This window comes from Eubalaena glacialis, chromosome 13 (genome assembly GCF_028564815.1).
Source record: "Eubalaena glacialis isolate mEubGla1 chromosome 13, mEubGla1.1.hap2.+ XY, whole genome shotgun sequence".
Classification (NCBI taxonomy): domain Eukaryota; kingdom Metazoa; phylum Chordata; class Mammalia; order Artiodactyla; family Balaenidae; genus Eubalaena; species Eubalaena glacialis.
This window is the reverse complement of record NC_083728.1, coordinates 23542295-23684486: the sequence shown is the minus strand read 5'-3', so window position 1 is coordinate 23684486 and position 142192 is coordinate 23542295. Positions and strand designations below refer to the sequence as shown.

Sequence of the window (142192 nt, the reverse complement as noted above, 5' to 3'; positions counted from 1 at the left end):
AGGCTCACTGACATCTGGGTGACTGACATTCCAGGCAGAGAAAGAGCAAGTGGAAAGGCCCTGAGGCAGGAGCATACCTGGTATATTTGGGGAACAACGCAGAGGCCAGGGTAGCTGGGGCAAAGGGAGTGAGCAGAAAGTAAAGGGGAGAATCGGACGTGGTGGAGGGACCACCCATGGCATCTGTAGGGCTGTCAGCTTTTACTTGAGGTGAAGTGAGGCCATGGAGGGTTTAGAGCAGAGGAGGGGCAGGCTCTGACTTGTGTTCTAGCCCGATTCCTCTGACTTCTGTGTCCGGAGCAAGGGCAGAAACAGGAGACAAGAGAGGACGTGACTAATCCAGGCAAGAGGTGATGATGGCTCAGTCCACAGCAGTGGTAACATGCAGGTGGTGCACCAGCTTCTTGATACGTCGTGAAGGTGGCTTCAGTAGGAGCTGCTGATGGCTTGGGTGTAGAGGGTGAGGGAAAGAGAGGCATCAAGGATGACTGCAGGGCTTGAGCCTGAGTGGCTGGTAGGAGGGAGTTCCATTGACTGCGATGGGGGCAGCTGTGGGGAAGCCGCTTAATAAAGTACTTTCCATGTCCGTTATCCCTTTTAATGCCCTGGCTACTCTCTGCAGTAGGTGTTGAAACTCTCGGAGATTATGTGATTTGCTCAGGATCACTCAGCCAGAATGAGGTGAAGCCAGGACGGGAAGCCAAGTCGCATTATAGGGTTTGGAATTTTGGTCCATTCATTCAATCAGCAAACATTTCTGGAGCACCTTCTGTGTGGTAGGCACTGTGCTGAGTGTTGACAATGATGACCGATGATGATGGCCCTGCCCTCATGGAGCTCCCAGTCTGATGGAGAAGGCAGTGTCATCCAATGATCATGGAAATGATTTCCTCACATCAGCATGATAAGTGGCGAGAAACTGAGGGAGCCCTAGGAGCCAGTAACTGGGGACTTGGACTGTCTGGAAGGTCAGGGAGGGCTTCCTGGAGGAGGCAAATGTCAAATGCAAAGGCCTCTGGGACAGAGGGTCTGTAGGGGTGTTGGGGGATTCTTGCGAAAATACTCCCTGATTTCCCAGGCCATAGTGGAAGAACCCCAAGGGAATCACAGGCTCCCAGAGGACAGCTGTCCATTGGGAAGTTGCAGAACTTTCTTTTAGTGTTGGATTATTCTAACAGCTTTATTGAGATAGAATTCATAGACTGTACAAATCTAGATAGAATTCATATACTGTACATATACTGTACCCATTTAAAGTGTACCATTCAATGGCTTTTAGTATATTCACAAAGCTGTGCATCCATCACTGCAATCCATTTTAGAACATTTTCATTATCCCAAAAAGAAACCACGAACCCCTTAGCTTTCACCAGCTCCCAATCCCCCCACCGGCAACCACTCATCTACTTCCTGTCCCCACAGAGTTCCCTGTTCTGGACATTTCACATATAAGTGAAATCATACCCTATGTGGTCCTTTGTGACTGGCTTCTTTCGCTTAACATAATGTTCTCGAGGTTCATCCCTGTTGGAAGTCCCCGAATCTTAATCACCATCAGAGCTGGCAAGAACCTAAGAGACTGTTTTGTAGGCTTCTCCCACCTGTTGTAAAGTGGGCAGTCAGGAGGAGACTTGCTCTGGTCCCTCAGCAAGGAAGTTGGGCAGACTCCAGGGCAGGTCTTGGGACCCCTTGCCCCACTGCCCTGCACAGGATGCCTCCCTCTGCCGTCACCTCTCTTCCTTCCGCTTTGGGCTCCCACTGATTTTGGCTAAAAGTGACAACTTGGTCAGGCACGCATCCTCCCAAGCACTGAATTTTCATGTACTGGCAATTTTCACGCCCCATGGTGCATCTTGGAATCTTTTAAGAATTTGTGTCTGCTAATTCAGAATGTTTTGGAAGTCAGTGTTTTCTTTTCCTTCTATTTAAACACTTTTCATCCAGACGGTTATGCCTGTTTTTCTGGGTTGGTGATTTCCCCACCTGGGGAAGCAGGGCCACACTGGGGTTAAGTACCAGGTCTTGGAATCAGATGCCCTGACTCTTCCTCGGTGTCGGTAATTACTGAAGTTCTCTGAGCCTCAGTTTCTCCTTTTGAAAAATACGGATAACATTGTAGCACTGTGAGGAGACAATGAGGTCAAAGGAGGTGCAGATATAGAGAAGTTAGAGATTATGAGGGCTTTCCAGGGCCCTGGTGTAACCAGGAGAAAAAGATGAACCTCCCCCATCATCCACTGCCCCTTTCTCCGTATTCCTACTGTGAACTGACCCCTGGACTTCTTCTCCCGGGGCTGAGGGGGAAAGCCTGAGTTCAGATCCCAGCCCAACCACTTGGATTGTGTGTCCCCAGATCAGCTAGATGACCCCTGTGTCTCCGTTTCTCCACCTGTAGAATGAGAGAGCGAGGGCGGGGGCTTCCACTGAGGCCTCCAAAGCAACCAAGAGGCTCCTGGGAGCGGGGGTGTGGAATGGGGGGGCCTTTTTCTTCTCCCAGGAGGGCCTGGTTCCTGCTGATTTAAAGATCCAAGCAGGAGCAGCAGCACCTGTTCAGCAGAGGTGGGTGGAGAGGGACACCTGGCTTCCCTGTGCCTCTCGCACGAGACGAGACCTGTGATGTAGGAGGTCGGGGTGTGGTGATGCAATGCCTCCTGCTCTGAGTGCAGGGGACAGGGACCGAGCCTCTTTGAAGGGTCTTTTTCAGGCACATACTCTGTGCAAGGTATTCTACCTGCATTATCTTCTTAATCCTCACAGGAGACCTCAGAGGTGGTACTCTTATTTCCATTTGACAAGCAGGGAAACTGAGGCTCAGAAAGGGGCAGCTGCCTGCCCAGTGTCGCCGGGAGAGTGAGGGCTCAACTGGGGTTTGAACTTGGGACTGTGTGACTCTGGCCCCTTTCCTGACCGCCCCCATCCAGGGAAAAAGAGGGAAAAGCAAGACGGGGAGGATCTGAGCCTTTGGAACCCCAGCTTCGCAGCTGCTGTGGGGATTCTGTGGGTGGTGGGGAAAGCATTGTAAATATGCATGACATGCAAATACCCCTCTGAAAAACAATGTAGGGGCCCGGGTGAGCCGGGATGCCAGAGTGCTTTGGAAAATGTAGTGTTGTACAAACACTTGGGTTTCTATGATGATTGCTCTGTGGTGTCCCCCTCCCCAGCGTCCCCAGGGCCAGTCCAGGGGTCTCAGGGTGGAGGGATTATGCCCGGCTACCTCCTAATTGACGTTCTCCTTCATTCTTGCAGGCACCTGTGCCTCCCCACTGCCAGGGGCCTGGTGGCCAGAACCTGGTCACTCCAGGTACTGGAGGGCCCCGTCCCACGTTGCTTCCCGCCAGCACCTCTGATCAAGCGCCCGGAGGGATGTGTGTGCCAGCCCTCGGTCCAGCACCCGCTCCCGAGGTGACGCCTGCTGCTTGCCGACTGGTTCCCATTTCCCCTCCGCACGTAGCTCCAGGGTTGGTAAGTAACTGTTTCTGCAGCCTGGGCACATGGAATCAGGGCTGCTCATCCGCAGACCCGTGCTCGGCACAGTTGGGAAATGTCCAGCCTTCCCACCCAGCGGCACCCACATGCTGGTGAAGGGACCTCAGTGAGAGCTTTTATACGTCTGGGCTCAATGTATAGTTTAACCACTTGTCTCATCCAGTCCTCCTGACAACCCAGAAGTTGGACACAATGATTGCACCCATTTTACAGAGGAAACAGCCTCAGAGAGGAGAAACCACCTGCCTGAGGATGCACAGAAAACCCAGCTCTATCCATCTCAAAGGCCAGCTCTTACCACACCCAAGGGGCTGGGGGGTTGGTGACACGGGCTCAGGAAGGGAAGGGGAACGTCGGGCCAGGCCGGAAGCCATGGAGCTTATGAGACCCCGGGGGCGGGGGCTGAGGTGAGGCCATCAGAGTTCCTGAATCTTGGGGAGCCCTGTTGTTCCTGCCCCTCCAGCTTGTTCCATCGGCAGCCCTCCAGTCCCCACCGTGCCTGACCCCAACGTGGATGAGGGGCCCGGCCCTGCAGCATCTCTGATCATCCTTCCCACAACAATGATCCCAACAGGGTGCCCCCACTCAGCGCCGGCCACAGCGCCGGGCACCACTTTCCTGCATCTTATTCTCCTACCACCTCCCCAGGTTGTGCAGGTGTGACTAGTTCACAGATGAGGAAACCGAGGCTCAAAGGAGCTCATGGGGGGACTTCCCTGGTGGTCCAGTGGTAAAGAATCCACCTTCCAATGCAGGGGATGCAGGTTCCTGGTCGGGGAACTAAGTAAGATCCCACATGCCGCGGGACAACTGAGCCTGCGCACCACAACTACTGAGCTGGCACGCCTCAACTAGAGAGCCCACGTGCCACAAACTACAAAGCCCATGCGCTCTGGAACCCTCACATCACAACTAGAGAGAAGCCCATGCGCCACCAACGAAGTTCCCACATGCCACAACTAAGACCCGACACAGCCAAAAAAAAAAAAAAAAGGGAGCGCAAGGGGCTCGCCCAAGGTCACCCAGCCACCCCTCAGCGCTACATGGGGTTGTTGGTTTAAGATCTACCTCCTAGTCTGGCCTCAGCAACCCAAGGGTCAGGAAACACTGCTTCATTCCCTACCAGACAGCCAGCAGCTGTGCCTGGCACGTAGTTGGTATACAGTAAATCTACGTGGGAGGAAGGAGAAAGGGAGAGGAGGAAGGCTCTCTCACCTCCCTCCACCCAGACACTAGCAGGACCCAAGAGCCCACTGGCCTTTGGGCCAGCCGCTGGTCCCTGCTGACCCCAGAGAGCTGGAAGTCCACTCAAGTCTTCAGCAAGGCGGCCAGCCCCTCTGGTCCCCATTCTCTCATCTGCCAACAACTGATCAACCTCCCTAATGGGATGGTTATGAGAAGGGAAAAGACTCGTAAATATGGATAGTATACCAATGTCATAGGATAATAAAAACCTGGGAAGTTCGCTGTAGATAATGTATATAGAAGTGCTTCTTCAGGAGCAAGAGCTGCACACTCGTCCGGTGCCCCCTTCTTAGTACTAATAACTGTGAAAGGGACCCTATTAATTAGCTGCCCCCCAGCCCAGCTCCCCCGAGCTGGCCTGGGCTGTTGTAGTGGCTACACACAGCTGTTACATTTGGCGGAGGAGCTATCGCAGGAAAAGACGTGATAAGGCCACCAGGTCTGAGAGCTGTGTCTGTGGGATTTAATCATATGCAGATACTCCTGGTGGTGCCCTAGGCCCTGCATGCCCTCCCTAGGCACTAAGTATGTGACAGGAGCAACCTGAATGACAGCGGCCATTTCGTGAGCAGTTACTATGTGCCTGGCATTGTGCTAATGCTTCATTTTCTTCATCATCTCAGTTAAGCTCCTAGTGACCCTGTGGGAGGTCGATGGGGAGACCGAGGCACGGACCTGGGGGAGAGGGTTCATCCGGCAACACTCTGGTCCTTCCAGAAAATTACCGCCACTCTCTGCCCACCTCCCTGCCCCGCCCCGCACCAGCCAGGCCTGGCCGGAGGGGCAGGATCGTGGCCTCCAAGAACACAGCGTAGCTGGCAGCCCCTGGCATGTGTGGCCCAGTGACGGAGAACGGGATTCCTTGGCACAAGCTGGGAGCGCAGCCGTCAGCACTGCGCCGAAAGATGGAGGACCGGGCGGCAGCGAGGGAGGTGTTACTGCTGGTATTTTGCTAACGAGCTGGTTATTTAAAGAACAGCCAAAGTCGAAGTTGGGAAATTGGATGGGGAGTCTCCGTGCCCAGGGCAGAGGCAGCCAGGGGTCCGGGAGCCTGGCTGCGTAGGGACAGAGTAGTCACACATTCTTTCTTTTCATTTGCTTTTTATTATTAATAATGGTAACAGCAGCATAAAAGTCTGGAAAAGGATTACCTTTGTGAAGAAAAGAGGATATAAGGATTGAGAGTGGGGCAGGAGGGGTTTCTGAGGGGTAAGCGGTGTTCTATTCATTGACCCAGGTGGTTTTGTGATCATTTATTGCAGTAAACATTTTTGTTTTGTCTACTTTTCTCTGTGAATTAGGTTTCACAGTAGAAAGGCTAAAGAGCAATGATAACAATAATAGTTAATACTTCTTGAGCACTTACTAAATGCCAGGCTCTTTGCAAAACATTTTACCTTATTTCATTGAATTCTCACAGAGTCTATTATTCTACCCATTTTACAGAGGAGGAAAGTGAGGCTTAGAGGGGTAGAGTTATTTATCATGTTGTCGAAGAGCGCTCAGGTGGGAGAGATGGGATGAGAAACAGGACAGACTGACTCAGGCCAGCATCACTGTCCCATGTTCGAGATTGGGGCCAGGAAGTTCCCCCCAAAGGGCAGGGGATCCTCCATTTGTCCCTCAGATGTCTGTCGGTGCCATTGCGTTCTTAAGGCTTGGGAGGCCAGGCAGGTGTCTGTGGCCGTAGGCAACACATGAGGCATCTGAGAGTGTGACAAGGGGTCAGAGCAGAGCATTTAGCCATCTAATGTGTTGACAGATAGGAATGGGACCTCCCTAGGGACAGGCCAGGGGAGGAGGCCAGGGCTCACCTAGGAATCACTCAAGGTAAAAAGAGATCATCCAGGTGAGACAGGGTCAGACCCAACCTCTGAACTAACTGCACGTGGGGCCGACCTGCCATTTCCTGAGGACCCACTGTGTGCTAAGTACGTCCATTATCTTCCTCAGTCTTTAGAACAACCCCGAGAGGTCAGTGGTTTTGGCCCCATTTTATAGATGAGGGGACTGAGGCCTCCAGAGAGGAGATGACTGGCCCAAGTCCACACAGCCAGTGAGGGGTGGAGCTGCTCCACCAGCTCTGCTGTCTCCAGGGCCCTGTGTCCTGTGTGTGCAGCAAGCACTGCTCGGGGCTGGGGTCCCAGCCCGGCAGGCACCTGGCACGGAAGCTCCAAGCAGCCCATGACTGGAGTCAAGTTCTAAGGCAGACCTGTGGGTCCCCAAACTGGTGCTGGGAACACGGCCTGGAGGGTGACACGGCAGAGGGTATCTCCAAGCCCCAAAGCAGAGGCGCCTGCTCTGCAGACGGCACCAGCCCCAGAGGCATTCCTGCATTCCCGGGACATTTATTGAGTGCTAGTCCCTGCTAGTCTGTGCCCCTTGCAGAGCACACAGCCTTAGGGAGGGACAGATATTATACAAACACCCCAGCAAATAAACTGAATATGCAGCGACTCCATCGGTGCTTCGAAGGAAATTAATGGTGACGTGATAAAGATGAAGGGGGAAGGGGGCCTGAGTGACACAGAACAGCATCAGAGGGTGGTTGTGGTGCTTTACTGAGTTAAAACACGTAGAGGGCTGGAACAGTCCCATTGTTGCATCACTGGTGGCGGCTGCTTTCACCACTGTGACCTCCAGAGGTGACACCTACCTACTGCGCGCTTGTCACGTCCTGCCAGGACCCTCAGTGCCAACTGGTCCCCCAGACTCGCCTTTCCCCTCATTACTGAGAGTCAGACCCAGCTGGGGATGAGGCCCAGGGAGGTGGGCAGCTTAACGGGGTGCACATGGCTGGCTGGACCCCAGGCCAGCACCACCCCCTGCCCCCGTCCCCAAGCCCCAGCTACATTCCCACCAACTCGCTTGTGTCTTCCAATAAGCACTCTCGCCAGAGACACTGTTATGGAGACACCCTGGATTTGTTTTTTTTGATAACCATTTACCCTGCCTGGGAAGACAGATGCTACCTTACAGACACTCAGAGAATCTTAAATCTCAGGCAGAGAAACTTATACTGGTGAAGTCAAACTCTTGCAATCACGGAATCTTAGTCATAAATAATCCAGCAAGAGCAAACATACGCGTTTTACAAGTAAGTTCACTGCACCTTTCCTGAAGACAGTGATAAATTAGAAACTACCCAATTATCTATCAGCAAGAGATAGTTAAATAAATTACGGTTCAGCCAGACAATGGTGTTCTCAGCGGCAGTGGAGACAGTGCTGTAGATCTATTCTTGTTGACATGGAAACATGTCCGTGGTGCATTGTTGAGGGGAAAATAGGAGGTTATAAAATGGTGTATGTTGTATAATTTCATTTTTGTTAGGAAATGTATATATAAATACATGCATGCTCCTGCCCAGAAGGACAACCATTATACTGTTCGTACCATTTTCTTCTGGATGGTGAGATATGGACAGCTCTATTTTTATTTTTGCTTGTATCATTCAGGTACTTTTCAGGTACAAGTGGCAGAAAACCCAACCCAGACTGGTTTAAACAAAAATGGAATTTATTGGCTTGTGAATGTAAAGTCCAGAGGCAAGTCCAGCTTTAGGCTCAGCTGGCTCCAGGGGCTCAGACCTTGTCACCAGGACCTGATTTTTTTTTCTACCACTGTTTTGTTAAAAAATTTATTATTATTATTATTATTATTTTGGCCACACCATGCGGCATGCAGGATCTTAGTTCCCCAACCAGGGATCAAACCCATGCCCCCTGCAGTGGAAGCATGGAGTCTTAACCACTGGACCGCCAGGGAAGTCCCCAGGACCTGATTTTTACTATTTTTTTTAACACACTTTATTTTTTTTCTATTTTTATTTATTTATTTTATTTTAGGCTGCGTCGGGTCTTAGTTGCGGCACGCGGGATCTTTGTTGTGGCATGTGGGATCTTTCATTGCAGTGTGCAGGCTCCAGAGTGCATGGGCTCTGTAGTTTGCGGCACACGGGCTCTCTAGTTGAGGCATGCGGGCTCAGTAGCTGTGGCGTGTGGGCTCAGTAGCTGTGGTGTGCGGGCTTAGTTGCCCCACGCATGGCATGTGGGATCTTAGTTCCCGGACCAGGAATAGAACCCGAGTCCCCTGCATTGGAAGGAGGATTCTTAACCACCGGACCACCAGGGAAGTCCTCCCAGGACCTGATTTTTAGTTACCATTTCTCAACTCTGCTTTCTCTGGGTTGTTCCTATGTTCTCATAGGGCTTTCTCATACAGGTGATAAGATGCCTGTCCAGAGGAATATGCAAGACTTCTTCCCAGATAGCTCAGACACAAGTCCCAGAACAGAGTCTTGGCATTGATTGGTCAAATTTATGGACACGCCCATTCCTTAATCAAGCGCTCTGATTGGCAGCCTGGGCCTATGTACCACCCCACAGCTGGAGGTGGAGTTGACACCCAGAACTTTACCAGTGGAGAGTGGGGAAGAGTAGCTTCCCCAGAGAAAATATAGGGCTGTGGCCTAAAGTAGACCCAACAATAGCCAAACACAGCAAATTCCCCCTCCTGTACTTATCTGAATTTCCCAAGATGTGTAACTTTCATAATCAGAAAAAAACAATACAACTATTGAAAGGAGTCCTGATCCCAGACCTTACAATCAGAAGCTCCCTGAGGCAGCTTTAGACTCTCTTGGAATCAGAATGTCAGAATCTCTGAAGTGGCAGTTCAGCTCAGGAGACATCGGCTCTCTCTGTGTCAGAGTCCACTCTGGGCCCAATGGGGGGTGGGAGAGGGGAGCTGTCCTGGCCTCCAACGGTCTTGTAGTCTTTGAGGAGTGAGAGGAGCCCACGGATGATTCATCTGGAATGTGGGTGTGCATACCAGGGCTGAGGGAACACAAGGGCTAGCATGGGAGCAAAGAAGGCTTCCTGGAGGAGGTGACACCTAAGCTGAGTAGCCAAGAATACAGGAAGAACATTGTAGGTGGAAGAAACAATGAGGCACATAGAGGCACATGTGGTGGGAGAACAACCAGTGGATGAGCAACAGCAGGCCCTGATCACAGGGGCTTTGAATGCCAGGATAAGAGCTTGGCCTTGATCCTGAAGGCAGTGGGGAGTCTTTGAAGGATGTCGTGGAAGGAGGGAAGTGTCAGCAAGCTCAGTATGGCTGGTGCTGAGAGTACAACAGTGGAGGGGTCAGGTTGAGGCTCCATGTGGGGAAGGAGGGAAGAGACCCAGTGGCCCCTTAAGAGGGGGGCTTAGATATCTACTGGTCTAAATTCCTCCCCACCCTGGGTCAGAATTCCTGTCCCGATGTATCCAGCCACTGCTTGCATACCCCCAGAGATGGGGAGCTCACTCTCTGTTCCCTCCACCTCTAGTTAGAAAACCCCTGCACAGGATCAAGTCCACAATCCTGCCATTGCCTGAGGCACACCCGGAACACTGCCCACCCACCTGCCACTGAGGTCTTTCTCCCGAATGACCTGCTGGGAGGGCTGCCAGGGGCCTGCATTTTCAGGCCAGAGGGTTCCAAAGCCATGGAGCCCTGAGTGTCTGCACAGCCTGCTGGGAGCTTGAAGAGGGACAGGCAGAAAGTGTCACATCAGCCCGACAGCAGAGCAGTGTTTAGGCCTTTGGACACACATCTGCCTCAGCAGTTCTCCAAATGCCCTTTGCATTTTACAAACAAGAAACTAGGCTCAGAGAGGCCAAGCCACTTATGCAAAAACACGGAGCAAGTTAGAGGCAGGTCTGGGACATGGACCTAGTCTCTTCCACCCCTGCCCCCTCCAGGGCCCTCCTACCATCCTTCAGGTGAGCCCTGGTTACTTCATCTACTTGGACAGCTTTTTTCTTGGAAGCTCCAGCTACCTCAGATCGTCCCCTGATACCCTTCTAAATTCGGAGGCAGCCAGCAAAATCTTCATTAACCAAAATTTTTGTGTCTGTTTATTTTGACAGCAGCATTTTTTGTTCCTGATACATCAAAGCTGTGATAAACATGAGCCATGTTTTATGGGTCGTCTCTAATACTTCATTGCATCCCACGGTCCCCATTTAATCATTCATTCTCACACTCCACAGATATTTATTAGCACCTGCCATGTGCCAGGCGCTGTCCTAGACACCAGGCTACAAAGATGCATTAGAGCAGCCCTGCCTGGGGGGAGTTCACAGTTCAGCCGAGGAGAGAGGCGCCTCCATCACAGATGGCAGGTGACACATGGCAGATCAGAGGGAGGTGCTGATCACTTGGGGATCTCTGGGGCCAGAGCAATTGATTCTGTCCCTCTGAACAGAGTCTTGAAGGATGAATAGGGGTTCTTCATAAGAAACAACTGGGAAGGTTACACCAGGTAGAGGAACTGGGCTATGCAAAGATCTCGCCTGCTTCCTGCTAAGCGTTTAGGCCACTGGGCATGAGGGGTTGGGGGGAGAAAGGGCTGGAGAGGTCAGCCTAGGCCAAAGCTTGGAAGGCCTCAACTGTTGGGCCAGGGAGTTTGCATTTGATCCTTGGAGTAGAAGGGAGCCAAGGGCAGGGCAGGTTTGGGTGTTAGAAAAACCTGCACATTGGGCTGGTGACAGTTGCGGGTGACAAGAGGCAGGGCAGGACCATGGGAATGGCTCAGAAGGGCGCTTAGCAAGGAGGCTTAACAGGACTTGGGGACTTAGTGGGTGCTGCAGAAGGGGAGAGGGAGGGTTGAGTTCGATCCTGGGAGGGGGGTGGTGGGGGCTTGGGGGCCCTGTGGACCAGATTTGAGGGAAATCCTGGCAAAGGCTGGCTCAGTGTCAGTGAGAGGGTTCCCAGGTGGGGCCAGCAGGGACCTCTTCCGCTTTCATGAGACTTAGAGCAGCAGCCCAGTGAGGCCTCCAGGGTCCCCATGTCCCCGCTGAATGACTGAGGTAAGTCCCTTCTCCCCATGGAGCCTCATTTTGCTTCTCTGTAAAATGGGGTGATGTGATAGTACCTCCCCAGGAATTGTGGGGAGGGTCAGAGGAGGATGTGGGAGGGGCAGGCTTTGCAGAGAACCTGGCACACATTAAGTGCTGGTGACTGGGGGCTGCTCTGGTTATCATGGTCACGGGTGCAGAGGTGGGCAAGGGAACTGGGGTGTGTCACCTGCAGAGGGGAAACCAGAGACCTTGAGCGGGCCTTGCTCCCTGCCTTTCTCTCTCTGTGGGGGAAGGCAGGGTCAGGGTCTGGCACTCAGACCCAGGGGAAAAGCTCCAGGGACGGAGATTCCAGCTAAGGCTAGGAAAACCATTTGGATACAAAGAATTCTCTGCAGATGGGCTAACTTGGTGATAATGAACTCCCCATCACTGGGAGTATTCAAGCATCAGCTGCATCACAACTTGACCAAAATGTCTATAGAGTATTTGTAATTCTGCTGAGAATCTGGAAGGTCCTTTCTAGTCCAGAGAGTCTTTGACATCATGTTTTTTCTTCTCTGAGCCTCAGTTTTCTCATCTGTAATATAGGGAAAATAGCAGCCCCTGTCTTCGAGTTGATTGTAAAGTTTAAGTGAAATCATCCAAATAAAGTGCCTAACCCAGATTTGGCAGAGCAAGTGCTCTGTGAGTGGTTTTCATCATTGTTGATGTTTTACTAAATTCCTGGGTGTGTCACTTCCCTCTGAGAACCTCAACTTGCTGTATGTGGGTCAGATGCTCCTGTCCGCCCACCCTTCAGGACCCAGTCTCTGGCCTTCTCCTTACCACTGTCTCTGTCTCCAGCTCCTCCCCTCCCCCCACCCCCCTGGAGATGGTAGGAATTCCAGACCCTTCTGGGCCCCTTTTAGTTCCTGCTTGAGCGAGAGTTGGCAGGTTGGGGCGGCGGGCGCCATCCGCCTCCCATATGCTTCCTGCTATTTAGAGGAAAACTCTCCCCACATTCCTGCAACCACACAGGCTGACATTTCCAGACAGACGCTGGAATCAGCTCTTCGGGGGACTGGCAGATAAATTTGGCCCTGGCTGTTGGGAAAATCTTCAGCCTTACCGGGGAGGTGGAGCCCAGGCTTACTGACTTCCGTCCACCCCACGTCTCCTCAGGCCTGGCCCTTGAGGGGGCTAGAGCACTGTTCTACAGCCTTGCAGATTAGGGTAAGTCTTACCAGCCCAGCTCTCCCCCCGGAGAGCCCCAGGTCAGGAAGGGTGGCTTCCAGCTTTGCATTCAGAGGCAGCAATAGTTTGCAAGTGGAAGCAGTGCGTCCTCCCCTACGCCAAGGCCCCTGGGTGTTGCCAGATCAGCCTCGCAGAGGAGCAGGTTTTGGTTTCGAGAGACCCAAACTCAAGACTACTTAGGGGCTTCCCTGGCGGTCCAGTGGTTAAGACTCTGTGCTTCTGCTGCAGGGGGCACGGGTTTGATCCCTGATCGGGGAACTAAGATCCGCATGCCTTGCGGCGTGGCCAAAAAAAAAAGAAAGAAAGAAAGAAAAAGAAGACTACTTATGTGTCTGTGACCTTGGACAGGTGGCTCCACCTCTCTGAACCTCTTTTTCTTCATCTGTAAAATGCGGATAATAATAGCATCTGTCTGAGTAAAAGCCCTTAGGATGGTGTCAGACTCGTGCTAAGTGCTCAACAAATACTAACTGCTGTCATCATCATCATTATCATCATCATCATCGTCATCATTATTATTTGGCCTAGAACAACGCCTGGCACATAGTAGAGGCTTAGTAAATATTGCTGTTTTTCTCTTCTTCTTTCTTACAGTGGCAGCTACCTAGGGAATATCGGAGCGTTTCAAAATGAGCTCCAATAGTGGTGACCAGAGGCAGAAATGCAAGAAAAGGAACATACAGAGGCTGCCACATCCAGGGTAGAGTGTAGGTGGCCAGACACTCCAGCACGTATGCACATACACACACAAACACACACGCACGCACACACGCTCTCTGTCCCAAAGTTTCATTCACCCCCGCTGGAGTCTGGAATGCCCATCTGCTTGAATTCTGTTGGTGCTGAGATATAAGCAACATCCTGAGGACATGAGACACAGAACAGCTTGGTTTTGATGGACGGAAGGGAGAGGAAGTCCTGGCTGGAGGCGGAGTTGGGGGGAAGCTCTGGGCATTGACAGCAATAGGAGGGTTCAGGAAGCCTGAGTAGTGCTGTTCGGCTGGAGTAGAAGCGGGGAGGCGGGAAGGCGTGGGAAGCAAGTCTGAGCTCCATTCAGCACCTCCTGATTGAGCCTGAATACTGGGCCTCATGCCAGACATGGGGAAACGGGTGGAAAAGATGGGCCTGCTTCCTGCCCTCAAGAAGCTCTGGTTCTCGTGGGGATGGGGGGAGGTTGTAGATGGCAAACAGCAAACTAACAAGATTGTAGGTTGTGCTCAAATTGACCAAGGGGCTGAGAGAGGAGGTGGCATGGGCTGGTGGTGGTGGGTACCTACTCGAGGCAGGGTGGGCAGAGGGGGCTTCTCTGTGATCTGAAGTTGGAGCTGACCCTGCAAATGCTGGTCAGGGTAAAAGGACAGGGGGCAGAGGGAATGTTGGGAGGGAGGCAGGAGCTAGATCCTGGAGGCCTTGGATACCAGGTCCAGTCAGAACTGCTCTTGTGGACGGTCATTCTGGTGGCGGGTGCAGGAGCCCGGTGGGGAAGAGATGGGAACCAGGACACACGTCTGCAAAGATTGATTGACAGCCCGCTGTGCGCACTGTTCTGGGCCAGGTAGAGGTGGGTGAGCAGAGAGGAGGGAGAGAGCACTTCACTGGGGTCAGGAGATGAGCAGAATCCTGGGACTTGAGACAGGAACGTTTGCAAGGGAGGATCTGCACCTGGGTGTACTTGGGAGGTGAAGTCAGGTGAGAGAGGAGACATGGGGGAAGAATCTTAGAGGAGAGCCAAGTGCTGGGTGTGGGGTATCAGGCCTGGGACTGACAGCATACAGGTGAGGGAGTGGGCACAGGCTGAGGCACTTACCTGCACTAGACCTAGAGGCCAATTCCAGATCTGTTTACCTGCTGTGTGACTAGGAAAATTCACTTGACTTCTCTGAGCCTCACTTGTTATAATACTGAATCAATTGGAATTGAATTTGGCTGCATTTAACAGAAGAAAAAAAGAAAATAACAGTGATACAAACACCCAGGAGATTATTCTCATGTAACAAGGATCCCAGAGGCAGGCCAGGGCCAGTGCAGCACGTCAAGCAAGTGATCAAGGGCCCAGGCCTCTGTCATCCTTAGTGTGTGTCTTTTGTTCGCATGGCTGCTCCACCTCCAGATGCATCTGAATTCCAGATGGAACAAAGGAAATAAAGACTGCATGCTTTCTGAATCTGCCCTTCTTAAAATCTGGAAAACAATAGACTTCCTAGAAGCCCCACTCAGTGGACTTTTGACTACATCTCATTTATCAGATGTGGTCACATGGCCATCCTTGCTGCAAGGGCAGCTGGTGAAGTGGATATTTCTAACTGGACACTTCTGCTAATTAGGCAAAAAGAAACAACAGCTAGCAAGATAGCTAGCAGGATCCACTTTAATGTGCCCACCTCACAGAGGCTGTTGGGAAGATTCTGTGAGATTATTAATGTATATAAAATATTTAGCACCTGGAATAGAGCACCCTCTCAGTATATGGTGGCTTCCTTTATTATACTGCTCTACTGTATTCATTCACTCATTCATTGATTCAGCAAGCATATATCGTATTCTGGGCACCGTATACAGTCCTGGAGACATGACAGGGACAGTGTCTGCCCTTTCCACAAAGAGTAGGGAAAACAGGCAAGGAAACAGGCAGATTCACTCCAGTCCAATCAGTGTCACAGGAGGATTGGAATGTCCATTTACTTATGTCTGTTTTTTCTTACTGCTGTGGTCCCACCACCTAGAACAGTGCCTGACACACATTAAGCACTTAATAAACAGTTCTGAATGAATGAAATAATTTAAGAAATACTCATTAGGGGCCTACTGTGTGCAAGGCTCTTTGGGTTGGATAGAGAAAGTGGGTGACACATTGCCCCTCCCCACAGAAGGAGTGGGGAAAGAAAATCGCTGCAGGCCAGGCCTTGAGGTGGGTGCTGGGGACCTAGCAGTGAACAAGAGTGTTGTGGCTCCTGCCCCCACTGAGCCCACAGTCTAGGGTCAAGAGCACTGGAGAAGGAGTCTGGAGTCCTGAGATCACATCTGTTCATGTATCCTGGAGTTAAGTCCCGTCCCCTCCTTGGGCCTCAGTGTCCTCATCTGTATGACAAGTGTGAGGGGCCCTATGTGGGATCTCAGTGATGCTGGGTATGTAGGCAATACATAGGCAGGTGGGCTAGTGCCAGCTTGCCATGTTAGGAGAGGGTGGGGAGGGGACTGCATCTGAGCCCCTTGAAATCTGCTGGGGGCCTGAGAGGGCAAGGGGTTTGGGTTCTGCTTGCATCCTCACGTGCTCCAGTATCTGGGCCCAGCAGCTTGACAGCAGCCAAGTAGCTGGGCATGGAGCTTCCAACATTGTATGTGGGCAAGTAGCAAATGGGCTGTGCTGAGTCCCCCAGGTGAGAAGTATGACTGTAGTTATCAGAGATCTCCTGGAGGTAGGGGGAAGCAGCCTGGAGTTTGAGGGTGGAGATCTGGTTCTGTCATTTGGTTGGTTATGTGACCTTCGGCAGATTTCTTGACCTCTTTGAGCCTTGGTTTCCTTATCAACAAAATAGATATAATAATCCTTGCCTTTCCTGCCTCTGATGACCTTGACCCAGCACCTGGCATGTAGTAGGCACTCAATATTGGTAGTGATCATCATTACCATCATTATATTTTCCTTCTTGGGAAGGGGGAATGGACATTTACTAAGCCCCTGTTGTAGGCCAGGCTCAGTGTTGGACACACCACCTCATTTTGTCACAACTCTGAGAAGGTGGCCTTCTTCCCGTTTATCAGAGGAGGGCACTGGTATTCTTTTGTGGCCTCATCTTCCCCTTCTGCTTTCTCAGAAGGACTGAGTTTCTGGCTTTCCTTGGGTCCCTGCTAAACTGAAACCCTGCAGATCTTTGAAGAAGGGCCCAAGGCAGCTCACGATGCTTGCTCTGAGACCATGCAGGTGGCCTATGAGGTCAGAGATGGAGGCGGGTAGGGCAGGAATCTAGCCCTCATCAAATGGACAAGGAGCCAATAGAAGGTGGCCTCAGAGATGAGTGATGGAGTGGGATCCATTCCACTCAGAAGTGCTTTTCCTCTTTATTCAGTATCTTGAGAACAGAGCAACGAGCCCAGCCCTTGAGATGAGGTGGCAATGGGCCTGGCCCTTGCTGCCACCCTTGGCCATGACACTCTGCCTGGTGGCCATCACTACTTGCGTCTGAAATGAGGCCAGGAGTGAAAAAAAGGAAAGGCTTGGGAGGCTCTCCTGGCCTAGGGAGATGGATTTTCCCAGTCGAATACCCCTAGAAAGCCTTGCTGAGGTACCCCAATCACTGGGTGAGAAACAGGAAAACAGGCCATTGGCATAAATGACTACAAATGGAAATAGAAAAAGAAGTAGCCTGTTCTGGACCTTACAAATTCCGGAGCAGTTAACTAGCTGGAAAACAGAGGCTTTCATTGCCACCCCAGCATGGGTGGTGGGGATTTTGTCACTGACCTTGGCACTGGGCTGTTTGGAGTGCATACGATACGGTTGCCTTGTCCCTGATGTGGATGGCAGGAGTGTTGTCCATGGTGCTGAAGAGAGGGTTTGGCCCTGTCCCAGTGTTTGGGGATGCTGTCCATGGTTCTGTCTTCAGAGAGTTCTCATGAATCATTTCCAGGACTGGTTTTCTGGGAACCCAGTTGGGACATCAGAGGCTTTGGCCTTGGCATTGATAAAATCCAAGCAATATCTGAGGTAGGATTCGGGACCATGTTATTGTCTACCAAGCACTCTTTTAAGGACTTAAATGTATTATGCTGTTTTATTTCTGAACATCAAACTGCAGGAAAGGTACTAATATGTATCCCCATTTTAGATGTGAGCTAACTGAATCCTAGAGAATTTAAGTGAACTGAGGACTCTGTCTGTCTCCAGCCTCTGTTTCCTCAGTCATAATAGGAAGGTTGTTGGTAGCACTGCACAAGCTAATGGGTGGGGCTGGGCTTTGTAAACTGATGAGTGGATGGGGTGACCTTAGTCTTACACACAGAGGAAGGCAAGAAGGGATTGTTAAGTATATGCTTTTAAAATCTTATGGGGTTTCCTTAAAGGTGTGAGATTTGAGCCAGATCTGAAAGAGGGTGTGAGGCTCAGGGATTGTATGGAAAAGAAGGGGATGCCCATTTACTGAGCACCTACTACGTGCCAGGCCCTGTGCTGGGCACTTGACAAACCCCCACAAGCACACTGGTTCTATTTTACAGCTGTATAAGCAGAGAGGAGAGACTTCCCAAGGTTACTTAGCTAGAGAGTGATAGAGCTGAAAAAAGCCTTGAAGACTAGAAACCACACACTTGAACATCAAGGCTGGAAAGGATTCTGGGTGTCATCTGGTCCAGCCCAGAGAAGGGGTATGACCTGCTGGGGACATAGGGTCGGCAGCAGGACTCAGACGCTATTTGGCTTCCTTTAGTGTCTTTCCTTTCCCAGGACTATGGCACCACCACCCTCCCCTCACCACTGGCCTAGACTCCAGGGAGGGCATTGTGTCACAAACAGGGACTAGATCTCAAAGAGGCCCAGAACTCAAGTCCTGGATCTGCCATCTGTGAGCTGTGTGGCTTCAGATAAGTCATTTACCCTCTCTGGGCCTGTTTCTCCATTTTTAGCAGAGCAAAATACTGCTGTAATCACTGCCCTACAGGGTGGTTTTGAGAATCAGAAGAGACAGTGGGTAGGAAAGGGCTGACAGGTTAGTTGTTAGTAGAAATTAGACCCAGAGAAAGGAGAGAAGCTCCCCCTCTCCAGGCAGCACAGCAAGTATCAGAAGATACTCACAGAGAAGGGCCTAGAACTGCCATCCTGAACCACCAGTGCTACTACCCAGCGGGACAGGCAGCCAGGCTGGGGCAGCACCTGGCAGCCCCAGCTGATGGACATTCCTTCAGGCAAGCAGACTCGAGCCCCAGAGCCAAGTGTCCCTGGGGGGGCTGTCCCTGGGCCAGCTCTGGCTGTTCCTCCACCAGCCACCCTAACAGCTCCAAGCTTAATACGCCCACAGGGCTGCCGTCATGCCCAATTAGTCCGTCCTCCACCACCCTCTCTCCAGGGCCCTATTGTGGCCATCTGAGGCCCTGGATGTGACCATGGCTGCTGTCCTTGGCACCTGTTTGGCTTTTGGGAAGTGGTGGCCACCTGCTCTTATGGCCACCTACGGCCTTAGGGATCTAATTCCCCAGCCCAGACAAAGAGGCATTAGCTCCTGGGCCCAGAGATTTGGCTGCACCCTCCCCCTACACCCTACCCTGGCTTCAAGGCATTAAAGCAAATGAAGAAGGAAAGAAGGGAAAGATGCAGGGATAACAGAGGAGGATGAGGTGGTGGAGGAAGGGAGGCAAGAAACTTAGCACCACCAGTCGCTCTCCTCGGTGACTCTGGTGTCAGCTGGTGCACTTTATGAGACACAAGCCCGCCTCATCCACACGCTCCTGTGAAGCTCTCAACAGCCTGGGAAACCAGCAGGACGCAGGATCATGTCCATGTCACAGCCCCCGAGAGATGATGTGACATGGGGTCTGAGGTGAGGGTTTAGTCTGGGGCCAGGCTCACGGGTCATGGTGGGATGCTTTTCATGGCAAGGATGCAACCTGGGGCCTTGGCCTCATCTCCAGCACCTGTCAGCACAGGGCAAGCATGTCAAGGGAAGGGAGGGAGGGAGGGATAAAAGAAGGAAAGAAGGAGGGAAGGAAGGAAGGAAGGGAAGAAGGGAGGGAAGGAGGGAGCGAAGGAAGGAAGGAGGAAGGAAGGAAGGGAAGGAGGGAGGGAGGAAGGAAGGAAGGAAGGAAGGGAGGGAGGGAGGGAGGGAGGGAGGAAATGCTGAAAGCCTTTCCAGGTACTAGAGGGAGCTTTCACGGACCCAAACTCATGGGTGTTATTTCAGTGATTTTCTTATATAAATTATGTCATAATAAGTGAATTATCTTTGCATTTTGCTTTTTTCACTGTCCATGTTTTTGACATCTATCCAAGTTCAAGTGTATCTGTAGTTCATTCATTCTTCTGCTGAGCAGTGTTCCATTATATGTTGATACCACATTTTGTCCACCCTCCTTCTGGTGGACATTTCGATGTTTCCAGTTCTTCACCTTAAGCAGTGTTGCCATGAACTTCCTTGTAGATGTGTGTTAATGTTTCTCTGGAAGCAGGATTTTCTGTTTTAACAAACACTGCAAATTGCCCTCCGAGGTGGTTATGCCACTTTGCACTCCTGCTAGTGATGTATCTGAGTTCCCATTTCCTCAGCACCTCTCCATCAGTTGATTTATCACTCTTTGATTTTGCCAATCTGCTGGGAGAAAACATCTCATCTTCATTAGCATCACCTGACTATCAGAGAGGCTGAGCTTCATTGTATGTTTAACGGTCATCTGAATTTCCTCTTCTGCAAAATGCCTCTTCATATACTTTGCCCAGTTTTTTACGGGTCACTTATCTTTTTCTCATTAATTTATTAAAGAGGTTTATGTATATGAATCTCAGTCCTTGTTATGTTTGTTGCAAATATTTTCTCCCAGTGTGTTGCTTTTCTTTTAATTTTGTGTCTCTTTCATTCAGAAGTTTAAAATTGTGATGTAGTAAAGCATCATTTTCCCCTTTATTTGCTTTTGTTTACAACTTCCCCACTGAAGGTCATAAAGATAGGCTATATTTCCTTCTAATAATTTTAAAGTTGGTTTTTTTTTCATGTTTCACGTTGAGGTCTTTCATCTATCTGGAATTTTATCTTTGCATGTGGTAGGAGGTAGAGAATCTAATTTCATGTTTATATGGGTAGCTTGTCCCAGCAGCATTAGTGAAATACTCCATCCTTTTCTTGCTAACTTGAAATACCATCTCTGTTTAATGTTTAAGTGGCCGTGTATTTATGGATCTATTTCTGGGAGCTCTGCTGTGTCTCATTGATCTCCTTGTCTACCCCTTTGTCTATTTTAATTCTACACTAATTACTGTATCTCATTGTTTTTTCAACAGGGACTTGTTGGTATTTGGGGGTAGAACGATTCTTTTTGGAGGCTGGACTATCCTGCTCATTATAGGTTCTTTAGGATCCCTGATCCAATCCTCGGTACTCAATGCCAGCAGAACCTTCCCCTCGTCCCCCTCAGTCATTGTTACAACCGAAAATTCCCTGATCGTTTCCAAATATGCCCTAAGAGGGCAGTTCCACCCGCTGTTGAGAACCACCACAAATAGCTGTCTAATGTGGTTTGATATCTGATAGGACAAGCCCCTCCCCCACTTCTTGATTCTTCTTTTTCATGATCTCTTTCCACTCTGCTTCGCTGTCAAGAATGGAATCCATAACATGACATTCTGTCAGGCACCTCTGGATTTTTGTTGGACACACTGGGTTAGAATTCCTGCCCTCCTACCTATTAGCTGTGTGACTCGGGGAAAGTCAGTTAACCTCTCTGTGCCCCATTTGTTAAATGGTGATAATAGGTCCTCCATTTCACAGGGTCAAGAGAGATATAAATGATTAGAAGCATGACAAGTCCTGGGCCTGGTGGGATTGCTCAAGAAGTGATAACTGTTAACATTGTTCCTGTGATTATTCCTTCTCTGTGACTCTCGTGATAGTCACTGTCTCATGTCCATCCATCAGGAGAGGTGCCCAGAGCTGAAAGCAGTACCTAGCTGGGCTCTGGCCAGGGCAAAGAACACCATTGCTTCCTCTGTCTGGGAAACGAGATGGCAGGATTTGCTGCTGGGCTCGTTGTGAGGATAACAAAGCGGAGTCAAGGCTGAATCCAAGGTTTGGGTCTGATCAATTAAGAGGGTGGAGCTGCCAGCAACTGGGATAGGGAGACTGTGGGGAGAGCAGGTTTGCGGGGTCAGGAGTGCAGGTTTGGACATGTCAAGTTAAAGATGCCAGTTGGACATCCAAGTGGAGATGCTGAGTGGACAATTGGATACATGAGTCCAGAGTTCAGGGGAGGTATCCAAGCTAGAGATGTAAAAAGGCCTTCCTAGGTCTTTTTCACTGCAGTTGCATAGATGTTTTATTTTGTGTGCTTTTCTCATAAATGGAACCATGCTTTAATTGATCTACAGCCAGCTTTTTTCGGGTATCCTATGGTTTGGAGATTTCTTCTCAGGTCAGCACATAGAAATGGACCTTATTCTTTTTCATGGCTGCATAATATTCCACAGTATGGCTCGATGGAAATTATGTTCCCAGTCTCCTACTGTTGGACACTGGGTGTTTCTGCCTTCTTTTCTCACTCACTGTACCGTGAGCAACCTCACAGAGGTCTCTTTGTGCAGGAAGGGTGGAGTTGCTCTGGCTGGCCTCGGGGCTGTGGAGCTGCTGATGGCAGCTCCAGGCTTACCCATTTTTAATATTTGGCCACTACCCAACAGTTTATTTTTAAAGTTTCTTTGGAAAGTTTGAAAGCAAATATTTATTGAGTCAGGCCTTGAACTGGGCCTGAATTCACAACTGTGGACACACCTGAGGACCCCTCCAACCTAGAGATCCCAGTGTTCTGTGGCTGAGGAGATAAGAAAGCACAGTGGTTAAGCAGACTGGTTTTACCTCTTCCTTATGGGAGTGGTGGGGACTGCAGGAGATAATGAATGCCAGGTCATGGGCTTCACTAAGGCCTGTCACGGGCAAAGCACTCTTACTGTATGAACTCAGTATTTATCATTTACAGCTATGAGTCTAAGCCGTGATTTCCCCGATTCATTCCTTTGTTCCTTTTCTTCCTCTCTTCTTTTTTTTTTTAAATTCCCTTGTATAAGTAAGAAAAAGAAATAAATAAGAAATCAGATGAAGAGTAACTAGAGACAGAAATGAGATAATTCCAGGTTATACTTTGGAAATATCCGAAGTATAATTTTGGATAATTTTTATAGCAAAACTATAAATTTGCCTCTGAGCTTCTTAATAGACAAAAAAGAGAAATACAAGAAGTAGCATGACTCACAGCGCCCTTGAAAGGGAAAGAAGGCAATTAATTGCTCAGGTGTGTGCAGAATCACCAAGTCTGCAGTGCCATTCATACAGTAAGTACAGTAACAGTGGGAGCTGCTACAGCTCTAGTCTCCGAAGGCTCTGAGGGTGAGGGCTGTGACTGTGGGACCCTGAAGGTCAGGATGCCAAGGGGTGGATGGTGGAGCCTGAGCCCTTGGCCTCCCAGTCTGGTGGGGGAGAGAGCTGGGACCACTCCGACACTACTGCATGGCAGAGTGGGCTCCAGGCTGAAATGGGGGCTCAGAAGTGTGCAAACTGGACCAAGGGGCAGCGAATTTCAGCGGGGGAAGGCTTCATGGAGGAAGTGGTATTTGCCCTGGGGCCTCAGAGGCCAGGTCAGACTTTGACCACTGGAGATGAAGGTGGAGGTCATGAGATCCCTACCAGGTCCTGCCTGGGGAAGGAGCATCTATTCATGGCATTTCACAGATAAAGGGAACTTAGAGACCTGAGTTCAACTGTCTTCTCCGCGAAGGGAAACCTGAGGCCCAGAGAAGGCAGAGATGAGCCTGAAGTCACACAAAGAGGCAGGGACATCGCAGGCCTCAAACCCGAGTGTCCTGCCTCCCTGCCCAGGGCTAGTTCTCCCCCTCCCCACACCCTTACCCACCATGGCGCCTTCTCTGGATTCTGGCTCGCCTCCTACAGGGTCATTAACCACCTACTGCCTGTCACGTGGTGTCCCCTTATACTTAACTCCCACGCTGTGACTTACAGAGGCCTGGAATAGCAGCCCCAAGAGAGGGGGGGCTACCTCCGCTGCCCTCCCCTCTAGTCTAACTGAATTTCTCACAGTCACAGCTCCTTCCCTAAGACAGAGCAGAGTCCTGGCTCCTGGGCCTCTGTGTCATTGCAGGAGAACTGACTTGTCCCTAAGTAAGACTCAGGTATCAGAGGTGAAGTACCCACCTGGGGAGTCCTGGGTACACACTGAGCCCCAACTTTGATCCCAGTCTATATCCTGACCCTAGCCCCACACTGGGCCCTGGCCTCACTCCAAGACGAATCTCGATCCCTTCTCCAGGCTGAGCCCATCAATAGCTGGGGTTGGCCCTTCCCCCCGAAACTGCCAGAAACTCAGCTGAGGATACCCCCCGCCAATGAAGGCTAGTGGTTCCTGACTCAGACTGTGCCCTACGGGTTCTGTCTCAAGGACCTGGCTCCCACTCCCTGGCCTTGGCCTCAGTGGCGTGGGCACCAGTATCCATGGGTAATGGACAAGCCATGCAGTCCCGCCTGCTCTGACTGTGAACTCAGCACCCCCAAATGCGCTGCCAGCACAGCCGAAACCCTCCCTCCCCCTCATCCCAATTTGCCTCCAAGCTAATTCCCCATGCCATGTGATCCATGGTGAGGGCTGAGATATTTATAAAATCTGTGTCCTTCATGACAAAGCCAGCCCCAGGGACCAAGGCCAGAGCCACTCTATTCATTCTCTAAAGCCCCCAAAACTCCAAACCACATGCACCGCGAGGGCCCTCATCCAGTCCACCTGAGGCCACAGCTCCTGCATTTCAGATCTGCCCCCTCTCTAGGGCCTTACCAGGCTTAGAAGACTGTTCCCAGCAGCAACCAACCCTGGTAGAGCAGAAGGGGCCGGGCGGCGCGGGAGGCGGGCACCTGCCAGTGAGTCACTACCCATCTCTAAGCGCAGGTCTCTTTGTCTTGCAAATAGAACAGTGGCCCTGGAGTCTGTGGGCTGGGAGTGCGATTCAGTGAGGGGCAAAGTGCTCGGCACAGGCCTGACAGAGGGGGTCTGCTCGGTGTTAGAACTGTTCCCCCCATAACCAGTGCCACGTGAGCAAGTGGGCGGGCCCTACTATCCCTTTCCCACAGCCTGTCACAGGGCCTGAAGGTGCACCATTTGGGTTGTCTAGAAATCTCAGTTAAAATACAGATCACCCCGGGAAGGAGGCAGCTTAAGGCTGTCCTTCCGATGAGTTGCAAAGGCTCCATGGTGGGCTTTAGGGCCTGGGTGATAGGCAGTGAGTGACTTGGAGTTATACCCCTGAACGGTCCCCTGTACTAACACCACCTTCACCAGTAGGTCAGAGACCTCAGAGGTCTTCCAGGCCACCTCTTCCTGGGGCAGAACCCCCTCCTTAAATTCTGCCAGCATTCCTCTGGCCTCTGCTTGCATTCAAGTTCACCATCTCTTGGGCAGCTCCTTGCACTGTTGGGATTTTTCTTAGATTGCACCCAAATCTTTCTCCTTGTAACTTCTGCCCTCTTATCCCAATGCTTCTGCTTGGAACATTGATTGTTGAGCCCAGTCCTGTGTGCTGGGCTCTAAAGACCCAGAGGAGGAAAGCCTAACATGATCTCTGCTGTCTTCACAATCCACTTTTAGAGTCAGATGGACTTGTATCCTAATCCCAACTCCACTTGTTACTTGCTGTGTGATCTTGGGCAGGTCACTTAACTTGTGTCCTCATCTGTAAAATGGGTTGCCGTGCAGATGATAAGAGATGATACATGTGAGGCTCTGAGGACAGGGCCTGACGTGTGTTTGGAAAATGATGAATGGTTGGGTTGGAGGAAGCAGGCTGAGGGCAGCACGGCCCAGGGAAGGGAGAATCAGCCCGCGCTTGGTCAGGAGAACTGCTCTGAGAAGGTGGGGCAAAGCCAGGATGTGATCAGCCAGGCAGACAGAGGGGAAGGCTCTCCTGGCAGTGGGCACTGCTGAGTAGAGGTCTGGACGCTTGACGCCCACAGGCTGTCATGGTGTCAGAAGCCTGGGTGTGTAGTGGCAGTTGATGCTGGAGAAACTGCCTGAGTCATGTCACATGTAGCACATGTCACGTGTTGTTATTGGGCCACAGAGTTTGGGCTGCACCCTGTGGCCATCATGGAGGCGGTGGGGTGGTTAGGAGGCCTGGCCAGGGGGGCATGGATTGAAGGGGCTGGGCTGCTGTGACCCTCCTGACAGGTGATGGTGGCCAGGTCCAGGGCTGAGGCAGCGGGGATGGAAAGAAACAGGCAGATTTGATAGTTGGCTCAGAGATGGAACCACCAGACCTGGCCAGTGGGCTACAGGGAAGGGAGGCTATTGGAGTTAGAGAGGGGGAGCAGGGACACCGCAGCATCCAGCCCAGGTGCTGGAGGCTGGCACTAGGATGGGGACACGGAAGGAACAGGTTTGCCAGAGGAGATCCGGGATTCAGTTCAAATGTGTTGAGTCTCAGATGCCTCGTTGACATGTAAGGGGAGGCGGCCAGGAGGTGATGGATCCTAGGGTTACTGTTCATTCATTCATTCATTCACTGATTCATTTATGCATTCATCCACTCAACGTACACTTTTTAAGCACCTCCTATCACTTACTAAGCACTGTATCAGGCCCAGGATATTGCACTAGACGGGACCCAGCCCCAGCTTTCCTGGGGTTGTCTATAGTGGAAGAAACAGACAATATGCAAAATAAATGAACAAATGCTCTGAAGAAAATAAACCTGGGTGACATGGGAGTGGGAGGAGGGAGGCAGGGAGGTGACATTTGGGCTGAGCCCTGAATGAAGGGAGGGAGCAGCCACGTGAGAGCACTCCTGGTGAAGGAATGGAGAGTACAGAGGGCTCGGGGGCAGGGATGGGCAGGAAGGAGTTGTGCGGCCTCCCTGAGGAGTCAGGAACTCAGGGGCGAAGGTCCGGTGGGACTGGGGAGCTGGGAGTCGTCAGGGCAGAATGGGTGATTAAAATCCCAAGGGGGACCAGGTGCACCAGAGAGAGAGGGGGTTGAATGGGGAACGCTGGCCTGGCTGACAGCCCGAGGAGGCCTGGAAGTGCCCCCAGGCCCTGGGGTCAGAGAGGCCGGAGTTATAACGCTGACCCTTGGCCTCGGCGGTCTCCCCTTTGCTGAGCTTCCTCATCTGTTAAATGGTAGCACTGAACCCTGTCCCCAGAGAAAGGGGCTGCTGAGCTGTGAAGGGCTGTGCATTTAGGAGACGCTGTGGTGACCTGGAAGTCCAGCCCCTCTGGCTGGGCTGGGGAGGGCGGAGCTAGCCTGGATTTCTAGGCTTGTCCCCGTACTCCCAGGTCTCCAGAGGTGGCGACCCCAGAGAGCACTGGGGAGAGAGCCGAGCTTGGTGTGACTGGTGGGGCAAGTCTGGGTGGGCTGGCGCTGTGGGCACTGACCAGGCTAAGCGTGTCCCAGCCCCAGCCTCAGATAGGACCCCAGTCCCTTTAAGGAGCTGGAGAACAAAGTGAGAGACCAAGGTGGAAGCCAGCCCAGGAGAGAGAAGGAAACAAGAGGGAGGCTCCATTTATCCCATAATGGATCCAATAATACCACGTGCCTGCATCCTTTGGGGCACTTTAAACCTGCTGTCTTGAATTTCGGCACAGATTGGAGTCTCCATTGTTCGGATGAGGCTTAGAGGCTCTGTTCAAGGCTCAGAGAGGGAGGTGACCTGCCCAAAGTTACACAGTGAATGAGTGCATTTCAACCCTAGACTGCCAGCCCTGGGCCCTACTGCACACACAGGGAAGGTTGACTTCGGTGGCATACACCCCTGTCCCCTATGCCACACTGGCCTTCTCTCTATTTCCCTAAACCTGTGAATCTTTTTCCAGCCCCAGGGCCTTTGCACACACTGTCCCCTGCCTGACACACACACACACACACCCCTTATCCTGTCAATTCCTACTCACCTTTCAGACCTCAGATCAAACCTCACTTTCTCCAGAAAGCTTTGTCTCACTTTCTCTCTTTAAATGCTCTCCTTGACCCACCTGCCCCTTCTCCCAAGCTCTGGTCACTGCCGTCACTTTCATCCATCTGTGTAGTTATGTTTATGACCTCTATTCCCCGAGAGACTGGTTGTACCTAAGGGTAGGGACCATGTTTCTCCTGGTTTCCACAGAGCCTAATGCAGAATAGGGCCACCAGAGCTCTGACTGGGGGAGTTGCCCAGCACCTCTGCCCTGTGTGGGTGTGGGGCTGCAGGGACACAGAGGAGCCCTGGCCCTGCTGGTCCTCCTGGACACCTGTCCCCCATCCTCCTCCTAAGACAGACTCCAGGCCCCCATCTCCTCCGGGGCGTGACGTCAATCATTAATTGCTTCTGAGATGTGCTGGGATTGCGTGGGTTCCGGGGTACGCGTGTGTGCACGTGGCCCTGGGTGCACATACGTGTGCACACGGGCCTCCGTGAGTAATTCCAGTGGTGCTTCCAAATGCTGTCTCCATGGAGAGGCCTCTGCCACCGCCCCAGCCCAGGGTGGGTTGCCTCTCCACCCCTGCCGGCTCCCCTCCTGGCTTCTCCATGACCCAGATTCGACCCTCCCACATCCGCAGGGCTCTGGCTTCTGAAAGCCTGGGGTTCAGGGACCTTTCCCCAGACACGCCTCTCATTCAGGACCAGCCACGCTCGTGGAGGCCACGTGGAGAGTGGGCGCTGGCCTGTGACTGCCTGGGCTGGAACCTGCTTCCTCCACCCTGGTGTGCGGCTGGAAGATAATGACGGCTCATCTGGGGGATGCAGTCACGGGACCCTGCAGGCTCTGCCCTCCTCTGCACATTCCGCCTCGCTCCTGCTCCAGCCACGCTGGCCGCCTTACAGTAAGCCCCTCACCCAATACATACTCACGCACTCTGACACCCACTCTCTTACACACTCACGTTCTGACACGCTCCCAAGTACTCATGGTCTCGCACACGCTCACACACTCTCTCACACTCACAGCACCAGCTGCATACCCGCTTAGGCACCAGCCATTCCTCTACCTGGAATATTCTTTCCCCAGGTATCCACAGGGCTCACCCCTCACTGCTGCCCAAACATTGCTTTTCCAGAAAGCCTGTCCTGACCACCCATCACACCCGTTCTTCTTCACCTGCTCTAATCTGCTTCCAAGAAGGTATCGTTACCTGACGTTACATTATGTACATTTCTCTGTTGTCTGCTCCCTATCCCCCACCCAGAATGTAAGCTCTGTGAGGACAGGAACTTGGTCTGTGCTTCCGTACCCCAGAGCCTTGATGGCCTGGCACATAGCAGGTGCTCAGTCAATATCTGTTAAAGGAACGAATGAGTGAACCTACAGTCCGTAGGCCAGAGCCCGGCCCCTGGTGATTGGTACTGTAGTTCTCACGGTTGCTGCCATTCTTCACTCTGAGCGAATGTTAGTCAGCTCCGTGCTGGGCACTTCCACACACCTTACTGCCTGTGAGCCTCCCAGTCAGTCCCGGGAGGAAGGCACAGATATGATTATCCCCACTTTCTAGAGGAGGCTATGAGGCTTCGTGAGTTGCCAGGGGTCCCTGAGGCTGGCCAGGCTGATGGAGTTGGAGCCCAGGCCTGCCTAGTCCCAGCTCCAGGCCAGTGATTCCTGCCAGCTTCAAGATCACCACCTGCAAATGCAGCAATCTTGGGAGCCCCACTGATACAGTATCCTGGCAGTGGGCACTCCAGCCCACGGAGGAAGGAGGCGGCTCCATGTTGGGGAGAAAGGTGGGCCCCAGAAACAGGAACCCCGAGTTCCCATCCCAGGTTGACTTCCTCGTTGCCAGGTGACCTTGGGCCAGCATCTGCCCCTCGGCACCCCGGGAGGTCACTCGGCCAGCTCGAGATGTCTTTCAAGTCTAAGAGAATGACCAGAAAGCCTGGGGCCAGGGGCCTCCCAGCCCTAATCCCCTCCTCCAGCACACACACGCGGGCGCACACACACACACACACACACACTCACACTCACCCCAGGACCCCACGAGCAACAGGGACGAGGAGGTTTGACCTCCTTTGGGGGTAATTCCAGGGACCCATTGAAGACCACGCACCTCAAAGCCAGCCCTAATCAGCCTCAGTTTCTTCATCTGTAAAATAGGGACCCTAATAAGCACTGCCTGCCCTCCCCAGGCTGTTGTATTCAAATGATTCAGAGGAATGAGGACGGCCTTTGTGAGGCCTTTTGAAGAATGACAACTTACCAGCAGTAACCACGCCCATCCCTGCCCCACTGCCCCGTATTTGGAAGCTGACCTGTGCCCCAGGGAAGATTTGCTAGGAAGAAAAATCCTGAGGCTCTGGAAGTGTAGGGAAGTAACCATCTTTATTCTCTTATTATAGACAAGTAAACTAAGGCTCGGATTTGGGGCATGCTTTCTCTAAAGTGGTATAGAGCAGGTTATAAAAACATCACTGGGTGGAGGGTCCTTAAGGGAAGAGCAGGTTCCCTTGACAGACACACCGGACCTCACACTTTTTCCTGAGGCTGCCCTGCTCTCCCTCACCTTGGGGCTGAAGGTCGATACACATGGGATTGCCCAAAAGCTTGTTAGGAAATGCAGGCTCTAGGGTCTCAGCTCATTTAGACCTGGGTGGGCCCAGGTGATCTGATGCAGTTTTCACGTTGGGAACCCAACCTGAAAAATACTGACACAGAGAATGGAATAGTGAGAAACTAAAACTGTTGTACCCACAGCATGCATTCAGCTGACACTTAATACAATCCTCCAACACTGAGCCCTGGGCCAGCCTGTGCTGGGGACCCAGAGATGCCCCCCGTGTGATCAGGGGCACAGATGTGGACACTAGCAAGCATTCCCTCCCTCCCACCTTCTTTGGATTTATTCTGGTGTTCTTTCTCAACTTCTCGAGTTGGATGTTCATCATACTATTTTTCAGTCTTTTTTTCCTTTTCTAATATAAGCGCTTAAACCTATACATGTCTCTCTAGGTACTGCTTTAGCTGTCTCCCACAAATTTGGTATATTGTATTTTCATTATCATTCGGTTCTAAATATTTTCTCATTTCCCTTTTGGTTCCTTCCTCAACCCACAAGTTATTTAGAAGTATGTATTTAAAAATTTTCAAACATACGGGTGATTTTAAGTTATCTTTTGTTATTGCTTTATGGTTTTTAAAAAATGTATGTATGATACTGTTTCTTTGGTACTTGTTGAGACTTGCTTTATGGCCTAAAACATGGCCAGTTTTTGTAAATGTTGCATACATGTTTGAAAAGAACATGTATTTTCTAATTATTCAGGTCAGAGTTTTCCACATGTTCTAAAGGTTAAGTAGTAGTTCTGTTGCATTAGAGAGAAGAACTGGGGGTTGTGGGAGCCAAGAGGAAACTCCTGACGCAGCCTGTGTGTCTCAGTGAAAGCCTCCTGGAGGAGATGCTACGTAAAGATGTGTTAGCCTGGTAAGCAAGACAGGAAGAGCATTCCACCTAGAGGGAACAGCGTGGGCAAAGGAATGGAGGTAGGGAGTAACTTGCAGAAAAACATGGAAACACTGATAGAACTTGCTAGGAATCCAGGGGAGATAAGAGGAATCTGGTTGAGGTGGCAGGGTCAGGGAGTGATGTTTATTGGAGGACATATTTATCCTAGAATGGTGGGATGAGTCCAGTTTTAACTAACATAGACATGCAGAAGGGCATGTCTGGTGGCAGGAACTGTGAGAGTAATAATACTAATTCCAGTTGACATCTGTTGAGCTCTTACTACTTGCCCAGCACCATGCTAAAAGTTCTATATAAATTCACTCATTTAATCCTCTCAATAGCTCTGTGAAATAGACACCATTATCATCTCCATTTTACAGATAAGAAAACAGAGGCCAGAGAGGTTAAGTAACTTGCCCCAGGTCACTCAGCTCCAAGTGGTAGAGCCAGGATTTGAAGCCAGCCAGATACAGTCTGACTCTAGCTCCCACGCTCTTAGCCACTACACTGCTGTTTCCCAGGTATGATGGGGCTGTTGCGGAATGACCTGTGGCCCACTGTCACTGGGCTTGGATTACCTGAGACAGGACGGAGAGAAAAGCACAGGCTGGACAAGGTGAGGGTTTTACATTCATGAGAATGGGGTTCCATTGCTGACTACTTCCCAGCTCTGTGATCTTGGGCAAGTCACTTCCACTCAAGGAGCCTTGGTTTCCTTATCTATAAAATGGGCTTGCCCTCCTGCCCTGCCTGCCTCACAGTGATGTGTAAGGATCAGATAAGATCCTGTGTGCTTTGTAATCTCTAAAGTGCTCTGCACATGGGTGTCATTGTTGAACCAACTCAGGGAGAGCTTGGAATGTCAGGCCAAGGGAGCAGGGCTGTCTTCTCTCAGTGGTGGGAAACCTTGGGTGGGCTTGGAGCTGGGGATGGGCAGGGAATCCTGAGCCTGAAGCTGAAAAGAACCTCTCAGATCCTCTATCCGGCTCTGTCAATTCAGTAAATATTTGTAAGAGCTGAAGGTATTTCTACTCTGAGCCAAGTTTCAGCTCATGAGCAAGTTCCAGTGGGTTGCACAGAGTGCCAACCTGAGGTTTCGGTGAGGAAGTGAGCTTTTGATTAGCCATGTCTGCCACGGGTGCAAGAAACAGCAGTGGTGGCAAAGCTTTATATCTGCCATTCAAGCTGTAGTCCAGAGGTTCTCAACGGGATGGCACTGCCCTTCAGGGACCATTGTTTTGTTACCACAGTAATTGGGCAGACACTACTAAGCACATAGAGGGCAAAGAACTGGGAATGCTCTGGTGAGCCCCTCACAATGAAGAATTGTCCCACGTGCATCCCACATGACTTTCAAATGTCCTACCAGTCATTCCAGCAGACAAAAAAAATCTGTTTCTAATTCCCTGAGCCTGTCCCCTCAGTATATTTCATATACATGCATGAAGTATTTTCTGCACAGTTTTAACATACCCTGAGTTGTCCAGGAGCATATCTATCACATATACAAAGGAAATGATATGTTTTGCTTGTTCATTCAGAACTTTACCAAGTGTTGGTTGCCGTTTTGGAAAAATCGCACCCTCTTCTAACTTTTGCTTCTTGTGGTATTTGAGTAACTGATTCAACAGCACATCTCTGTCTGCATTCATAGCTGTCACTGACTATGTGTGTGTAGGGGCCAGCATCCGATTCCTTCATTATGCTTTCTAGTGGAGTTGTGGCCCAGCATTTATGCTTTATAATATACTCTATTATAAATTACTTGCCTTTCACTTCTCCATTATATTTCAGTTAGGGCATTGTATTTTTTTAGAATTATGTGTAGGTAGGTAATATTATCTATGAATTTCATTTTGGGATAGTAAAGGGGGACATTACTAAATATTTGCTATAAAAATGGGAATTGGAGGGAATTCCCTGGCGTCCAGTGGCTAGGACTCGGCGCATTCACTGCTGAGGGCGCAGGTTCAAACCCTGGTTGGGGAACTAAGATCCCACCAGCCGTGTGGTGTGGCCAAAAAAATGGGAATTGGGGTCTGATGGGTTTGGACGGGGTTGAGAACTACTGCTGGAGCCCAACCCCTTCCTTTCATGGGGAAACTGAGGTCCAGGGAGGGAAAAGGCTCGCCTTTGTTCATATGGCAAGTGGGAGGCAGAACTTGAAGCTTATGTTTTAGGAAGATTTGTCTCATTTTACGATGAGGGGAGCATGGAGGCAGGAAATCAATGAAGTGCCTGAGGCAGAAGAATGGGGGTGAGAGGAGGGGTTGGCTAGGGCAGTGGGGATGAAAAGACGGTGCAGAGTTGGGAGATGATTTGGAGGCCAGGCAGGCATGTGTCATAGGCCCTATGACATAGGGCACTGGGCGGGGGCGGGGGTTGGGGGTGGAGGGGGCATGTGCCTTTAGTTCTTTCTTGAGGAATTCCTCCCTTTGCTGGAAAAGCTGGCCATCTCTGGCTGGGAACATCAGAGGAAATCAGGCCACCCCACAGAGAGGCAAGACAGATCTCCTGCCATCCGAGCCCACAACAACCTGAGACTCAAACTGGGTCCAGCCAGTCAGGCAGCCTGAGGCCAAACCAGCTCGCACCCAATCCTGGGTGGCAGAGGCTTCCGTTCCCTGGGAAAATGATGTCTGTTCCAAGAAATAAAATATCCTACAATGAATTCAATTAGGTTTCACAGGCACATGAAAACGCGATCCATCTCAAATGGGCTCTGCAAACCTCCAGCCACAGATAAATATTTTATTCCATTCCAAGCGGTCCCAGGCAGAATATCAAGCAGCATCTAGCCACCTCCCTGGTGGGTCCAGACAGTCCTGGCCAAGGAGGTGGTTCTGAGCAGAGAGACGGAGCCCTCAGTCTGTGCTGTGTGCTGCTGCTTTAGCCCTCAAGTGACCTTGAGCAGGTTGCTTTTCCTTCCTGGGAATTGCACAGCCTCACTTGCAAAATGGGCTTGCAAAAACTCCTGTCCTGCTTCTCTCCTCTCCACGCAGTGCTGACCAAGGTGCTAGGCACACTGGAAGTTCATGTTCATCATCAAATAGTCACTAAGTAGCTGCTGTGGCCAACATCGTGGTTGGTGTAGGGACACACAAGACAGGCCAGTCCTTACCCTTGCAGAGCTCACGATCAGGGAGGAAATCAACATGTAAACAAAGACCGCTTTTGAAGGAGATGAGTTTTGCAAAGAACATAGTCTGCTATGTTGGAGAAAAACAGGGAGCACATACTGTAGACTGAAGGGTCAGGGCAGGTCTCCTGGAGGCCAAGATCTGAATTGGGAAAAGTATTCCCAACAGAGGACTCCACAAGTGCAAAGGCCCTGAGGTGGGAAATTTTCCTTGGTGAGTTTGAGGATCAGGAAAACCAGTGTGGCTGGAGCCAAGTGAGCAATGGGGAGAGAGGTATCAGGGTCATGCTACATCTCTGTTCAACAGATGAACTGTGAAACCGTTCACAACTGTGAATGAGCAGGGCCAGGAAGATACGCATCACCCCAGGGGGAAGAGCTCTGAGTCAGTGCGGTTCAGGTTCCAGGTTCCCTGCTGGAGCTCTGGTGATGAGAACAGGCTGGCAGAAAGAAACTGTCCCTTACCCAGGATATCTCTTGACCTGGGCAGTTGTTTGGGGTTCAAATCTCAGCTCCACCACTCACCAGCTGTGCAAGTTACTTCACTTCTCTGGGCTTAGTTTCCTCTGAAAAAGGAGGCATGATCTCACCTCCCCTGCAGGACTGTTAAATGGGCTAATATGTGTCAAGGGTCTGGTGGATCATATGTGCCCAGTGAATGAAATAGTTGGTGTTATTATGCTGTCATCATCATTACATTAATTCACATACTGCTCCTACTGACCCATGGTTACCCCAGAGTCCCCGAGGGACACCAAGGTAGGCTGCAAGATGTTCCCCCAGAAGGCGTCATCCCTAAGCATCAGGCCACATCTTATGAGGCATAGCGGGAGTCCTAGGGACAGGTAGGCAGCAACTGGCGCATCCCTCATAGATCAGATCCTATATCATCCGTCTCCTCTTCCAGTGCTCTTTTTCTGAAAGCTTCTCCAGAGAGATGGTATATGAGGGGGTGGAGTGGAGTGAGGGATGCAGAGGGGATGGACATACACAGATGGAGCTCTGTGTGTGATGTTGGCCTCCCCACGAGACAGCTCTGCTGGTAAGCACTGGCCTAGCTCATAGGAGGTGTTTACAAATGTTTGTTGAATGAATGAATGAGATACAAAAATGAGCACGCTGCCACCCCAACTTGTGGGGAGCCCCTGGTCCAGTGAGGACCCTGACAGCTCATTCCAGCACATGCAAGATGCTCCAACAGCCTGGAGCAGGAGGTCCTGGAGGGAGAGACAGCTGACCGGGCTGCAGGCTAGAGGAGCGGTGGGTGAGCAGATCAGGGAGTGCCTCTGGAGGAGGTGATGTGTGAGCCAGGCCTTGCTCCGGGTCCAGGGGAAGGGAAGGGCATTCAAGGCTGAGGGAACAGCACACACAACAGCCTGGAAGGAGTGTGTCTTGGGAAGTGTGGATGGCGTGGGATGGAGATACTGCCGCAAAAGTGGGCAGGGACAGGATTGCAGAGGGCCTTGAATGCCAGGGGAGCAGGCAGGGAAGGGTCTTTCTTTGGTAAAGGAGGATGTGATTGGAGACAGGAAGACATGTAGAGTCATTAAGAGCAAGGATTCTGGACTTAGATGGCCTGGGTTCAAATCCCAGCCCCACCACAGACAGGCTCTGTGACCTTGGGCAACTTCTCATCTGTAAAATAGAGATGCTGATAGTATTTAAGTGCCACGTGGGGCTGTCAGAGGTTAAAATGAGTTAGTATATGTGCTTAAAGTGCTTGAAACAGAGTCTTAACACATGATGGGGCTGTTTAAGTGTTCGTTACTATAAGTGTTGTATACACATGGGTGAGAGACGCAGGCCATTTCTGAAAGACTGCATGAGAAATTCCTTGGGGGCTCAGGTGGGAGGGAGACTTCCTAACTTTTGAACACATCCTGGGCATGTGCTATTTTAATAGTGATGGTGGATGGGCCAGGGAGGCTGGAGGGGGCTGGGGAATTGTTGGACCAGAGCTGATGAGTGTCTAGTCATGCAGAGGATGTGAGGAGGGATGCAAGGGCTAGACTAGGGTGTTGGATGCTGCCACCCTAGCACGGCCTGATGACCTGTTAAATGTGGAAGACAGGGAGAGGGTAGAGTGAGGGCACCCCAAAGTTGGCACAGCCATGTTGGAACATCCAGACCCAAAGGGACACCAGACCAGGGGCCTCCATGGAGGGGAGACCAAGAAACCATGCCAGGCTGGTCCCTGAGAGAAGGGCCCAAGGTAAGAACAGTCCATGGGGCCCAGGGATGCTTCCTCGAAGGTGCTGAGAAAACGACCAAAGCAGATTATTGGTGTCCATGGGGAGGCTGGGGCCGGGGGCCCAGGTCACGGAGGTCACTGCTGGGAGCTGGAATCACAGTGAGGAGCTCACCCCTCGTCCTACCTGTTCAGCCCTCACCTTGGCGAGGGACTGGGTGGGGGTGAAAGGTTCACCACTAAAGTCATGTTGGATGAGTCACCTCTGCTCTGCAGGGAGCACATGCCCCATTTGTCTTGGTCTCAGAGCTGGAAGGGGTGACGGGGCACCTATGGGGGCAGTATGGCTCATTGCAGGATGTTCGGATACCCCAGCTGGTTCTTGACCCTGGAATACAGCTTTGTAATTACCAAGTCCTGTACCTGACCCTCCCTTCCCATCCCTCCAAGAGGAGGGAACTGGGCTGAGTCCCCTTCACCCAGGGCAGTCAGCCGGCAGACACTAGAATCTCAGACTGTGAGCTGTAGAGACCTTGAAGACTTCCTATTCCAGCCAACCGCCGTGTTGTGCAGATGGAAAAACTGAGGCCCAGAGGCCAGCAGGGGCCAGCCTGAGCTCACATCGTGGGTTAAGGGCCCAGCCAGGACCAGGTGGCAGGCTCCGTGCTCCAGCTTGCTGGAGTTGGGGGGTGGGGGGAGTGCAGGGGGTGACAGTGGAAAGCCTTCAGGAGTCAAGTAGACCCCAGTTCGAATCCTAGCTCTGCTACATGCCAGACAATCCCCTCACCTCTGAGCCCCAGTGTCGTCCTCTTTCAATCAGAATTAATGATGCCTCAGCCTTAGAGTGGTGGGAGGCCCAAGGATACCATGTCTTAAAGAGGCTGGTGATAACAACAAGGTCCTACAGTATAGCACATGGAACTATATTCAGTATCTTATAATAAACTATAATGGAAAAGAATATGAAAAAGAATACACACACACACACACACACACACACATAACTGAATCAGTCTGCTGTATACCAGAAACTAACACAACATTGTAAATCAACTATACTTCAATAAAAAATATATATATATTAAAAAAATTTTTTAAAGAGGCTGGTGCACAGCAGGCCCCTAGTGAGTGCTGTTCCCCCTTAACATGTGGTCCTAAATGGTTGTGCACTTCTTCCTGAATTTATCAGTTTATTATGCACCTGCTGTATACCAGGCTCTAAGAGGTAGGTCAGACTCAGGAGCATCTTTGCCCTCAAGGAGCTCACAGGGTGTAAGAGAGAGGAGTCCAGATTTGCTGGAGGGGTGACTAAAGCATCATGTGCCCCCTGAGGGTCAGAGAAATACTCCCAGAGGAGATGGCATTCGGGCTGGGCCATTGGCATGAGCAGGAGTTTCCTGGGCAATCAGGGGCAGGGAGGCACTCCAGGCAGAGGAAACAGCAGGTGCAAAGTCATGGACATCTGAACCTCTCATGTTCGGGGAGCCCCAAAGGACCCTTTGTGTGTGGCTTCCAGGCGGGAGGCATGGATTGGGGCACGGACAGCCTAGGAATCAGGCCGAGGGGCTTGGGTTTTATCTCAGTTGGTGTTTTCCTGAAGATCTAGAGACAGGGATTGCAGGGAGATCTTTTGGGGGGTGATCCCAGGAAAGCCTCACTGTGGAGTGGAGAAGGGAAGAAAAGGGAGTCGGTAAAGGATTGCTATCTAGGCAGGTACCGCTGTGGACACCGGGGGAGCCTGGGAGACGGAATAGAACACACAAGTCACAGTTACCAGCACCCAAGGGCTAAGGAGGCTGGGGGGGTTATCCACTAGCTCCCCGTCCATCATGGGTTGAGGGCTACTTCTGGGGGCATCAGCTCCCAGATATTTCCTGCTTGCCTTGCGCCCGGGCTGAGCTTGCTCCTATAGACAGAGTCACAGTCTTTGCAGGAGGCAGCCTTTGGTGGGTGGAGGTGAGTGTCCAGGGGATATGGGCAGGGCTCTGCCAGCATCTGCTACAGGTTTCATCCTTCCGTTGTCTTTTGTGGAAAAGGGACCAGCAGATCCCTGTGCCGGGAAACCCAGCCCCTGTGTGCTGCTTGTACAGCCCCAGCTCACCTTCCCGCAGGCATCCAGCGCTGAGGCTCTGTCCACTTACCCCGGGTCAGGTCATGCCAGCTCAGAAGCTTTCAGATGACTCCTAGGAGCTGCAGTTTATTATTGTTTTATAAAATTTTGGAATAGATAATATACTCGCCTGGATAAAAATTCTAAAGACTAAATGCAATGTGATATCCTGGATTGGATCCTGAAACAGAGAAAAGACATTAATGGAGTTGGTGAACTACAAATAGAGAAGTCTGGAGTTTCATTACTAGTAATGTACCTACGCTGATTTCTTAGTTTTGACAAATGTACTATTGTTATGTAAAATGCTAACGTTAGGGAAAACTGGGTGAAGGTTATACAGGAACTCTCTGTACTCTCTTTGCAACCTGGAATAATCTAAAATTATTCCAAAATAACAGGCTTATTTTTTCTTAATTCTAAAAAAACATAGTAGAAAGGTCCCCCTCCTTACCCTTTCTTCCATCCACCTCATTCCTAGAGTTTTGGTTACCCTTCCACAGATAAGCAAAGATGAATAACATTCTTTTGCCCTTTTTTCAGATGATTGGTACCCTTCTGTTGCAGATGCCATAGGGGCCCTTCCCTCACCTCACTGTCTTGTTCACGTCAACTGCTTCCTCCTGGAAACACCTGCACCTCTCCAGCTGAGGGATTTCTTTCAGCTTGCACAGGGAGGGCGGAAGTGCTGAGAGTTCATGCCCCCAGGCAGCCCTCAGCCTGTGCAGGAGGAGGTGGAAAGTAAACACCCCTGCTCCCTTGGCCCTTGGCGGGAAGACTCTGAGATGTGAGTTCTCCCTGCCGCGCAGAGTTCCCCCGTGGGCCTGAGCTCAGTTGCCCACAGCTCAGGAACGCATCCTTTATTGCCTTTCCTTGCTTCCCACTCCTTCACTGTGCTTCTAGAATCACCTCCCAAATAGACCCAAATCCTTGGCTAGGGGTCTTCTTCTGAGAGAACTCAAACTGAGACAGGCCCTTGCTGTTTCCACTTACTGGTGCATTTCAGAGAGATTTTCATATCAGTACTTAGAGCTGCCTGATTCTGCATAGTATTACATAGTGTGCTAGATCATAATTTGCTTATCCAGTCTCCTAATGGACATTTGAGTTGTCTTCAGGCTTTTGCTAGTACAAACAACGTTTCAAGAAGAACCCTGTGGGGAATTCCCTGTTGGTCCAGTGGTTAAGGCTCCGCTCTTTCACTGCCAAGGACCTGGGTTTGATCCCGGGTCAGGGCACTAAGATCCTGCAAGCTGCATGGTGCGGCCAAAAAAAAATAAAAGAAGAAGAACCCTGTGCACCACCCTCATTTCCTGTGCCTAAGGCTAGGCTGCTGGATAATTCCTGGAAGTGGAATTGCTGGTGGCAGTGGCCTTTGGGGCCCTGCTCTGGTTTTTTTTGTTTTTTTTTTTAAACATCTTTATTGGAGTATAATTGCTTTACAATGGTGTGTTAGTTTCTGCTTTATAACAAAGTGAATCAGTTATACATATACATATGTCCCCAAATCTCTCCCCTCTTGCATCTCCCTCCCTCCCACCCTCCCTACCCCACCCCTCTAGGTGGTCACAAAGCAGCGAGCTGATCTCCCTGTGCTATGCAGCTGCTTCCCACTAGCTATCGATTTTACGTTTGGTAGTGTATATATGTCCATGCCACTCTCTCACTTTGTCCCAACTTACCCTTCCCCCTCCCTGTATCCTCAAGTCCATTCTCTAGTAGGTCTGCATCTTTATTCCTGTCTTGCCCCTAGGTTCTTCTGACCATTTTTTTTCTTTTCTTTTTAGATTCCATATATATGTGTTAGCATACGGTATTTGTTTTTCTCTTTCTGACTTACTTCACTCTGTATGACAGTCTCTAGGTCCATCCACCTCACTACAAATAACTCAGTTTCGTTCCTTTTTATGGCTGAGTAATATTCCATTGTATATATGTGCCACATCTGCTCTGTTTTTGTTTTTTTTTGTAAAGATTTATTTATTGATTGACTGATTGATTGATTGCTATGTTGGGTCTTCGTTTCTGTGCTAGGGCTTTCTCTAGTTGCGGCAAGCGGGGGCCACTCTTCATCGCGGTGTGCGGGCCTCTCACTATCGTGGCCTCTCTTGTTGCAGAGCACAGGCTCCAGACGCGCAGGCTCAGTAGTTGTGGCTCACGGGCCTAATTGCTCCGCGGCATGTGGGATCTTCCCAGACCAGGGCTCGAACCCATGTCCCCTGCATTAGCAGGCAGATCCTCAACCGCTGCACCACCAGGGAAGCCCCCATCTGCTCTATTTTGATGGCGGATGGTCTACAGTCTAAATCTAGAGTCCCTGGGGTTCACCAAGGCCCCCCATGATCTGGCCCCAGGCATCTGCCTCACCACCACACGGACAACTTGCTGTCTCCAAGATTTGCCTACGCTTTTCCCTTCTATGAAATGCTCTTTCCTACACTTTCATCTGTTGAAATCTTTTTGGTCCTCAGAGATCTGGCTGAAATGCCACCTCTTCCAGGGAGCCTTCTGGTGCCCCAGTGAGTATGAATCCCTCCTTTGACTGGGCCGCACACTCTGGCTTTGACGCTTCTTGGAATTTATTTTTGTGTTGTCTGATTGCCGTGTGTATTTATGCCTCCTGCACTTGGCCACATGCTCTGTAGGGGCTGGAACCATCTGAGTCACAGAGCAGGCTCCATAAATGTTGAAGGAAGGTCCCTCAGCAGGGCCCAAAATGAAACAGCCTGAGGCAGGTGATCTCTGGGGCCCACCTGCCCACAGTCAGACCTCTGAGGCTGGAGAACAGGGCAGTGTGTCCCTTGGATGACCTTCCCCTAATAGACCTCTCCCAGGAGGGCCATGGTGAGCAGGCAATTAGAGGTTGTGTCCCCTGATCCAAGCTTGGGGCTCCGTGAGCTGGTGGCAGACAGGACGTTGTCACCTGAAAGCTGAGAGGTAGCCCAGGGAGGTGACTGGAGGCACAGGCTCTGGAGCTAAACTGCCTGGGTTCAGATCCCAGCTCCATCACATCCTACCTATGTGACCTTGGACAAGTCACTTCTTTCCATGCCCTCTGTAAAGTGGGACTAACAATGGGATGCCCTTCCTAAGGCTTACTTTAGGATCCAATGAGACAATTCATATAAAGTGCTTATGCATATGTAGGAAGCACTTGATAAATAAGCTTCAGAAAGGTTTTGAAAGGCTTTGGCAGAGGGGGAGGGGTCCCTGTAACAAGCACCTACCAAAAACTTTCCTGGGTGCTCTGCGCCACGCTCTTGCTGAAGCTCACACGTACCCTACAAGTGAAGTATCTTAATGTTTTGAATTGTGGTAGGATATACATAAAATTTACCATTTTAACCATTTAAGAGTGTGCAATTCAGTGACATTAAGTACATCCACCATGTTGTACAGCCATCACCACTATCTATTTCTAAAACTCTTTCATCACCTCTAAGAAACATCTTGCACCCATTTAACAGTCACTCCTCACTCCCCCCTCCTCCTAGCCACTGGCAACCACTAATCTACTTTCTGTCTCTATTAATTTACCTATTCTGGATGTTTCATATAAATGGATTCATACAGTATGTGGGCTTTCGTGTCTTGCTCCTTTCATTTGGTGTAATGTTTTCAAGGTTCATCCGTGCTGGAACGTGTATCAGTACTTTGTTCTTTTTATGGCTGAATAATATTCCATTGGATAGCAAGTGAAGTATCTTATCCATGCTTCCCAGGTGAAGAAACTGAAGCTTGGAGAGGCCAGCTGACCTACATAAGGTCACACTGCTGGGAAGAGGTGGAGCCAGATTCAAACTCAAGTCAGATGGGATCCAACACCTGCTTTCTTCCTCTCTTAGCACCTCCTGGTGGACAAACGCTCTCCTATCCAACTAGTCCCATTTGGCCCCTCACAAGGGCCCCGCACAGTTGGGATAATCCTCTCCATTTTCCAAATGAGAAAACTGAGGTGTGGAAGGAAGGTGACTTGCCTGAGGTCACACAGTGAGTCAGCCAGGACTGAGGGTCCCGGCTCCCACGAGCACAAGTAATGCTTTGACATGACAGCCAAGGGAGTTATTGAGGTCCCTCCAGACTCTGATGGAATGGGAAGGGGAGAAGTCCTGCCTTTGCCCCCTTCTTAGCCCTATAGTCATCCCAGTGTGACCTTGGGGGCTGTCCGTGGTGCTGATGGGCACCCTCTCTGCAGCTGTGGCCAGCTATCCCCCGCCATCCATCCCTGAGTGGTTTTTCGGTTTTTGTTCATCAGCAAAAAAATCATTTCTGTTGACCAGCACCTCAGTCAGACTGCTGACTGTCCAGCCTGAGCAACAGGGTGCTGGGGCACAGCAAGTACAGAGTCAGGAGACCTGAGCCCCTCGAAGCTTCCACCTGCTGTGTGACCTTGGGTGAGTCCCAGCCCCTGCCTGAACCCAGTCAGCAAAGTGTATCATGATGAGGTTGGACAAGATATGACAGATTCAGTGCTGAACATCCCACGATTAGTAGGCTTTGGAGAGGCTTCCATGGGCACTGCAGAGGGCGGGACCCCATCCCTATCCCCCTCCCGTCCCATGTAAGCATCATGGGCAACAACCACATGCAGTGATCCAGTTCCAGGCAGTGCTGTCCCAGCTGTCTGTGCTGCTGGAAATGGTCTCTATCTGCACTGTGCATATGGTAGCCACTAGCGAAATGTGGCCATTGAGCAGTGGAAATGCAGCTGGTGAGACTGAGAAGCTGAGCTTTCATTTTTATTTAATTCTATTTAAGTTTAATTAAACAACTAGAGCTGGTCTAGACAGTTGGGCTCTGGGGACACGAGGAAGGGAGAGGGCCACTCAGAAAGTGCCCGCAGCCCAGAACACACCCAGCCCTTGTTGGTTCTCGACCTCTAGAGTGCACTGGCTTAGGAGTCCAGAGGCCTGGGTTCAAATCACAGCTTCCACCAACATGCTGTGTGATCCAGGCCAAATCTCATTCCCTCTCTGAGCTTCTAAGTAGCTAAACATGGATGGTGTCCAGCCCGTCTGCCTGTGGGTATGTCCTGTTGATAAGGATAGCAATAGTGAATACATGTAGGACACTCACCGTGCCAGGTGTAGTGCCAAGCCATCTGACTATATTAACTCACTTATCTCTCCCAACAACGCTTTTAGGATGCTGGACTCAGGGAGGTTCAGGAACCAGCTCAAGGTCACACAGCACCAAGATTCAAACTTAAGGAGCTTGCCTCCAGAGCCCACATTCTCAGCCTCCATATTGCACTGCATGCAGGGGGAGGGCTGTACTCAGTCCTCCCTAGGGCCACTGCAGGGAGTGGCTGGAGCAAGGCAACAAGGCTTGGAGTGCCAAGTGGCAGCCCCCGGTGAGGCCTGGAGGTGGAGGGGAGGGGATAGTCATGATCATCACCCTCTCATCTCCCCAACTCAGGATTTTCCTAGGTGAGGGTGGGCTGACCTATTAATTCCCCTAGGATTGAGGGGGTTCTGGCTTGGAAATTTGGGGCAGAAGCTCAGATCAGACCTCATTTACTCCATCTCAGCTACAGACACCTCTTCCTTTGCCTGTGTCCCCATGTTCCCTCTTGCATGGGGTAAACATATGATTCATCCTTTAAACCGTGACACTTATGAGAATGAAACAGGGACTGGCCATCAGGGATTTAGGATAACAGCTAGAATCCGAGTAACACGATGTATGTCACCCTGTTCATGCATGAACATTTATGAGTGCCAGCTCTGTGAGGGGTCCTGCTTCTGGTACAGAGGAACACTCAGGATGGCCTGTGATTCCTTAGGGCGGTGGCTCCCATCACTGGGGAACCCAGAGGAGGCCTTACCCCCCACCTGCAAGGTCAGGGAGGACTTCCTGGAGGAGGAGGTGTCTCTTCTGAGCTTCGAGGATATTAACTAGGAAAGGAGGCTAGGGACAGAGCATTTTTCAGGAAGGTTCTAGGGAATAGAAATAAACCAGCCCATCTGGGACCCAGACATGGAGAAGAAGCAAGAAAGGGGAATGGGTTAGCCCAATAATCAACTCCCTTCTCTCCCATTGGGCAGCTCCAGCTCTCTCCAGCTGCTCTCCCTCTGAGGCTCTGTCTGTCCGGCTACCTCATTCGTTTAGCAACTGCTTATTGTGCACCTGCTATGTGATGACTCTGCCCTTAGTACTGGGGATACAGTTGAAAATGAAACAAGCGTGGTCGCCCACCCATGTCTCAGAGCCCAGAGAGAATGGAGAGACAGATATGAATCAAGTGCACAAGGAATCAAGCAGGATAACCGGAAACCCTGTGAGTGCTTTGAAGGAAATCAAGAAGAGGGTCAAGAGAGAGGAGGGTGGGACAGAGGAACCGTCTTGGACACAGGGGTCAGGGAAGGCCTCTGAGGAGGTGATGTCTAAGCAGAGATTCGAATCAACAGAAGTAGCCAGATATGTGAAGAATTGAAAGGAAACATGTTCAGTCAGAGGGAACAGCATGTGTCAGGCCCTGTGGCAGGAAAGAGCTGGGGGTGCCGGAGAAAAGATGAATGAGGGGGCCAGTGTGGCTGAGTCAGGGTGAGAGGCTGGGGTTTTGCCTGAGGGCGAGGGGAGACCTTGAAGGGGTTTAAGGGAACTGGGTGAAGCGATTCTATTCTAGTTGGGTTTTTGAAAGGATGACTCTGTGATTCTGCCCCTGTAGTCCCTTTGTTCTGAGGGTCTGGGTCTGTTTCCTTCTACCTTTTCTGTGTCTGCCACGCAAAGGTGCATGCTGAGTGGAGGGTGTGCCTGTGACCTCCGAAGCCCCTGCTGAGGACGGGCAGTTTAAATGGGGGGTGGTCTCAGAGAGGCCCGGTAAGCAGCCCTGTCCACACAGAGCCCCTCAGCCCGAAATCTGTGCCCCTTACCCCAGAGGAGCTGCAGCACCCGCACCCTGGGCCCCGTGTCCAGAGTTCACCAACAGGATGGGCAGCCCAGGAATTCGGCTTTGAGCAGAGGAGGGGGCCCAAGGTAGGGACAGTGTCAGCCACATGTCCTGAGCAGCCTGATCCAGGGGTTCTGCTGGAGCCCTTGCCTGCTCTCTTGTTGACCAAACAACCAGTTGATTGAATGTCATGCTTTTCAAACAGTTGCTATGGACACAGACTTAGGCTGGAGACAATTCAGACCTTGAATCCATCAGGATAATGGAGGTGTCATAGATGGGAAGGATCCTGGAACCTCAGCCTGGAATGTGGGCTCAGGAGTCAGATTGATTTGCACCAGGCTCTGACCCCTGCCAGCTGTGAGGCCTAGAGCATGTGACTTTAGCCATTTGAGCTTCTCTGTAACATGGATGTATCCGTTACCTATTTCTGCATAAAAAAAATTATACCAAAACTTAGCAGTGGCTTAAAACAACAAACATGTATTATCTCACACAGTTTCTGAGAGTCAGGAACCCAGGAACAGCCACAGTGTGTGGTTCTGGCCCAGGGGCTCTCATGAGGTTGCAGTCAAGTTGTCAGCTGGGGCTGCAGCCATCTGAAGTCCTAACTGGGGCTGGAGGATCCACTTCCAAGTGGCTCACTCATGCAGTTGGTAAATGAATGCTGGCTGTCAGCAGACTGCCTCAGTTCCTCCCCACATGGACCTCTCCTTAGGGCTGCTTGAGTGTCCTCACAACATGGCAGCTGACTGCCCCCAGGGCCGATGATCCTAGAGAGCAAGAAAGAAGCTGCAGTGTCTGTTCTGACCTACCTCAAGTTATACTCGGTCATTTCCACAATATCCTGTTGGTTATACAGTCAACCCTGTTCATGTTGGGGTGGCTCTACATAAGAACATGAATATCAGGAGGTGGGATCACTAGGGTGTATGTTGGAGGCTGGCTACCACAGTGGGCTCATCATCTACACCAGGAAGAGCTGCAGTGAGGATTAAATGAGCTCACTAATGGGAAGTGCCTGGTATCCAGTAAGCACTCAAGAAAGGGTCACTTTGATTAGCGTGAGCTGAAAACTAACCACCCCATCGCTGCCTCACTTTCTTCATCGTTTCTGGGCATCCCCAAGACCTTCTGCCACTCTTTCATTTAGCAAAAGCTTGATGAGTCTCTACTGAGTCCAGGCCCTCTGCTGGGTGCTAGTGACACAGCAGTGACAAAGACAGATCCTGTCCCTGCTATCCCAGGTTCCACTGGACATAAATCTGGGTGATACAGAAGAAGGGGCTGGCAGGTAAGGGGCTGCTTTCGACGGTTGTCAGGGCCGGCTTCTCTGCGGAGGCAGCCTGTGTTGCTGAGAGCTGGATGAAGTGAAGGAGGAGACACGTGGTCAGAGGCGGGCAGAACATTTCAGGCAGATGCACCAGTAAGGGCAAAAACCCCAAGATGGGAGTTAATGATCCGTGTTCAAGGAACAGAAGGGAGGCCCAAGGGAGTAGGGGCAGGAAATGAGGTCGGGAAAGCAAGAAGAAGTAAGAAGAGTAAAAAGATTGGCTTTGAGTCTAAGGGCCATGGGAGTTTAAATCGTCTAGGTGAGATCCAGTGGGGGCCTGGCCCCGGGCAGGGCAGTGGAGATGGGGAGAAGTGATGGGATTGCGGGATATCTTGAAGGTGGAGTTGTTTTTGAAGGATTTGCTGTTGAATGGGATGAGGGGGTGGGGTGAGAGAAAGAGGAGTCAAGTATGATTCCAAGGTTTCTCTTTTTTTTCCGGCTGTGCCACACAGCATGTGGGATCCTAGTTCCCCGACCTGGTATCGAACCTGTACCCCCTGCAGTGGAAGCGCGGGGTCTCAACCACTGGACCACCAGGGAAGTCCCGATTCCAAGGTTTCTGACCTGAGCAAGCAGGAGGATGGAGTTGTCACAAGCTGAATTGGACCAGACTGTCAGAGGAACAGATCAGGGTGGGTGGGAGATCAGACATTCGATTTTGGACCCATCAGACATCCAGGGCGAAATGTCAAGGAGACAGTTAGAGATATGAGTCTGGTGTTTGAGAGAGAGATTGGGCAGAAGATATAAATTTTGGAGTTGTCAGATATAGGTGGTGTTTAAAGCCACGAGTCTGGATGCGATCAGCAGGAGAGGGTGTGTAGAGAGAAGCAAGGAGCACCCAGCTCCTCTAGCATTTAGAGGTCAGAGGAAGGGAAGCCAGCAAGAGATAGAGCATGTGTGGCAAGAGAGGTGGGAGGAGAATGGGAGGGGTACCCAGAGATGAAGTCACAGTGTAACACAGCCTGCCTCTCTCTACCTCCACCCCTACCCCAGGTAGCATCAAGGTCCTGGAGGCCCCACAGAGCCCATCCTTCCCTTCCACACATCATCCCTTCAGAGGCCTAAGGCAGTGCCTCTATGCTCCACAGACTTCTGTTTGGCCAGAATGTTCAGCCATACCACCCACATCATTGCCAGCCTTTCATCACTCCACTCACTCTCCCATGTCCCACTCTAGCTGTCTCTCTCTCTCTTAACAGCGGGGCTCAGCATTGAACAGGACTATCCCCTCCCTTCATTTAGACTCTTTCTCTGTTAATGTGACCTTAGACAAAACCAGCCTTTTGGGTAGCACCAAATTCAGATATAGGTAGGAAATAGTAACAGATCTGGGCTGGTTAAAGGGAGGGGCTGTGAAGAAGGGAAACGGGATTGGTAATGTCTGAAAAGCGGTTTCGGGTTAGATCAGCAAGGGTCTTGATTGCCACACCAAGGAGTTTGGACTGAGGAGGGAAGAGGATCCAGAGAAAGTTCTAGATTAGGGAAATGGCTCAATCAAGTGAGTTTTGCTTCAGGAAGGGCCATGCTGGGTTGTGTTCTTGACCTTGTCCCTGATTAGCTCTCCCATGCTCACTGGCCAACTCTGGCTCCAGGGTGAGCTGGCGTAAGGCAGGGAGGCCCCGCTCTGTGCAGATGGGGGTAGCGGCTGCAGACACAGAGGCTCCGTGGAGCTGGGAGGGCTCTTGGGGAGGCAGCTGCTCTGCTGGTTCCTCCACGTTTCCATGAGGGCAATGAGGCTTATATTAATGAGAGGTAATTATGGGCACCCGGATGGGCCTAAGTATAGCTCAGAGACAAAGGCAGTGCAAGGCAGCCAGCTGCTTCCCCTGCAAGGCTGAGGCCTGCCTATTTTAAGACTTCCCCAAGGTGAGGCTCCTGCTACCGCTGGGTGTCGGGTGACTGAGGGGTTGGCACCCAGAGTTCCAGGAATCCTGACCAAGAGAGCTCAGAGGGAATCTGTGTAGCCAGATGCCCAGACCACCCTCATGCAGACCCTCTACCGCCTAGAGGTGGAAACTGAGAGGGACCAGAGAGAGGGACCAGTCCAAGGTCACAGCAAGTACAGAGCAGAGCCAGAGTTTGAATCCGGGTGCAGTTGCATGCACTTTCCACTAAGCTGTGCAGCGTCCTACACTGGACACCTTGGCCTGCCCCCAAGAAGCACAGTGAGGTGAGGACTGGAGCATGACTGATATTTATCAAGCACCTAGAGGCTTTCTGTATGACGTCACAATTAATCCTCATCATAATCTCGAAAAGTAAAGATCCTCATACCCATGCTATAGAAGAAGAAACTGAGGCTTAGGAGGAGTAATTAAATCACCGAATATCCCGCAGTAAAGCGAGAAAGAAGTAGAACCCAGTTACACTCTGTCTTAGGGTCAGATTCCCCAGGAAACAGACTCTGAGGTTTGCATGGGAAGTCTCTTGGGAACACCTGTGACAGGTGAGGAGCGCAGGATCAGGCAGGGGGAGGAGCTGAACGGAGATGCAGTTACAACAAAGGCCTCAGTTAATCCCAGGGGAAGCTCTGGAGCTGGGATGGCCCATTTGTTCTGACTTGGACAAGGAGGCCAGACCTTGGGGCTGCACATCAATCAATTCCTAGACACAGGCTGCCCCTGGGAAGAAGCGTCACCTTGGGTGAGGCATCTCCCTTTGGCTGAGAGCAAGTCTTAACAGGTACCCAGCTGTGAACTGTCAGAAGCCAGTGCCCTTGGCAGCTGGAGACGTGAGTGTCTCAGGCCTGAAGCGAGGCTGAGGCTGGAGAAGCTGGCAGAAACCAGACCACGCTGGGTCTTTTGGACCTCCACTCTTCACTGAGGCACCTCCTCATGCTGCCCCACCCTCCTCACCCTCTACTCCTCAGCTGGCAATGCAGCCCCAACACGGTCCCCTTCCTTTGCACACCCTCTAGTTCAGGAGGGCCAGTGGGGTTCAGAGTAAAGAGCCCTGGGTTCCAAGGCTGGAGCGACCTTGCTGTTGAGGCCTCATGCTGTCCCTTCCCCAGGATGACACTCTTTGTCTCGCAGTTCCTTTAGCTCCAGTAGGCCACGTGGCTGGAGCTGAAGTTTAGAGGTCTGCAGAGACTAGCTCCCCAATGGCCTTGAATGCCAGGCTCAGAGTCAAGCGTTCGTCCCAAGAGCCATGGAAAGCCACTGAAGGGAAAGAACACTATTGCTTTGGCATTTTAGAAATATCACTCCAGCTGCAATTTGCAACCTGGATTGTAAGGGTCTTAGAGTGGATGCAGAGAGACCAGGGAGAAGGCTGGTGTGATTTTCCAGGTGAGCGGTGGGAGTGACATAGGCAGAGGATACAGAGAGGGGATGGCATCAGAAAATATTAACTGAGGCAGAATCGCTGTGGCTGTCATAGTTGGGGTTCCTCAGAAGCATGACCAAGATAAAGATTCAAGTGCAAGTACTTTATTTGGGAACAGGCAGCACAGTGTGGGAGGGGGGAGATAAGGCAGAGAAGGGAGGCGGCCAATGAAGGGAACATTATCAGGCAAGTAATCTCTGTGCACAACTGGAGCTCCATCCCACTGAGGACTGTAGAGCCCATTCCTCAGTTGTCCCACCCAAGGGGGGAAGACCTGGGGTATTTATACACAAAGTCCCCAGCAGTCAGTGGCTGAGAGCTGCAGCCTGATGGCATGGGGCAGGTGGGTAGGGTGGGTAATTCTCTGGCGCTTCCTGCCAGCCACGTGTGAGCAGAGCACACTGCAGCTGCTACAGAAAGCACCCTCTCCCTCCGGCAGGGATGCAGATGCTGACAGTTGGAAGTCAGCCTGTTGGGCACAGCAGTAATGAGGCCACAGGAGATATGGGTGGGGTACCCACAGCCACTGCTGTAGTGACCAATTGGACATGAGGTCTGTAGCAGGCTCTTGTTGAAAGACACAGAAACCGAACTCAGACTTAAGCAAAAAGTCTCTTAACTCTCATGTCGGAGACGTCAGGCAAGATCTTGATAAAGGACTCAAGGCTGACAGACAAAGATAGCAGCCCTAACAGGAAGGAGGGCACTTCTTTCCCAAGAGTTCAGCCATAATCCCAGGGCCGACTCTCATTGGCTAACAAGGATCCTGTTCCCATCTCTGAGCCAGTCAGTACTCAGGGATGCAGGGCTCTGATTGGCCAGGCCTGGGTCATATGTCTACCCCTGGGGCTCTGGCATAGGACTGGCTCCACCTGGACCACAGGAACTGAGCCTGAATCATTTTCCAGGCACAGTGGGAGCTGTTACGAGGGGAAAGACAAGGAAGGTCAGGAGAGGGAAGAATTCATGGAGGTGCCAAGGTGTCTGGCTTGAGCCCCTACTGGGTGACATTGAAGCATTTTACTGATAGGAGGAATACTATGGGCCTTCCCAGAGCCCTGGGATGCACCAGCATTTAAGGTGGGGTAGAAGGATAGACACGCAGGGCCCCAGAAGTCAGAGACTATTTTAACAATGAGGATCCAGTCCCAGGAAGAAAAGCAGTTGGGAGGTCACTTGTGGTCATTAAAGTTTCTAGCCGGTATCTAGAGGTCTCCCTGAGGCTGGCAGCCCCCACTCGCCCTCCTTTAATCCCAGAGGCACCTCCAAGGCAGGGACCTGTCTAACTCCTCCCCCCACAAGCCAGGCAAGGGACCTCATCATCAAGACCACCAGGACTGAGGGCAGGGTTTGTCCCCCAGGGAATGAGGATGTGCCAGCACTTCACAGTTCACCAAGCACTTTCCTACACCCTCCCTCGCTTCCTCCTTTGGCCCCAGTTGGCAGATGCATAGTCTGAGGCTCAGGGCCCAGGTTCCCATGGTCCTCCTGGGGCAACTCTGGATTCCTGGGGTCGGGAGTGCCTGGCATATGAAATTGAAGCCAGCTTCTCCCTGGGAGGGCTGGAGAAGGTGCCCTGGACTTGGAGGAGAAGTGTTGTGTGCACTTCTAGGGCAGGGCTCTGCAGCTATCTTCTGCTCCTGGTGACCAGCTCTCTCCACCTCTGGTATTTCTAGGGAGTCAGGCCCCTGCCAAGCCAGAGAGCCAGAGGGCTGTGTTTGAAAACTCTTCTGAGTTTTCAGTATCATTGGCCTTACTTGAGTGGGCATCAAGGACATATTGCTGCACACACAGTTCTCCAGCTGGAGAGCCAAGGAGGCTGGCCTCTGAGTCCAGGGACACTGCAGCCCTGAGGGGATGCAAGGAGGCCAAGAAAAGGCCAGGAGCAGGAGGGATATGAGGGTGGTTTTGCATTTGCCTGAAATTGTCTTCAAGAAGAGGTTTGCCCAGAGGGAGCTGCTGCGGGCTGGAGTGGAGGAGGATACTTGACAGTCTGGGACACTGACGGGGTGGCTGAAGTCTGAGTTACCTATTTCACCTTGGCTGGAACTGCTTCTCTCAGCCTCAGTTTCCCCATCTGTAAAATGGAGATAATGGTCCCCCACCACGTGTGGCTGTTGTAATGAAGATAAAAATGTGAGTCGGCGGACTCCCTCTCCAGGCTGGGGATAAATGGTCTGACAAGTCTCCTGGTGGAAGCAGAGATGCTTCCAAGGTGGCTGTTCAGCTACAAGGACCATTGCTAAAATGCTCTGGACTTCAGAAGTGGGGTCCATCAGGCTCCCAGGGGCAGGGAGAGGCTCTGGCAGAGAAGGGGGAGAATTCCAGCCAGTGGACTCTGCAGAAGTCTCAGGGCTTAGGAAGCCTTGGGGCACATTTGGTCATGAAAATGGCTAGGTCCCAGGAAGTAATTCTCAGATCCCTGAGGGTCTTAGGGCCAGCAAGCTCCAGGTGACAGCTGCAAGGCAGCTGTGCAGAGGGATAGGAAGAGCTGTGGGTCTCAGCCCTGCCTCAGCTGCTGAACCCACTATGTGATCTTGGGTAAGTTCTTCCCCTCAGAGGGCCTCAGTTTCCCCATCTATAAGATGGGGGTTTCACCTAGGCCAGTGTTTTTCATGCAGTGTTTGGTGGGGTCTGGGCTTTGCCTTAAGAGCTGCCCTGCGGGGTGGGAGGGTGTCTTGGACACCTAAACTTATGCTTGGTGTATGAGTTTCCTATTGCTGCTGTAACAAATTACCACAAACTTAGTGGCTTAAAACACACAGATTTATTATCTTACAGTTCTAGAGATCAGAAGTCTAAAATGGGTCGCAGGGCTGCATTCCTTCTGGAGGCTCTAGGGGAGAATCTGACTCCTTGCCTCTTCCAGCTTCTAAAGGCTGCCCGCATTCCTCGGCTCATGACCCCACATCACTCTGACCTCTGCTTCCGTCATCACATCTCCCTCTTTGACTCTGACCCTCATGCCTCCCTCTGACGAGGACCCATGTGATTAGGTTGTGCCCCTCCAGATAATCCAGGAAATCTCCCCATCTCAAGATCCTTAACCATATCTGCAATGTCCTGTTTAACATGTAAAGTATCATAATCACAGGTTCTGAGGATTAGGACTGGGCATCTTGGGAGCCATCATTCTGCCTCCCATACCTGGTTTCAGCCAGAGCCTGTCCACTCTGGCCCAGCCCCTCTGAGATATCCTCTGTCCCCAGTGCCCTTGGCCTCACTTGCTCTGTTCCAGCCGTACCAACTCCTTGCAGATCCTCAGCACACCAGGCACACAGGCCAGACCAAGCCTTGGGACTCCTCCAAGCGTGACTAGTGGGGTCCAGGGCTAAGAAAGCTTGCTGACTTCCCCTTCTGCCCCATGGTACAGATGGGAAGACTGAGGCCCAGAAAGGAAAGGGACTTGCCTAAATTTGAGACTGGCATTTCCAGGATGGTTCTGGCTGGAAGGCCCATTTTACAATAGAGAAACTGAGGCACAATGGCTCCACCTACACGCCACCCTGAGGATATGCTCCTGCTATTGACTTGCTGGGAACTCTGTCCCAGGCCAGGTGTCATTGATTCATCCCAGTAGGAAATGATGGGCTGATGGGCTTGTTGGCCTGTCTGATGGCTGCAGCCCCCAGCCTCTAGCCCAGGGGTCACACTCAGTAGACTTTTGTTGAGGACAGAGTGGGTTTTTACAGAGGGATTACATTTGACGTAAGGTTTCTTCTGCTAAAATAGAGTTGGACAGTACTGCCCTCAGACCTGGGTAAGAGGGGCCTCGGCCCCAGGCCCCACTCTTTAGAAGGCCTCTCTGGCCCTCTCTCAACCTTGTTGTTCCCCACGAGGCAAGGAATGTTCAGGGGCCAGGGGAACATGCCCACCCAGAGCCTACATTCCCCTTTCGACCACACTCTGCACCCTGGGCAGACCCCAGCCTGGAATTCCCTGCCCCAAAGACCCCAGGCCTGCTTCCAGGGCCAGCACAGATCCTCCCATGGTGGCCTACCCTGCCAGTGGGACCAGCCCTAGGGCTGAGGGGTGGCTGTTTGGGGGGCATGTGGAGTGAGCTAGGGGTGCACGCATGGGTGGGGCTCCTCGTGGTGAGGAACAGAGTCAGAGACAGGAGGAAAATGGAGGGCAGGCAACTTCCCCCTGACCACATGCTGCCATGGAATTCGGAGGAGACCAAGAAGTCTGAGTTCAAACCTGGCTTTCCAGGTTATTGTGAAAATATGTTCGTCAAGGTAGGAGAGTAGAACATATTTTGTTTAACGTTTTGCTAGCCTGAGATGTCGCTTTTATTTATCCGTATGGTATGTGGGTCTCCATTTGTACTCATGATTCCCGACCCACAATGTTAAGGGCAGGCCAGGAGTCTTCAGAAATCCTTCCAACCTTGAGATCTGCGGGGGTCTGGCTGACCTTCCCAGCATCCTATCCCCTCCAAATCCAGCTGACACCTGTCTGTCTTCTCTCCCCAGATTAGCTGCTGCCCGGGAGAGGAGACCCGGGCAACCCGCTAGGGCGACGGCCCCTGCCCCGAGGGCCGGGATCATGAAAGGCCTCGGTGACAGCCGCCCCCGCCACCTGTCCGACAGCCTGGACCCACCACACGAGCCCCTGTTCGCAGGGCCTGATCGCAACCCCTACCTGCTATCGCCCACGGAGGCCTTTGCCCGCGAGGCGCGCTTCCCCGGGCAGAATGCTCTGCCGGGGGACGGGCTCTTCCCGCTCAACAACCAGCTGCCCCCACCGAGCAGCACCTTCCCCCGCATCCACTACAACTCCCACTTCGAGGTGCCAGAGGAGAGCCCCTTCCCCAGCCACGCCCAGGCCACCAAGATCAACCGGCTGCCCGCCAACCTCCTGGACCAGTTTGAGAAGCAGCTGCCTATCCACCGCGATGGCTTCAGCACTCTCCAATTCCCCCGCGGGGAGGCCAAGGCCCGGGGCGAGAGTCCTGGCCGCATCCGCCACCTGGTCCACTCAGTCCAGCGGCTCTTCTTCACCAAGGCGCCCTCCCTGGAGGGCACGGCAGGCAAGGTCGGCGGCAATGGCGGCAAGAAAGGTGGCCTGGAGGACGGCAAGGGCCGGAGGGCCAAGAGCAAGGAGCGGGCCAAGGCTGGGGAGCCCAAGCGGCGCAGCCGTTCCAACATCTCGGGCTGGTGGAGCTCCGACGACAACTTGGATGGTGAGGGTGGCGCCTTCCGCAGCGGTGGCCCAGCCTCTGGACTGATGACACTAGGCCGCCAGGCAGAACGCAGCCAGCCACGCTACTTCACGCACGCCTACAACACCATCAGTGGGCACATGCTCAGAGCCGCCAAGAACAACACCGCCGAGCTGACCGCCCCGCCACCTCCGCCGGCACCCCCGGCCACCTGCCCCAGCCTTGGGGTGGGCGCTGACACCAACTATGTCAAGCGGGGCTCCTGGTCCACCCTGACCCTCAGCCACGCCCATGAGGTCTGCCAGAAGACCTCAGCCACCTTGGATAAGAGCCTGCTAAAGTCCAAATCCTGCCACCAAGGTCTTGCCTACCATTACCTGCAGGTGGGTCCCTGCCAGGGTCAGGGTAGGGTGAGGGATTGTGGGGAAGGCACCAGTTTGAGGCCCAGCTCTGTCACAGATTGACTTGGAAAGTTGTTTCACTCAGGCCTCTGTTGACTCGCCTAGGAAATGGGTGGCTGGTGGTTATCTTGCTAGTAAGAGGATTCCTTCCCCTGGTCATGCCCTCAGCAGACATTGATTAGGACCCTTCTGAGACCGGCCCTGAGTAAGGACCAAAACATGTCCCTTCCCTTTAGAAGAAAAATATGGAAGCTGTGCCTTCTATCCCCTCCTAGGACCATTGCATGGCATTCTGCTTGCCAGCCTCCTGCCTGGTACTGCCCCCAGACTGCAGGCTCCTTGAAGACAGGGACCATATCTGGTGCAGCTCTGGGTCCCCAGGGCCCAAGACAGGGTCTGTCATACAGGAAGTGCTCAAGAAACATGAGAGGAGAGAGGGGTAGATGAACAGATGGACACTTGAATGAATAGAGTGAGAAATAAATAAGACATAGTCCCGATGATCAGGATGCTGGGAGAGAAAGACACATGAACAGACATTCCTGTCAGCATGCGCAGAACGTGATGGAGATGAGCAGGGGAACTGCAGGAGCCCCGAGGCCCTAAATCAGTTTGGGGCACTAGCTTTTTTCTTTCAAACACTAATGTTTATTGAGGCACTTATTATGCACCAAGCCTGCACTCCTGGAAAGTGGCAGAAGGCTCAGAGACATCTCTGCTGCTCTACTTGTGCTGGGTCTCTCAAGGGCAGGGTGAGTGGCTGAGAACTGGGTGGCTCCCGGGACCAGAGCCCAAGCTGTGGGTGAAAGTTACAGGAAGTAGATTTCGGTTCACCTGCAGATGGAAGGGGCTGCTTCAGTAGGTAGTGAGTACCTCATCCTGGAGGGCGTGTCAGCACAGGCCTGGCCAGCCTTTGGGAACACATTAGATGCATTTTGAACCGGATGAACATCGAAGTCTGACCTGAGTTCTTGTCATTCCAGATAAAATTCCAAAGACAGTGAGACTATGGGGGGAGGAGGCTATTTTTTTCAATAGGAGGGAAATGAAATCTAGGCAGTATTTTATATATTTAAGGCTTTTGTGGCTCTCAATCTACTTCCTTAGCTTAGAAACATCAGAGGGGGTGGTGTGTGACCTAGCTCCCTCTCAAATGATATGGTTTGGTCTGATCACGTGAAAATGCTTCAGAAACACCGTGAAACGGTGGCGCTGCAGGCCCTGGAGTGGTGCTGCCTGCTTGCTCAACAGGAAGTAGGTGGGTAAGGGCTGGGGAAGCCACAGGTGTTGAGCAGGGATATACAAAGCCACCTTCCCAGGGGACAGGTGGAGGTAGGAAGGAGGGACTAGCAAATGGTTTGGGGTAGAATGTGCAGGTCCTGGTGACTGGCTGGGCAGTCAGTTGGGGAGGAAGGTGTTAATGGGAAAGCTGCTGGGGTGGGGGGGGGACCTGGGATGGGAATCCCAGGCAGGGACCCTCCCTCAGCCAAGAATCAACCACTGGCAATGTGGGAACTGAGAAGAACATGGTCTCTGTGCAGGCATGGTGATTTGGGGAGTGTGGTGTGCACTTGCGGGCATGGCGAAGAATGGGTGTGCTGTGTACACTGAGAAATATGTGTGCCTGTGTGTCCGTGGTGACGTATAGACCCAGGGAAGGTGTGTGCTCTGTATGTGTTGAGGCGGGGACACGGTGAGGAGGGGCAAGTTGAGATGTGTCTGCGGCGCAGTGGTGGCTGGTGTGCACGTGAGGAGGTGTGTACGCTCTGTGTCCACATCGTGCGCTCACTGAGGGGCGGGCACATGATGAAGTGGCTGGGGTGCGTCCTTGGGGAGAGGGGTGCGTCCTTGGGGAGAGGGGTGTGTCCTTGGGGAGAGGGGTGCATCCTTGGGGAGAGGGGTGTGTCCTTGGGGAGAGGGGTGTGCGGGGAAGGGGCATGCTTGCTCTCTGAGGTGCATGTACATGGCACGGCGTGTTCACCCTGTGCTCGGGCTGAGGTACGTGTGAGTGCTGAGATGAGCGTACTCCATAACGAGGTGAACATCCACTGTGTGGACACATCGGTGGGTATCAAGTGAACAAGGGTGTAGACAGTGTGTGCTGCCCCGGAGCAGCTGGCAGAGCCTGGCCTCAGAAGGGCAGGGGAGGTCCCCTCAGTTGGTTTCTGCCACTGTAACCACTGAGGACCAGGGCTGCCCTCACAGCTGTGACCTTATTTACCCTTATCACAGCCCCCTTCCACAGATGGGGTCCCTGGAGTTCAGATGGGAACACTGGGCCCTTTTTCCAGCTCACCACATGGCTGCCAGACCCCACAAAGCCCTTGTGCTCTCTGTACCTCAGTTTACCCACCTATAGGATGAGGAATGTTGTTTGGCCCCAAAGACCTCACCCCCGAACTGATGTGCTAGGGTCCCCTGACTCATCCTCCCCCACCATCCTAGGGTGCAGGGACCTCTCTCAAGCCTGCTGTTCTTATCTGGGCAGTGGGATCATAAGCCATCCACTGAGATAGCAGGGGAAGTAATGGGAACACAGGGGTTGCTCAGAAGGGTGGCTGCAGTGGAAGCCATTGTGATCATTCTGTCTGGGCGGTTTTGCTGGGGCACACTCAGCCTGGGATCCATGGAGATCTGAGGTTGGAGAAGGCCACATAGTGCAGCTGCGGCAGAACTGGCTCTGGAACCCAGGTATCCTTCCGAGCCCCGGCTCTGCCCTGCTGATGGGTGCCTTTAGTGGCAGTACCCAGCACCGAACGCCGAATTCCCCGAGGTGGGCAGCGAGGGAGCTTCAAGGTCCTGGAGATGGGGGTTCTAGCGTGCAGCTCACTCCCCAGGTGATGAGCCCGAGGCTGGGTGGCCGGCGGCGCGCTGGGGGTGTGCGCTGCCCCCGCCCGAGCCACCCTTGCTGAGGGCTGCCCGCCCATCCCCAGGTGCCCGGAGGCGGCGGCGAATGGACCACCTCGCTGCTGTCCCCGCGCGAGGCGGACTCCACGGGCGAGGGCCCCATCCCGTGCCGGCGAATGCGCAGCGGCAGCTACATCAAGGCCATGGGCGACGAGGACAGTGACGAGTCCGGCGGCAGCCCCAAGCCCTCCCCCAAGACGGCGGCGCGGCGCCAGAGCTACCTGAGGGCCACGCAGCAGTCGCTGGGAGAGCAGAGCAATCCCCGCAGGTGAGCGCACAGTCCCGCCCCCTAGGGTCGCGCCCGCAGGCCAGCCCTGCCCCCAGAAGCCCCACCGTGGGAGAGCCTCTCCCAAGTCCAAGTCCCGCCCCAGGAAGCCTCTGCTCACCAGCGAGTCCTGCCCCCTGGGAACCCCGCACCAGAAGGCCTGGCCACCTGTGAGTTCTGCTCCCTAAGGGGACCACTCCCTTAAAGCGAGCCACGCCCGCAGGCTTACCCTGCTCCACTGGGGCCCCGCCCACTTGTGAGCGCTCCTCTGGGAAAGCCTCTTTACACTCGTACAACCCTGGCTCACAGGCAAGCTTTGCCCTCTAGGTGAGCCCCTCACAGGTATGCCCCACCCCTGGGAACCTCGCCTTCCTCCTCTTCAGCCGCCCGCCCGGAGATCCCAGCCCCACAGATGAATCCTGCCCTCCAGCCTCAGACCCAAGTGAAGCCCCGCCCCCAATGATCCAGGCCCCCTAGGTGAACCCTCCTTCCGGTTAGCCCCCTTCCTGAGATCTTCGTCCTTAGGTTGGCCCCTGCACTTTGATGAGTTGACTCCGGAGAGCCCCGCCATTTGGTGAACCACCCCATAAGCCCCCCACAGTTAAGTCCTGACCACAGGTGAGCCTTATCCTTTGGTAAATCATAAGGGGAGTCTCTCCAGAGTGATTGGCCCAGGTAAACCCTGCCCACGGGAGCTACATCCCCAGATGATTTCCACTCGTACAGGGGAACTGCCCCAGGAGACCCTCTTCTTCAGGTTAGAGAACCCTGCCCTTAGTGAGCCCACCCCTTGTGCCAGCACTGCCCAGGGAAGGCCAGGGCCCCCTCTGCCAGTGCCCCTGTAATTGACCCCTGAGTTGAGCTCCGAGATTGGGGATGAGGGAGGATCCAGAAGTCAAAGGGAGATAGACAGCCTTCACCTGTCCCATCACCCGGCCTGGCATTCCACCAGTGGAGCCCCATCCTGTTGCTTTAAGACTGGGAAGAGTTAGTGAAAATGTGGAAAATGAAACACGTGCACACAGGAAGCAACAATTAACATGTTAGAGAGAGAAGTGAGCCTTTCACATGCAGAAGTCACCATGGGGATTAGAACAGAAAAGAATGAGTGCAAAACAGGTGAAAGTTGGTATAGGTGATTCAGAACCCACTGAGGAAGAGAAACAAAAGCAAGTCAGAAACAGGCAAAGGACTTGGAAGAGTTAAAGGAACCAAGCTTAGTCCTAGTTCTTCTACTCCTGGGGGCATGAGCCAAAGCTTCATTGGAGGAGGTAGCCTGGGAGGACTGCAGCAGAGGGAATAGAGCAGGGCAGGTGACAGTAGACTGAGGCAGGGAGTCTTATTGGCTGGGACAGAGGCAGGGAATGGCCTCCAGGTGGGAATTCAGGACACCATCAGCCATTCCTAGGTCTCACCCTCTCTGAGCCTTAGTTTTCCTAGCTTTAAGTGAACGGGGCTGAGCTAGATGATCTCTAAGACCCCTTCTACTCCTGAGATTCTGCAATTCCTTGAATGACCTGTGGGCATGCAGGTGGGAGAGGTGGGCAGGACCAGGGCACAGGCCTTGAATGAGAGGGAATTGATAATAGTAGTACAGGCATATCTCCGACCACCGCAATAAAGTGGATATGGCAATAAAGTGAGTCACACGAAATTTTTTTGTTTTCCAGTGCATGTAAAAGTTATGTTTACACTATAGTCTAAGTGTGCAATAACATGATGTCTTTTAAAAAGTACATACCTTAATTTTAAAATGCTTTATTGCTGAAAAATGCTAACCATCACCTGACAACTCAGGGTTGCCACAAACCTTCAATTTGTTAAAAAGAAAAGAAAAGAAAAGAAAAACAAAAAAAAAATATCTGCAGAAGGCAGTAAAGTGAAGTGCAATAAAAGGAGTATTCCTGTAGTAACAGTAATGGGGGCCATCTGTTAGGACTTGCTGTGCTCTGGGCTCTATGCCTGCCCCAGTGCCCTTTAATCTGCATCACTGAAACCTCCTTACAGCCCCAGCAGGCAGGCACAATGACATCCCCCACTTTATAGGTGAGGAAACTGAGACTTAAGGGGTGACGACTTGCCCAGGGTCACCCAGTGAGGAAGCTGGATTCCAATCCAAGTTTGTCTATGTCAAGGCCCTGAGCTGTTGGCGGCTTGGACCTTATTTCCAGAGCGGGGGAGTTGGGGAGGGGGAGGCCCAGGGTCAGGTAGATGTGAGAAAGATTAAAGAGCCAGGGCTACGGGGAGAAGTGGTGAGTCTTCAGGGGCCTGGTGGAGGCTACCTGGACATTGTGTCAAAACTGATGACCTTTGGGCAGCCCTGGCCGGAGGTCAAGGCTGTGGGCCTTGACCCATCTCCTCTGTCCAGCCCCTGGAATTGCCCCAGGCCTGCAGAGGAGGGGGCTGTAGAATTGAGCTGGTGTGGCCCACCCCTGGTTTGAAACAGTCAAGAGCAAGCTTGTGCTGCCACCTCGCGGTTGCAGTGGACATAACAGGTGAGGGCCACCTGCACCCTCCAGACTCACAAGGCCTCCAAAAGCTGGGAGCAGCTCTCCCCTTGCTCATCACCCCCCATACTACCCGGGATGGCAGTGGCTTCCATTTTACCCTCTGCCACTGGATAACCTTGGCCCGTTTTTCCCCCTCTGGGCCTCAGTTTCCCATGCTGAACAAAGGGTGGGCTGAGCCCCATCTGCTCCCCATCCCCACCAGGAGTCTGGACCGCCTGGATTCAGTGGACATGCTGCTGCCCTCCAAGTGTCCGAGCTGGGAGGAGGACTACAACGCCGTCAGCGACAGCCTCAACGACTCCAGTTGCATCAGCCAGGTGAGGGTGGCAGGCAGCCAGAAGGTCAGTGGGCTTGGGAGAGCCCCAACTCCCACCCAGGAAAAGGACAGACGTCCAGGTCCAGCCTCTGTTGAGTGGTCCCTGAATGTCTGCCCTGTGCTTCTGTTCGGTCTTTGTTCCTGAAGCTGCCTGTGTGTGTCTCTTCCCCACTGACTGTCCTGTGGCTGGAGAGCAGTCACAGGGCCTCACATTGATGGCCTAAGCTGTGGGCCCAGAGGAAGGGGCCATACCACTGCCTTAGACCCAGGAGCCCCGAGGATAGGGTACTGGAGACCTGGGTTTGAGTCCCAGTCTTGTCACTGACAGTATGAACCCAGGACAAAGCACTCCCTCCCTGAGCCTCATTTTCCTGATTTACCACCAGAGGGTGATAATTCCTATTTCAAAGGGTTGTGAGGAATCAATGAGATAACAAACATAATGTGCTCAGGAAAGGGTGGCTCCCTTGATGGTTAGCGTTGTCATCTTGCTGTGTGACTTCGGGCAAGTTGCTTCTCCACTCTGGACCTCCATGTCCCACCTGATCAGTGGATAGTTGGACTTCCAGGGTCCAGCCAGCTTTGCCACTAACAGCGGTAAACATGCTGTGCTATACTATTAATTCTCTCAACCATCAGCTAGCTCCTTGATCCCTCACAGCCACCCCCAGAGGGGGCCTTATCATCCATATCCCCATTTCATAGGTGAGGAAACTGAGGCCCAGATAGGTGGGGTCACAACAGCTAGGAAGAGGCAAAGCTGGGCAGAGATCTAGGGCTGTCAGACCCAGACCTGGACCTCAGCCCCTACTGTGTTGTGCACAGTACTTTACAGTTTGCAAAGGGACGACCAGTCAAGGCTTGAGGGCTCCCCCCCATGGTGTGGATGGGGAGACGAGGCCCAGAGAGGGCAGACATCTGCCAATAGTAGCACAGTGAGGCAGTAGAGGCAGCCAGGTGCAGACCCAGCCACCTCTCTGGGCAGGAACAGGCCCTAGGTCCCACCGTGTGCAGCCCCACGGCCTGGGCTAACGGACTGCTTAAAACTTTCAGATCCCAGCTCATCACCACCCCATATTCCTGGCCCGGCCAAGCCCGCCCCAGCCCCCATCCTCAGCACTGTCGTTCCCACGCTCCAGGGAGACTGACCTCAGATGTGGGGAGAGGGAGAGCCCCCCCACCCCCGGCCAGGGGACCCTCCGCCCCACCATCCTCATCCAGGCCCCACCAAGTCTCACCTGCACCGTTGTCCTGGCCTCCGTGCCTGCCACCTCCAATCTATTCTCAGCGGCCAGAGGGAGCTTGTAAAAGACAGAAGTCAAATCACGTCACCTGCTCCGAAGCCTCCCATGGCTCCCGCCTCACCCTAGTGAAAGCCAGACCTGTGAAGCCCGGCCTTGCTCTCAGATGTGATCCCTGACTTGCTCTGTCACTCACTCTGCTCCAGCCATTCTGGCCTCCTTTTGCTCCTCACACACCTCATTCCTGCCCCAGGCCCCCTGCATTTGCTCCTCCCTCTCCCAGGAGCATCATCTCCCAGATCTTTGCACAGCTGGTTCTTCTCTGTGTCCCAGGTCTTGGCTCAAATGTCACCTCAGAGGGACCTGCCCTATCACTTGCCTCAGGGGGTCCCCGGGGCCCTGTTTCCTTACTCTGCTTAATTTTCTTGACAGCACTTCTCACTATCTGGAATTATACTTGTTAGTTGATGTCTGTCTCACTCTTAAGACTGGGAGTGCCCTACAGATGGGGACCTTGCTGTCTTGTCCCCACAGAGTCCCCAGCACATGGCACAGGGCATGTAGGTTTGCTGAATGGACGGCGTCCCTCCCTGTCTCTCCCATCCTGCCTGTTCTCTCATCCCTCAGTCTCCCTGTCGGTCTGTGTCTGTCTCCCTCTGTTTTTCTCTCCCCTCATTCACATTTTTCTCTAATTCTCTCCAGTGTGTCTCATTTCCATGTTTCTCTCTGGGTCTGCCTGTCTCTCTCACACCCACCGTCTCCATCCCCTGCCTGGCCCTGGCACCTGGAACAATTTTGTCCTTTGGCTACACGAAAAGGTACATGGAATCAGCCAGGCTGGGGACCCCAGCAGGTCTCTCCCACTACCCCCTGCCCAGCCCCAGCTCTCTCCTAGCCCAGGGTCCTCTGAGCCCCCAAATCCTCATCCCGTGAAGCTTGAGTGACCTGAGCCACATATGTCGCCCCAGAGTCAGAGATGTCCAGTTCTGTCTGTGTCTCTGAGGCCTCAACTCCTGCCAGAAGAAGCCCCGCTCCCACCAGGCACTGGACTGTGTAAGCCCTGACCAGGGAAGAGACGTCTCTGGGCTCTGTCCCTAATCTGTACATCCTGGGGGCTGCCTGCCCAGGTGAGAGGCAGCAGACAGGACATCCATGGTCCCAGAAGCCAACCCAGGAGAAAGACTTATAAACAGCAGATTACAAGTCTTCAACAACACCCAGCCCCAGAAGGAGTGAGCCTCCCACCTCTGGAGGAAGCCAAGCCCTCCCAGCAACTGGGCCTCAGCCAGTCTGGGGAGGAGGTTAGACCAGCCAGCCACAAGTTCTCTTGCAGCCAGGCCTGAATACCCCACCCTAGCCCCCAGCCTCGGTCTCCCCATAACCCTCCCCGTCTCTTTCCTGCAGATTTTTGGACAGGCCTCCCTGATCCCCCAGTTGTTTGGCCACGAGCAGCAGGTCAGTATGTTTGCCATTCTCTCGTCCCCCCATCCTAGAGGCCAGGGCTGGGTCTCAGGCACCTCAGTGGTCCTGGCCCCTGAGCCAGGCAGGTGCAAGCAGAGCCAGCACCAGGAAAGCCCCCTCCAGTGAAGATGGTGTCAGGGATCACGTTGGTGCCTGGACCTTCCACTCTTTGGCCCTATCGCTTCACTTCTCTGTGCCTCAGTTTCCTCTTCTCAAAAATGGAAAAGAATGGGCTAGGATCTATGGATGGGGCAAGAATAACCCCAGGATATTGGCATAACACTGTAAATCAACTATACTTGAATTTAAAAAATGTTTTTTTAAATAATAACCCCAAGATAAAGGAAGATGTACCCTGAGAGCTTCTAGCTCCCTCCTTCCCCTCATCCCCCAAAGCCTGGGAAAGGCCTGGGGAGACTGTTCCATTTGGACAGATCAGGGGCTGGGGGCATTGGCCTTCACATCCCAGCCCCAGATCCCCTGACTTATCTCCTTTCTTGGGTTCCAACAAGACCTTTCAGGATGTTAGGGTTCTGGAATGAACGCAGAGACTTTTCAAGCTTACCAAAGTTGGTGAAGACGACGCCAGTCCTGGCACTGTCTGCCTGTCCTAAGGGTGCCCCATCCCACGCACATCCATCCTGCCCCTGGAGGTGGTCCTCTCCTCCCTCCCAGGCCCCAGCCCCAAGGCCAGATAGAGAGGCAGGGAAGGTGCTCTGGGCCCAAGTCCTCATCGTGGCCAGGAGTGGCAAGGGACTGATGCAAGGCCACACGGCCTACAGGGCAGAACTGTGACTGGCCCCACATCTCCTGATTCCAGCCACGAATGCCTCATGTGCCTCCCACCTTCATATCATAATTCTTCTTGAGCACATTGTTGCAGAGGGTCTTTGGGGAGCCCACAGTGGGCCAGGTGACCTCTTCCTTCCTTCAACAGCCTCATGATAAGGGTGTGATGTGTTCACATATAAAGCCCCCAGGGCAGTTCCCTGCACATAGTATGTCCTCAATGATATACATACCAACAGCACTAACCAGCTGGCCTCTCCCTGGGAGCTTGGGAGCATCTTAACCGACACTGACAAATCTTTGCCCTAGCCCCACAAAGTTGCCTGTAATAACAGGTACAGGTTATCAGGTGCTTAGTTTTCCCAACTCTATTCGAAGCATGTGATTATGAATGATCTCATTTCATCTTGACCACAATCCTGTGAAATCTGGTCTCTAATTAGCCCCCATTTTATAGATGGGGAAACTGAGGCACAGAGCAGTTAAGTGACTTGCCCATATTCCTTTGTGAGAAAATGATGGAGCCGGGTATGAAACTCTGGCAGTCTAGCTCCAGAGGTGGGCCATTACCGTGCAATCCCTAATCAAGACCTCATCGCCCTTGGCAATCACAGGCGCCTCTCAGTATACCTCAGGTTGCAGCTTTGGAGGATAAACACCTATCTCTTTAATACCCTCTCCAAGTGAATTTTGGGTGTGTCACATGGCCTACATTTTAATTTATCAGTGCTGTCTGATAGAATTTTCTGTGATGATTGGAAGTGTTCTATAATCCATGCTGTCCAATAAGGTAGCATGAGCAAGTGAAATGTGGCTAGTGTGACGAAGGAACTGAATTTTGTTTATTTTAATTAATTTAAACCTAAATAGCCACGCATGGTTAGTTGCTACCACATTGAACAGAGCAAATTTAGACCTTTCCAAACATATACTCCAAATTGGGTGATGATCAGGAATTCCCTGGCAGTCCAGTGTTCAGGACTCCACGCTCTCACTGCCGAGGGCCCCGGTTCAATCCCTGGTCGGGGAACTAAGATACCGCAAGCTGCGTGGTGCAGCCAGAAAAAAAAAAAAAAAAAAAAATTGGGTGATGATCCATCCAGTCGTTTTACCTGATGCGGTGCCAGACGAGTCCACAGGCATTCTATTCCATTTAGATAGGGAAACACTGGTCCAGAGGATAGTGCTGGCCTGCCTGAGGTCACACAGCCAGGTCCAGGGCACAGTGGCCCCATATCCAGCTTCATCTTTTCCTCCACATGGTGCTCAGTCAACTTTTGCCCCCTCCCGTGTAGCCCAGGTGTCTTCCCAGACCCCCACCCAGTGTCCATCTTTAGCCAGCTGACTCCTCAGCTTATACTCTGTGATCCCCAGGTACCAAGATGGCCTGAGACATGGGTCAGACAGACCCTTCCAGAACGCTTGGAGAGTGTATGTATGGTGAGCCCCCTCTATGCTCACACCCCCAGCTGCAGATTTGTAGGATCTTGTCTCTAGAGGGCCACTTAGAAACCATCCAGATGAGGTTGAACTAGATGTGAGATGGCAAATAGCATATATACCTCCATTCTCCATACTGCCCATGGCAGATGTGACTAATCAATCCTCACTGCCACTACCCTCATTCCAGTATTATTTTCTCTCACCACACTATTGCATCAGCTTCATCTCTGGCCTCTGCCTCCATTCCAGACCCTATATCCAACATCCATTCTGTATACCAGGGCTAGATTAATCTTCCTTAAATATACATTTGGAGTATTGATTCTGCTACTTCCTCACTGGGTACAACTGGCAAGTATCTTCACCTCAGTAGCCCTCGGTTTCTTTGCTTATAAAAATGAAGGAATTGGACCATAAGATGGTAATTATCTAGCACACCTACTGCCACCTCCCCATTCCAACATTCAGGGCAGACGTTACTGATTATAGCCTTCCTTCTGGCTGAATTCAGATATGACCTCAAAATCTATTAATTAATCAGTCTGGACACACAAGATATAACCTAGCTAACATCCTAGAAAGTATGTTTAATAGTTTCTCCTCCATTGTAGAGATGGGAAAATTGAGGCCCAAAGAGGTGAGAGAGTCTGTATATTTCTTAAGGGCTCCATCTGCCCATCCCGTGTCCTGAGTGAGATGGGAGCAGGAGGGTGGGCCGAGTTGAGGCCCCACAGACTCCAGCGCTGCAGCTGAGCCGACCGCCAAGCACCCCATCCCTCCCCAGTGGGCACAGCCGGCCCCTGATGCCTGCTTTTGCCCTGACAGGTACGGGAGGCAGATCTGAGCGACCAGTACGAGGCAGCCTGCGAGTCGGCCTGCAGTGAAGCAGAGTCGACCACGGCGGAGGCTCTAGACTTGCCGCTGCCCAGCTACTTCCGCTCCCGCAGCCACAGCTACCTGCGCGCCATCCAGGCGGGCTGCTCGCAGGAGGAGGACAGTGTTTCCCTGCAGTCCCTTTCCCCCCCTCCCAGCACCGGCAGCCTCAGCAATAGTCGCACGCTTCCGAGTGAGTACCGAGACGGGGGACCCCGGGGACCCCTTGGACCGTTCCTGGTGGACCGGAGGTGGGGAGGAATCCATGGTTGGTGAGCCAGGATTGGTGGGGTGGCTAGCAAAAGCAGGAGGCCTTGGGGCCAAACTTCCCACCGACTGGTGAACTGGAGCTCAAATGGCAGCAGCGGGGGGGGGGGGGTGCGGGGGGCGCTGTCACAGAGGCAGATGTCAACACTGGGGGTGGGGTGAGGGGATCGTGAGGGCTGGAGCTTGTGAGATACTTGGTTGCCCCTGGCTCTCTAGACCCTGGCTCTTACTGAAGCCCTACTTACCTGTTTGGATTAGTTCAGGTAGGCAAACCTGTGGGGAGGGTGGGCCCCTGCAGGGAAGAGGATGGGATCTGCATTGAGCCTTCTCAAAGGGGTGGGTTTGCAGGTTTCTCTCATATTCACAGTCAGGGACAACCTATCCTTTCTGATACTTGTTCTAAGTTCTCTGACAATAACCCAGGCACAATCAGAGAAAAAGGGGACCCTGTGTCCCAGAGCAAGCCATGACCATCAAGACCCAGGAAGATCATAGTACAATTTCTGGCTTAGTAGAGAGAACTTTGATCTCACTCTGACTAGAGAGTTTTCCTCCCTGAGCCTCAGTTTCCCCATGTATAAATTGAGGCATAAGCCAGACCCTAGAGAGCTCTCAGGGGAGGTGAAATGAGGCTGTGCCTGGAGAGGTTTAGGCGGGCCCTTGCACATGGTAGGAGCTGACAAGTGTAGCTCTTATTACTGGTTCTCAGACTTGACTCTGAGCCTCCTGACAGTCAAAGGCATTGGGGTTGGATTATTGTAGGAAAAGACACATATTTCAAGCTCTCAGTTGGTGTTTGATATAAATAAATGAGCCTGAATCTTATGGATATTCTGTACACGAGAAACCAGCTTATTGACTGAATGAACTGCAAAGGCAGGGGGCAGAGCGAGAAACCACTTTGTTTCACTATTGCCTTTCAAATCATGGCTGATATCTGGGCAGATCCCCGAGCTTTTCCAGTCATTTTTAGACCTTAAGGAACAGTCTCATTTTCAGGTATTGAGAATCTGGTCTCATTTCAAAACATCAGTCTCATCTACTTCGGACCTCATGCACCTGCAACTAGGGCCTGACTGGGCTCAGAAGCCCACATTGGGGAGCTGGGCGTGGTGGTCAGTGTCTTCTCTGTTCCTTGTTCATCAGTGGCCATTTCTGGTTCCTCCAGTGGGAGGGGAAGGTCGCTAGTGCAGATGTTGTCTGGCATCAGGAGTATCTGTGTGACAGATGCCACTTGCTAGCTCTTTCTCTTAGGTGGTGCTTTCAGAGTTTCTCCTATCCTGCAGGGCCCTTGTAGTGTCTTCTTTCCTAGCATGGGCAATCCCCATCCAGGCCACCGCTGCTTATTCTGCCTCAGCTTCTCTATCCAGTGGTCCCCCTCCTCCGCACTCAGCCTCTTTTTGCCAGGGAACCTGGCCCTGCCAGGCAGGCATCTTGGGCAGACTCCTCTGATGACAACTCCAGCCCTACTGTCTCCCTCAGCTCCCACTTAACCCATGTGAAAATGAGGCCTGTGCCTTGCAGAACTCTGAAAGTATAGGCTGGTCTGCTACAGCCTTCCTTCTAGACCTGCTGTCACAGCTAAGCCTGCCAGCCTCTCCACATTAGAAGTGTCCAAAGCAGGTGTCGGGGTCCAGTTTCTTTGGCCTCCAAATCCAGGGTATCCCTGCCAGGCTCTCCCAGGCACTCTGTTACAGTCTTATAGGAGTCTCAGGTAAAGGATCAGATTCCCCACATCATCAGGCCCAAGGAAAGTTCTCTAAGCAGGAGGTGGGCCTGGGGAATCAGATAGCATGTCAACAATTTTCTTCAAATAAACCTTCACTCACCAATCTCCCCCGACCCCAATCACTCATGAATGGACTGAAGATGGGTGATGGGCTACATGTCCGAGAACTGTCTGGGTCCCTGTATTGGTCAACTATTGCTACAATAGTGCTGCAAAGCAAACAACTACAAAATCAGTGTAATACAACAAGTAACATTTATTTCTTGCTCCCAAGTTTGTGGGTCAGCTGGAATGGCTCTGCTCCACATGTTTCTCACTCTCTTCCTGGGACCAAAGGGTCCTCCTGGGAACAGTGGCTTTAGCAGGGCATGTTCTTCTCATGTTGACAGCAGAAGCACAGAGAGCAAGCCTAACTACACAGGCACATTTCAAGGTCCCTGCTTGCATAATATCTGCTAAAATCCTATTAGTTAGAGAAAGTCATAGCTCAAAAACAAGGGATGGAGAACTATCCTCCCACCGTGTGGACAGAGGAAGGGGTGAAGAACCAGGGTCAGTAATTCAATTTACTGTGGCCCACTTTCTTGGCCACATTTATTCGTGTCCCTCTCACAGAAAATACCCTTATCCCAAAGATCCTGAAAAGTCTCATCCAATCATAACATCAGGATCTCATGGTACACCTGAAACTAATATAATATTGTAAATCAACTCTCCTTGAGTAATAAATAAATACATAAATACATGCATACATACATACATAAATTTTTTAAAAAGGAAAAAACATCTCATGATCTGTGTCAGATCTGGATGTGGCTCCTCTTGATCAAGCAACCTAAAATCTAAAATTAAAAAAAAAAAAGATATCTACCTCCCACCTCCCAACCCCCCCCCCCACACACACACCCAGCATACATTGGTAAAATAGGGGCAGGATGACTGCAGTCCACACTCCTGTTCAGAAAGAGGGAGAAGGGGTTCAGAGACTTACTGATCCATGGCCATTCTGAAGTCCTTCTGGGCAGATGTTGGGCAAATACTCTGGGAAAGGGAATGTCTCTTGACTAGGCCCAAGCTCTATGCCCTGGGGTTGATTCCCTAAGCCATGGTTTTCCGTAGCTCTTGGCTCTGCTCTCTGAAAGCCCTTCCTTTTCCATTAGCCTTGTTGGCCATGTCTAAAGAAAGCATTGGAGAATAGGCCTTTGGGCAGCCAAAGAGCCTTCTTTGTCTGCTTCCTGCCTGAAGAAAGTTAGGGACCCAGATGTCTTTTTACATCTTGAGTGGTCTCAGTCCCTTGAGCCTAAGCTGATCATAGTTTTGGCCACACACCTCCCTCAAACACTTTATGGGTTTTCTATGTATTGGATTCCACTTAACCCCATGTACCAAAAAGCACACCCACAATTATTTTTGAGTCAGGTCAGTCTCTCTCAACTCAATTATGATGACTTTGGGTACATCAGCCTTCTGTGGGGCCATGCTCTTAAGCTTTCTAGAAGCTCTTTTGAGCAGCTGAGAGCATCTACTGAATGTTACCTTATTATTTTAGAGTATTAATAAAAAATGTTGTAACCACATCCTCGATTTGATCTGGCCCACATGCTGTATCTCAAGGCCATGACCTTGGTCTGATCTTTGTCCCCAGGCTGTATATTAATTTGAAACTGATTTACTGGCTGGAGAAGCTGGAGTTGACTGATCTCTTGTCCAACTCAGCAAGTTCTGGGCTCTCTGTATTCCCTCTAAACACTCCCTATGACACTCCCTATTTCTTTTATGAATTCCTCTTTCTTCTAAGTCCTTATCAAATTCAGCCCAAAGGAGCCAGCTCTTGCTTTCAACATTTTACCTGGAAACTCCCTTGCCCAAATCCATTGGTTCTCTTCAAGTTACTGTAGATTGACAGTTTTACCAAGCATTTTGTCTCTGCAGAGTATGGGTAACCTTTTTTCAAGCCTCCTCTAACAGTTTGCTCACTGCTCACCACTTGGTCCCAGAGCCAATGCTACATATTTTTGTTTTTGTCACTTATACACCCCACTCTTGGTACCAATGTCTGTATCTATCAACTATTATCACAATAATGCCGTGTAACAAACAAGCACATCTAATTTCAGAGGCACACAATAATGCGCATTTGTTCTCATTCATGAGTTTTTTGGTTGGCTGGTTCTGCTCTGCATGTCCTATATTCTCCTCCTGGAACCAAAGAGCACTCCTGGAATCAGTACCCTAGCCAAGGCATGTACTTCTCATGGTGGTGGCAGAAGTATAAGAGGGCAAATCCCACAGTACAAGCTCATTTCAAGTCTCTGTGTCACACCTGTGAACATCTGGTTGGTCAAAGCAAGTCACATGAGCCCAAAGCCAAGGTCCAGGGAAATACACTCAATGTTTTGTGGGAGAAACTGCAGTTACATTGCAAAGGGCATGAACACAGGGAAGGGTTGAGAATTGAGGCCAAAAATTCAATCACGGCCCCTTCAGCACGTCCCGTATGAATAATCCAGCATTTCTGGCTTTAAATGTAGGGATGTGGGGCTCCAATTATTCTGAGTTTGGGGGCTTAAGCCCAAACCAAGATACTCAAGAAAGTACTGGTAGCAACATCTGACACCTACCCAGACATGTGTGCACATATATACCTACTTATGGATATATATAAGGTTCTGTACCCTTAGACCTCTCTCTCTGAAAACATATAAAAACACATGCACACTGATATTCTCACATGCACAAACATACACCTAATCTCTACATACAGTTGCACATGCTCTCACGTATGTGTGTGTCTCCTTCAAGGCTCATGCCACCTCCACACCTGTGAGGAAATCATGCCCCTAACAGATTGGAGCCACCAAAAAAATCCCCCCTACCCCATGTTTCCCCACTCAGCCCTCCCTCCAGGTCTTCATAGTGACCACTACATACTTGCTCCTCTCTCCTCCAACCCCTGATCCCCTCATGCTCCGCAGGTAAACTCACCTGCCTTGCAGGGAAAACCAAAGCCACCAGATTTTTCAGACCTGTGCCCAGAGCTGCAGTTGGTCCCTACAGTAGCTTAGTGCTGGGTTAAGAAAGACACTTAACTGTCATCTATTGGAAAATTATCATGATGCACAATTTTTATTAGAATAAGGTCCTTTACTGCCATCTGCCGCAGATGCGTCATAATAAATATATAATTCGATTATGTCTGTGTTGTGAACAGCACCCCCCTTATACGTGGCACCCTTCATCATTGTTAAACTTGCACCACCATCCATGGCATTCTGGCCCGTAACCACCTCCCTCCTCACAGACACACCCCACCACCCACAGGTACACCCTCCCTCAGACACTGTCTCCCTGCAGGGGTCACCCCTGCTCAGAAGGCTGCCCCCTGTCCTCAGCATATGTCTCCAAGAAGTGAGCAGTCCGGGACCTGTCCCCCACCTAGGGCTGTTCTGAGCCCCCAGTCGCTGAGGGGCATGAAAGCTCTTTGTCACCCTCACATGGGCACATATGCTCTCAGGCCATATGCCGGCAGGTGGGTGGATGGGGAGGCCACTTACTGAGATGGTGAGAGCCTGGGAGGGGCGGGCCCCTCCGGAGTGGCCCCGGGCAGGGCATGGAGCTGCCCACCCCCCCACGCGCTGGCTGGGGGCTGGCCAGCTTCCCAGCTGCCGGCACCCCCTCTGTCCCTCCCCTTCTCTGACCCAGATTCCACATTCCAGAAATAGCTCTGGCAGGTGACTGGCAGGCAGGGTTGGCCCCAGCCGGGATGGTGGGGGAAACAGAAGCTTTGCTACATACACATGCCCCTCCCCAGCCAAAGGACCTACCTGGGAGGGCCCACGGGGGTGCCATTACCCCCTCAGTCTGCCCCATCCTGCCCCCTCTCTCTCCACTTCTGAGAAAGAAAAGAAAGAACAGAGAACGCGTTCCGTCCCACTCCTCCCTTCTCTGACGCTGCCCATCCCCCATTAGCGCTCATTCTCCTCTTCTCCCTCCCTTCCTCCATCCCTTTCTTCCAGCTTCCCCTCCCCTCCATCATCTTCGCCTTCTGTCTGCCTGTCTCCCTCAGCCCTGTTTCTCCCCACCAGCCTCTCTCCCTTTCTTTCTTCTCAATTTCTGGCCCTTCTCCCTCCCCAGCCTCCCTTTCTGTGTCTCTCCCACTCCCTCTGAATCACAAGGGAGGCTGTGACAACACCTAGGTGCGGTGGCTGCTGGGTGGTACCTGCCACCTACCCCTGCCCCGCATCTACTGCATTCCCCGCACCTGCACATGGGTACACGTGTGTACACGCGCACATGTGCACACACCTGGAGTCACTCTCTGGCAGTGCTTGGGATAGGTTCCTGGACTGGGAAACACCCTTGCTCCTTGCTCAGGGGCCCTGAGTTCTAGTTTCAGCTGTGCTGTGTCACTCTGGGTGGGTCCTGACCTCTCCCTGTGCCTCAAATTCTCCATCTATGTTGTGAGGCTTGGGTTTGGGGACCCCCAAACACCTCCTATCTGAGTCACAGAATGCTCTGTCCTCCCTTCTTTGTCCCCTCTCCCCTCCCCCAGAACTCTCCCAGTTTCTTCTCTGATTTACTGTCTCCTCCATAGACACAGGAAGGGAGGCTGACAAAATTCCAGTAAGCAGCCAACCTTCCAAGCAGCCTTGTCCCCCAAGCCCTCTCCCAGGCCTAACCCTCCACAGTCTCCGGTTATTACACTACAGGCTCCTATCAGGTTGGACACTCCAATCCCCAGAATATCAGGGCTGAGAGGAACCTGAAAGACCATCATGTCCAGAGATGCAAATAGACTTCCAACTCACATGTCATCTCTGATCCCTGGAGCTCAGGACTGAGATTGGGTTAAGCAGAGAAATGTGCCACCATCGATTAGTGATGGCTGCTTTGTCCAGGAATGTTGCACTTATCTGACATTCCTTGTTTAGCCCAGTTAACCACACACACACACACACACACACACACACACACACACACGCACATACACGTTTACAGATTTTTTTTTAATTAATTAATTAGTTTATTTATTTTTGGCTGTGTTGGGTCTTCGTTTCTGTGCGAGGGCTTTCTCTAGTTGCAGCAAGCGGGGGCCACTCTTCATCGTGGTGCGCGGGCCTCTCACTATCGCGGCCTCTCGTTGCGGAGCACAGGCTCCAGGCGCGCAGGCTCAGTAATTGTGGCTCACAGGCCCAGTTGCTCCGTGGCATGTGGGATCTTCCCAGACCAGGGCTCGAACCCGTGTCCCCTGCATTGGCAGGCGGACTCTCAACCACTGCACCACCAGGGAAGCCTGTTTACAGATATTTTACAAAGAAACTGTAGCCTAGAGGAGGTGAGTGTCAAGTCAGGGTCACCCAGTTAGAAGGTCAAGGAGCTGTTTCCCACCTCGGTCTGCCTGACTTGGGTTCCCCATTATCCTGTGTTGGGGGGGCCATCCGAGGTCCTGGTAAAGAGATGCAGTGTGGTCACAGGAGTTTCAGGGAGAATTATCTGGCCACATGGGCAGGATGGATTGGAAGCTGTGCAGTGGTCCAGGCAAGGCACAGTGAGGCCTGGGCAGGGGCCATAGAGTCAGAGAGTAACGGGAGGGTCCAGGAGGCCTTCCTAGAGTGAGTGATGAGGAGCCAGAATTCCCACCTCCCGAAATAGGCACCTCTCCACAGAGGGCACTGGGCAGAAGGTGGGCTTCCTCCCACAGCCCCACCCAGCCTTGGACCAGGAAGTTCCTGGTTAACTGAGTCACTCTCCTAAGTCCCATTTTTAGGCAGATCCATTGAGCCTTCTGGGGGAAATAGTGATTGGGCTTAAGGACTGGTGGGCAGGCTGGGAACCACAGCTTTGAGATTCTTTTTTTTTTTAACAAACTTTTTTTTAATTTTTGTGGATTATTTTTATTTTTTATTTTTTTATTTTTGGCTGCGTTGGGTCTTCGTTGCTGCGCGCGGGCTTTCTCTAGTTGCGGCGAGTGGGGGTTACTCTTCGTTGCGGTGCACAGGCTTCTCATTGCAGTGGCTTCTCTTGTTGTGGAGCACAGGCTATAGGCGCGCAGGCTTCAGTAGTTGTGGCATGCGGGCTCAGTAGTTGTGGCTCGCAGGCTCTAGAGCACAGGCTCAGTAGTTGTGGCGCATGGGCTTAGTTGCTCTGCATGTGGGATCTTCCCGGACCAGGGATCGAACCCATGTCTCCTGCATTGTCAAGCGGATTCTTAACCACTGTGCCACCAGGGAAGTCCCAGCTTTGAGATTCTTGAACAAAAATAATTCCTTACTCCCTCAGGGGTAGAGAGGTCAGGCCAAAGGAGGAGAGACTAAAAGGCTTAAGTTGAACCTCGGAGGCCCTGAGGCCATGGTTAAGGGCAAGAGCCTTGCAATGAGGCAGCCCTTTCATTGAATAGATGCTTACTGATCACCTCAGTGGGCCAGGCTCTGCTCTAGGCACCAGGGACACATCAGTGAACAAAAGGGAAACCTCTGCCTTCATAGAGACTACATACTTTTGGGGGGGGGGCAGGTGGGGGGAGGCAGACACAACAATAAGCATAAATAACTCAAATAAGTATATGGTTTATTGGCAAGTAGCGTAGGGCAAGGAGTACTGGGAGTGCCGGCAGCAGGAGGAGAGGGGTATTGCAGCATAAACAGGGTACCAGGATAGAACTCATTGAGACAGATGTTTGAGCAAGCACTTGAAGGAAGTGAGGGAAGGAGTAGTGCTGGGGAGGTACTCCAGGCAGGGAGAAGAGTGGTACAAAGGCCCTGAGGCAGGAGGGTGCCTAGTGCATTGGAGGAGGAGCAGGGCTGGTGTGGTTGGGATGGAGCAAGATAGAGTCAGGCATGTGCTTTGGGGCTTCCTGAATTTTCCTAAGTAATCAATCTAAAGATAAAGACTAAGTGAATGGTATAGCTGTAGCATAGTGACTGTGAGAAGGGCAAAGTAAGCTAATATTTTCGAAGTGCTTAACACAGTGCCTGGCATCAAAAAAGGCTCAATAGCCCTCAGTTGCTTTTGTTACTATTATACCTTTATGCAAGACAGTGGTATTGGAAAGACTGTATCATCTTCTTGAGTAAGATGCTTTTTTAAAAAAATTAATTAATTTATTTATATTTTTGGTTGCATTGGGTCTTCGTTGCCGCGCGTGGGCTAGAGAAACTAGTTGTGGGGAGCGGGGGCGACTCTTCGTTGCGGTGTGCGGGCTTCTCATTGTGGTGGCTTCTCTTGTTGTGGAGCACAGGCTTCAGTAGATGTGGCACGCGGGCTCAGTAGCTGTTGCACATGGCCTTAGTTGCTTCGCGGCATGTGGGATCTTCCCCAACCAGGGATTGAACCTGTGTCCCCTGCATTGGCAGGCAGATCGTTAACCACTGCGCCACTGGGGAAGTCCCTTGAGTAAGATCTTTTCTCCACTTTACATTTGGAAAAGAGATGCACAGAGAAGGGAAGGGACTTGCCTAGGTCACCCAGCAAGGCAGGTGGGGGAGCAGAAGCTGGATCTGTAGGTAGGTGCGGATGAGGGATGAGACCCCAAGGACCAGGACTGTGAGTAGGGGGACTCGCAGGGGAGAAGTGGGGAACTGGGAAGGCCATGAGCCGTCAAGGGAGTGACTTATGAATTTAGGCAGCTCCTACTGCACTTGGCTCTCCAAGGCATCCTGGATGTGATGGTTTTTACTGGAGGAAACGAAGGCTTAGGAGGTTGAATGAGTATCTTGTCCAAGGTCACACAGCCCTCCGGAGGCTGAGCAGGGATTCTAACCCAACCTGGAGGACCTCAGATGAGCACAGCAAAGCGAGGATGGAGTAGAGGGGACAACTAGAAACACTTCGGACTTACAGTCGATAGTACCTGGGGGGCTAATTTGACCACACAGAGATGAGAAGATCACCTCAGACTGCTTGCTCTGAGACTCAGTTTCCCCCGGGAACAGCGAAGTGTCGCCACGATAAACTGGTGCAGACTCTCCTGGCCCCTCTCTCGTCAGGGAGCATGCGTCTGGTTCCAGCTGGAACCGGTTTGGTGGGGGCGGATGGAGGGGCGGAGTCCCCCGTGCTTAGGCATGCGCGTGCTGACGTGGGCGCGCGCTCCCTCTCGGGGTCGGGCGGCCTGGGCGTGGGCTGGACTGAGCGCCCCGCGCGCTTGCGCACCCGCCCCTCCGCGCGCGCGCTACGGCCACGTGCCAAGAGGGCTGCGCGCGCCCCCGCCCGTCCCGGGAGTCCCGAGCGACGCGCGCGCGCCCCCGCCCGTCCCGGGAGTCCCGAGCGACGCGCGCGCGCGCGCGTGACGCGGGGGGCGGGGCGGGGCGGGGCCGGCGCGGGGCTTTAACCCAGAGGCCCCGCCCCTCGGGCGTACAAAACCGGAGCCTCGGGCCGGGCCGCGTGAGGGAGGAGGGTGAGTGCCCGCCGCTGGCCGCAGCTGCCGCTAGCCCGTCCGTCACTTCGTCGGTCTGTCCGGTCCACGTCGTCGTCGCCGCCTCCTCAGCCCGGACGCCTGGGGCCCGCCCAGCGCCGCCCGGAGCAGCCGCGGCCCCGCGAGGAGACGGGCGCCGCCCCCGCCCGGCCCTGCCCTGCCCCCGCCCTCCTCCCCTTCTGTCCGTCCGTCCGTCCGTCCCCCCGCCCGCTCGCGCTTCCGTCCTTCTGTCCGGCCACCAGCCCTCGGGCCCGTAGCCCCGCTCCGCCTGCTTTGTCTCTCCCTGGCTCGCTGTCTCTTTGTCTCTGCCCTCGCGCTGCCTCCCAGCCCCTCCCTCGCTCCCCGATCTCGGGTCCCCCTCAAGGCGCTCGTCTCATCCCTCAGAGCCTCCCCCCTCTGAGCGCCCCTCATCTTTGGGGGTCCTTTTTTCAGAACACCTTCCACACTCACACAAGGCTCTCCTCTGAGCTTCCCGCACATCCCTTGAGGGTCCTCCCTTCCATCTGTCCCCCCATATCCCGGGAGTCTTGCCTCCTCTTAGCCCTCATTTCTTCAGGGTTTTCCCTCTTTTGGTGTCCCCCGTATACGCTAATACCTTCTAGATCCCTTGGGGTCTCTCCTTGGGACCCCCAAAGCTCCCCAGCTCCCAGACTTCAGCGCCCCTCCCTGCCTTCCCTTGGTTTGTCCGCTGTCGCTGTCTCTCCTTGTTCTCTCTCGGGCCTCCGCGCTCCTCATTCCTCTGGGTCGGGGCCCCCTGCTTTGCTCTCCCTGCCTCTCTCCGCCCCCGCATCTGTCTTGCTGGTGTCACCACTCGATGTCTCTTGCGCTGCAGACCCCCTCTTAATAAGGCTACTCCTTTGCCAGGGCTCTTGCCGCGCCCCCTTGCTTTCTCTGCCCCGGTCCCCTGTCTCCCCTTCTCTCTGCTCCTGTGTCTCTCCCTCTCCCCTTTTCTGTCTTTGCCGGTCTCTGGGTCTCTGACCCCCATCCGGCCCTCATGGCTTTGTGTCTGGAGCTCTTGAAGCAATGTGAGTGGTGGGGTGTCCGGGTCTGGCTGGAGTCCGCCCGCAGGCTGGCCGCGGCTGAGGCTCCATGGGGTTGGCGCTGGGGCGAGGGCTGGCGCTGGGGCAGGAGGCTCTGGGGCCTCCCCACAAAGGGGGCAAGGAGGGAGGGGCCAGGCTGTCTGGCAGAGGTGGGAGTGGGGAGCCTTCCTGCTCTGAGGCTTCTGCTTTAGTTGCTTGTGTGTGGACGGTGCCACGGGCTGGGCATCCCTGCCCGCTTGGCCCTGCATGGCCTGGCATTTTGTGATTGCTTGTGGGCAGGCCTGGGCTATTTTGGAGCCAGCAGGATGTGATATCACTTGGGCGTTTATTTAGACGCGATTGGGGGTGGGGACTGCGTTCTTGCCAACTTGAGTAATCAAATTTTGCAGGGGGGGGGGTGCAGCCTCCTAGGCAGCTGGGCTGTGTGGTGTGTGGCCAGAACTTTGCAAGAACCAGGGTCTGTGCTGCCTTGGTCTTGCTGAGACTGTCAATCAGGGTGAGGGGAGAGAGGGGTTGTTCTTAACCTGACCACCCTTGAGGATTAGGTTTGGTGGTCTAAGACCTCTGCGGCCAGCCTCAAGCTGTGTGACCTTGAATGAGACCTTCAACCTTTCCAAGTCTCAGTTTCTCCATCTGTAAAAAGGGAATAATTATGCCAGCCTCACAGGGTTGTCATGACAGTCAAATGAAACATCTGTAAAGACACTTCGGGAACTGTCAGCCTGTCTTTAAACTGAGCCCCACAGAGGGAAAGCAGCTTGCCCGGGGCACACAGGCTAGTTCATGGCAGAGTTGGGACAGGGATCCAGGCCTGGGACTCCCCAGCCCAGAGTTCTTTACCCCACCTCCCACTCCATTGCCACCTGGTTGTTCAGAAATGCACCTGCCCTTCCAATAGGGCAGGGGGCAGGCTGCCCCTTTTTATGCCCCCATTCCTGGTTGCTCTTTGCCAGTTAGTAAAGATAGGTGGGTGTGCCCAGCTGGATGTCTGTGCTGGAGACAGTTGGATTTTCCATGTTCCATCCCATTGTTGTTTAAGGGTGGGCCCTGCTTGGCCAGTGGCACTTAGGAATAAAGTCTGTCAGTTTGTGGCTGTGAGCCCCACCTGCTTTTCCAGCTTCCCGTAGAGTGGGGGAACAAAGGCCCCAGCTGAGAGATGCTCCACAGACAGCTGGGGTCTGCTGTCAAGGAGCCTCAGATGTCCCAGAACTTTGGAGCAGGAGATAAGATCAGCTATTGTAGCCCCCTCATCTTACAGACGGGGTCCAGAGAGACCAGGGACCCACAGAGGATTTCAGCCAGGACTCCTGTGTCCTCTGCCGTAGCACTGCCTCTGAGGAGGTCGCTGTCTGGCTGGTGTCACCTGCCCACTGGTGTATAATGACAATTTCCAACATCCGTTGACCTTTTACTGTGGGCCCTGAGCTTGACACGCTACATAGACTACTTGCAGCGGGGAGGAGAAAGGGCTTGGTCTCTGGCCTGAAAGTGGAGGGAATCAGGGTTGTGGTCCCCCCATCTCACCTCTCAGGGAGGCTGCTTTCGCCTGGGCTTCAGCTTCCTTATCTGTAAAGTGGGAATGATAATCCTTGTCCTAAGGCTGATTCTGAAATCATGGAATCCCTAAAGAAATTCTGTGAGGCAGAATGCCAAGGTTCTATTCTCGGCTCTGATGCTAAGATGCTGTGTGACTTCAGACAAGTGTCTTCCTCTGTCTGTATTTTTCCTTCGAAAAAATGAGGAAGCTGGTTGTTGTGCTCTCTTAGGTGCTTCCAGCCCTGACATTTGAGGATTTTAAGGTAACTGAAACGCCACCTATTTGCACCTACATCTCATCTTACCTGTTAAAAGTGTGCTTGATCACAAAATAAGAGGCAGAATGTGTTGAGTGCTGCCAGATGTGTGCTGATAATGTGCTGTGGGGTTTCATCGGAGAGAGATCTTGTCCGGGCAAAGGGATCAAAAAGGCTTCCAGAAGGAGGCAGTGCTTGAGCTGGGCCCCTATACCAGACATGTTCTGCCTCTTATACAAACTGTTCCAGAGAAAGAGTGCGGGTTTTTGGGCCGCAGACACCTGGTCTTAGTTGGTCTGCATCACTCGCTGCCTGTGTAATCTTGGGCTAGTTACTTTCTTTGAGCTTCAGTTTCCTCCTCTGGACGCAAGGTAATCATATTTACACTGCAGGGTTGTGGTGAGGATTAAGTGAGATTCTACATTAAAAAATACCTAGTACACAGTAGGTGTTTAATAAATGTGAACTTTCACCTCCAGATAATATCTGGATCCCTTTTTGCTTTGTGGGAACAAGACAGAGGCCCAGCCTCTCCCTCTACCCACTGTGGCTGGGGTTCAGGTAGCAAGGAAAGCACCTCCTGGCTGTTCTAATATGTAACCGCAGTGATCCTCTAACCTCTCGCTTGCTGTGTGGGACATTGTGTAATCTGCCAGGCTCTTTCCTTTCCATTGTTCCTCACAACAGTCCTGGGAGGAAGTCAGAAGCCAGTGGAGTTCTCCCCGTTTCACGGGTGAATGAAGAGGGGCCCAGGGAGGGCTTGCTTGACTTGTCTCCCCCCTGCAACCCACAGCGTTGCTCCAAATTTATTTCTGCTGCCTGGTAGCCTACCGCTCGGGCTGCCTTCTCTGGATCTGGCGTCTGTTCTGCAAGGAGGGTTTGTTTGGCATTTCCCCAGCCTCTGAGCTCATCTGAGATTTAAATGGGACTAGCTTGAGGTTGGGTGGGGACTGAGTCACCACCTTCCCTGGCTTTCTCGTCCTGAGCAGCAGCCAGACACACCCAGGGGGCCACTGCCGTAGACCTGCTGGTTGTAGACCCTGCACACAACAGGCTCTCCTCCCAGAAGCTTGGATGGCTCAGGAATGTCTCTCTCTGGGCTCTCAGGGGAAGGCGGCAGTGGTGGCTCCATATGTATTTCTTCACCTCAGGGATCTGGAAGCACAAGCCACACTGAGCTGTTGTTGCCTGGCCTCTCCTGCTCCAAGCCTTTATTTGTGCTGTGCCCTCCCCCGTGGTGCCGTCTCTTCCCTTTGAGGCCCACATTGTCAAATGCCACCTCTTCCAGGAAGTCTCTGATTGCTGCCTCTGGAGTCAGACTGTGAATTCGGTCCCAGGTCCATACTTGCTGAAAGTGTGACCTTGGAGATCACTTTACCTCTCTGTGCCTCAGTTTTCTCATATATAAAAATTAGCCTCCTCATCTTTACAAAGTTCAGGTTCCTGAGCTCTATCCCCAAAGATTCTCATTTGGCAGGTCTGGGGGCAGGAATCAGCTTTTTAAACCAGCCCTCTGGAGGAGTCTGATGCTGAAAGCCTGTGGGCCGCACTCTGGGTAAAGCTGAACTGAGAGTTTCTCGGGTTGGTGTCACAGTTTGGCTTGTCCCTGCTGTGTGACCTTGGATTGATCGACTTTCTGCGCCTCAGTTTTCTTCCGTGTCAGACTGGGATGGAAATGCCTTCCTCACAGGTTGCTCTGAGGATGCAAACTCGTGTCGTAAAGGCCCCTCAAGAAATGGGAACCTGTCGGCTACACTGCCGTTCACTGGGTGTCGGGGACTGTGCTAAGCACTTTCTGGCATTATCCCACTGCATCATTGCAACAATCCTGTGACACAGGTCCCAATATTATCCCCATTTTACAGGTGAGGAGACTGGCCCCTCATCATGGTCTTTGTTTCAGGCAGGATTGGTTGTTTCCAGAAGCAGATTACCCTTCCCCTGCTCAGTCCCGGCAGCAGACACTGTCAGACCTGGCCAGGGTGAGGACTGTGGAATTGAACATCTGGGCAGGAATGCAATCCAGTCGTCAACAGGAATTTAATGAGGTTATTGAGGTGTGCGGTGTGAGTGCCTCTCAGGTTCCCAGGTTTCCCAGTCCTGGCTGTGGCTGCCTCGCCTCCCTCAGCCTGTGTTGGAATCAGCTGGTTCTTCACCCACCCACTCCTGGGAACCAGGGCTACCTTAAAGGCAAATAAAATCCATATTCTAGAGCTAAAAGATTGTCTCACTATAAGAAGCGTGCTAAGGGAGGAAAAGGGACAGGGATGTGCCTCGGATCCCAGAACGAGACCATGTCAGGGCCAGGTGAGAGCCATAGCGCTGTCTCCCCACCCAGGCCTCCCTCATTTCTCTGTCCCTGGCCTGCGTCACCCTGGGGAGAGCTGGTGCATGGCGGTCTGGTTTGGCCAGTGAATAGGCAAAAGCAAGAAAAGTGGTCCCAAGTGGTTGGAGCTGGACTTGGCTCAGCCTGGAGCTGAATTGGGCTTGGAAAACACTTTCTGACCAGGGGCCTGCCCTCCCAGCCCTGGGCCAGGCTCCGAGAGGATGGGAGAGACCAGACAGGGCCTCTGCCCCTGGGAACTTAGGATCTGACAAGGGAGACAAGGCCTACAATTATGGGAGACTGTGTGACAGTCTGTAATTAAGCATCTGCTGAAGGAAAGCATCGTCTGAGAAGGAAGAAGTGAGCATGAGCCAGAGGAAACAAGAGCCCTCGTGAAGGGGGCTGGATTCGCAGAGACCGACATTGGGGCTGACGTTCCTGGGAATGGTTTCTGCAGAGGCACAGGTGTGGGGGCTAGACCGGGTAAGTGCGTATTATGGAAACAGTGAGTAGACTAGTTTTGCTGATGCATCAGGGCTCTGGGAGGCGCCAGGAGATTGTAGGCAGCATTGAACATGAGCTGAAGAGCAGAGGCTTTGGAGAGCCATGGAAGGTTTTAGAGCCGGGATGGCACAGCTGGAGGATTTTTTCAGGATGAGTCAGGCTGGGTGAATTGGAATGAATGAAAGTGACAACAGGGAGGAGCTTTGCAGGCAACTCAGAGAAGGGAGAGGGCAGGGTTCGGGTGGAGCCTGTGCGAGTGGGAAGGGCCAGTTGGGGTAGCAGAGGATGTTGTGTCCCTGAGGAGAGCCTGACCGGGGGGCCTGATGGGCCAGCGGGAAAGATGTTGGGTGTTGCTACTTGGAGCAGGAAGTAACAGTCTGAGCACATTGCTCGCACACCTGCTCTATGCCAGGTTCTGTGCCAGGGCCTCCACGGATGCTCTCATGAAATCCTTACAGCAAGCTCAAGGCAGGCGGACTTACCATCCCCATTTTACAGATAAGGAACATGTGGCTCAGACCCAAAGCTGACTGCAAATGCTGGCTCTTCCCACAGTGCAGCTCTGCTTCTTGGAAAGGAACCTCCTACTGTTAGGATCCCAGGAATCTGAGCCTTCTTGCCCCTTGAATTGGGGGCACCTAATACATCCTCTAAAGGCCAGAACCCCCTTCTTTCTAAAGACCTGGAAGATTGGGGCTGGGTACCAGCTCAGAATTTCTTCAAGGTGGGGGAGTCAGGGAATTGAGGGGCCTTCACATCAGCAGTTTTACTCGCCAGGCTGTGAGCAGCTTCCAGAGCTGGGCCTCGTGTATGTCTAGTGCAACAGTGGGCATGTCCATGACTGGGCCCACTGGGATTCTCAGCCAGCCCCCACCGGAGAGGGTGGGCCCTGGCCCAGCCACAGAGGCAGGGAGGGACTTGTCCGAGGTGCTCTCGGCACAGGAGAGCCAGGTGATGAAGGTGATGAAGCCTATTTCCCAGGCTGCAGCCAGTGATGGCCACTGGGCAGAGGGAAGGGGAAGGGGACTGGTGCTTAAGAGCGGCTAGCAAGGGAGGCAGCAATGGTTGGCGGCAGTGTGCAGCTAGGAAACTGGTGGCCAGTCATTCTCCGTGTGCCGCCCTGAGCAGGGCCTTGTCCTGGGGGTCGTGAGGCCACATGGCAGGCACAGCCTCTGTGTTCCGCTCACCCCACTCCTCCCTTGTCTCCAATAAACACCCCCAGGATCCTTCTGCCAGTCTACTTTGGCAAATTTATACCAAAATCAGGACAAAGGTTTTGATGAGGGATTTTTGTGCTCCTTTGGAACAGACACAGCCTGAGAAATGTTCGGATATTGGAACAGTGAACTAGACTGACCTGTGTTGTCCCTTTCAATTGTAGTTATTCACTTGATTAATGCTTTACCATTTGCCAGGTGCTTTCTTGTAAACGTGATCATTCTCATATGTATTCATGCTTTTCGTTTCGTTTATAGCACATTGTTTCTGGATCCTTAATGTTTGTGTAGCCTGTTTTTTAATTTCAAAGCACTTACATCTACTTTATCTCGGTAGGTTCTTATACAACCCTAAGAGGTCATTGCTATTCTTGTCATCGTCATTTTCCAGAAAGTGACTTGCCCGCGGTCACTCTGGGATTCACTGGCTGAGCTGTTGTTCACTTATTCAACAAATATTTATTAAGTGCCTGCTGTGTGCCAGGCGATGAGCTGGCCCTGGGGATACAGTGACAAGCGGAGCCGTCTTAGAGACTTAGCTTCTGACCTCCCAGAGTCCACACAATCATCAAGGTCTAGCCAGGATCCACCCTAACGCTCCTGACCCCCACCCCCCACCCCCGGGCTCTTTCCACTGCAGACCCCTGGAGTTTGGGCCTGAGGCTTAGATCTAGACTGTTGTAGCCTGTGAGCCTTCAGCCTGGAGCATCATGGCAAAGCAAGCCAAGGCAGCAAGTCTCTGCAAACTGAACTTCAGAAGTGACAGAAGAGGTCTTCGGTAATGACTTAATTATTAACGGGAAGGTGAGGAAGGGCATCTCTACAGAAGGCCATCTGCTCCTCCCCAGGGGGGAGGAAGTCGCCCAAGGGCTGCTGTACCTAAGATCCTGGCCTGAATTTTCTGCAGCCTCCAAATATTTGATTACAGTCTGCACAGGTGTGGAGCCCTGTGGGCATGTGCTAAGCTGGGGACCCTCCTTGCCTCCTTTAATATTAAATGAGATGAAATAAAGGCATATCTTAGGTTATCAGTCTGGAAAGGACTCTCCCAGCCCCCTCACTTCCCATGAGTGGGAACCAAGTATTGGAGGGGACAGGATCCCATATTGAGAGAGACATTATTCTTCCCCTTCCCTTGTCTTACCAGCCTGACTTAATTTCCCCAGTCCTTCCTGTAGGAACCCTCTCCTCTCAGCTGTACCTACTGAGCATTCAAAGCCCTCTTGAAATCCTTCTTATGCCGTAAGGCCAGGTTTTCCTGAGTCTTCCCTGCTACTTTCTGCCCTGCCCAGAGGCCTGTGGTGTCCAGGCTGCCGCCATCTACTGTCAGAGGCTGACCACCTGTTCTGCAAGGCTAGACCAGCAGCCCTTGAGGAGACTTCTGAGACCTAGAGGGAAGCTTCTTTGGGTACATTTTGCTGGAGTTATTTTTTTATGTGCAAAAATTATGCTTTTATTGAGAAAGCAATACATGTATGTGGTTAACCATTTCAAACTTTGTAGAGAAAAAAAGGGTCCAGTGAAAAATTAGTCTCTCTCCCACCTAGGCTCCTAGATGATGACTGTGAACAGTCTTGATGTTTCCTTCCAGAAATACTCTGCATACACGGGCAGCTGTGTCAGTACATCCCTTTTTATTACCTACTGCCTGCTGTTCTGTACCTGTCTTCTTCACACAAGGCTGTCTCTGTTGTCAGTATTCCCTATGGGCACACACATGGCTGTGTGGCAGTCCATTGACGGATGGACCACCCGTTGTTTGTCCAGTCCTCTGCTCAGGGACATTTAGGTCGTTCCCAGCCTTGCTGCTACGAGCAGCGCTGCAGCCAGCACCCTTCCCCACCTGGCTGTATACATGTGGGCAAGCATCACTGTGGGAGCCATTCCTTCCTGCAAGTGAAATTGCTCTTTTGAAGAATCTGTGCACCTATAAGTTTGTTACCTTCTTTTGCATTCTGAAAATCTATATATATATTTTTAACATCTTTATTGGAGTATAATTGCTTTACAATGGTGTGTTAGTTTCTGCTTTATAACAAAGTGAATCAGCTAGACATATGCATATATCCCCATATCTCTTCCCTCTTGCATCTCCCTCCCTCCCACCCTCCTTACCCCACCCCTCTAGGTGGTCACAAAGCACGGAGCTGATCTCCCTGTGCTATGCAGCTGCTTCCTACTAGCTATCTGTTTTACATTTGGTAGTGTATATATGTCCACGGCACTCTCTCACTTCATCCCAGCTTACCCTTCCCCCTCCCCGTGTCCTCAAGTCCATTCTCTACATCTGCGTCTTTATTCCTGTCCTGCCCCTAGGTTCTGAAGAACCATTTTTTTTTTTTTTTTTTTTTTTTTTTAGTTTCCATATATATGTGTTAGCGTATGGTATTTGTTTTTCTCTTTCTGACTTCACTCTGTATGACAAGCTTTAGATCCATCCACCTCACTACAAACAACTCAATTTCGTTTCTTTTTATGGCTGAGTAATATTCCATTGTATATACGTGCCACATCTTCTTTATCCATTCATCTGTCGATGGACACTTAGGTTGCTTCCATGTCCTGGCTATTGTAAATGGAGCTGCAGTGAACATTGTGGTACATGACTCTTTCTGAATTATGGTTTTCTCAGGGTATGTGCCCAGTAGTGGGATTGCTGGGTCGTATGGTAGTTGTATTTTTAGTTTTTTAAGGAACCTCCATACTGTTCTCCATAGTGGCTGTATCAATTTACATTCCCACCAACAGTGCAAGAGGGTTCCCTTTTCTCCACACCCTCTCCAGCATTTATTGTTTGTAGATTTTTTGATGATGGCCATTCTGACTGGTGTGAGGTGATACCTCATTGTAGTTTTGATTTGCATTTCTCTAATGATTAGTGATGTTGAGCATCCTTTCATGTGTTTGTTGGCAATCTGTGTATCTTCTTTGGAAAAATGTCTATTTAGGTCTTCTGTCCATTTTTGGATTGGGTTGTTCTTTTGATATTGAGCTGCATGAGCTGCTTGTAAATTTTGGAGATTAATCCTTTGTCAGTTGCTTCATTTGCAAATATTTTCTCCCATTCTGAGGGTTTTCTTTTTGTCTTGTTTGTGGTTTCCTTTGCTGTGCAAAAGCTTTTAAGTTTCATTAGGTCCCATTTGTTTATTTTTGTTTTTATTTCCATTTCTCTAGGAGGTGGGTCAAAAAGGTTCTTGTTGTGATTTATTTCATAGAGTGTTCTGCCTATGTTTTCCTCTAAGAGTTCGATAGTGTCCGGCCTTACATTTAGGTCTTTAATCCATTTTGAGTTTATTTTTGTGTATGGTGTTGGGAGTGTTCTAATTTCATTCTTTTACATGTAGCTGTCCAGTTTTCCCAGCACCACTTATTGAAGAGGCTGTGTTTTCTCCATTGTATATTCTTGCCTCCTTTGTCAAAAATAAGGTGTATATTTTTTTTTTCAGAGCTACTGATTTTCTTTTTTTAATTTTAAAAAAATTTTATTTATTTATTTATTTTTGGCTGCATTGGGTCTTCATTGCTGCACAAGGGCTTTTCTCTAGTTGCGGCAAGCAGGGACTACTCTTCGTTGCAGTGCGTGGGCTCCTCGTTGCAGTGGCTTCTCTTGTTGCAGAGCACAGGCTCTAGGCGCACGGGCTTCAGTAGTTGTGGCACACGGGCTCAGTAGTTGTGGCTCACAGGCTCTAGAGCGCAGGCTCAGTAGTTGTGGCACACGGGCTTAGTTGCTCTGTGGCATGTGGGATCTTCCCGGGCCAGGGATCGAACCTGTGTCCCCTGCATTGGCAGGCGGATTCTTTTTTTTTTTTTTTAAAGGTAAAGCTATTTAAATTTTATTTATTTATTTATTTATTTATGGCTGTGTTGGGTCTCCATTTCTGTGCGAGGGCTTTCTCTAGTTGCGGCAAGCGGGGGCCACTCTTCATCGCGGTGCGCGGGCCTCTCACTATTGCGGCCTCTCCTGTTGCAGAGCACAGGCTCCAGACGCGCAGGCTCAGTAATTGTGGCTTACGGGCCTAGTTGCTCCGCGGCATGTGGGATCCTCCCAGACCAGGGCTCGAACCCGCGTCCCCTGCACTGGCAGGCAGACTCTCAACCACTGCGCCACCAGGGAAGCCTGGCAGGCGGATTCTTAACCACTGTGCCACCAGGGAAGCCCAAGGTATATATATTTTTAAAAGCACCTTGCCCCCACCCCTGGATTCAAGTTCCTGTCCTTGGTTAAGTACTGACGGTTCTAATCCAGCCGAGAGAGGGGAAGGAGGCTGGCCAGTCTTCGCTCAGAAGCCCTCAGCCAATGAGATCACTCCAGAGTAGGGTGCAGATGGGAGGAAGTGAGGAATGAAGGGAAGAAATGGGCTGGAGGGACATCAGGAGTGGAGCCAGGACTGGGGGGAGGGGATTCTGTTACAGGTACCTGGGGACCTGTTTGTGACTTGGTCTCCAGGGAGGGATGCCCCCCCACACACACACACACACACACGTACACTGTGTCCTCCTTCCTGTGCTTCTCTGGTGTGTGCCGCACCTGCTTGGCAACGGCTGGGCCATTGAGCTCATTCATCCAGCAAATATTTACTGAGCTCCTGAATCCAGTGCTGGCTTGGCCACAATGTCCCTGTGCCTTTCCGAGCTTCAGTTTTCCTCATCTGAGAGGTGGGGAGGCTCATCCCTGCCTCTCTCATGTCACCAGCCTAGAGGGGAGATTTGGTAAACCAGCCAGTGGGAAAACACTGTAAAACAGATTACAGTGGTCTTAGCTAGACTGTGCCAGGCACCCTGGGGTCAGCAGAGAGTGAAGTTTGGACCAGTCCCGGGTGGGATGCTGTCTTAGTCCTGGGTCTTAGCAGATGGCCTGGTCGGCCCTCAGGCGGGGAGTTTTCAGGCAGCTGTTGGTGGCTCCTCTTGCTGTGCTAAGACCAGGTCAAGCTCGTCCCTGGGGTCTTCCTGAATTTGCTCTGCCCCAGGGGCTGCTCAGGATAAAGGAGTTGTTGACAGGTTGGGGAGAGGTAGTCAGACAGACCAGGAAGGTCTCCACACAGCAGCCAGAGTTTGCCTGCTCCTCCAAGCCAACAGGAAGGCCCTTTTGGGTCCCCCTCTGGTCATTTTTGAGGCTCCTTTTTAGTCCTCAGTGGTGGCAGGGATGAGGAAGGGGACGTTCCGTCATTTTTCTAATTTAAAATGACACTTTAAAGCACTAGCCTAGTTCCTCCCTCCTATTTTATCAACGGAGAGACCGAGGCAGGGGGTTGAGGGCCTCCTCCCACGTTTCCCAGCGAGTCAGCAGCCTCACTGGGATGAGAAGCCAGGGGTTCAGGCCTTAACTCTCCCCATCTTTCCCACATCGTCCCAGTCTTTAGTTTCACTTTGGGGTTAAAAACCAAAGTGAAAGAAAAAGGTAAAGCAGGAAGCAGCCGCTTCAGACCCAGCCCAGGCTGGGGTGGGCCCCGGGGGAACCTCACCAGGCCTCACTAGGAGAGGAGCTGGCCTCTTCCCCACCGGCTCCCACCCTTGTTCTGGAGGCCTGGCTGGGGTGGGGGCCAGGTGGGACCCTGCGGGGAGAGGCGCCAGGCTGCAGACCGGCGGTGGCCTTCTGGCCTGGCCTGCCCCTGTGTGGGAGACAGCCAGTTCCACGGGTTCCCCGGTAAAGTCAGCCTCACCTGGGTGTGGCCCCAGGTGGGGAGCTACTGCCTTTGAAACTCCTGTCCTTCTGGAGCAGGGCTGGGCTGGGCTGGAGGTGGGCCTGTGTTGGCCTGGGACATCAACCCTGGCTTCCCGAATCCAGCTTTCACAGAACAGTTCCACTGTCCCTGAAGGTAAGAGCTAACGTCCTGTCTCCACTGAGAAAACTTTTAAACTTTCGGTCACTGTAGGCACTTACCTCACCCCCGGTGGTTTCTTCTTAAGGACGCAGATGGCCTGAAAGCCTTCTGTCCTGGTTGCAGTCCCAGGGACTTGGAGAGCACAGGGCGTAGGGGAACTGGAGCCGTGCTTCTCCAGTTGATAGGTGGCCTCCGACAAGCCCCCTCCCGGCTCTGGATCTCAATCCCCATTTGTTTCTTGGCAGGAGCTCTAGCTCCTTCTAGCTCTGCTGTTCAGCCAAATAGATTTTGGTCCCCCGGTGAGACCAAAATCATAACACACGTTTGGTTCGCCTTTGTACTTCATAGATTAGCCGTTGCCTAACTAGCTGGGGTCTCAAGTTTCTGTTTCTCTGTGCTTTTTCTAAGGAAATTCTCAGCCTTGCCAAAGCAGGTAATGGTAGCAATTTTGTTGCTTCAACGAATAGGATTTTCGTCTATCTCTCCTCTGCTCTGCATAATCCCAGGGTCCCCAGGCACAGAGCTGTGTTCGTTCAAGTCCACTCCCTGACGGCACACGCTGAACACACAGGAGGTGATCTGGAAGTTGTGGCTGAGTGACTGCACTGATGATCCACACCTAGCCACGCTGCTCCCCTGGGTGGCAGAACCTGGCACTTAGAAAGCCCGACTGTGTATGGAAGCCCACACACCAATGGTCGGGCAGCCCTGTAGTTAAGAGCATAACCCTGGAGTCATGCTGCTGGGGTTCTGATCCTGAGCTGCCACCTGGAGCTGTGAGGCTTTGGCAAGTTGCTTAACCTCTCTGGGCCTCCGTTTCTTCACCTGCAAAATAGAGGTGATGATATTACCCGAGTCACTGCGCGAGGGCAAGAGAGAGAATGTGTGTGTGTAAAGGACTCAGGACAGTGCCGGGCACAGAGGAAGCACTTAAGAAATGTTCGCCCCTGCTCTTCTTGATATACAAGGGGAGACAGAAGACTTGAAATATTTAAAGACTGTGCATGTCCCATGTCTGGAAAGATACAGGTGCACTTGGTATTTGGAGAGGAGTTAATCATTCGATGGCTCTTTGTTGAGTGTGGGGCTCTGATGGGGAAGATGCAGCGAATCAAGGCAGGCTTTAGAGAGGAGGTGACCTTCAGGACCTCAAAAGCTGGGTAGGCTCCAAGTGGATGGAGATTTTTAGGGGAGGCTTCCCTGGGGCGGGGGAGGGGAGGCAGGGGCTGGTTGTCCAGGGGCCTGGGGAGCTGAGATCAGGCTAGAGAAGCCTGCCCAGGGCCGTCAGAGTCCACCAGGCACTCAGAGTCAGGGTTTATCTCGGCAGGGTCATCACTCCGTTGGGCAGTATCCTTCTGGGGACTGCAATGAAGGGTCCGCTCTTGAGTGTGTTGTGAATACAGTAATAGTTCAAGGCTCTCCTGGAACTTTCTTGCCTTCCCAAGCTTCCCACGCTTCATGACGTGCCTGTTGGCCCTGCACAGAGCATGGTAGCAGTCAGGAGGTGTTTGCCTGTGGGGTAGGGGGAGCAGGGCTTGTCTGACAGCACCTATAAAGGCAGGGCTGCCACTGCTACTGCTGCCCCAGCAGTCTTCTCAAAGGGGGTGCACGCAGCAGTGTGTGGGAACTGTCCAGGGGAAGAGGACTTGGGTTCATCCCAGCCAGCTCCTCCCCACCCCACCTCCACTTCTCTTCCCAAACAATCAGCCATTCATCCCAGGTGCTGAACCAGGGGAAGGAGAGGGAACAAGACAAACCTGGTCTCTTTCCTTATGGAGCTTGGAGACCTCATCCAGCTTGGAGACCCCATTCAAGCAGGTACAGACACACAGCATACTGTCTAATTGGGATGAGTCCTGAAGGAAACATAGTTGCCAAGAGGGACTTACTCAGAGAAGATGGGGAAGGCATCTCAGGAAAGGTGGGGTGGGGGATGGGAAGGAGGCAGTTAAGGCAGACTGGGAACAGCACGGGGCAAGACCCTGAAGTATAAAGTGTTTGGTGTATTTAGGGAACTGGGAGAGGTTCGGGTTACGTCTGGAAGGGTCTGCAAGGTCAGGCAGGGCCTGGCTGGGCTTGGCGAGCCTGGGTAGGTCTGAGGCCAACAGCTTTGCTCACCCAGAGGTGTGATGACGAAAGTATTACAAGTGATTTTTATTTTAAAATTAACATCAGAGCTTCTGAATACTTACATCGTCATCATTATTGTTATTATCTTCATCATCATCAGGTTTTCATACTGATCATTAGTCATCAAGAAAAGGCTTCTTCAGCACTCCCTACTTATTGCTAATGCCCTTTCACATACGACTTCACAATTCACAAAGCCCTGTTGCTTCTGTTGCTGAGGGAGGTGGTTGCACTTATTATTGCTGTTTTTAGAAATGATGGAACAGAGAGGTAAAGTGACTTGTCCAGAGTCACACAGTTTAATCAAGATTTGAAGTCCTGATTCACTACTCTTTCTGTTCTACCAACTGCTTTTGTTTAAGAAGGCCAAAGCAGAAGTTGCTATTTCTTTTTAGCCAGATTGCCATTCCAAAATGATCACAGTTTAAAAGTTTGGGTATAGAATGATGTAACAGTAATTGTATTAGGGCAGTGGGATTAAAATCACTTTTTAACTGTTTTCTATAATGTTATACAATATATTTATAGTTCTTTTTTAAGTTGTAATTTTTTTAACCTCCACACAATCTCCCATCCACCTCCTTTCCAAGATTCTGATACTAACACATCCATTTCTACCCTTTTAGACCTCCAGTCTTTTTGATTTTCTATTTGAATTCTTTCTTTTTCTTTTATTTCTATTCCCTGAATCTCAGGAAAGAGATTGTAGCAGATTATAAATCAGCCCCTGCTCACAAAGACATTTAAGTCAAACCAGAAATCAAAAAATTCATGCTTAAAGTAGCTTTCAATATTTTATTTTGTGACTCCTGGATTTGGGGTGAAAAATCAGTTTGATAGCTGGGGCTCGTTTGTAGAGAGTTCCTCAGTAGACTCCGCACTAGCCCATTTTTTAAAAAACTGTGTTAAAGTGCACATAAAAATTTACCACATGGACTTCCCTCGTTGTCCAGTAGTAAAGAATCCGCTTTCCACTGCAGGGTTCGATCCCTGGTTGGGGAAGTAAGATCCCGCGTGTTGCATGGCACGGCCAAAAAAAAAATTACCACTTATACTATTTTTAAGTGTGCAGTTCAGTGGTATTAAGTACACTCACATTGTTTTACAACTATCACCACCCTCCATCTCCAGAACTCTTTTCATCTTGCAAAACTGAAACTCTCTACCTATTAAACAACTTCCCATTCCCTCCTCTCCCACCCCCTGGAAACCACCCTTCTACTTTCTGTCTATATGAATTTCACTACTCCAGGTAACTCATTCATTAGTCCATTTTAAGGAGGTATATTTGAAAGGGAGAGTAGGTTTTATCTGTAAATAATGAACTCTTGGTTAGCTCTCCAAGTTAATGCACACTGTAACTCTCAGCTTTATGTGGCTGTGTTCCAGCAGAGTTTTTAAAAGGCTGCTCATCTCCCAGGAGGGCTTTTCCCACAGAGGCAGTGTTGGTTCCAGCGCCCGTGGTGGCTGCGTGGAGCCTGGACACAGCTTCAGGATCCTTCTTAACACAGGCAGGTACTACCAATTAACCAGAAGTAGCACACCTGTTGGAACCTGTGCCATCCACAACCTAGTGCAGTGCCCAACTTTTACAGATAGGTGTCAGTCCTAGGAGGGGAAGGGACCATTTGAGGGGCAAGTGATGTCACAGGTCTCTTTGTGAGAGAGGAAAAGGGCCTGGTAGGACAGCCCGAAGCCTGGGGAAGTGATTAGTATGCTTGTAAAAACATCAGGGCAGAGCAGCTCCAAGAGGGGTAGAAGTTGTCAAGGTAAAGTCCGCTTTCTTCAGATGCTCTTTGGGATGCTGGCTTGGGCTTGAGGTCTTTGTAAAAGTGTATTCTAGTCAGAGTCTGCCAGCAGAAGGGAGAGACCAAATTTGTCTTTCTACAGTGATTTCTGAGCTTTGTAGGAATGTGTGTGTCAGCCTCCTTGTCAGCCAACTTGTATTTTTGTTGTGAGACCGGATGCTGTGCAGGTTGGGTTCTGGAGACTGAAACCTGGAAGGTTTGCACTCACTTAGCAGATGGAACACTTGCTGTGTGACGCTGAACAAATCCCTCAAACTCTCTGAGCCTCCATTTCCTCAGCAGCACAAGGGGCGATGGTGAAAACATCTCCTTGTGGGGATCAAATATAAGGACCTCGGACAGTGACTGGGCCAGGGCAGTAGCCAGCGATGCCTGAGCAGGCAATAAACACCGGTAACTATGACGATTAGTCGCTAATACTCAGCGAGTCCTTACAGTTGTGGGGTGCTGGTGACTTTCCCTTGGGGAGGTCTTCTCTTAAAAAGATCTTCCCAAATGTCACCATGTTGTGCTTTTAGGTGGTTGGGAGAAAACTCGAGTACGGAGGGTATGGAGGCGTGAGGGGGAGGCCTACAATCCCAGCTTGTCCCAGCACCTCTGTCTTTTGCTCGCCAAGTCGCCCCTCACAGACTTCCCTACTGCTGCATTCTCAAGTCTTCCGGGGGAAGGCCCTGCAGGCCTGTCTCACTTTTGGGGTGAAGTCAGAGACAGGATCCCACCTCGCAAGTGGCAGCAGGCATTTGCCTGGGCACCCCTTCTGGGTGCCACAGGCATGGGAACCTTGCAGTCCCTGCCTTCAGGGGACTCAGGGTCTAAACGGAGAAGGAGAAACGTAAACAGGCCTGTAAAACAGTGTGACGGCAGGGGCCTGTGGCACCTCTAAACCTGGGGCGTGACCCAGTGAAGGGTGCCTGGCGGGTGCGGAAGGACAGTCAGGGAAGGCTTGGAGGGAGTAATGCTGGAACGGAGACCCGGAAGAGGTGTGGGATTAGGGAGGAGGAGGGGCATTGCAGACAGGGAGCAGCCTTGCAAAGACCTGGACGCTGGGAACATGGGGCATTGGCGTGAAGAGGGTGGCAGAGAGAAGTTAGAGGGGTGCTTGGCAAGGCAGGGACACCAGAGGTCACTACCCTATAATATTAGAATAGTGATACAGATGTGGCATGGGGTGGGGGTCGGCTGCGGTCCTCAGGGCACTGAACTTTCCTGACCTGCCCCAGGCCAGAAACCCCCAGCTTCTGGCACGTGGAGTCCTTGGAAGGCCTAGAATCAGGCAGCCGCTCTGTGGACCCCTTGCTCAGATATTTGGGCCCCTCAAGTGATTGTAATGACAGTTCCTCACCTGCCAAGTCCTTTCCCGCCTGTCTTCCCAAGAGAGTCTCACAGCAGCCCTAGGGCAGTGAACAGGGTGAGCCAGTATCGTTCCCATCTTACAGATGGGTGAGAGTGAGGCCCGGGGAGCCTTAGTCATACAGTGAGTGAGTGCAGGAACAGTGCTCACACTCAGGGCCTCCTGACCTACAGGCCACTTCTGTAACTCAGCAGCAGGTATGGTGGGGGCGGGGGCGGGGGGTGGCAAGGGTAGCCAGTGTCGGCTGGTCTCTTGTTCGGAGGATGGGTTTATCATCTCAGGTAGGAGCTCTGTGCTGCCCGACTGTCCAGAGGAAGGTGTGTTAAGCCCTGACCGTGCTGCCTTAGGCCTTAGAGTTAGTCCTCCCATCGTTTCCCCTGTAGCTAGGCTGTCTGAACCTTCTCCTCCCTCTCCTCTGCTAGTTGGTAACAACAATTCTCTGGAGGCAAAAAAAAAAAAGAAATTGAACTGTGAATGTCACACACACATAAATGATGTCTGATGTCACCTCCATTACTGAGCGTGAAGTAGGAAGGCACAGAAAGAGCAAACATCTCAGGCCTGGAAGGAATCTTAAAGGTCCCCCGTGGGGGCTTGAGTCCCTCCCTGCATCCATCGTGCCTGTGTCTAGCCTGGCTGATCGCCTCCTAGGCAGCTCTGCCCCTTAGAAACTGCCTCCTTATAATGAGGCAAAACCTCCGCCTTAACCACCACCTTCCTGTCCCCCCTCTGGTTGTGCTGTAATGACCTGGACCACATGGACAATGTATGTGACAGTCTCCTAGGTATTTGAAGACAGTAGCCATGCCCTTCTGAATCCCCTCTTCTCCAGGCTACTACTCCAGTCTCTCTAAGCACCTCCTTCCTTGTGTTAGACTAGGCATGGCTCGTGGCGCACGTGTGTCACACCCCTTCTGTGGCAAATCTGTGACAGACGTCACCAATCAGTCGCAGCACTCTTGTTCAGTCAGCCCCAGGCTTTCTCCTGCAGTAGTCCATGCGGCTACGCCCAGGCGGTGGCGTTTTACTTTACTGTGAGTTTCTTGAGGTCTGAGGACTACTAACACTGGGTCCCTAGTGCCCACCCAGAGCCCAGTGCGTGGCCTACTTGTCGTAATGGGAGGATGGATTAGAGACTTCTCCCTGTGCCATTGCCCCCTTCTCATCGGGCTCCAGTTTGACAGTGTCCCTTGTCCAGAATCGCCAACAGTACCCACAACATTATCCAGAGTTCAGTGGGGCTGCCCCCTCCCTGGTCCTGCACCTGCTTTGTCAGTGTAGCCTCAGACCGTGTCTGTGATCAACTAGAGTCGCTAAGACATTTTTCCACATGTCTGTTGTGTAATTGTCCAAGTTGGGATCCTGAACTCAAAATCTTAATATAAGCTCTGAGGACTGGGCCCTTGTCCCTGTCCCCAGGCCTGGCACCAGGGAAGGCGGCCTGGCCTGGGCTGACCTGAGCTGAACTCACGGTTTTCCCCATTCACTTCTGCTCTGTTCATTTCAAACCATCTCTTGGCCGCCCAGGGTTCTTGGCTCCGGGTTCTGACACCCGATATGCCACCTGTCACTGCAGGCACAGTGAATGAGCCTGTTAACACCGTCTTTCTATTCTGAGATCCGCTTGGTCATTCAGAACAATGAAAGAGGCCAGCAGTCGAGGTGCACAGGGCCTGGCAGTGTCTGGCTTTGCACACTGCATGTGGGCCCCTGTGACAGCTTGTAAAAAGCCAGGCTTTTGTGACCCATTACTAGGGTTTGACATCAGTCCTCCAGAAGTGAGGGTGGTTTTTGAGGCTCGCTCTTCTAAGTAGTACTTCCCAGGCTGGGCTCCTGGGACCTTAGGGCTTTGGAAAGGCCACAACAAGGTCCACGTGCTAGAGCCAGTATTTGAAAAGTCAGATAGTATTTGAAAAGCCAAATCTTGGATTCTCCACCCCCCGACTCCTCCACCAGGCCAGACGGGCTGTACACGTCAAGTTTTTGTGTTGGATTGGAACCACCATAGCAGCCCTGTAACTCTGGCCATCTTCTCCTCATCAGCACTCCCTACTAGTGTTTATAGCTTTAATGTATGAGAAAATCATGATTCAGTAACTGCTGCTTGGAAGCTGGCGTCTCTTTCAAGCTTGGACTCCCAGGGGTGGTGGTAATAAGGTATCCTGAGGGGTGGGGCAGGGACCTCAGCAGAGCTGCCGGCAGAACCAACTCTGCCAGCAGGTCTCTGGGGATAAATAAAAGGACATTTGAAGCAGATTCCAGCACAGAACGGGCGGCGAGGGGTGAATGTTGCCTGACAGGTTGCTTACTGGATACGGTCGCAGTATTCGTGGAAATGTTTTTTGAGAAACAGCATGCCGTCTGGGGTCCCCTGGTCAGGGGCTGGAGGAGGTGGGGCTCAGCCACAGGTGGGTGCCTCCCTGAATGCCTGGAGCTGGTGGTCTCCAGGCTGGGAGTCAGGGGGGCAGAGGGAACACACCCACACTCAGAGCCCCAGGCAAGGTCCCTGCTCTGCCGCCTGATCCTCAGGGAGTACATTTGCCTTTCTGATCCTCAGTTTCCTCGTTTGTACTATGAGGAGGTTGAATTAGTCTGGTGGATCCCAAAATACCATATGGAGGAAAAAAAGAAAATGGAGGTGCTCTGAGGGCCCTGGCGGGGGGTGGGAGTCCAAAAGCCTCCCCAGGCCCTCTTGAGGGCCCCCAGAACCTGGTTTGAAAGTCACTGGAATTACCATCTCCTCGGACCCTAGAATTTGGAGGTTTCACATCCTCATTCCAGTCCCAGTACCCCATCAGCCAGCTGTGTGACCTGGGACAAGTGGCCTCACCTCTTTGGGCTCTGCCTTGAGGCTGTAGTGAGATTTAGCCAAGCTGGGGAAGTCCTGAGTGACTGGGAAACCACGTCAGGGGTTCTGGTGTTTCTGGTGGAGGGTCAGAGTGTCCAGGACTGCACATCCAGAAGAGAAGGGCCTGAGGGAGGGCGGTGGGTGGCAGTGATCACAGGCAGGGCGGGCCGCCTTTTTCTTCCACATGCTGGGGTTCTGGTCCAGGGGCACCAGGCCTCTGACCCCATGGCCAGCAGAGCCAGAGGCAGCCACCATCTAACCCACTCAGAGGATATCGCCAAACCCTGCGTGAGGACCCAAGATTAGGGTCCTGACTGGGGAACTGGCCTGGCCAGAATCTCAGCCAGGCCCTGCTAAGTGCACCTAACTCCAGCCCTGGTCAGCGTGGCGAAGCAGCAGCTACAAGTGCTGGCTCTGGAATCAGAAAGCCTGAGCTCAAATCCTGGCTGTGTAACCTGGGGCTGTTTACTTCTCTCTGGGCCTCACTTTTTTCCTCTTTGAAGTGGGAGTGATAGGCCTGGTGAAGAGCTGATGAGCCAATACAGTTAGAGCTTTTCATGCTAGGCCAGTTCACGGCCAGCCCTCAGTCAGGGGAGATGCCCGGGAGCTTGTGAAGTCTCCTGACCGGCAGCTTCCCGTCCTCAGAGAATCAGCTGACCTGAACTGTGGGTCCATCTGGAGGGCATTGCTTAACCCCGTCCTCCAGCACTTCTGGCCGGAACGTGTCAGGACAGAACCACCTCATACCTTTGACCCCAACTGGTGTGTGGACAGGGCTTCTAAGGAGCAGCTGTCTCTGGAGGGGGCGAAGGGTGTTGTCCCAGCAACCAAGCTGGTCCCTCTCAGGCAGCTGCTCCAGGCCTGTGAAGGGGGGCGGCCATCTGTGCTCTGGATGGGGCTCTCCCGCCACCTGCGCCCTGGTGCCAAGAGCCTGCAAGCAGAGCTGCCCTGCCGACCAGAAGGGGCTTCTCTGCTTTTGCCCAGCAGACCTGAGACACCACCAGAAGGGCCTCCTGCTGCCTCGATTTCAAGGTTCCCAAGGGTCTCCTGCCTTTCCAAGGGGGAGGTTCTTGTGGACTGGCTTCCTGGGGAGCAGGGGGAGAGGGGCTGGAGCTCCAGAAGGAGCAAGGAGGTCTGAGGACAGCTGCTCCAGCAGTCACAAACCTGTGTGCCATGGGCCACGTTAGCAGGCAGGCATGTACCTGCCCAGTGTTTTTTAAAACTTAGAATTAACTAACTCCATTTTTAAAAGAATTAACTAACTCCACTTTTAAATTTAGAGGTTTTATTTATTTATTTTTAAGTCCAGATTTCTGGCTTCTCTCACCCAGGTCTCCACATGACAGCTGTGGGCCAGAGGGGTTAAATGCATGGTCTCCTGTAGACGTTTAAACTCGTGACACCCATTCAGGGCCAACCCACTTAGCTGGGGAAACTAAGGCCCAGAAAGGATTAGACCCTGTGCAAGGTACATAGTCGACCACAGCCTCACAGAGCACGGCCACTGTTAAAAGCTAAAAGCCTGTTCTCTCATCTATAAAACATCAGTGATGATTATCTCCCCTCCCAGGCCTGTGTCTGAAATAAAGTAGTACCTGGCCCAGGACTCACTCAGTCATGATTCTTTTAAATCTGGACATATGATATGCCTTGCCTGGAAGATGTTGCCGGAAGCACTGCTTACTTTCTTTCTCTGCCACCTTTCAGAAATGGTTATTTTTCAAACTGTTTCTGATGCCCAGTGCTTAGGGTTTATTGAGCTCTCGTTCCCACAGCTTCATTGCCGAACTTCAAGCAGAGCTGCTCCAAGCTTTACCTCCCACCAGATTGTGCTCCTATAGTGTGTGTGTGTGTGTGTGTGTGTGTGTGTGTGTGTGTGTGTGTGTGTGTTGGGGGCTGACCTGAAGGGAGCTTTTCAAAGCGCTCACAGTGGCCGTTAGATTCCGACTCAGAGTCAGGAGTAAATCAGTCTTCCCTGAGCTTCAGTCTACCCAACTGTCAAATAGGGGGTTGTTCATTCATTCAATAAATACTTACTGAGCCCAGCCATGTATCGGGCCTGGTGCTGGAAAAGCATCTTAATTCTATAAGGTGTTCAGGGTCCCCACCCTCAGGAATCTATATTAGATACTCAGGATCTCTGTCTGGTAGGGGAGAGAGACAAAAGACAAGTGAACCAGTAAGTTGATCAGTGCTCGATGAAATAAACAGGATCCTCAAAGGAAGAACAGCAACTTTAGACAGGGTGGTCTGGGAGGCCCTCATTGAGGACATGACCCCTGAGCCGAGACCTGCGTGGGAAGCAGAGATGAGAGCAGGATGGGAAGGAGTAGGTGTGCAGAGGTGGGGGTGGGGATCATCTCAGATAGGGAACAGCAGGTTCAAAGGCCCTGAGGTCGGCGCATGCTTGGAGTGTTTGAGGAATAGCAGTGTGACTGGAATGGAATCAACAAGGGGAAAGTGCAGGAACTGAGGCTGGAGAAGGGGGCAGTGCCTGTAGTAGGCCAAGGTGGGCAACTTCATGGAGTGGGGAGCCTTTGAAAAGCTTTAGAAAAGGGAAGCATTAATCCAATTTGTACTTTTAAAAAACTCCTCAGGCTGCTTTCTGGAGAGTGATCGTGGGTGAGTTGGGTCACCGACAAAGCAGGGAGGCCAGAGGGTAGAAAGTGGAAACCTAGACCAGGGTGGTGGGGTAGAGAGAAGCCCAGCTCTGTGACATGCACTTTTGTGGGGGAGGAGCAAAGCCTTATAGAAGGGGGAGGCCTGGGAAGCAGGGGGCAGCACTCCCCAGGCTTCTGGAGTGTGTAATGGAGTGCATGGGGGTCCCCTCTCTAGGAGAGCAAGGCCGACGGCGGGCAGGAGAGGCTCAGATTCATTCTGGACACACTCAGCTTGAGATGGCCTTGGCACCTCACGCAGAGCTGCCTGGTGTGCTGGGCTGTTGAGATAGGAGGCGATACGCCCTTCCAGCTGCAGTCAGGTCTGCGTGCTGTAAATCCTTTGACTGCAGGCCAGTTTGGAGGGACTTTGTGAGGGATACTGTGGGCAGGAAGAAGATACCACTGTTCCCGGGGTCCAAGCGGCCCCAGGAAGCCACGGACCCTGTCCGAGAGGAGGCAGCTCTCTCTCAGGCCTCCCTGGCTTCCCTTCACCAGCTAAATTACCTAAATGCCACTTTGCCAAGCCATGCCCTGCTCAAATCTGTCTTCCCATGCCTTGGGCTGTGCTGCCCCGCTCCTTTGCTCGGAGCATCGCTCCACCTGAAAGCCCTGCATTTCCTTGCCCCTCAGTGACTCTGGTCCATCCTTCCAGACCCAGTCAACCTTCGTGTCTTCCAGAAAGGTCCCCAGCTGTCCCCCAGAAGGTGCTCACTCTCTCCTTCATCAAGAAACCGTGGTAACTGGAATCATAGGGGCCACCCCAGGATTACAAACATCTTCATGTCTGCCATGTCTTTGAATTCTACTCAGAGCACATTGGGAGTCACACCCCATTTTCTGGGTGAAACAGTTGACATGTTCGAGGCTGTTGCCTCTACATGACCCTTACGGAGTTGGCACAGTGGGCGGGGTATAGGGTAGGGGTCAGGCTTCAGGCAGCCTGGGTTCAAGCCCTGGCCCCAACACTGCCTGGCTAGAAGGTGAGCTTGGGCGAGTCTCCCCACCTCTCTGAGTCTCACCTGGAAAACAGGGCAATGACAAACCTACCTCACATATCTGTTCTGAGGGTTCATTTGGCCAAAGTACAATCCATTCTCATTATTCACAGTGCTTACATCCATAATGTCTCACAAACACTGAATTATCGAATACTGAACCATTGCTCCTATGGGAAATGCAGAGTCCCTGCGTTTCCACCCGCTACCAGCACAAACCACCAAGGTTTCTGTTAAAGATACCTTATTTAATATTGTTGATTTATTAACACTGATCTAGGCCGACAACACCGTAACTCAAGCCTGAGCAAAGCTTATCTGACACACGTGTTTTCTCCATAAGGCACATCACAACCTTCTTGCACTTAGGAACACTGGACAACACTTCAGCACTATACTTGGGGGCCATTTCAAGCAGAGAAATCACCACCAACAAAAAAACACACAAAAATGTGAAAGCACAGCACTAAATAGACCAGGAAAAGGGTGCTTGTTTACAGTATGAGCTGAAACAAGAAGGCAGTGTTGCTTTGTTCAGCCTCAGCTGGGAACCTGTGTGTTGGGAAACTCAGATTTTCAGGTTCTGCTCATGTCTGCAAGTGGCCGCAAAAAAAGCCCCACGAGTATGAGTCTTAGCAAGTAGGCAAATTCGCAGATACAGAATCATGAAGAATGAGGACTGAGTGTAGATGGAGTGCTTGCTCAGTAGCACTGTTAACTTTGGCACTGATACCAACAGGAGGGCATCCTGAGTGCACCCCTTCTGGGCAGGGCTCCAAGGGTGTGGCCGGACTCCGTGAGCTTTGTGGCTTTGTCTTTCCTAGACACCTTTGTAACCTCTTGGCTCTTATGGACTTTGGGGTCCGAGGCAGGTACAGATTCTGGAAGCCCTGAGTGCCCCCACTGAAGGGCTTGTTCTAGTTCCACTGGGTGGGTGGTGGCACCATTGGAAGGTTTCAAAGCAGTGGCGTGATTGGATTCCTCAAGTGGCCCATTGGCCAGGGTGGAAGAGGGACAGGAAAGGCAAGATAGGAGGGTGAGGGGCCAGGGAGCAGCGGTGTGGGGCGTCTAGGGGAGGCTGGCTCAAGGGGGGGGGAGAAGGGAAGGATGGGGAGGCAGGTAGGGAGCCCCTGGTTGTGGGCAGTGGGGAGGAGCCCCAGGAGGATGCTGGGGTAAGAGGTGCTGCCAGTCTCTCTTGCTGGCATTTGAAATTGAAGTTTGATGTTGTTACTCTTAAGGTACAGTGAGGGAGGTGGCTTCCAGGCTGGCATAGGGGGAAAGCAGAAGGCACATGGGCCGTCAGCAGGAAAGTGGCTCTAAGAGGTCAGTCTGTCCCCCATCCTGACTTAGCTGCTTGGAATTCTCTCCCAGCTTCCCCTGCTTTGGGGGAAGAAACAGGGAAGGAGGGAGGAATTTGAGGCTAGGTGGGCGGGAGCCGTGAGTTCTGCTTTAACCGTAGCACACAAGTTAGCTCCCTGATTTAGCTGCGTGGTTTGACAGGTTACTTGTCGGGTGAGAGAAGGAGGGATCTTATAGGCTCTCAGCCCTTCCTCCGACAAGCCGGGCAGAGCCAGCAGAGGACTTTAGGGGGTTCTGGCTCTGAGGCCAGCTCCATTCACGTGGGGTCTTGCATGGGTCCACTGCCTCTTATGTAAAGCCTACGGCCATGGTTCCTACACTGTTTAGGCCGCTTCTCCTTCAGCACCCCTGCCAAGCTCGGGTCCTTGGGAGCCAGCAGACGTGAGGACTGGGCTGGGCCTCCAAGGCACTTGCAGGAGGCTAGCATGCTGGGGCTGCTGGGGAAATGGAGCCACAGCCAGTACTCTGAGCACCTGAAGCTCTGATTGGCCATCTTGTACACCTTGACATTAAAAAAACAAGATGTGGAAACAAATTCATTCTGACCTGAAAAATAGAGTTTGCAGGATAAAATCTAGGGCAGAAGGCGGAAATGAGACAAAGGGAGCTTCTACTTAGAAGAAGCAAGGACTTGTGCACAGTGGGGCGGGGAGGCTGGGCTGGATGTCTGGGGCCGGGGGCAGGTGGCATCACACAGCCAGCTTCTGTCTGAGCCTTGGCGTGAGGGGCCGGCATGGCCAAGGTGAGGGCAGGGAAGCACGCGGCCCCCGGGCACAGCTGTGCAGTGTGCAGACGATGCTGTGTCTCAGCGATGTTTCACTCAGGATCTTTAAAAATATGCACAAGGACCAGCTGGAGGAGGCAGTCACCCTGGAGTGATGTTCACCCCCAAGCTTCCTGGGCAAATCTGAAAGTTTTCCAAGAGTGAATGGACAAAGAGTTGGACCCATATGCCATTTTGGTGTAAATTGTGGCACATAGAATGTCTCCCCAGGGCAGGGAGGACCGCAGTTACATCCTGGCCGGGCCAACATCTTGGGTCTCGGGGGCACTTGCTTCCTTCTAAGGTTTAGTTGGCAAATGATGGTTGTGCACCTTCTGGACTGGGGACCGGCTGCTGACCTGCATGGGACACACGCTCAGTCGAAGACCTGGCCACAGCCCTGAGTGCTCCAGAGGAGAGGGTCAGACTCTGCCTGGGCCAGGAAGGGCTGAGAGTGGAGGGACTGGCCGGAGGACGGGAGGCATGAAGGATGCGCAGAGGGGTTCTGGCAGGAACGGTGCATGTGCAAAGGCTTTGGCGCCTGAAGAGTGTGGTGTGTTTGGGAAGGGTGTGTGGGTTCTGTGAAGCTGGAAGGGGCATGCTGAGCGGGTGGGAGGGTGGGAGGTGAGGCTGTAGGGATGGGTGGGTGGGACCAAGCAGGAAGGGCTCCAGATTTGAGACGGGACTAGAACCTTGGGTTCTAAAGTGCTGGGAGCCTTCACTATGGCTAAATCTTGATTTTTGGCAACCGAGGGGTTTTTGTAGCGATGATGAGGTTCTTCTTCTTATTCAACAAATATTTATTGAGAGCTTTCTATGCTTGAGATATTACCCTGGGCCCGGGACACGACCTGCTGTGCCAAGACAGACAGAGCCCCCAGCCGCCTCAGGCCTGTAACCATCAGCAAGTAAATGCCTCACTGAGCTGATGACAAATGTGATGGGCGCTCTGATGGAGATCCTGGGTGATGGGAGAGTAGGGAGCAGTCAGGGGAGGTCTCCTAGAGGAAGTGACACTTGAAACATGTGAGGTGCTGAGAGAAGCCTTCCAGGCAGAAAGAACAGCTTATGTAAAGGCCCCGAGGTGGGAAGAAGTGTGGTGGGCGTGAGGAACACAGACTGGCTGGATCGCTATGTTGGAAGGGGCTGGGGGAGGTGTTGGCCTATATTTCTTGGCATTTCACGCCTGTGAAATGAGAGCTGTCCTGTAGAGTCGGGCCCCATCCCCCTGCCCTGGGGGGGACAGTGCTCACAGCTGAGAGATGCCCTGAAATCCTCTCCATTAGTCACACCGCTTGTCCGGCTGTCACCTGTGCCCCAGGAGACATAGAGAATCCAAGATGAGTTCACTTTTTCTTCTTTCACAGCTGGCCATCTGGCCTGGCCTCCCTCTAGTTCACTTTCTTTCTAATGAGTGGCTGCGTCAGCAGGACTCTGGCCTACACAACCCTGAGAGAGAGGCTGGAGGGTCAGTCCTCTGTCCAGGCCCTTGGACAGTCCCATTATCTCCTGGGTGGGGCAGGTCCCTGCACAGACTGACTCCTCCAGGCCAGGGTTAGCCCCACCACAGGTGGGGACAAGGACCCTGACTGGGGTCACACAGCCTCCGCCAGGCTTAGAGCCCAGTTCTGGGTCCTTATGCTCACTGCCACCCCCTTTAGGGGCATATTCCCCCCCTTAAACATTTTGAGATTAAGGCTTCACTTTTCTAATCTGGGGCAGAAGACTCCACTGAAACTTCTTTGGGATATTTAGGCCAACCAAACAAATAAATCCTGAAATCCCCAATGAGTTGTGTCTCTGCTGGGCTCTGGTGGTCATGGCCTTCAATGGGCTGCTCTACGTGTCCAGCTCTTGTGGGAGACTGCCCCTGGCTGGTCAGAGAACCAGTCCAGCCTCCCCACCAGTGGCTGGGGAGTGGTAAAATTTTGGCTCACCCCCTGTCCTCCAGGCCTGTCTCCCTCTGTACCAGAAACTAGTCAGAGCCATGCCAGCACTGGGCTGTCTGAGCCTTGACCTCTGTGATGTAGCCTATGTAATCACCCCCTGTGGGCACACAACTGGTATATGACAGAGCTGGGGTCTGAACTCAGGCTTGTTTGGTTCTCTGCTGCCTTCTGGCTTTTGGATCCTCACTACCAAAGGAATGACTCTCAAATGGTAGAATTTCAGGCAATGGGGAGGAGGGATTCCTAGCAGGAGTCTCCCTTTCAGTCACAGTGAGGGCAGCCTCCATACTTACCCTTAAATGAGAGCATAAATGGGAACATGCTTTGAGTTAGTCAAGAGCTATGTGAATACAGTGTGCTGTTAGAACTCCTCCACCCCCACTGAACAGATAAAGGTACTGAAAAGTTCACTGGGGGACAGGGACTTCGGTGAGGCATTGTCGGGGCCCGGAAGCCAGCCCTCTGCCTTTAGTCCAGGCCCCTCCTCCTCCAGCAGTCAGGTCTCAGCTTGGGTGTGCCCCTGCACACTGGCTCCAGAGTCCAGCAGGATGCTGAGGGGCACAGTGGTCAGTGAAAGCCTCAGACTCTTGCAGCCCCAGCCCAGCAAGGGGGGGCCTGAGGCCCGGGGAGTGGAGTGTGGTGGGCTGTGCAGCTGTGCAGATGTGGTTGTCACTTGCTGTTGGCAACTCTGGGCAAGTTATCTAACTTTCTGAGCCTCGCGTGCCACATCTGTAAAGTGGGCATAATCATATCCCCACCTCACAGTCACCGTGAGGTGTAAATTACAAAGTCATAAAGCTGCTGAGCACAGCTCAGTAAGCAGCCCAGCTTCCGGCTGTCAGCCTGTGCCTCACAGCCAGCTGAACACAGGAGCTCATCTTCCAGAGTAGGCCTGTCCCCTTCCACGGGGCAGGGCCCTGGAGGGTCCTCCCGCAGACTGAAGCCCCGCCTCCTGCCCCTGCACCACCCTTCTTGGGTTGGGGAGTCAGAGACTGTGGGTGTGTCTGTCTGGGGGGATCCCTGAGCAGAACTGGGAAATTTTGAACAGAGGAGGAACAGTGCTCTTGGCTCTGAGCTCCCAGAGCACTTAGTCACCTAGACTAGGTCAAGCACAAGACACGGCTCCCAGCTCCTGGGCTTTTCTGCTGTGGCCTCTATTGCTGTTGAAGCACTTGTGTCATGGCTGTTTCTCTGCTGATGGGGGCTCCAGCTTTCCTGGACGCCAGTACAGGGCCTGGCTTAATACACGTCTATCAGGTGAACAGACAGATGGATGGGCTTTTTATATTACATTTTTTATTGTTAGGTAATTGTATATAATTTACATACAGTTGTAGGAAATACAGAGGGATCCTGTGTACCCTTTATCCAGTTTCCCTCAATGGTAAAATCTTGCAAAACTGTAGTATAATTATCATAACCCGAATGTTGACATAGGTACAACCCACCAATCTTACTCAGATTTCACCATTTTCACTTGTATCACCTGTGGTGTATTTAGTTTGATGCAGTTTCATTGCATGTGTAGGTTCATGAATCCACCACCACAGTCAAGATATAGAACTCCCATCACTTTGTACACACTGGGGTCCTCCCTGTCGCCCTTGTATAACCAAGTCCCTCCAGCCTCCCCATCACTCTCTCCCCCTGGTCTCCCCACCAACCACTCATCTGTTCCCATCTCTATAATTAGGTCATTTCAAGAATGCTTTATAAATAGAATCATGTGGTTTGTAACTTTTTGAGATTGCTTTTTCCCTCGTCGTAATTCACTTGAGATTCATCCAAGTAGTTGCTTGTATCAGTGGTTCATTTCTTTTTGTTTCTGAGTGGTGTTCCGTGGTCTGGGTGCACCACAGCCATTCACCCATTGAGTGGTAGGTCTCTCGGTGAGCTTGTTTCCACTTTTGGCCTATATCAAATAAAGCTGCCATGAACATTCCTGTAGAAGTTTTTTTGTGAATGTGTTATCATTTCTATGGGATAAATGCCCAAGGTGCACTTGTTGGGTTGTATGGTAATTGCACGTTTAGTTTTCCATGGTTGTATCATTGTATATTCCCACCAGCTGTGAATGAGTGATTCCATTTTTCCATATCCTCGCCAACATTTGGTGTTGTCACCAGTTTTTATTTTGGTCATTCTGATGTTTGTGTAGTGATATCTCACAGGAGCAGATGAATGGATTCTGCTGTGCCTTGTCACTGCCCCTGTGGCACTGGGCCTCATTTTGAGGGTTTCCATTAAGCCATCACCATCACCGTGATTGGCAGTCCCTTGAAGGCAAGGCTTAAAGCCACTCCTCTGGCTCCTCTTCCGGCCCGGGCCTCACCTGGGGAGAGGCTCGTTTCAGTCCTCACTGGGGAAAGGGCAGTTGGAGTTAAGATGCTGAGAAAAGCCACTGGATGTGACCCAGCCCCTCACAGCAAGTAGCTACTGCTGTTTGAAAAGCACCTCCTGTTTCAGAACAAAAAGTTCAGCGTTTACGAAGCCAGCTGTGGGCCAGCCCTGGGCCAGATTCAGAACGGGACTCTGAGACACCAACTCCCACCCATGGCGGGTCCTGGTTCCCTGAATCTTGGTGGAGAACAGAGAGTCTGACCGGGCGTGATGGAGTCTTAGGGGAGGTAGACTGGTGTGTGGGGTTTTCACATAACAAGGTGAGGGGTGGGGTGGGAATGGCAAGATGTGGGGAAGGACAGCTGAGCCCTGAAGGATGTGTTGGTCTCTGACCAGACAGGGAGAGGGCATCCAGGCAGAGGAAACAAGGGTGGAGGGAAGGTAGGGTAGGAGGAAAAGACCTGGGCAGGGGAGTGGTAGGTCTCTCGGTGAGCTTGAGGACAAGTGAGGTTAACCATTCCTTAGCTGTCCTGACCATCACTCTGCTGTCACCATCCAGCCCATGCCCCGGATGGATAAGACCTTTGTGTGGGACTCAGGTGGAGGGTGTGTTTGGTCCATGTGGGCATCCCCCACTAGACTTGGCCTTGGCTCAGCATGAAGGTGGGCAGGGCCTGTGTCTGTCTGTCTTGGTCATTGCTGTGTCTGACCCCCATTCTCCTGCTCCAGAAATCCTCACCGAGGCCAGAGCTAGGGTCGGGTCAGGTAGGGCCTCAGCCCTGAAAGGGGCTCGAGAGGGCTGGGGCCTCACCTTCTCCCCTGCCCGCCTCTCACCCATCTGCAGGTTCATCATGCCTAGTGGCGTATAAGAAGACCCCGCCACCGGTCCCTCCACGCACCACATCGAAGCCGTTCATCTCCGTCACGGTCCAGAGCAGCACCGAGTCTGCCCAGGACACCTACCTGGACAGCCAGGACCACAAGAGCGAAGTGACGAGCCAGTCCGGCCTGAGCAACTCGTCGGACAGCCTGGACAGCAGTACCCGACCGCCCAGTGTGACACGGGGCGGAGTCACCCCAGCCCCCGAGGCCCCTGAGCCACCCCCAAAACATGCAGCTTTGAAGAGCGAACAAGGGACGCTGACCAGCTCCGAATCCCACCCTGAGGCCATTCCCAAAAGGAAACTGTCATCTATAGGAATACAAGTAGGGGCCCCTTTCACACTCTGTCCTCAGCCCACGCCGTGCACCTGCCTGCGTGTAATTACATCTGGTGGAGGCCCACTAGGTCTCCTGGGCAAAGGTGGTTTGTCTATTTTGGGGGGTCGGCCCCAAGTGGCCAGACCAAATTCCACCCATAGCCACGTCTTCCTCACGCTCGCCCAGACATGCTGCAGGCTCTGCGGCTGTGGGCAGGTGTCCCTCAGCGATGGGTTGTCCCAGTGAATGTAGTTACACTCAGCCAGCCATCTCCTGTCCACTGTTTGCCTGTCCACTGTCTGTCTGTTCACTCCACCCTTTGCCCTGGCAGCCGACGCGTGGGAGGCGGGACTGGCCTAACAGTTCTCTGATCCAAGGTCAGCTCCGGTGCGGAGGCCACAGCCCCGCCTGGCGGTGGGAGCAGCGTGGAGTGTAGACGCCGAGGGCCAGGGGCCCAGGACTCAGGGCCCTGGAGCCTTGGGGGTTGCTCAAGGGGAACTTTGCCCAGAGCCCTCTCGGGCCTTGGGGACAGGTAGGTTACTTGAGGTGCCAGGCCCATGTCAGATGGAGAAGTGGGGTGTCGGTCCCAATGCATTCCTCTGTGAGAAAGGATCCAGGCAGATAATTCCCTGGGACCAAGTGGCCAAAGCCAGCAGACCCTTCAGGAAGCCAGGCTCACTGTGTGCCCATGGCCAGGGCACACAGCAGGGCAGGGTGCGCCAGCTTCCCCTCCACCGCTTCATTGCACCTCCTGCATGCACCTAACATCAGTAATCTGTCTGCTGTTAGCTGAGCGGGGAAAACTTGGGCCCTGCCTTGCAGCTTTCAAGAGTTGCTCTAAATCCATACTACAGTGGAGCATACTCAGGGCAGGGAGGGAGGGCAGCTACAGTGAGCTAAGAGCTTGGGGGAGGCAGAGCCCCTCCAAACCCAGAGGGCGATCAAGGAGGTCCAGGTGGTGTGCATTGTGGCTTAGATTGGACAGGATCTCCGTTTCCCCAGCCACCCCTGCGCAGTTGGGCACGGCCAAGTAGATGACAAAGCACCAAAATTACAGAAGGAACATGGGACTCAAAGGGGGGCAGAATGGACCAGAGACGGCTCACTGGCCGATTTCTTGCACTTGCCTCTTGGAGAGGAAAAATTTTGGCACATATACAAGAAGAAAGTCGGCCAGGAGACTATTCTGTTTTCTGGGCTCCTTCATAAGGGGTCCAGCCCCTGTCCTGTACAGCTCTCAGGAGAGATTCTAAGGAATACAGAAAATAGTCTAGTCTCAGGGTCTTTGTTTGGGCAGCCCCACCCTCTCCTTGGCCAAACCGGATGTTCTTATCTTTCCAGAAGACCTGAGAGACAGTTAGACTCACCCTGATCCTTTCACTCAGAAGTTCACACAGGGCTGAGTATTCTGGCTCTTGGGCCCATCCAGGCTTCTCCCCCGGGCTCACCCCACCCCCACTCCATGCTCTCCAGGCAGCTTCTTGAGATCCGGTGATGCTGCATCCTCTGAGCTGGCTCTTGCTGAAGGAGAAGTGCAGCTGCACCCCCATGGCAAGGAGAAGCCTGGTGCTCAGTCCCTGCCCGGGAAAGCCTCCCTGGCCTCTGTGAAGCCAGGAGACGAGAGTCTCCAATTTCCAAGGACACCCCTACAACTCTCGTCCCACCCCTTGGCGCCTCGAGCCCTGGGTCAAGTGTGTGTTCTTCATTCATGAGTGGTGGCGGAGGGGCTGACCTGGCTGCTCCGTGGCCACGTACCTCTGTCCCGGAAAAAAAGGTAGGCCCAGGGCATCACTGGTATAGAGAAAGAGTGCCAGCTTTAAACGTGGCTCCCCTGGCCCACCCAGTGCTGAAGGTAACCTCAGCAAAGTGTGATCGAGGCCCAGGGCTGGCATCCCATAGGGCCCAGGGACTTGGCCGGCTCTTGCCTTGGTGGCAGCTTTCAAATCCAGAACTGCTGTCCAAGGTTTGCCCCTAGTGCAGGCGCCTCCAGCCTGCCCTTCAGCTGCAGGGTTGGGGGAGTGATCTTTGCCTCGAGACAGCCCCGCTTCAACTACACCAGATAACGGCTGTGGCTTTGTGTGTGTGTGTTTTCTTTCTCTTTCGTTGTCCTTTTTTTTTTTCTTCTCTCTGATGCTTGTGAAGGAGAGGACTAGAAGGAACGATTCCCACCTCTCGGAGGACAACGGACCCAAAGCGATCGATGTGATGGCACCCTCCTCAGAGTAGGGAAAGCCAGTCATCTCCACCCCATCCCACCTCCCACCCACCTGCCCGCCCGCCTCCGCGCGAATGAGCAGTGCCCGGCTTAACCTGGTCCGGCCTCGGGCCCACGTGCAGTGTCCGCATGCCTCGTGTCTGTCTGTCCACACGTCCGTTTGCGTCGTCCCACTAATGTGAATTTCAGCAGCAAGTGTGGTGTTTGTTCTTTATTTTTGTCTTTGTCTCCGTGCCGTTGCTGTCGTTGTCCTTCAATAAGGTTGACTGCATTCAGCCAGTGCCAAAAGAGGAGCCCAGTCCCGCTACCAAATTCCAGTCCATCGGGGTTCAGGTAGAGGACGACTGGCGGTAAGTGGCACCGAGGTGTTGGCTGCCTCTCCCCTCTCCTCTCCCTCCCTCTGCTCTCCCCTCTCCTGCGCCTTCTCCTCCTGCTCTCCCTAACCCACTTCTCCTTGCTGGATTTCTAGTAACCGAGCTGGGTTTGGGGTGCGGGCGGTGGCCCAGGTGTGGGAGGCTGGGCGGGCGGGCGTGCTCAACGAGCGCTTGCTCTTGCTCTGTGAGATTAATCAGCCACGGGGGCCGAGGCCGGGCGGAGACGTGGCCCGGCACCCCGGCGTTGGCGGGCGTCCTGGCCCCAGTGCAGTGAACAGGCAACCTTATGACCTTGTCTGTGTGTGCGTGTGCGTGTGGGTGTGGGCGGGGCGGGGGCTGAGCAGAGAATGAGACGGGGGCTGTGGGACCCGCTTCAGGCGCATGGTGAGCAGACGATGCATCCGTTTCTCTGTCTCCCGTGTGTCCGGGTCGGGGTGGCCTCTGGTCTCTGGCCCTCTGGGTGACTCACCCCTTCCTGTCCCCACCCCACTCCACCCCGCACCCACAGAAGCAGCGCCCCCTCTCACAGCATGTCCTCCCGACGGGACACCGACTCGGATACCCAGGATGCCAACGACTCGAGCTGTAAGTCATCTGAGAGGAGCCTCCCGGACTGCACCCCACACCCCGACTCCATCAGCATCGATGCCGGCCCCAGGCAGACCCCCAGGATTGCCCAGATCAAGCGCAACCTCTCCTATGGAGACGACAGCGACCCTGCCTTAGAGGCATCCTCGCTGCCCCCGCCCGATCCCTGGCTGGAGACGTCCTCCAGCTCCCCCGCGGAGCCAGCACAGCCAGGGGCCTGCTGCCGGGACGGCTACTGGTTCTTGAAGCTGCTTCAGGCAGAAACGGAGCGGCTGGAAGGCTGGTGCTGCCAGATGGACAAGGAGACCAAAGAGAACAGCCTCTCTGAAGAAGGTGGGCGCTGTGAGGCCGGCCCGGGGGGCAGGGCAGGAGGGGTGCGGGTGCCAGCCCCAGCCTCCGAGGTGGGGGTGGGGGGTTCTTAGGTTCTCTTCCTGGGTCGGTTGTGATTCCACCCCTTACTCTCATTCTTTCCTTTCTTCCATCCATCCACCGACCTAACCAAACCTTTTTCCAGAAAGGATTTACGGCAGCAGCTGCTAGTTGCACCGGCTGTGGGGTCAGCAGCCCCCGGGTTTGAATCCCAGCTCTTCCGTTACTAGTGAAGTGACCTTGGGCAGGTTCCTTGAGCCTCAGTTTCCTTACCTATAACATGGAGATAATCCTACCCTCTGATGCGGCAGTGCATGTTCAGGGCCCGACGAAGTGCCGGACACAGAAAGTTGGCACCATAATTATGCCTTTGGCGGCTCCTTATTGAGCACCTACTGCGTGCCAAGCACCAGGGATTTAACTGGACCTCAGCACCAGGGATCTAACTGTGAACCTCAGCACGGTGTGAAGAACTATGAATGGGTTAGACAGAAGTCATCTACTTTCCCACTTAGGCTTCTGTCTATACCATGCCTGTTTCCAAAAATTCCCCCAAGAAATTAGAAAATAGTTCTAGAAAGAGCTAGAAATATGTAGGGAGCCTAGATTCACAGGTGTTTGATACAGGGGAGGGGTGGTTTGGAGGCAGGCCCCTGGGAAGCTCCGGCCCCTAGGTGGCTCCCCTTCACAGACCGTGCAGGAAGGACAGGTCTCCGGAGTATCCAGAAGGGATGGAGCCAGCATCCCACCGACCCCTGGTGGGGCAGGGCCTGAGGAAACCACCCCTTGACGACTCAGAGGCCCTGTTTTCACTCTCTCAAGGCCCATCCCCAGCTTTGATGTCACACCCACTGGTGTGCAGGGAACTGTTGTGAGGTATATACCTAACAACCTTTTACAATACTAGTGTTTACAAAATCAGAACAGAGGCAAGGATCAGAGAGGGCACTAAATGGCTTCTAACAGAAACCATCCAGCCCTCTGCCCTTCCTCAGCCTTCCCCACTTTCAGCTCTCGTCAACTGTGTATTCTGGTATTTACCTTCATATTTCTTTTTAAATGGGATTACCTTTTATTTCCTCTCAAGTTAATCGTCATTATGTATTGATCTCTACTATAATAGCTCAGTATTTAGCTCTGTCACCTCCACTTCCTGTGCCCCACCCTCCATATATTACATCACTTTGGGGTTAAAAAACAACCAATATTTCTGTTTGCTATGAGCATGTAAATGATGTTCACTGCAGAGCCTTGTGGTATATTACGATTTCATTTTCTTATACATTTTGTTTTTCCTAGAATGAATGGTTGCCTCATTTTTTTAATACACTTTATTTTCTAAGCTCTTATTTGTCATTTTTTTCACATGCTCCACCAGATTGGCCAGCCCCTCATCAATATTATTTTCCAGGTGTGCAAACGTATCAGATAATCTCATGATCTCCTATTTTTCCTGGTGCCCTCTGTCCTCTGCCCTGATCTGGCCAGCTTGCTTTCTGGGCCTGCTGCCAGGCTGCTGTCCAGAGACTTCCCTTTTCGTCACCTGGGACTGCCCTTGGCTACTTTACTGTGATGGACACCCTGCTTTTATGGACAACATGGTCTTCCGCTTTCCTGGTTTTAGCCCCTCACTTTACGGGAGCACACCTTCAGTTGGAGATAAATTTTTGGAAACTGTATGTCTTTATTCAGACCTCATATAGTTTGGCTGGGTGTAAAGTTGAAAATAGTAAATACAAATTATTTTTGTATATAAATGTAGATATAATTTATATATAAATATTAAAATAAAGTTGAAAGTAACTTTCCCTCAGAATCTTAAAGAGGCCGTATTATGTTTAGCTTCCATTACTTGTGCTGAAAAGTGTGAGGCCATTCCAGTTCTCAGTCCTTTGTATTATTTTATCTCTGGAAGCTGTTAGGATCTGTTAGGATCTTCACTTTACCTCTCTTATGAAATTTCTCAATGATGTGCCCTGGAATGGGTCTTTGTGCCAGTAGTTATTAGGCCACTTTTATGTGGAGACTCAGGTCTTTTGTTTCTTGAAATAAATAAATAATAATGCAAGAAATAGTCTTGCATTAATTTTTTAAAATAATTTCCTCACTTCCACTCGTTGTTTTCTCTCTCTGAAATTCCTGTCACTCACATGTTGGATCTGCTGAGTTGATCCTGTCTCTGATCTTTTCTTTCTCTTATCTTTTTGTTGTCTCTATTTCTGGAAGGCTTTCTTTTTTTTTTTCCTTTTCTTTTTTTTTCCACGCTATAACAACTTTATTGAGATATAATTCACATGCCATAAAATTTACCCTTTTAAAGTGTACAGTTCAGTGGCAGTTAGTACACTCATAATGTTGTGCAACCATCACTGTTATCTAAATTCAGAACATTTTCATCACTCCAAAAAGAAACCCCATGACCATAAGCAGTCACTCCTCATCCCCTCCTCCCCACTAGCTCTTAGCAACCACTAATTCTGTCTCTGTGGATTTGCCTATTCTGGACATTTATGTAAATGAAGTCATATAGTATGGTTGTATGACAGGTCTTTTGTGTCTGGCTTCTTTTGCTGCATGTTTTTAAGGTTCATCCATGTTGTAGCATGTATCAGTTCTTCATTCCTTATTGTGGAATAATACTCCATTTTATGGATAATACTGCATTTTATTTATACATTTATCTGTTGATGGACATTTGAATTGTTTCCACTTTTGGGCTAGTATGAATAATGCTGCTGTGCACATTTGTGTACAAGTTTTTGTGTGGCTCTATGTTCATTTCATTTGGGTATGTAAGTAGGAGTGGAATTGCTGGGTCATATGATAATTCTGTGTTTAACTTTTTGAGGAACCTGCTAAACTTTTCCACAGTGGCTGCACCATTTAACATTCCCACCAGCAGCACACGAGGGTTCTAATTTCTCCACATCCTCACCAACACTTGTAATTATTGCTCTTTTTGATTATAGCCATCATGGTGGGTATAGTAGTACCTCACTGTGGTTTTGATTTGAGTTTCCATGGTGGCTAATAAAGTATAGCATCTTTGCAAGTGCTATTTGTGTATCTTTTTTGGAAGAAATCTGTTGAGTTTGGGAGGTTTTCTTGTCTTTATCGCTAAACTCTGTACATCAAATGTTTACTATAGCCATTCGTATAAGAGCTCTTTCTTACTCTGTTCCTTTTTTCATAATATTTTGTCCTTGTTTTATGGATAGAGTATCTTCTCCTACCTTTCTAAGATTTACATATATATTTAAGTTTTCATGTGTCTCTGTGTTGTCTCTATTTCCTTTAGGCTCCTTTTTTCTATGTGTCTTTTTGGGTTGGAGTCTTTCCTGGAATGTCCAGTGATCTTTAGTTGTTTATTTGTATTAAAAGTGAGGAACTAACTCAGGGGTAGGAAGGGATGGAGTAGAAGATTTCTGTTTTTGTTGCAAGCCTAGTAGTTCCACTTGCTGTTTTTTAATTTTATGATTTAATTTAAAATAAAACTTCGGAATTCCCTGGCAGTCCAGTGGTTAGGACTCGGCGCTTTCGCTGCTGTGGCCCAGGTTCAATCCCTGGTTGGGGAACTAAGATCCCGCAAGCCGTGCGGCACAGCCAAAAAATTAAAATTAAAATTAAAATTAAATAAAGGGCTTCCCTGGTGGCGCAGTGGTTAAGAATCCGCCTGCCAATGCAGGGGACACGGGTTCGAGCCCTAGTCTGGGAAGATCCCACATGCTGTGGAGCAGCTAAGCCCGTGTGCCACAACTACTGAGCCCACATGCCGCAACTACTGGAGCCCGTGCTCTGCAACAAGAGAAGCCACTGCAATGAGAAGCCCACGCACCACAACGAAGAGTAACCCCCACTCACCGCAACTAGAGAAAGCCCACGTGCAGCAACGAAGACCCAAAGCAGCCAAAAATAAATAAATAAAATAAATTTATAAATTGCATGTTATGTTCTTTAAAAAAAAATTAAATATAATAAAACAATTTTAGAGTTAGCAAAAGCAAACTATATAATATAAAAATAGCAAAAGTCATGGTAATATACTGGTATGTTGATAATATATGGTAATAACATCAAAGATGAAGAAATAATTATTTAACTATCAGGATAAAAACTCTTTGGGACTTCCCTGGTGGTGCAGTGGTTAAGAATCTGCCTGCTAATGCAGGGGACATGGGTTCGAGCCCTGGTCCGGGAAGATCCCACGTGCCGCAGAGCAACTAAGCCCGTGTGCCACAACTACTGAGCCTGCGCTCTACAGCCCGTGAGCCACAACTACTGAAGCCCACACGCCTAGAGCCCGTGCTCCGCAACAAGAGAAGCCACCACAATGAGAAGTCCACGCTCCGCAACGAAGAGCAGCCCCCGCTCACCGCAACTAGAGGAAGCCTGCACGGAGCAACGAAGACCCAACGCAGCCAAAAATAAATAAATAAATAAATAAAATAAATTTATAAGGAAAAAAAAGAATAGCATTATTTAAAAAAAAAACTCTTTAATAGCAGAATAAAACTCGTAATGTACAAGATTTTGTTTGAATACCTCTGTTCAAGTCTTTTGAGTATATACGTAGGAGTGGAATTGCTGGATCATATGGTAATTCTATGTTTAACTTTTTTCCATTTTTTTATTGTGGTAAAATATATATAACATAAAATTTGCCATTCTAACCACTTTTAAGTGCATAATTCAGTGGCATTACTTATATTTACAATGTTGTATATTACCAACATCTATTTCCAAAACTTTTTTATCACCCCAAATAGAGATTCTGTACCCGTTAAGCAATAATTCCCCATTCCCTTCTCCACCCAGTCCCTGGTAACCTCGAATCTACTTTCTGTCTCTGTGAATTTCCCTATTCTAGATCTTTCGTGTAAGTGGGAAGATACAGTGTTTGTCCTTTTGTGTCTGGCATGTTTTCAAGGTTCATCCATGTTGTAGCATATCAGCTTTATTCCTTTTTATAGCCGAATAATATTCCGTTTTATGTAAATACCACATTTGTTTGGTCCATTCATCTGTTGATGGACACTTGGGTTATTTCCACCTTTCAGCTACTGTGAATACTACAGTGAACACGATATGAGAATCTGTTTCAGTCCTATTTTCAGTTCCTTTGGGTTTAAACCTAAGAGTGGAATTGCTGGGTCACATGGTAATTAATTCTGTGTCTAGCTTTTTGAGGAATCGCCAATGTTTTCCACAGCAGTTGCACCATTTTACATTCCCACCAGCAATGTATAACGGTTCCCATTTCTCTATGTCTTTGCTAACACTTGTTATTTTCCATCTTTTAAAAAAATTATAGCCATCCTAGTAGGTATAAAATGGTATCTCATTGTCCTTTTTAAAAAATATTTTATTTATTTATTTTTTTATGGCTGCGTCGGGTCTTAGTTGTGGCATGCGGGATCTTTCATTGCAGCGCACGGGCTCTTCGTTGCAGTGCGCGGGCTTCTCTCTAGTTGTGGCTTGCGGGTTTTCTCTTCTCTAGTTGGAATGTGTGGGCTCTGTAGTTTGCGGCACGTGGGCTCTAGTTGAGGTGCTGGAGCTCAGTAGTTGTGGCACGGGATTAGTTGCCCTGCAGCATGTGGGATCTTAGTTCCCCGACCAGGGATTGAACCCACATCCCCTGCATTGGAAGGTGGATTCTTAACCACTGGACCACCAGGGAAGTCCCCATTGTCATTTTGATTTGCATTTCCCTAATGACTGATGCTGAGCCTCTTTTCATGTTCTTATTGGTCATTTGTATATCTTCGGAGAAATATCTATTCAGTCTATTTAATTGGGTTGTTTATCTTTTTGTTGTAGAGTTTAGGAGTTCTTTACATATTCTGGATAATAGGCCCTTGTCAGATACATGATTTGTAAATATTTTCTCCCCTTCTGTAGGTTGTCTTTTCACTTTCTTCATAGTGTCCTTTGATGCACAAGTCTTTAATTTCGATAAAGTCCAATTTATCTGTTTTTCATTTATTGCTGTGCTTCCATTTATTTTTAAAACTATGAGTATATATTAATTTAATAAAAATTAAAATTAGGACAAAAAAACAATTGAAGCAGTGAGAGACTAACTGGCAGCTCTGTGGGCAGGGCCCGTTGAAAGGTAGGCTTCTGTAGACACCTTCTCAGAATACTGGTTTTAAATAACATACAGTAAAAATTATATCGAGGGCTTCTCTGGTGGCGCAGTGGTTAAGAATCTGCCTGCCAATGCAGGGGACACGGGTTCGAGCCCTGGTCCGGGAAGATCCCACATGCCGCGGAGCAACTAAGCCCGTGCGCCACAACTACTGAGCCTGTGCTCTAGAGCCCACAAGCCACAACTACTGAGCCCACGCACCACAATTACTGAAGCCCGCGCGCCTAGAGCCTGTGCTCTGCAACAAGAGAAGCCACCCAACGAGAAGCCCGTGCACTGTAATGAAGAGTAGCCCCCACTCGCCGCAACTAGAGAAAAGCCCGCGTGCAGCAACAAAGACCCAACACAGCCAAATATAAAAATTAATTAATTAATTAAAAAAAATTATATCAGGGCTTCCCTGGTGGCACAGTGGTTAAGAATCCGCCTGCCAATGCAGGGGACGTGGGTTCGAGCCCTGGGGCAGGAGGATCCCACATGCCACGGAGCAACTAAGCCCATGTACCACAACTACTGAGCCTGAGCTCTAGAACCCACGTGCCACAACTGCTGAAGCCCGCGCGCCTAGAGCCCTGTGCTCCGCAACAAGAGAAGCCACCACAATAAGAAGCCCGCGCACCGCAACGAAGACCCAACGCAGCCAAAAATAAATAAATTAATTAATTAAAAAAAATTATATCAAGATAACAAAGGAAACCAATTACGTTAATATACAGTTTCTAAAATAGTGAATAAATTTGTGATATGATAATACTATGTATACTTCTTTGTTAAGGCATTAATACAGTCTAGCAGTCTAAAATTACTATAATTTTAAAGTAATGATGACAGTAAACATTATTTCAAGATAACTGTGACCACTGTAATGTGATATGAAATTATCTTTGATTTCTCTTGGTGACAATGTGACAGGTTCTGCTGACATTGAACTAAAGTGGTTTGTTGCCCATTTAAGTTTAAGGGCGTCCTGCTTTAGGGTGATTGGGTGACAAACTGGCCTTTGCCTTAGAAGATCTTGAAATGTCAGTATCTTTTCTCTAGAATCCCTCAGAATCTTCTTCAGAAAAGAATCCTCTAGTTTCTTTGGGGGCATGTGTCTGGTTGCTGGCATTCCAGGTGCAGGGTAGAGGGAGGGAGCTCGCAGACTATCACTCACTCCATGCCATCTGCCATTGACCCTGCCTGGTGGCCTAGGGTCAGAGCATCTAGAGCAGCGCTGTTTGGTAAAAATATAATGTGAGCCATGTGCTTTAAATGTTCTAGGAGCTGCATTTAAAAAGCAAAAAGAAATAGGTGAAATTAATTTTTGTAAGTTATCTTACACAGTATGTCCAAAATAGTAGTGTTTCAACATACAGAATTATTGAGGTGTTACATTCCTTTTCATACTAAGTACTTAAAATCCAGTGCATATTTTACTTTATCGTACATCTCAATCCAGACAAACCACATTGCCGGTGCTCGCTTGCTGCAAATGGCCGGGGGCCGTTGTATTGGACGGCGCAGATGAGGAGAATAAGCCTGGGTGGGCGTGCGCGGATACCTTAGTGACTCAGTGTTGGTGCAGCAGGTTAAACTTTTCTGTACTACACTTAATTCTAATTCTTTCTGGATTGAGAAGATGCTTACTTGCTAAGCATATGTCACGCCAAACAGTATTGGTGTTACCTTCCTGTAATATTATGGGGGGAGGGGTGCTCTTTCAACATGATGACATTTCTTAATAAGCAGCCCTCAACCCCTGCTGTTGAACCCAACCTCTGGATGGAGCCCTTTTCACAGCCCTACATCAGTGACTATAACTTAAAGATAGATGTAGTCACGTTGCTCTGTCCCTTAGATACAAGATAAATATTCTGACTGCTCAGGTAAATCAGTAATGCCCATGCAGGTGGCTGCCTCTCTTGAGTGGATTTTGTGTTATACCACCATCCATCTCCAGAACTTTTCAACTTCCCAAACTGACACTCTGTACCTGTTAAATGCTAACTCCCCATTCTCCCTCTCCCAGTCCCTGGCAACCACCATTCTACTTTCTGTCTCTGAATTTGACTACTCTGGGTACCTCATATAAGTGGAATCATACGGTCTTTGTCCCTTTGTGACTGGCTTATTTCACTTAGCATAATGTCCTCAAGATTCATTCATGTTACAGCTTGTATCAGAATTTTGTTCCTTTTTAAGGCTGAGTAATATTCTATTGTATGGAGAGACCACATTTTGCTTATCCATTCATGTGTCCGTGGATGCTTGGGTTGCTTCCATCTTTTGTCTGTTGTGAATAATGACATTTCCTATCTCTTAGGACCACAATTCTTCGTTGACACCACCATGCTTTCTGATCAAATTGTGTACGTCCACCCAAGGCCCTGTCTGACTTATGGCCACAAGTTTTAATGTCACTGTTCTTACATATGTGGAAGAGCTTCACCAAGGAGGTGCCTCAAGGAGACCATGATACCTTCATATCGTGCAGAAGCTTGGAGGGTATTTACAGGCAGGGGGAGAGGACAGGGATTCCAGATGGAGGGAGTAGCACGTGCAAAGGCACAGAAGCAGGAAGGGCAGGGCAGGTCCAGGAATCACAACTGAAAAGAAAGGGGTGGGAAGAAGGGGATGGTGGGTCACAAGAGTAGGAAACTGACTGAGAAGGGCCTCAAATATCAGATCAAAGTATTGGGCATTACCCTCCAGGCAGGGGAGAGCAGCTGGGGGATCTGAAGCAACAGTGAGACGGTCAGATTTTCTTTTTAGAAAGATCACCTTTGATTGCTGTGTGGATAAAGCTTTGGAAACAGGGAGACCAGGGCGGTGGGGTGGAAGAGGAAGGAATGGATAAACAGAAGAAATTTTCTGAACGTTCTGAATGGACTGACTAAAGGGGCACAGGGTTGGAGTCAGGTGGATCCCTCCAGCTTCCCTGGTTTGGGCCACAGGTGGATGAAGAGGTCATTAACTTGAAAGAGGGAGGCGGAGGCAGGGCGTGCTTGGCTGGATAAGGAGGGGCTCTTGGGGAAGCAAGATTACAGAGGTCAAGTTGTGCAGATGTCTTTCTTGCTGTTGAAGGAGATGCGGATGAAATGAACGCTTCAACGTAGTCTGTGGGAACTCCTGTGGCCAGGGGGTTGATCAGGATCGTTCCAGAGTGAGTGGAGAATCAGAGAGCCTTGAACGCTGGGTGGCCTACCATGAGCCAGCACTCGGCATTCATCATCTTGTTTACTCCCGGCTATCCAGTGAGGTTGGAGCTATTAAAATCGTGTCTTGAAGAAGAAACAAACATGGAGGTGAAGTGCTCTGCCACTCAACAGCTGTGTGACCTTGGGCACATCTGAGCCTGCTTCTCCCCATTGTTCAGTGGCAGTAATGACCCCACCCTCAGCCTATGGTGGGGGTAAGATGAGACCCTGTGTATGCGGAGTGCTTGATGGTGAATGGCAGCAGCCATGCCTGATGCAGCTGCTGTCACCATCACCCTAACTTGTGGATAGACGCAGCCCAGGCCAGGAGCTGAAAAGGAGGCCACACCTCTAGCCTCAGTGCTGGGAGATGAGAGGTGAACAAGGGTAGACATAGAGCTAGCAGCCTGAGGGAAGGGGCCTGCCATCCCATTTCCCCAGCTCTGGCGAGGAAGGAAACTAAGAGACCTTGGGCGAGTCACCTCAGTTCTCCAGGCCTCCACTTCCTCACCTGTGAATTGGGTGGACCAATACCAACCCCACAGGGCTGTGTATTAATGTAAGATTAGAAACACAAAGCCCTTGGCAAGAACCCAAGAGGTGGTAGCATTTATTACAATTGTCGTCGTTAATGTTGATATTAATATTACTAGAAACAGGCATTGTAGCCTCCTCCACTTTCACCAGTGGGCAGTTCTGAGTGCAGGTCTCCTTTTTAGGACCTCCCCTAAAGAACTGGTTTGTGTGTAGAGGCGTATACAAGGATGTCTTTGCTGTATTATTTGTAATAAAGCAGGCCCCTCACTGCCTATCACTAAGTGTTCAGTTACCTTTGTTGCATAAAAAGTGACCTCAAACTTAGTGACATAAAACAACCAGCATTTTATTATGGTTACGGCTATAACAGTAGGTCAGCAATTCAGCAGGAGCATGGCAAGCACATCTCATCTCTACTCCTAGATGTCTGGGGCCTCAGCTGGGATGATTCAGGGCCTGATACCCAAGGAAAGGAATTACCTGAAGGTAGTTCACTCACATGCCTGGTGCCTAGACCAGAATGACCTAAAGACCGAAACTGCTTGCTGGGGCCCCTGTGTATGTCTTCTCCACGTGACTTTGCTTCCTCACAGGCAGCCTCGAGGCAGTCAGACTTCTTACCTGTTGGCTCCGGGCTCCAGGCTAACAAGGCTGCCTTGCCTTTGATGACCTCGCCTCAGAAGTCACCTGGGATCTCTACCGCTGTATTTTACTGGCTACAAGAAGTCACAAGCCCACCCAGATTCAAGGATGGGGAGAATTAGACCCCGCCTCTTGATAGGAGAGTGTCAGGGTTCTAGAATAACTTGAGAGACAGGAGATACTGCTGGGAAAGTACAGTCTTTGGAAAGTACAGTCTTCCACAACACAGAACCAGTTCAATCTAATATGCAGCAGTTACAAAGAGCGCTTTTACTACTGAACAGTATGTTGTGAAGTTCTGTCTAGTTTGACACATACAGATCTGCTTCAGTTTGGTTAAATTCTGTGAAGTGTTCAGTGAGATACATGAAGTACTGCATTTTCTTTGCCCACGTTCCTGATGATGGGTGTTTAGGTGTTTTCAGGGTTTTATCAGCATCTTGGCACACGTCTTTCTTGGCATCACATGTGAGAGAATCTCTCTAGGATACTTACCTTGGACAGAATTGCTGGATGGATGGAAACATGTTTATATTTTAATCAGTTCTGCCTGATTGCTCTCCAAAAAGGTTATACCAGTGTATCCTTACACCAGCAGTGTTGGAAAATTTCCATTTCTCTGATATCCTCACTGATGCTTGATCCTGTCAGACTTTAAATTAATTATTTGGTAAGTGGAAAAGTATATCTGGTTGATTTATTTTGTATTTACTTTGTTATTAGAGAAGCTATGCATATTTTCATTAATTTATTGGCTCTTTCAACTTTTTCTCCTGTGAATTGCTCAGATAGTTCATTTTTCTATTGCATTGTCAGTGTTTTTAAAATTGATTTGTAGTTCTTTATATATGTGGATACTTAATACTATGTCATATATATATCCTATTTTATTATATATATATATATGCATGCTTGTGGAATCTTAGTTCCCCAACCATGGATTGAACCTGGGCCCCCTGCAGTGAAAGCACCGAGTCCTAACCACTGGACCGTCAGGGAATTCCTAAAATTAATGATGTCTTTATCACTTTTTTTTGCTTGTTTTTTTGGCCATGCCACGCAGCTTGTGGGATCTTAGTTCCCTGACCAGGGATCAAAACCAGGCCCCCTGCAGTGGACCACCAGGGAATTCCTGAAATTAATGACGTTTTTATCACTATTATTTTTAATTTTAAGTTCATATATTTTAATCTTCTGCACCTTTGATTTTTTTATTGTGGTAAAGTTTATCATCTTAACCATTTTTAAGTGTCCAGTTCAGTGGTATTAAGTGCATTCACATTGTTGTACAGCCATCACCACCATCCATCACCACCATCCATCTCCATAACTCCTTTCATCTTGTAAAACTGAAACTCTATACCCAGTACACTATAACTCCCTATTCTCCCCTCCACCCCCAGCAACCACCATTATACTTTGTCTTTATGATTTCGACTTATAAAAATAGTATCATATTTGTCTTTTTGTGATTGGTTTATTTCACTTGGCATAATGTCCTCAAGGTTATCCCATGTTATACCATATATCAGAACTTCATTCCTTTTTATGGCTGAATAATATTCCATTGCATGTATATACCACATTTTGCTTATCCTTCATCCATCAGTGGGCATTTGGGTTGCTTCCACGTTTCAGCTACTACTGTGAATAATGAACATGGTCCACAAATATCTCTTCGAGTCCCTGCTTTTAATTCTTTTGGGTATGTACCCAGAAGTGGAATTGCTGGATCATATGGTAATTCTATTTTTAGTTTTTTGAGGAACCACCATACTGTTTTCCACAGCAGCTGTGCTATTTTACATTCCTGCCAATAGTGCACAAGAATTCCAGTTTCTCCACATCCCTGCCAACACTTGCTGTTTTGGTTTTTTTTGATAGTGGCCTTCCTAATGCATATGAGGTGGTATCTCATCGTAGTTTTATTTTATTTTTAATTTTTATTGGAGTATAGTTGATTTACAATGTTGTTTCAGGTGTACAGCAACGTGAATCAGTTATACATATACATATATCCACTTTTTTTAGATTCTTTTCCCATATAGGTCATTACAGAGTATTGGGTAGAGTTCCCTGTGCTATACAGTAGGTCCTTATTAGTTATCTATTTTATATACAGTAGTGTGTGTATGTCAATCCCAATCTCCCAATTTATCCCTTCCCCCCTTTCCCCCCTGGTAACCATAGGTTTGTTTTCTACATCTGAGACTCTATTTCTGTTTCGTAAATAAGTTCATTTGTACCATTTTTTTAGATTCCACATATAAGTGATACCGTATGATATTTGTCTTTGTCTGACTTACTTCACTCAGTGTGACAATCTCTAGGTCCATCCATGTTGCTGCAAATGGCATTATTTCATTCTTTTTTATGGCTGAGTAATATTCCATTGTGTATATGTACCACATCTTCTTTATCTACTCCTCTGTCAATGGACACTTATGTTGTTTCCATGTCTTGACTATTGTAAATAGCACTGTAATGAACATTGGGGTGCATGTATCTTTCTGCATTATGGTTTTCTCCAGATATATGCCCAAGGAGTGGGATTGCTGAATCAAAGGGCAACTCTATTTATAGTTTTTTAAGGAAAAAATTTACATTCCCACCAACAGTGTAGGAGTGTTGCCTTTTGTCCACACCCTCTCCAGCGTTTATTGTTTGTAGATTTTTTGATGATAGCCATTCTGACCGGTGTGAGGTGATACCTCATTGTAGTTTTGATTTGCATTTCTCTAATAATTAGTCATGTTGAGCATCTTGTCATATGTTTGTTGGCCACTTGATTTTTTTTTGGAGAAATGTGTGTTGAAGTCATTTGCCCATTTTTGAATCAGGTTGGGTTTTTTTTTGTTGTTTAAGTTTTAGGAGTTCTCTATATATTCTGAATATTAATCCCTCATCCAGATATATGATTTGCAAATATTTTCTTCCATTCTGTGAGTTACCCTTTTACTCTGTAGATAATGACTTTTAATGAACAAAATTTTTAAATTTTCATGAAGTCCAGTTTTTCTATTTTTTCGTTGTTTCCCTGTACCTTTGGTGTTAGAGCTAAGAAATCGTTGCCAAATCCAATGCCCTGAAGCTTTTGTCCTATATTTTCTTGTAAGAATTTTGTTGTTTTAGGTTTTAAATTTAGGTTCTTGATCCATTTTGAGTTATGGTATCACAATCTAACTTCACTTTTTTGCATGTGGATATCCAGTTTTCTCCACACCATTTGTTGAAAATATCGTTCTTTCCCCATTGAATGGGCTTGGTACCCTTGACAAAAATTATTTGATCATGTTTGCAAAGGTTTATTTCAGGGCTGCTATTTTATTCCGTTGATCTTTATGTCTGTCTTTAGGCCAGTACCACACTGATTTGACTATTGTGGCTTTGTAGTAAGTTCTGAAATCAGGATGTGTGAATCCTCCTGTTTTATTCTTTTTTAAGATTGTTTTTAATGTTTGGGATGCCCTGAGATTCCATATGAATTTTAAGATGGATTTTTCTATTTCTGCAAAAAACATTATTGGAATTTTGATAGGAATTGTATTGAATCTGAAGATTGCTTTGGGTAGTATTGACTTTTTAACAGTGTTAAGTCTTACAGTTCATGAACATGGGACGTGTTTCCATTTATCATATCATCTTAATAACTACAAAACAGCAGTGTCTTGTAGTTTTCATTGTTTAAGTCTGTCACCTCCTTAATTAGTTAATTCCTAAATATTTTATTCTTTCTGATGCTATTGTAAATGGAATCGTTTTTGTAATTTCCTTTTCAGGTTGTTTATTGTTAGTATTAGAAATGCAACTGATTTTTGTGTGTTGACTTTGTATTCTGCTTACTTTGCTGAATTCATTTATTAGTTCTATCGGGGCTTTTTTGGTGGAATCTTTTGGGTTTTCTACGTATAAGATCATATCATCTGCAAACAGAGATAATTTTACTTCTTCCTTTCCAATTTGGATGCCTTTTATTTCTTTTTCTTGACTAACTGCTCTGGCTAGAACTTCCAGTCCTATGTTGAGGTGAAGTGATGAATGTGGGCATCCTTGCCTCATCCTTGATCTTAGAGAAAACACCCTGGAGTATGATGTTCACTGTGGGTTTTTCACGTATGGCTTTTATTTTGTTGAGGTAGTTTCATTTTTTTCCTAGTTTGTTGAGTGTTTTTCTCATGAATGGGTGTTGAATTTTGTCAGACTTTTCCTGCGTCAATTGAGATGATTGTGTGGTTTTTCCCCTTCATTTTGTTGATGTGGCATATTACACTGATCAGCTTTCATATGTTGAACCATCCTTGTAATAAATCCCACTTGGTCATATGTATAATCCTTTTAATATACTGCTGAATCCTGTTTGCTAATATTTTGTTGAGGATTTTTGCATCAGTGTACATAAGGGATAATGGTCTCTAGTTTCCTTGTAGTGTTTTTGTCTGGCTTTGGTATCAAGGTAATGCTGGATTCATAGAATGAGTTAGGAAGTGTTTCCTCCTCTTCAGTTTTTTGGAAAAATTTGAGAAGGAGTGGTGTTAGTCATCTTTAAATGTTTGGTAGAATTCAGCAGTGAAACCACTGGGTCCAGAGCTTTTCTTTATTCGGAAATTTTTGATTAGTGATTCAAAACTATTCAGATTTTCTATCTTTTCATGATTTAGTCTTGGTAGGTTTTGTGTTTCTATGAATTTGTCCATTTCATCTAGGTTATCCAATTTGTTGGTGTACAGTTGTTCTAGTACTCCCTTATAAACTTTTTTATTTCTGTAGAATTGGTAGTAATGTCCCCACTTGCATTTTTTATTTTAGTATTTGAGTCTTTTCTTTTTTTCTTGGTCTATCTAGTTAAAGTTTTGTCAGTTTTGTTGATCTTTTTGAAGAACCAACTTTTGGTTTTTTGATTTTTCTCTGTTGTTTCCCTATTCTCTATTTCATTTAGCTCTGTTCTAATCGTTATTATTTCCTTCCTTCTGCTAGCTTTGGGATAGTTTGTTCTTTTTCTAGTTTCTTAGGTTATAAAGTTAGGTTGTTGATTTGAGATCTTTCCTAAGTTGTTTTTTTTTTAAAGGGTACATAGTGGTGACTTTTTTTTTTTTTTTTTTTTTTTTTTGCTGCATTGGGTCTTCATTGCTGCACACGGGCTTTCTCTAGTTACAGCTAGCAGGGGCTATTCTTCATTGTGGTGTGCGGGCGTCTCATTGCGGTGGCTTCTCTTTGTTGAGCACAGGCTCTAGACACGCGGGCTTCAGTAGTTGTGGCACGCAGGCTCAGTAGTAGTAGCTCGCGGGCTCTAGAGCGCAGGATCAGTAGTTGTGGCGCACGGACCTAGTTGCTCCGCGGCATGTGGGATCCTCCCGGACCAGGGCTCACTGGAGAGACATTTTGAAGTCTCTGCTTTCCTCACTGATTAGTGATGCCAGTCAGTCATAACCACTGCCAGATTGCTACACACACAGGGGTGTGTTTCTCAGTTCTATTCTCTTTTGCTGCCCTTTTGTCTATTTCTGTGTTAATACAACTTTTAATTGCCATAGCTTTTTAACATGCCTTGGCACCTGATAGGGTGAATCCCCTTCCTTATTCTTTTTGTTCAGAAAGAAAAAGTCTATTTATATCTTCATTCTTCCAATACCAATTTTAGAATTAGTATATCAAGTTCCTCAGAAAAATTTTCCTGGGTCGCTGACTAGAAATAGAGTTTATAGATTACTTTGGGAAAAACTGATACCTGAGAAATATTGAGTCTTCTTAGCTATGAATGAAGTTTATCTCTCCATTTATTCAGATCTCCATTTTATAGCCTTCTATTCACGTTTGATTAATATATCTAGGAAGGCCTTATGTATTTTTATTAGATTTATTCCTTGGTACTTTCTAGTTTTTGTTTTGATAGTAAAATGAATTTTTATATTTGCATACTCTAATTAGTTATGTTGAGACTTCTACATTGATCTTGTGTCCAGCAACCTTGTACAACTCTCAGTCCTCTTAGAGTCACATCATAAATGATCATATTATTTGCTCTAGTGGCAATTTTATGTCTTTTTTTAAGATTTATTTATTTATTTTTGGCTGCATTGGGTCTTTGTTGCTGTGCGCGGGCTTTGTCTAGTTGCGGCGAGCGGGGGCTACCCTTCATTGCGGTGCGTGGGCTTCTCATTGCGGTGGCCTCTCTTGTTGCGGAGCTCAGGCTCTAGGCACGCAGGCTTCAGTAGTTGTGGTGTGTGGGCTCAGCATTTGTGGCTTGCGGGCTCTAGAGCACAGGCTCAGTAGTTGTGGCACACAGGCTTAGTTGCTCCGCGGCATGTGGGATCTTCCCGGACCAGGGCTCGAACCCATGTCCCCTGCATTAGCAGGTGGATTCTTAACCACTGTGCCACCAGGGAAGCCCTGTGTTTCTCTTTCTAATCTTACTGTGTCTCATGCATATCTTGTCTAACTGCAAGAGTGTCAGGACATTGTGCGATAGTGGGAAGAAAGCAGCATCCCTCCCTTGGTCCTGACCGTCATTCACTCAGTGAGTATTTACTGAGTTCCTACTGTATACAGGCACTATTCTAGCTTCTGGAGATGTAGCAGAACAACACAAGGTCCCTGCCCTCGTGGAGCTTACATTCTCATGGGGAGAGACAGAAAATAACCAACTAAACTTATAATATGCAAGATGGTTAGACATGCAACAGAGAAAACAAAGCACAGTAAGAGCAGGATGAAGAGTGCTGCCTGGCTGGGGGCAGTGTTGCTGTCCCACATAGTGTGGTCAGCGAAGGCCTCCCAGATAAGGTGACCTTGGAGCAGAAACCTGAAGGAAGGAAGAGAGAAGAAGTCTTAGAGCTCTGGAGATCAGAGAACTCCAGTGGTGGGCAAGCACTTGACGTGTTCTAGGGCTGGGGAAGGCAGCCAGTGTAGCTGCAGGAGTAAGCAGAGAGAGGTGGGGGGTGGAGTCCGTGTGGTGGGGCCTCAGAGGTGTCAAAGGCTTGGCTTTGACTCCCAAAAGAGAATGTGTTGGAGAGTGCAATGTGACATTCTTTTTTACAGGATTAATCTAGTTTCTCTGTTCAGAAGAGAGTGGGTGGAGGGGCACAAGTGGAAGCTGGGAAATGAGTTAGGAGGAAGTAACATAATCTGGGGAAGAGGAGATGGTGGTGGCCATGGAGCATTTAAGGGAGGGGTCAGATTCTGGGTATACTTGGAAGGCAGAGCAGGATTTCCTGATGGATTGGATACGGAGTAAGAGTGAAAGGAGTCCAAAATGGTTTGGAGTCTGAGTGATGGAAAGGATGGCGTTGCCACTGCGATAGGGAAGTTGCATCCCTGACTTTGTAAAGACTAAATTAGTACCTTTACCACTTCACAGATGACGCAAGGACCTTAGATCACTTTTATCCCCCTCCTAACCTGTGTACTATTGCTGTTAAGTATTTCAGTTCTATATATATGTTCTAAATGCCACAAGACATTATTTTTTGTTTTATACAATCAGTATTTACTTACCCACATATTTACTCTTCCTGGTACTCTTCACTCCTTTATTTCTTTGCTTCTAGTTAGGATCATTTTCCTTCTGCCTGAAGAACTCCCTTTAGTATTTATTTTAATGCAGTATTTGTCTCAAAATGTCTGTATTTTTCCCTCTTTTTTTGAACAGTATTTTTTTAAAACTGTCCTCCAGGAGGCAGGCTTCTGTTTGTTATTATTTTTTAATTTATTTTATTTATTCTTTTGGCTGCGCCACACGGCATGCGGGATCTTAGTTCCCTGACCAGGGATCAAACCCGTGTGCCCCCTGCAGTGGAAGTGCGGAGTCTTTAACCACTGGACTGCCAGGGAAGTCCCTGAACAGTATTTTTGCTAAGTATAGAATTATAGGTACGTATTGATCTTCTTTCAACACTTTATAAATATGTCTTTATGTCCTGGTTTCCAGCCTTTCTATTGAAAAGTCAACTGTCAGTCTTCCTGCTGCTTCTTTGAAGAATAATTTGTTTTCTCCCCTTTGTCTGCTTTTAAGACTTTTTCTCCTGTGTTTGAGTTTTATCCATTTTACCGTGATACCTAGGTATGGTTTTCTTTGTATTTTTCCAGCTTGATGCTCACAGGGTTTCTTGAATCTGCGGCCTTAATAACTCTCATCAGTTTCAGAAAAGTCTTGGCCATCATTTCCTCAAATTTCTGCTCCATGTTATTTCTTCTCTACTTGTGGACTCCAATTACACATATTTTAGACTGCCACATCTTATGTTTCTTCATTCTCTCTTCTGTATTTTCCCTTTTTTTTTTCTTCCTCTGGACCTCAGTCTGGATATTTTCTACTGGATTATTTTATAGTTCAGCTGTAACCAATCTATTAAACCTATCTATTGCAGTCTTAATTTCAGTTACCCTATTTTTTAGTTCTAGAATTTCCATTTGATTCTTTTTGATAGATTTCTGGTTCTTTGCTGAAATTCCTCATCATGTCATATATTTTCTGGGACATACTCACAGTCATTTTAAAGCCCTGGTCCAATACCTCTAGTACCTACATCCCCTATAGTTCTTTTACTTTTTGCTGATTTTTCTCTTTTGGTGTGCAGTCATTTGGTCCTACCTCGTGGCATGCTTGGTAATTTTTATTCAATGCCAGAAACTGTATACGAAAACTACAGAGATAACTTAAAGCTCAGGATGATTTTCTTTTCTTCTTTTTTTTTTTCAAGACGATTTTCTATTCTTTGAGAACGAATTTACTTTTGCTTCTTGTAGACAATTAGAGTAGGGCCAGACCAACTTAATCTAATATGGGATTGAGCTGATTCAGAGCTGGGTTTTGTGACAGCCTGGTGTATTTCCAAGCCCTTCCTCCTTGGCAGACACTGAGCTCCAATTTTTGTTTCTCCCCCATCTTAAGACTGCTGGAAGCTTTGCCCAGCTTGATGCACTTTCCCCCAAGTCCTGTCTGCTCTGGTAGCTCCGAATTCCAGTTTTGGTCTCCCTTTCCCCATGGAACTGCCACAAGTTCTGCTTAGCTTCTCAGACTCTGAACCACCACTTTCTGCTTGGCTTCTTAGCACCTCAGCCTTGTGCTGCTTATAAACTGGGAGATGCCTTGGGGTAGAAGGCAGTACAGAATATCAGACTTGGCTGAATATAGTTTCCGTTCTCACTGACATCTTAGCCTCTCAAATTCTGGTTGCTTTGGTAATTTTTTAATGCCTTGAAAGAGATTTTTTTGTTGTTTTTGGTATTTTATTTAGTTTTTTTTTTTAATTTTTCTTGGTGGGAGGGTTCAGTTTGTCTGATAGTAACTGGTTTTTCATAGCCAGAATCAGAAGTCATTAGAATTTTCTAATGTTGAATCAGTCTTGTATTACCAGAATAAACCCAGCTGAGTTATTTTAGTACATTGTTGTACTTTTGTTAATATCTGATTTAATAATTTTGCCTTTCTTCAAAGGCAGAATTACTTGGCTGGTAATTTTCCTTTCTCATCCTTGTCCTGTTTTAGTATCAAGGTTATCTAGCTTCATAAAATGAGTTTGGGATGGTTCCTTTATTCATATTCTAAATCATCTCTCTGAATAAATTTCTTTTTTTCCATTCTCTCTGTCCTTTTAGAACTCTGCTAGATGCATTTTAAGTCTCCCTGTCTCCTCCATGTCTCTCCGTCACTTTTTTAAAAATAGTCTCATCTTTTTAATACATCTAGTTGCTTCTTTTATTTCTTAAAAAATAAGGTACCTAAGTGCAGTCTTATGGTTAGGAATTCTCAGGAGAAACTTTTCCTTTTATTCCCATCTTTTTTTTTTTTTTTTTAATTATTTTATTTTTGGCTGCGTTGGGTCTTTGTTGCTGTGTGCGGGCTTTTCTCTAATTGCAGCGAGCAGAGGCTAGTCTTCATTGCCGTGCGCAGGCTTCTCATTGCTGTGGCTTCTCTTGTTGCAGAGCACAGCCTCTAGGTGCGCAGGTTCCAGTAGTTGTGGCACACGGGCTTCAGTAGTTGTGGCTCACGGGCTCTAGAGCACAGGCTCAGTAGTTGTGGCGCACGGGCCTAGTTGCTCTGCGGCATGTGGGATCTTCCCGGACCAGGGCTCGAACCCGTGTCCCCTGCATTGGCAGGTGGATACTTAACCACTGAGCCACCAGGGAAGCCCTCCCATCCTACTTTAGACCAAGCCAGGCACATATACCCCCTACCTTCTGGGGGTGGGGGGTCATTTTATCCCCAGCAGCTTAGCTATTCATTTAAGACATCTTGTCTTGTTAATCTAGCAGTGTAAGTGTTTTGAGCGAGGAGCTTTTTCACTCCTGTCCTCCTTGCCCTTATTGGTTTTCATCAGGGTTTATTCTTTGTGCTGTGTCCATCATGGCCCTTGTTTCTGTGATGCCTGATTTTTCTCTTGCACTAGTTCCAGAGCTCATGTTTTATCCCCTTCCATTGTCTTGCATCTCTTTTCAGAGCACCTTATCTCTGCTTTGAACTACTGTTTAAATATTTGTGGCTAAATGTCACACTTTTCATCTGTTCTCTGGCAACAGCTTTCTGGTGAATGTTCATCTGCCATTTACTGCTCCTATAACATGTTTAGCTCCTGTGTTGGTTCCTTTTTAATAACTAATTTCTGAATGAGGTGAAATTCTTCCTTCATGAGCTGCTGTAAGTAGACCACTGTGGGAGAGGAGCCAGGACTGTGTCCCAGGCTGGCAGGAATTCCTCAAGCATGGTGATGGGTGCAGGGTGCGTTCTTCAGCCTGGTCTTCTCCCCAGGCAACGAGAGGGCGGTTACCATACAGTGTTGTCCTTGTCCCCCTGCCCCCCACCTTTGGTGCTGAACCAGGTTCAGGAACGCTCCTGCTGCAGTCCACACCCCCTTTTTATTTCAAATAAGAGATTATTGGCTTCTCCTCTCAAGTTATGCTACTTTTGAGAACTCAGAACTGCCACCTTTATCTGAGCCTTTCGACCCCAAGAATCCTCCTCGTGTGGCTATCACTGCATGTGGCAGCCTTCCTATACTACATTCCAGAGTTCTGTCAGGAGACAGTTTGCATTTTGATTTCTTGTTTACTCTGTTTTGCTTTTCAGTGATTTCTAAGGGGGTTAGGAGGTAGTACCATCTTCCTGCCACCACTTTAAAACTGGAAATCACACTAAAAGATTTCAACCTTGTATTCTTGGGCTAAACACTTCATGGTGAACTCTTCTGTTGGATTCTCTTTGCTTTAAGACTTTTATGTTCATAATGAAAGTGCCCTATTCTTGGCATGTCCTATGTTCTCTCAGGCCTCCTGAAATTAGCTGTGTCATTTTCTGTTTATTTACTCTCAGGAAGAATTTGAATGTATAAAACAGGGATTATCTATTCCTGGAAGGTTTTGTAAAACCTCACCTGTAAAACTACATAGGCCTGGTTCCTTTTGGGGAAGATTTTTAACTCCTGCTTCAGTTTTTTAAAACAGTTATTGGCCTAATCAGATTCTCTATTTCTTCTTGAGTCTATGATAGTAATTTATGTTTTCCTGAAAATTTTTTCCATTTAAACTTAGTTTTCAAATTTATTGCCATAAAATGTCCTTAGCAACTAGGGGATGGGGCTCACTTTATATGTGTGTTTTGCATTTTTCACAATGAGAGTGGGTTAATGTGTAAATAAAATGAAGACTGACTGCCATCACCAAATAATGATTGGCATCTTAAGGCAGGGAGGGGAGGTGAAAGCCATGACCCTGATCCTGCCTTCCACCCCAGCAGACCTTGTGCACTGCTCAGTCTTTTTCCATCTTCTCTTTCTCAGTCTTAGGGAAAGTCCTCAGTGCTGTGGGCAGTGCCCAGCTACTGATGTCACAGAAATTCCAGCAGTTCCGGGGCCTCTGTGAGCAAAACTTGGTGAGTGTGATTCTTCTTCCTCCACAGTGGGTCTTCTAGCCAGAGCCCCCAGCTGGATTAGCCTCTAAGCCTCTGTGACCTCCTCTCTAACATGGAGAAGGTGCTGCTTCCTCATGGAATTGGAAAGATGACAGTGGTGCATGTCAGTGCCTAGCACAGGAAAAGGGCCAGGAATGGTCCTTTCAGATCTCTACTACCTTCTGAAATAGAAAAGTGAACTCTATGTCAAAACAGCCACATGAAAGTTAAAAATCAGTTAGCACTGATTTATTTATATACAACATACTCTCTATCTAAGAAGACAGTCAAGGTAAGAACTAAAGAAATAACCACCATGAGGCTTGGTGGGTTTCCCTCTCCTTCACCCTCGCCGCTAGGCAGCAGCTTTTCCTGTAGAAGCCTCTTTCCATCTGGCAGGGGTGGTGTACTCCCAGGGGTGGAGGACAGTGGCGAGTGTTTGTCTCTAGGACTGGTAGGGGTTTGGGCGTTCACTGGGGAAGTCCTGATAAGGAATGTGCTGTCAGAGAACAGAATGATGGGCTAGAAACCACACGGATTCTGTAATCACACCCACCGGGGAGTGATCCTGCCTCCTCCCTGTAAAATGAGACGAGTTGCCTGCCTGGCATACGCTGAGGCCATGAGGGCTTTCCTCACTGTAGCCCTACAGTGGTGGTGAAGGCCTCAGTCCCCATGTGTGTGCAGGACCCACTCTCATGATAGGACTGTCTCTCTCTCCCAAAGCTCTCCACCATCAGGGCCAGCAGTAATCAGGAACAGGGTTCATTCGCTCATACAGATACTGACCCGACCCAGGGAACAGGAGAGTAAGACCAGGCCTCAAGAGAACCCAACCAGGGCTGGCAGAGCTGGGAGACAGTACTTGGGATGGGGTGCAGGACAAGCCTCTGCCCTGCTTGCCCCACTGAACCCCATCTGTCCCACAGAACCCTGATGCCAACCCACGTCCAACAGCCCAGGACCTGGCAGGGTTCTGGGACCTGCTGCAGCTGTCCATCGAGGACATCAGCATGAAGTTTGATGAACTCTACCACCTCAAGGCCAACAGCTGGCAGCTGGTGGAGACCCCCGAGAAGAGGAAGGTGAGCATGGAGCAGTGCGGAGGGGAAGTCCAGGGACAAATTCCTGGTCGGCAATAACGCTGGCCACATCGGTCAGTGCTGCTTGGCTCCCTTCTCTGTGTGTCGTCTTTGAGCTGGGGGCTCACGTCCATCAGTGTGCGGGGTCCATGCTCGGCGCTCGTCCAGCATGCCACTCGCTCTGTGTAGTTGAGGCTGCCCCCCTGAAGCATGCCTTCCTGCCCTGCATGTTCAGAAAGTGGGAGACACATGCCCACAGCCCAGAGCACTAGTGTAGACACAGCTGTTGGAACCTTGGAGGTAGAAAAATTGTCCTTCTCCTAGGACCACGCTGCCAGGAGTACAGGGGTCTGGACCCGATTCTGCCTCCTGGGCCAGCCTCTTCCCTGAGGCTCAGGCTTCCATCTGTAAAACAGTGGCACCCAATGACCCCTTTGGTTATTGGTTACTGGACTGTGGCCCTTGTGAGTTCTGATCGCCTAGAATAGCATGTGAAATGTGACCTGGGAGTCGGAGGCCCTGAACTTAAATCCCATCTGTGGCCATATGATTCCTGCGTGAATTTCAGGCTCTCAGGGGTTCAAAGCAGGGGTGGGAAGAGGTGATTTGTCTGTCCCTTCCTACTAGAACATTCTAGGATTGTAAGCTTGCTTTTTGCTCCTATGCCTTGTGCTATTCCCACCATCATCGCTTCTTGTGGCTTCCTGATTCCAAACGTGTGTTGCTTGTGCCCGATGCGGGGAAGCTGGGGTGGAGGCTCCAGCTGCCAGCATACGGTGGGTGGTAGCGCCACACAAAAGGTGGCACCTTTATTTTATTTTTCTTCTCTCCTCACTGTCTCACTAAAGGAAGAGAAGAAACCACCCCCTCCGGTCCCAAAGAAGCCAGCCAAATCCAAGCCGGCAGTGAGCCGCGACAAGGCCTCTGACGCTGGGGACAAGCAGCGTCAGGAGGCCCGCAAGAGACTCCTGGCGGCCAAGCGGGCGGCTTCCGTGCGGCAGAACTCAGCCACGGAGAGCGCGGACAGCATCGAGATTTATGTCCCTGAGGCCCAGACCCGGCTCTGAGAGCAGGAAGCAGGAAGCAAACAATTTTAAGTCATTAAAAAAAGAAACCTACAAACTAAATGCGAAAGGAACAAAATTTTCTCAACCTTTAGTATGGTTATTCTGTCTAGAGACCCTGAGCCAACTTTCAAATTGACGCATACAAGGGCTCACAATTTGGCTTTTTTGGGTCCCTCCCAGCTTTAGGTTATGAAGACTTCACACAAAAAAATCAACAAAAACACAAAACTATAAAACTTTTTTTTCCTCTTGCTGGCCGTGGTGGACTAGATAGATGGACTTCGGCAACGCCCCGGCCCAGCCTCCAGACTACGGTCTTTTTACTTGCTCTATCTAATGAGAACTTAAACTAGCTTGTTTACAAGATGACGACAGCCCAAGGGCAGCCTTGGGCACCTGCCATGTCCTTCCTCCTTTTCCTGGCTACCCCAGCTCTGACCTTGGAGTTTTCATTCTTATGTTTTTCTCTTTTCCCTTAAGAGCTCACACAGGGGTCACCATCCTGACTATCGGCTTTCTGGTTCTCAGCCCTTTTTGTGGGTGAGCCCAGAGGACAGAGAGATGGACACGCGTTCCCCTCCCCCACCAAGTGCTCACACGCGCGCGTGCACACACGCAGATATAGGTTCCTCTCAGCAGAAGCAGCCCTCCCACTGTGACCTGCCAGCCCTAGGCAGCGTCAGGCGGGTGACTCGCCTCTCTGAGACCATGAGGAGGGCTGAAGTCTTTGGGGGGTGGGGGGGAATGAGATAAAAACCACACTCCAGACTCCCGCCTTTTTCTTCTCTCCAGCCCCTTCTTTCTTCAGCAAAATGTATGACTCAGAGTGACTTGCAGGGGCCACTCAAGAGAGGGACCCCATTTTCCAGGGGTCATGTGTCCCTGGCCGAGCCTGTGTACAGTACCCGAGGGGCGGGCGGCTGTGTCTGTACGTATGTGTACATATGCACATAGACCTTAGAGTGTATATTTAACAAACGCCCCTCTGCTCACCCATGCCCACCAGCGCCACCGCTGGCTCTCGGGGGCACCTGGCAGGAGGCGGGTGTGTGAATAGCATATATTTTTACATGTACTATATCTAGGTGTGTGTACAAGTGTGTGTAAAAATATATACCTTGTGTGTAAGCAGCCCCCCCTTTTTTTGTCTCTCACCTGCCCCCCACTCCCCGGCCATGGGCCCATCTGCCCGGCCTCTGAGTTTTCTATTTTTTTACCCCAGTCATCCTTCTCTCTCCCCTGCCCCCCAGCCCCACTCCCAGGGTGTCATGAGCCCTGAGCTGCAATGGCCCAGGCCTGCAGGGTGAGGTGGGGGGCAGGGAGGGAGAGGGCGAGGCCAGGCCCGCAGCAAGCTCCGTGCACGAGGGCTGCTCTCCTGTGGCCACGGCTGCGGCACTGGAGACGTCCTCGTGTCCAGCACCTGCCACAGGGGCCCCGGGTGAACTGCGGGCCTGCTCTAGGGCCCATTCCAGCTTGGCCGCTGTCTGTGACCTTGGGCAAGTCACTTGACCTCTGTGTGCCTCAACTTCCTCCTCTGTAAAATGGGGACAGTCCCCGCCCCTCCCTACCTCACAGGCATGTTGTGAGAATAAATGAGGTAACGTGTACCACGGGCTCATGGTGTTATTGCAGCGGGACGGGCCAGGCTGGGATGAGGCGGGTGGAGTGGACGCCCCAGGAGACAGCCAGACCCCTTCCAAACGGCAGCTCCTTGGAGACAGGCTGACTGGAGTGCAAACTGTAACACCAGCTCTCTCATGCACCAGCTCTGTGATCCCCGGCAAGAAAACTAAGCTCTCGGTTCCCTTCTCTGAAAGATGAGTGTGTAACATCTGCCTGACCAGCTTCCTCCAGAGAAATAAATGCTTTATCGTTGCTATATGGGAGCTGAGATGGGCTGCCCACGCTGACAACTCACGCCCCCTCCGTAGACCCCGACTCTGCGTGCGCTTCACGCAGGACGGGGCACTCGGTACCCCAGCAGCTGCCTGCACCCTGACAGTTACATGCATTGGATGCACTTCCTGAGCACCTACCCTGCTCGTAGAGCTCACGCCCCGGTGGGGGAGACACGGAACATGCCATAGGTGAGTTCCAGTCTACAGCAGATGGTAGGAAAGGAGATGCAGCACAGTGAGGCTGTGAGAACCCATGACAGCTCCGCCAAACCCGGGTCAAGGCTGAAGGACAGTGGGTATTAACCAGCTTCGGGAGACGGGGATGGGATGCAGGGGAGAGCAGGAGGAACAGTAGTGCCCATGTCTGGTGGTAAGAACGTGTGTTTGAGAAAGTTCTTTGGCCCGGCCGAGCTGCAGGCACCTGGTCTCCTCCCTTGGCCCAACGCAGCGGAGATGCTGGTGACCTCAAGCCCAGGGGAACTACCTTCCCAGGGACTTTGTTCGGGCTGCCCTGCCTTCCCCAGAGGGGCCGCTCGTGAGCTCATCTGAAGCCTGTGGGCCAGACCCCCTGCGCTAGGAGTGCTGTGCCCTCACGTCTAGATCCTGGTAGTGGTGGCTGAGCGTCCAGTGACCATGGATGGCTCAGATTAACTCCTGGGGCTGGCACCTTCCTGGACCTACCCCTGCCCTGAGACATGGCTGAGGGTGACTCGAAGGTAAGTGAACGGGTTTCAGGTTGCCTGGGCACTGAGCCAGATACTCAGAGGTGTGAGTGAACACAGGAGGCGGTCACGCTGGACTTGACCAGCGAGCACCCAGCTCTGCTCCTGACGGGCCTCGGGGGACTGGGTGGTCCCTTACCCCTTCAGAGCCTGAGTGTTTCCGCGGCAGCAGGGGAGGGGCCTTGAGGGTTAGATCAGCGTCTCAGGGAGGGTCCTGCACTCCCTGTATCAGAGTACCTGGGCCCCCTCTCCCAGCCCTGCTGGTGCAGCAGAGGAGAGGCCCACCCTCCCCAAGTTGAAAGAATAGTTTAATGTCCTTTACCCAGAATCACCCACTGTCGAGATTTTGCCATATTTGCATTGTTCCTCTCAGGGATATACACAAACATCCCCTCACCTTGAGCCATTTAACAATAAGCTGCACATACCACACTGCTTCACCCCAAATACACCAGGCGACACCTAAGAATAAGGACATTCCTACGTGAGCACAATACCACCCTTACTCTCTAATTTAACAAACGAGTGACCCTCGAGCACCTCCCTTACCCAGGAGGGCACTTGGTGCCCAGACATTAATACCAGCTAAAGCAGGGCCATACTCCAAGTGCCCCAGCAATGTCCTCCATGGCTTTTCCTTTGTATCCATCCAGGATCCAGTGAAGGATCATTCGCTGCTTTCAGTTATCATGTCTCTTTAGTCTCGTTGAATCAGAAAGTTTCCCCACTTTTTTTTTCCATGACATTGACATTTTTAAGTATCCAAGCATCTTAGAGAATGTTACATAATTTGGATTTCTGTTTTCTCATGACTCAGATTAAACAGTCTGAACACGAACATGGCTTAGATGATGTCCCATCTCCTGTACTCTGTTCTATCAGGGAGGCATTTGTCATTTCAGGGAAAGGCCGACAGCAGCTTCGCAGAGAAGCTGGGAGTGAGTCCTCGGTTTCTGCATTTCCAAAGCACAATCCTTGAGGGAACAGGGCCAAACAGAGACAGAAAGCACCCTCCTGAAGGCTGCAGGGTGCTGGGGAAGAGGAAAGGGAGCAGAGCAGGAGACTGTTCACCGTCCCTGGGTCCCTGAGAACCACCCAGAGGCCGCAGGTCAGAGAGCAGGGAGGCCCAGGTTCCCCTGTAAACCTCCTGCTCCCCCAAAGTTTGTGGGTCCCCAAGCCTTTCGGAGTCCCCACCCCATAGCCTGAGAGCAGAGAAAGAAGGCTCGGCCGTAGCCACGAGCAGCACAGGGCTCAGGGGCCTTGTGGCCAGGCCAGCAGGACAAAGCCATTGCCACCAGTGGCCTGAGATTCAGAGACCATGAGGACCCCCAGACCAACTGAGATGAAGTTCCTACCACCAGCACTGGAATGGGGTTTATAAAAGAAACTTAAAATGAAGTTGTATCAGGACTTCTCTGGTGGTCCAGTGGGTAAGACTCTGCGCTCCCAATGCAGGGGACCCAGGTTCGATCCCTGGTTGGGGAACTAGGTGCCACATGCATGCCGCAACTAAGAGTCCGCATGTCGCAACTAAGAAGTCTGCATGCCACAACTAAGAGATGCCATGCCACATCTAAGACCTGGCACTAAATAAATAAATAAATAAAAATAAATCTAAACAAAAAAATGAAGTTGTATCTCCTACT

The 142192-nt window shown here is 50.7% G+C and overlaps 1 protein-coding gene across 5 annotated transcripts; it reads left to right on the top strand.

Moving 5' to 3' along the window:
- The first annotated feature begins 54511 nt into the window (after window positions 1–54511).
- On the top strand, window positions 54512–139533 carry DLGAP4 (DLG associated protein 4). Of its 5 annotated transcripts, XM_061207937.1 has the most exons (12): window positions 54512–55510; window positions 58462–58703; window positions 61413–61527; window positions 64172–64222; window positions 66392–66457; window positions 67286–67526; window positions 109489–109850; window positions 112321–112409; window positions 112942–113354; window positions 135668–135759; window positions 136707–136862; window positions 137708–139533. In XM_061207937.1, exons 1-12 carry the CDS (start codon window positions 54512–54514, stop codon window positions 137924–137926), a joined length of 3045 nt encoding a protein of 1014 aa, XP_061063920.1. In that variant the 3' UTR covers window positions 137927–139533. The 5 variants fall into 5 exon arrangements, with proteins under 5 accessions (XP_061063920.1, XP_061063921.1, XP_061063922.1 ...); XM_061207938.1 differs by lacking the exon at window positions 66392–66457; XM_061207939.1 differs by lacking the exons at window positions 66392–66457; window positions 112321–112409 and adding an exon at window positions 111987–112066.
- Window positions 139534–142192: the final 2659 nt, after the last annotated feature.

Coding starts and splice junctions, on each gene's coding strand:
- DLGAP4 (XM_061207937.1), top strand. CDS start 54,512: ATGAAAGGCCTCGGTGACAGCCGCCCCCGCCACCTGTCCGACAGCCTG. Junction 112,410..112,941: donor CAGGTAGAGGACGACTGGCG/GTAAGTGGCACC, acceptor CCGCACCCACAG/AAGCAGCGCCCCCTCTCACA. Junction 113,355..135,667: donor GAACAGCCTCTCTGAAGAAG/GTGGGCGCTGTG, acceptor TCTCTTTCTCAG/TCTTAGGGAAAGTCCTCAGT.